The 121,896-nt window shown below is 38.7% G+C and overlaps 6 protein-coding genes across 7 annotated transcripts; 2 read left to right on the top strand and 4 right to left on the bottom strand.

Moving 5' to 3' along the window:
* Window positions 1-274: 274 nt before the first annotated feature.
* On the bottom strand, window positions 275-15,131 carry march11 (membrane-associated ring finger (C3HC4) 11). 2 transcript variants are annotated; one of them, XM_038286148.1, is made up of 4 exons: window positions 14,149-15,131; window positions 4,436-4,597; window positions 3,253-3,445; window positions 275-2,123 (listed from the first exon to the last, which is right to left on the bottom strand). In XM_038286148.1, exons 1-4 carry the CDS (start codon window positions 14,503-14,505, stop codon window positions 1,801-1,803), a joined length of 1,035 nt encoding a protein of 344 aa, XP_038142076.1. In that variant the 5' UTR covers window positions 14,506-15,131; the 3' UTR covers window positions 275-1,800. The 2 variants fall into 2 exon arrangements, with proteins under 2 accessions (XP_038142076.1, XP_038142077.1); XM_038286149.1 differs by having other exon boundaries at window positions 4,442-4,597.
* A 10,913-nt stretch (window positions 15,132-26,044) lies between these two features.
* Window positions 26,045-32,664, bottom strand: znf622 (zinc finger protein 622). Its single transcript, XM_038286172.1, has 7 exons — window positions 32,528-32,664; window positions 30,529-31,093; window positions 30,163-30,435; window positions 29,898-30,060; window positions 29,510-29,634; window positions 29,278-29,421; window positions 26,045-26,693 (listed from the first exon to the last, which is right to left on the bottom strand). The coding sequence occupies exons 2-7, from the start codon at window positions 31,085-31,087 to the stop codon at window positions 26,560-26,562; spliced, it is 1,398 nt and encodes a 465-aa protein (XP_038142100.1). The 5' UTR covers window positions 31,088-31,093; window positions 32,528-32,664; the 3' UTR covers window positions 26,045-26,559.
* Window positions 32,665-33,247: 583 nt separating this feature from the next.
* LOC119784203 (tripartite motif-containing protein 16-like) lies at window positions 33,248-35,331 on the bottom strand. The gene has a single exon (XM_038286151.1). The coding sequence runs from the start codon at window positions 35,255-35,257 to the stop codon at window positions 33,605-33,607; it is 1,653 nt and encodes a 550-aa protein (XP_038142079.1). The 5' UTR covers window positions 35,258-35,331; the 3' UTR covers window positions 33,248-33,604.
* Window positions 35,332-37,555: 2,224 nt separating this feature from the next.
* retreg1 (reticulophagy regulator 1) lies at window positions 37,556-74,403 on the bottom strand. Its single transcript, XM_038286161.1, has 9 exons — window positions 74,169-74,403; window positions 72,946-73,052; window positions 63,750-63,780; window positions 43,488-43,605; window positions 43,212-43,296; window positions 42,988-43,110; window positions 42,640-42,710; window positions 40,539-40,662; window positions 37,556-40,450 (listed from the first exon to the last, which is right to left on the bottom strand). The coding sequence occupies exons 1-9, from the start codon at window positions 74,378-74,380 to the stop codon at window positions 39,948-39,950; spliced, it is 1,374 nt and encodes a 457-aa protein (XP_038142089.1). The 5' UTR covers window positions 74,381-74,403; the 3' UTR covers window positions 37,556-39,947.
* Window positions 74,404-76,551: 2,148 nt separating this feature from the next.
* On the top strand, window positions 76,552-77,936 carry rnf182 (ring finger protein 182). The gene has a single exon (XM_038286174.1). It carries the CDS (start codon window positions 76,906-76,908, stop codon window positions 77,707-77,709), a length of 804 nt encoding a protein of 267 aa, XP_038142102.1. The 5' UTR covers window positions 76,552-76,905; the 3' UTR covers window positions 77,710-77,936.
* A 13,527-nt stretch (window positions 77,937-91,463) lies between these two features.
* ranbp9 (RAN binding protein 9) lies at window positions 91,464-118,364 on the top strand. The gene is made up of 14 exons (XM_038286146.1): window positions 91,464-92,106; window positions 96,016-96,127; window positions 97,937-97,989; window positions 100,500-100,667; window positions 103,573-103,595; window positions 111,872-112,056; window positions 113,755-113,867; window positions 114,098-114,206; window positions 114,444-114,598; window positions 114,740-114,896; window positions 115,636-115,757; window positions 116,077-116,228; window positions 117,000-117,111; window positions 117,583-118,364. The coding sequence occupies exons 1-14, from the start codon at window positions 91,890-91,892 to the stop codon at window positions 117,711-117,713; spliced, it is 1,809 nt and encodes a 602-aa protein (XP_038142074.1). The 5' UTR covers window positions 91,464-91,889; the 3' UTR covers window positions 117,714-118,364.
* Window positions 118,365-121,896: the final 3,532 nt, after the last annotated feature.

The following is a 121,896-nucleotide window of genomic DNA, read 5'->3' as shown; positions in this document are numbered from 1 at the left end:
GATTTCATGTAGACTTAAGATAATAAATATACCCGTAATGGGCGATCTCGCAATCTCTAGTTTGTTGGCTCTGCGCTGCCGTAGCGCAAAGATGTCTGCCTCCATGGCTGCGAGACCCGCTCCTATGTAATTATAAATAACAAATTCGAAGGCAACGCAAATATTAAGGTTAAGAGGCTGAGCTCGTAGATGATGATAAATAACATAGTTATGTATAATATATTACATTTCTGACTGTATATCCCTGTAATTATTACACACTGTAGCTTTAACTTTGCTTCCACATAGATATTGTCTGAATAAGTTTTAAACTGGGTTCAGATAAGAGTCCAGTTATTAGACAGACAGAAGAGACAGAGCTACAGTTATGATGAAAAGAACATTAATTATCTTTCAATCTTTAGATTTTCTATATCAGGACTTAATAAAAAAAAAGGATGTTTATTGGGTAATATAAAGTGTAAAAGAATGCACAACAGATTAGTGGGTCATCAGCACTGAGATGTGGGTTAACACCACACCAAGACCTAAAGACATCATCACTGCAGGTGCAACCTTATGACCAGCAACTAATGCTGCTTATAAATCTTTAAAGGGTTATGAATGTACTATAGGTAGAATGTAAAAGTTCATAACAGGACAGGTCAAAAGTGGCTTGATTTGGAAGAGGCTGGGGAAAAAGAAAAAAGGTTTAATTTCTCTTTAGAGAACATGGCTGGGTCTGCATGAAGAAAATTACTTCTGGAACAACATTCTATGGATGAGACCAAGACAGCTCAGCCACAATGATGTGGTTGGAGAAAACCATATGATAGAATATCAGTGCAAGCAACTACTGGTGGAGGGATGAACACCTGGGGTTGCATTGCAGCCACGGGAACGGCATGCTTTGTATTCATTGAGTCAACTATGACCTGCTTTCATTAATAAAGTATTCAGGAGTCTTCTGTCTGACAGTTGAAGCTTAGGTCAACTGGTTAATCAACAATAATCCCAAACAGCAGACATCCAGTTTTTATTATGTCCTAGCCTTTAGATGAGTAGAAACACCTGCAAAAGCTAAATTAGCTGAAGTAATGTTTTCATTACGTCCTGATAGGTAAAACCTAAGAACTGAAGGAGGGGGTTATTTTCTCAAAGATGACTGACAGCAGCTCAAATAATGTTTCTGGCCTGTAGTGATGGTCTACCTCTTTAGTTCACAGTGCTTAAAGTCTGAATACATCCTGACAAATTCTTCAATAACAAAACGTCTTGGCACTAAAGACAGTAACAACCCTAGATTAGAAGTTTTCTGATTTTGGACCTTTAGAAGCTGCTTGGCTGCCTCTACTGAAAACATCAAGGAATTCCTAAGTTCGGACCATAAAAGGTGACAGATCTCAAAGAGAAAGTTACCTAAACTGCTTCGACTAGACTGAAATAACCTATTATCAAACCTTCCTGATCTAGAATCTAAAGGATTAAATGAGCCCCAAGTTCTGGAGTAAGCAATCATAACAGAATAGTCTGACCTTATATACGCTACGATTTAAACTGTTTATGATGGATGAAACAGACTCAGTCACAGTGCCAACATTGTGTTCTTGAACATCCATCTTTATGTCTTGAAACAGCTGCTGTAACGTAAAGATGGAAGAGAAATACCTTATCGAGATTGGTTTGGGGACCAGCCCCAGAGAGAAGAAACACCCCAACTTATCTGAAGCACATGAAGCAACCAGAACGGTGGCAACGAAGTTTGAATGTATGAGCCTTCAGATTCCAAGAGTGTGATGGATCCAAGGTGTTTACTCTGCTTCAAACTGACGTTACACGAATGACAACCTCTCCCGAGTCAGCGTCCTGGCTCAGGTTGTTTCGAGGCACCAGCCCACGACAGAAGGGGGCCAAACAGAGGCAGGTCCACGGCCGTGACCCGAGCTGGGTGGGATGCAAGGGCCCGCCGGGCCCAAGGGTAGTCAGAGGCAACCAAAGCGTCCTGGGGCCCAGCGAGGAGTGGGCAGTGCTGGTCTCCTCCATGTCTTTGGCCTTGTCATAACTTTGAACATCCCAATGGAGGTTTACTGCTCGCCAGCGCATGAAGACGTTATACACTGCTGCCCCCTCATGGACTATCAAACCTGTTACAATGACAGCAGAGTAGGACAATGGGATATATAAATGCATGGGAGGACAGAGAAACCTCACTTATAGGTAGCAACACAATGTCACTTTGAAATTTTAGAAAACAAATCAGCTTTGAATTTGAGCGCATTAGCAAGATCTTATTCTGAGAAATGATTTCCATAAATAAAATGTCCAGGGCCACACTTTTAAACCATTGACTTCTGAAGTTCTATTTCATCCCTACTGACCGCTAGAGGCGGTGCTTCAAGCACCGCCTCTGGCGGTCAGTAGGGATTCATAGAACCGTAGTTACGGTAGTAACTTTCGTTCTCCATGTAGCACAGACGCTAATTTCCCTTTGTCAGAACAGAAACGGTAAGAAAACATGACATAATCAATCTTAATGCCACAAGCAAATAATTATATTAGAATAATTTAAGAATAATTTTAAACAACTGGAACTTTAAGACATAAAAAAATCTTCATTATGGGATCACCGGGTTTCCATAGCAACCGTTGGAGCTATGTAAATGCCAGAAAAAGGCCCTACCAGCATAAATGTCTTTGAAATTTTAGGGAACTTTACAGGGCCTTTAACTGGACTTGAGTGCTTTTTGGTCACAAAAAGCTCTGATTGAGTTAGAGGATGAAACCTTTTAATCAACAAATACTGCAGACATTAAAACAAACTATGCAATGTAGAAAAGCACATCATGTCCACTGTCAATTAAAGTGAAGACTGTGATGCTAGGGGTCTGTTTCTCTTCCAAAGGCTCTAGAAACACTGGCATTAAATCTTTTGTTATGTAGGATATTGACTTGGCAGAAGAAAAAAATTTAACCCTGCAGTCCAATAGAAACAGTGCTGTGCTTAACAGAGGAAAACATGAGGAGTAAATGCTCCGGGCAGCAATTACTTTCTTTGTTTTTTTTCTGAACAATTACGCACAACATCAGTGTTGGATTTTTTTTTTCTGTTATTTTCTCCACATTATAACCTTGTGCCCTTGTACTTCTGTGTGATCTTTAACGGTGCAAAAATGAACTTACGGTAAAACAACCCACAATATCTCCAGAAAGCTTTTTTGCTTTCATTTGTGTAAAAGTTAAAGATGTTAAAGAAGTTAAAGCTTCCAAACTGACCTACGCAGACCAGATCCATGAAGCCGTACATGCCGTAGCAGATCTGGAAGAGCACATCACGGCGCTGCCAGATGGCCTGCGGGCTGAGAGCCGACCACAGCAGCCAGGAGATGCTGGCCACCAAGAAGAGGGAACCCAGGAACACGGCGATGATCTGCACCTTCTCCACCAGGGTGATGGTGATGGACTGCCACTGAGACAGAAGACAGATAAAAACGGTTCAAACAGCGAGTCAGCAGGTGCACATAATAGTAAAGTGTGGTAATATTTAATATATCCTTCTAATAAAAGTCGGCAGGATCATTGCTGAAAGACAGTTTTCACTTTCTTTCATTTTTTAAAATCTTTTCTGTAAAAGTAACAAAGTTGTCTATAAAAATAAAGTGAATGGATGGATGATAGTCAAATTAATCCTAAAAAGCATGCTGCACACATTTTGCATCGCACCTTTTACATTTATACCCCTAGATAAAACAATTATGATGAAATTTAAGAAAATAAAGTCATTTTAATAAACATGATCCACTCCTTAAAGTATGTCTGTACCATTAGTTATTTTATTTAGACACTACATGAAATGCACACAAAAAATATATATATATATATTTTTTTTATGCTGCTTGGTTCCATGTCAACCCTAGCCAGTATTATGAAGAGCCAGATTGCTGGATTTAAAGAGTCAGATGTGGCTCCAGGTTGGAAGATCTGAGCTGTTTCTTTGTATTTGTCTAACAAACACTTTCATCTCTGTCCAAATCTGGATTTAAACTTTAATTACCATTTTAAGCTAAAGTGAGATTGTGTTCCTTGCTTTTTCACTTCGTATTATTCAGCTTAACACAAAAGAAATTCAGGTAACACCTTATAGAGTTTACTTTATTTTCTAAAACCTTATAGAAAATAACAACAGGCACTACCTCTTGTCACTTCAGCACTTACATACTAAACTATATTTCATGAATTCAATGCTAATACAACCCTTTTATCTTTTCATTACCATACCTTAATGACACTCTGAATTATTCTTTCTCTCTGTCTTCATTTCTCTTTATCACCTCTAAGCAAATTGTCCTTCTTGGTATGGATGATCTGCACAATCTAAAACAACATGATCTACCTGTTGAGTCCCCATGCTAACCATCTGTCTAAGCAGTGCCCTGATGGAACCAGCTGAGTGAAGTACCTTTACCTGCCATGGTCTCTTCATGTTGATGGCGATGACCTGGAATCGATAGCAGCAAAGCTCACAGGTCCAGCAGCCTCGTTCGCTGATCCACTTCAGCAGACACTGCTGATGGGTGTACCGCACCGAGCCGTCACACCGGCACGGGTTCAACAAATCACCCTGTAAAACCACAGAAAGTATAAGAATAAATAGGTCAAAGGCAAAGTCACACATATCTAAAGTATAAACTCAGATAAGATAAACAAACAGCAGCAAAACCTGTGAAGTTTTGGTGCCTTATCTCTAATAATTAAATGTTTCTCTATATAAATGTTGAATTTTTTTTTCATATGAAAGGCTTATTTATGTTAAATAGATAAGCTGAGATAAACAAAACATGAAACCACAATTAATCAAGCAAAGTACTATAGTATAAAATATATACTAGCCTTTATAAGAATATGGTACAAGAATAAATCTCTTGTTGCTTTAAATAAACCTGAGGGGGAGTTTTCAACTTTGATACTTTACTGCAATAACCTGGTTGAACCGGTGTGCACACCTCTAGTTGTCAGCAGTTGGTTTGCTTGAGTACAAATTAGTTATCAAATAAAGTTAATCTGATTAACCTAAAACAAAATTTTGCCCTTCTTCCATGATTCCCCTGATGTTTGCATCCTTTAGCTTAAGCTGCTGCAACATTACGAAGGCTAAAAATCACCGTCTCACTCATAGAAGTAGTTCAGTGGAATAAAAGTACAGGATTTTAAAGCTTTAGATTTTGAGTGCCTCACATTGAAAAAAGCCATCAGTAGTTTCAAAGTCGCAAGGATAGAAAAATAAATATATTTTTCCAAACTGAAAGGATGAAATCAAGTCAGTGTGGAAGTGGGTGAAAACTATACAGAAAATAAGTAACTCTCAGATTTAGATGAGACAGCAATCTCCTGTATCCTCCATACATCCAGATAAAGGAGTGAAGATGCATTTATGTGGGTGAATATAATACAACCTTCAAAACTTTGCTCTAAAATGTATGTCTTTCCCAAAGAAAATCAACATAATGTAACACCTAAAAAATCACACCCACATATAAACATGGTGGTGTGAGGATCATGCTCTGGGGTTATTTACAAAAGAAATATAGTGTCATGGAAATTATGAATAAATGCAAATACTGGCAAGTTCTGGTCTCAGGTTTTTACCACAAAAACTAAATATAGAAGAATAAATAAAAAAAAATAATTGAAGTTTATTAATCTCAAATTGGAGAAATTAACTCTGCATTTAACCCATCCTCTTTGGAGAGCAGTGGGCTCCCACTGTTTGATGCCCGGGGTTAAGGGTCTTGTTCAGGGACCCAGAGTGCCGGCTGTAGTGATCGAACCGGATACTTACAACCTTCTCTCAGCACAAGTGCACTGATCTAACCACTAGGCCATCACTCCCCCTCAAAGAGGGATATTATATACATCCATATATATATATATATATATATATATATATATATATATATATATATATATATATATATATATATATATATATATATATATATATATATATATATACAGTGAGTCCAATTTCACAATGAATATTATACATACTTTTCTTAAGAACAGTGTAATTTAGGGAGGGATGAGAATATTAGGTAATTTAAGAGATTTAAAGTACTTTTGTGAAACATTTGTCCAAATATCTGCATTTGTCCAAATATCTGCATTTTTTGAGGTTTGAGTTGTCATTCATGCATGTAGCCTCTTTGTGGATGTGTTCCTCCAAAAATATATGTTTTTATTTCGTATATATTCATAAAAATAACAGTATTTTGGGGAAGCAAACAGCTCAAACTTCAATTTGAAGGTCCATCTAAAACAGTGATTTTCAAAGAGGACCCGCCAGGGGGCGCTAGGAGAGCCTTAAAAAAACTAGGGGGGAAAAAAAAAATAATATGCAAAAGAAAATATTAAAAATACATTTTGTTATCAAAAAATATATCTTAAACATCTTCTTTATAAACTATAACTTATAATCCTATATAATTAGCCTAGTTAGAGGCTCTTCCTCTGTCTATCTAAGCAAGAAAGGGCTATCCAACCTTGGCTGGTCCTTCAGGTCACTGAGATGCCGTTTGCTTTTACAATAATATACTTGTTTGTATGACTTGTTTGACTTTTAACTCTAAAGCTACTCAAAACAAAAAATGAAGCATGTCCAGATGTGGACAGTGATGACACTAACAGGCCCAGTCCTTCCTTTACGCTCTCATAACAACAGCTTCATAAAAAATGATTGGTTACAAATATAAACAAAGTATGGACATGGTTATATTTTACTGCAAAGCAATTTTGATAATAATAAATGAATAGGAATAAAAGTAAATCAAACATTCTAATAGTTGACTTTTCTTTAGATATTTTATAGGATTGTCGGTTAATTTGCAAATGGATGAATGGATGAATGAAAATCTAAAGGCTGAGTGTTGTGCCTGTTTTTGACTTTCTTTTTTAATACAAACTGCTTTAAGGTGATAAAGCTACAAATGTAAATGTACTTTTTTTGTGTGCAAACATTTGATCTGTTTTCATCAGTAAATCAGTGCCTAGTTTTATGTTTCCAGACTCAAAATTTGCTGATGGCTTCTTTAGAAATAGAGAAATAGAGGATGCAGGACAACTTGTGCATGCACTGTATTATATTACCCTAAACTTCACTAAGACGTCTGTAGCTGCAGCAGGCTTGATTAATGACAGTGGGTCCAGGTTGGTGGATCCTGGTGCCAAAAACCAGGAGGAAGATTAAAAACAGCAAAGTAAGGGGTTTAGAGAGATTCAGCGCTGAATTTATAATCACTAAGTTTCATGTAGGTGTCTTTCATAATGCCTGGTTAGACTCCACTAACAAAGAGGTGCTTTATCATCATGTTTTGCAAGGAAAATAATGAAAGTTTCCTGAAAGGAACATTTTCAGAGCAATTATTGTGTCCTTGAAGCTCAGTTACTGCAGATTCCTGTAAGCAAGTAGGAAGCGAAGGGAGTGGCTTGGCATATAGAGGAACACATTTAATCTAAAGCAATGATGGAATTTTTCTGCAGATTTTCTCTTTTTACAGCAAGCATCTCAGGGATATTTGACTTTATTTTCACATAACCAACCAGATTCCTTCTGTTCATTTGTCTTCACACCCTCCAGGCTGTTATACAAAGCGATCTGCATCTATCAAAGTTACAGTTATTACATTTCACATCGACCAGTCCCTGTCGCATCTTTAATAAGTTTTGAGGATAGGAGAGAAGCTGTCTGTTTCTGATTTACTGCAAAACCACGATCCAGGATTAATCCTCCATTCATTTCCATGATCTAAATTTCCCCATCACCAAAACACCTTTTGTTTTAAAGACTCAACTTTGCTCTTTTCCCTCCAGCATGTGATTCATCAAAATACACCCATAACTTGTCCACCAGAGGGCCTAAAGTCAGTGATCATTTCTCAAACCTACAGCAGGATGCAGCTTGGAATTAATCATCACAGCTATTTCTCCCTTTTCTCCTTCCTATAGGTGTTTTTTTTTTCAGACTTTCCTGCAGGCCTGACCTGCCAGCTGGGTTGAGACGGGCATATTAATAGCATATTAAGGTCAGTGGAGCTTATTTTCCATGGAGTCATATTAACCTTATGTGTTTAAAATGACCTCAGAGGCTCTGAGTTCAAACTGGTCAGTCCTCCAGTAAAGGAGTGCATGATGAATCGAACAGAAAACATTATTTCAAAATTAGTCCTGACTTTAATGAAGGCTTTATGAAATGAATGTGACAAGAAGACGACCTACGGTAGCAGGAACAGAAATATAATCTATCCTGAAGCTACCCTTAAGTACTGCTTTGGGAACCTTTATTTCCTTATTTTTCTATTAATAACTTTTAAACTTGACCTACTTTTAAAGGTAAAGTAAAAAGGTTTACACCGTTGGTACAAACATCAGAGGTTAAATGACAGGATCTACAGTAACTTCATCTTTAGAGAAAAATGCATCCTCCTTTCATTAAAGTGCAGTTTCTAAACTCAGTGATGTAATAAGAGTTGGGAGCCATCCGGGTCTTAATGTCCTTCCTATGAAATCATTATTAAATGCAGAAGAAGAAAGACTTTTGTTTGAACTCTACTGAACTAAAAGCCTGCAGAGGGCATTTAGGCATCATTCAGAAAAACCCAGTTTACACCTAAGATCCCAGGGACATCATGGTTCACTGCTGTTCAATTATTTGACTGAAAGTAATGATGAGGGGTCAGTCTTCCTCTTTTCCTATAATTAAGTCAGCTAATCACTTTGATAATAAAGCTATATATACTTTGAGCATCTTATATATTTCATTTATTTACCTAAAATAATAAACGTCACAGCAATTTAAACAGAAAGCCAACAGGCAGTAACATACTGGTCTTTTCAAAAACTTCCCAGGTACTTTTCCATAACTTACTATCTGGTACATTTCTAGAGCTTTCACTTTGGAATTTTTTTAGAGCTAAATTTCCCAGTAACTTTTATTTCCCTACCTGAATAATAACTTTGTTTATGGTTCTGTCCTGAAATAAACTAAGAAGCTAAAGAGTATCTCCTGGTACTTTCCAAAAACCTTCTTTTCTCAACCATTCTTTTTACAACTTTCCAACAACTTACTTTCTTGTACTTTCACAGCTTTCTTCATTATTAGAATTTCCCTTGAGTGTACCAAGTTACTTTTTAGAACCTTACAAGATACAGGCTAACACCTATATGATATACATGATTAAACAAATTAATTTTAGGTCATATTATAGTGTTATTTGTAACAGAAGCTAATACCCTGTCAATTCCAGGAAAGTTAAAAAGATATTTCAGCATCTATGTGGGACCAGAATATATTTTATTTATGTTTTATTTACAATAAGGTATATGCAAATATGTAAATACATTTGTATGGCTGTAGTTTTGATTTTTGAAGGAAAAATATCATTAGTTGACCTTAGCGCTTATTGTTTTGGTCTGCCGAGACTAATTAAACATTTTGACAGGGCAATATAATCTAGGTAATGTCTTTAATCATAATTATCAGCTTAATTTAGACATTTATAAAAGGTCATGTAAGGTCTGAAAAGGTCTAAATTAAGTTTGGTTTTGGGGAGCATGACTAACCGGTAAGTTTCATATAAAGGTTTAAGGATTGTATTTCAGTTCAACTCCTAACATGCTTTCTGTGTTTTATTAAAGCGCTGTCTGGAAGATTTAGAATGAAAAATGCCTTATAAAAGTATTTAGCCTCCTGAAACATCTTCAGTTTTGGACACATTATCATAAATTGAAATGTATTTTAACGTTGTTTTGCGGAATTGTCTTGTACAGAGGACAACATAATTATGCAATGAGAAGGAAATAAGTAACAAGACGTTTGAAAGAACACATATTATTTGTAGTCAGAAAAAAAACTTTGCTGTGTTTGTAGAAGTGATACTTCTGGGGTTATATCAGCTTCACTCATTTACTTTATGATTATGATTAATGAAGGTCAGAGAGAAACAAATGCTTTCAAATAAATTAAGTCTAAACTTTAAATAGACCATTCTAGAACATAATTCTGCTCAACCAAACCATTTTCTGCAGGTCTGGTTGTACGATTAGTCTTTCTCAGCGCATCTGAAGTCAGTTTTCTTAGCATAGATTAAAATGGTGCAACTGCTTTTCAGAACCTCTGAAACATTTGTTCTTGAAGCCATGATTATGTTATACCAGAAATATATAAATATACAAAAGAAAACATTTTAAAAAGAACATTTAGTTAAAATTAAAAACATACATTATTGGATTTTTGTGACATTTGCAAATTTATTCAGTATTTTTATCAATAGATCAAAGGTTTCTCAGAATAACTTTATTCCTGACACGACAGCAAAAGTGGTCGGAAATTCACCTATAATTCAAATTATTAAACTATTCAAGTTAAGGGAGCAGAAAAGGTGTCAAATCTGATCAGTTCAGCTTTTCTAATGCCAAACCAATCAGGCATCCACAGAGATATTAAATATGAATCTACCATATCATTTTGAGCAGGTTATTTTGTTTTTTGATAACTAGTAAGCTTTTCCTAGGTTCTCAGGCTTATATCACAATCAAATATAAGTCTGGACCCGGAGGCAGAGTTATTAGATTTGATCTGCTAATAGGCTGGAGCCCACGTTGAGAAGACAGGATATTCACTTAGGCGTTTACTGCCCTGACTCCTGTTTCCCTTAAGCTCTGCTAGCAATGAATCGTCCCTCATCAGGGGCCTCTGCTGTCACGAGCCAAACAGGCCTGCAGAGTCTCAGATTTCAGCAAAGCCTGGACAGAGAGTTGATTTGTCCCTGCAGGTCCACATCTGTCCATCCGCTTTCAGGAAGACCTGCAGACAAATTGGTGCATTGCTTGGGGAGGGAGCTTTAAACTAATTATGGTTTGGTCACTGTCCTGCACCTCTAGTGTGACAGATATGGTGAAGATTTGTATACCTAAACCAACACATTTCATCACTTTATGAGTATTTTAAAGTAATCTACATGAATGTTTATCTCTTTGTCAGTTTTGCTGCTGTCCTAAGATTAAAAAATACATATTTAACATTATAACAAATGGCCTACACATGTAAAGCACTTTTATAGAGTCCAAGGACTCCAATGCACTTCACAGTATAATCAGTCATACACTCACTGATTCATAGTGGTAAGCTGCAGCATATCTGCCATACAGTCAGCATCACCAAGCCCACTGACCAGGCCCTCTGGCAGTAAAGTGGAGAGACATACAAGGGTTTGGAACCAGCAACCCACAGCTTACAGGAAGAACTCCTACACCTATAAACCATTTAAAGAGTTGTGGTTTGATCTCTCTGAGCTTCTCCATCCCTTCACTCCTTCTTTGTGCCTCAGATCAGCTGAGTTGAATTGTTTTCCTCTTCACTGTCTATTTTTAAAAATCATCTTATTTAGTGTAATTTTATTTTTTCTATTTATTTATTTTTACTTGTTTTATTCTTTTAAGCTGTTTTGTTGTTCTTATACTATTTGATTTCTTTGGTATGTGCAGCACATTGTTGCAGCTGTGGTTGTTTCAAAGGGCTTAAATATAAAGTGGAGTTGAAGTTGAGTAATTGTAAATGTCATTTCAGAACATAGTTTCCTCTGAAGGACTCTGACAAATCTTTAAAAGATTTTTTTTGTTGCAATTAAAAGATTTTTGTTTTAAAATTTCCTGACTGATCGTATAGAAGCAAACAAGGTAATGTCAGCCCACAACACCATGGATCCCACCCTACGCCTAACTAAAGGCTGGGGCAAAGCAGCGGCGTTGGATGTAGGAGTTTGCCCTGAAATCGAAGGGTTGACGGTTCAAGCCCCGACTCCGACTTTCAGTGTCGTTGTGTCCTTGGGCAAGACACTTCACCTGCATTGTCTACTGATGGTGGTCAGAGGGCCCGATGGCGCCAGTGTACGGCAGCCCCGCTTCTGTCAGTGAGCCCCAGGGCTGCTGTGGCTACAATGTAGCTTGTGTGCATGAATGGGTGAATGAATGTAGAGTAAAGTGCTTTGATCAAGTCTCCTAACTTGAATAAAGGTGCTATATAAGTACATGCCATTTACCATTTAACTATAATCCTACAAAAACCTATTAACTTGGAGAAATCTGGTTAATTTTAAAGGCACATATACGATTTTTAAAGTCACTGGTCGTCTCACAGGTGGAACATCTGGAGGAAATTGCGTTATTTCACTCAGGAAAACTGCTTTTAGTCACTAAGCCTTTTCTGATATTATTCCAACACCAATCAGGAAAAAATAACAGTTATAGTCTCTTCTGTGAATAGATGATAACGCTGACTCATTAGATTAGACCAGTTAACACTGAGCATGTGCTGCTGCCATCTTGTCTTTTCTTGAGTGTGTTTTTTGAGGGATTTCCATCCTGCTGCTCCTGTTTTTTTTTGGTTGCTTTTTTTTTTTTTTTTACATTTGTATAATAACTAATATTTTCCTGTGTCGATTGTGTCTCTTAAAAATTTTACTGTATTCTTAAAAGTTACTTATGTTATTAATGAATTTTAGGAATGTCATATCTTGATCTATTGATTTATTACTTGTTTGTTCTTCTCATTGTCTCGGTTTGTGTTGATGCTTCAAAATGTTTTATTGCATGCTTTAAATCTTCTTTCCTTGTATCTATTTACTTTACACCTTTTTAGGGGGCACTTTTCTCATCTCGTCATGAACTACGGATCCATTCTGGCCTTTTGGCAAACTAGCATATTTTAGATTTGCACTCTTATATGTAGGGGGTGCATTTGCATCAGCCGGTTGATTGATTGGCCTCAATTTCCTTAATTTTGGGAGATCTGTGATCAGCCAATACTTTAATGTGAAAACAATCTTATCCACCAACCTGATCCACCTGTACAGGTCTAAAAGTCACACACTCTAAACTTTTATTTATATTTGAGAGCAGAGGTCTGATAAGTTGTAATCATTTCACAGGTGCTTATAAGATCGGTAAGGTAAGATAAGATTAAAATATTAAAGGTATCTTGTTATCTTAGAACAACTGACTGTGTCATTGTCTGTATTGGTCAAACGTAGATTCGGTGTCAGGCTTTTTAAATATCAGAAATTGGTGGTCAGCCAGAAAGCTGCAATTGGTGCATCCGTGTTAATATGCATTTCCCTTTAACAATGAATTCAATTGCCAATTCAAACTTCATTAAATTAAACTAAATTACCTTATACTAAACTATTTAAATTGTAATAATCAGAACAGAAAATGTATTTTTTGGAAGACATCAACCAACAATAGGTTGGCATAGAAACTAATGGTTGTGATGGAGGACATTCTGCTCACTGTGCATGTTTGCAAAATCAACTTTGATCATCAGTTACCTTTATTTGATTTTTTTCTGGATGTAGCTAAAGACTGGTTCACACCAGTATTCGTTTCCTTCAAATTGCACATTTTCTGTGTCAATTTATTCTGACAATTTTACATTTCTTCTATAAAAGCCACATTTGTATAGTTCTTAATAGTTGGCCCGTCAAAATTTCACATGAGCTGGATATCTCAGCAGCTCCTCCATATTACCACTACTCTCTTGGTGATGTGGATTGACATATCTTCTAAGGTCATTGTCCTCCCTGACCTGCTCTTCATTAACCTTCTTATGCTCTTTATTTTGGGGCAAAAACATACATTAATTTTGTAGGTTTGTGTTGATCTATAAGCAAATGTAAATGAAATATATGAATATTTGTGTTTGTTTCATAAAAAAAAGTCCAAATGCATAGGAAAACTTTTAAAAGGTTCTGTCATCAGGGTTTCAGCAGGTTCTTATCAGTGAGCTCATTTTTAGAAATGGTGATAAACTGTCAGGAGTGATTTCAGCTCCATGCTTATTCAGTCCTGCTCTCTGAATTATTAATAAAGCAATCACACCACCGCAGATTTCTAACAATAAATGCTTCAGATTCCTGTTGCGTCTGATCCCAGAGAGCTCTCTCAGCAGAACTGAAAGTCATCTAATCAGCATGAGAAGCTGCCACTCAGCAGCTTGACTTCACTCTAATTAGACTAGAAGCTGCCGTCAGCCAATCAGAGGACAGCATGCTCACCTTCACTGTAACTCCCTCCACGGACAGATCGGCTGGAGAGCAGTGAGAACCAGAAGCAGCAGCCTACCTGTTCTGCTCCCTGGAAGCAGATCCTGCAGCTGGGGGTCGGGATGCATGTGTCGCTGCTGCAGGTTGAAGGTATCGCTTTGTCAGATCTGCCCCCCACCGCCCCCTCCTCGCTGGAAGTGTTCCCCCCGTTGTCCTCTCTGAATTTCCCATCGTCAGCCGCACGCGCCCGGCCCTCCTCCTCCTCCTCTTCCTCCTCCTCATCCTCTCCTGGCTGCGGCTTCTCCTGGCCGTCGGGCTGCGGACGTCCTTGGGAGCCGAGCGGGTCGCTCTCCTCCCAGGTGTGGCGTTTGTTGTCGGTCGGAGACCCCCTCGCCTCCCCCCATGCCGCTCCCGCATCTCCCCCCTCTGTGCTCATAATAAAATGCAAAGTCAATATTAAATTGCATAGATGCCTCCCCCCTTACTGCGGGATCCACGTCCACTGCCACGCAGGGATTCGATCAGATCCTCCTCGGTTCGGCTCTCCTAAAAGAGCTCGGTCCGCCCGCGGAGCTGCACATCAGCAGCCGGAAGCTCCTGATGCTGGAACCGCCTGATGCGCTCCGGAGAGCCGCACAGCAGCTCCATGCTCCTCCCTTGTCCAGATCACCTTCTTCCCCCCCTCCTCGGAGCAGAAAGAATAAAAATTTAAAAGAAGTCCTCCTCCTCACCCCGCTGTGGAGCAAAATAAAATAATCCTTCCCAAGTCAGCTGCAAGTTCTCTGAAGAAGCCCTGATCTGTCAGGAAGCAGCAAAGAGCATTTCTCCTCGGAAATGACCAATCAATCACATTATTATCCCATTAATATGATGGAGGGGACGAGTTTCCAGAGGCAAACAGAAACTACTCTGAGTAGAAGCGGCTGTAGGAGGTATGAGCTGGCTGATGATCCCAGCAGCAGCATCAGGACCAGGAGGAGGAGGAGGAGGCTCCAGGTCAGTCAGTCTGACACAGAGAAGACTTGATGTGCTGAAACGTGGCGACCCGCTCAACTCCTCCTCCTGGTCTTAAAGGAATCACCTGCTGGTGCACAGATGTCATCATCAACATCATCATCATCACTGTCAGGAGTGGCAGCTCAGACCTCTAAACATCAACATGAATGTGGCTTTATAAGGAAAGTCAGATGAGAATATAAAACCTGAATAAATAGATGCAGAAAAAATGTATGACTGCAAATCAGTTTCTGGATTTTGATATTTTTCCAGCTATCTGGTGTCTTCTGGGCAGGTCAGGTTTACTGCATATTAAGTACAAGGACAATTCAAAGTAATCTACATACATTAAACGGTAAAATAGAAGACAATAAAAGCAAATAATAAATGTAATAAACATCATAAAAGTAGGTAGTAAAACAAATAAACCAGTTGGATCACAACCTTAAACTAACAATTCCTCTTTTAGAAGTTTATCTTCAGCAGTGAAAGACAGCTCAACTAAATGGGTTTTTTACTTTGACCTAAAATAACTTGGGTTTTCATCACTTTTCTAGTTTTCTGGGAGTTTGGTCCAGAGCTGTGGAGCATAGGAACTAAAAGCTGCTTCTCCATATTTGGTTCTAGTTCTGGGTGAACAGAGTAGGCTGGAACTAGAAGACCTGAGTGGTCTGGGAGGTCGATACACAGACAACAGATCTGTTATGTATTGAGGTGCTGATTTATTTAGTAATTTATAGACTAAGAGAAGGATCTTAAAGTCTATTCTATGAGCTACAGGGAACCAGTGGAAGGACTTCAGAACTGGACCGGTGTGCTCTAATTTCTTAGTTCTAGTGAGAACTTGGGCAGCAGAATTTTGGATCAGCTGCAGCTGTCTGATGCACTTTTTAGGCAAACTTGTGAAGACACTGTTGCAGTAATCGATTCTACAAAAAAATGATGATGTGTTTCTCTATATCTTGCTCCGACATTAGTCCCTTAATACTGGAGATGTTCTTCAGGTGCTAAAAGGCTGACTTAGTAACTGCCTTTATGTGCCTCTGAAGGTTCAAGTCTGAGTCCATCATGACACCAAGAACTCTGCCATAATCAGTGACTACTAGCTGTAGTAGCTGAAGCTGTGAGATAACTCCTTTGGTCCGAAGATTATTACCTCAGTTCTCTTAATAAGACCTGTGGGTAAAACATCCAGACAGCAGGAAGAGGAGCTTAGCTGCTGAAACAATCTAAACTTTTGCAGTTTATTTGGCCGAATTGGGGCATTTTAACAGAGTTCATTCTAACTGGAGACAGTATTGGTACTGGAGTTGACCTTGATGTACAGACAGCTTTTCTAATACCTTATATTTTCTCAGTAAATTGGAGTACTGGCCAGATTGTGACTGTGTCTATGCTTCAGATGGAAGGGCAGGTAAAAACAAAAAAGGAAAGTTATCACTGTGTGTGCATGTTGTTGCTCTTTTTAGCTCTTCCCAACAACATGATAATGGATGGATGGATGGATGGATGGATGGATGGATGGATGGATGGATGGATGGATGGATGGATGGATGGATGGATGGATGGATGGATGGAAGGACGGACGGACGGACGGACGGACGGATGGATGGAAGTTAGCAAAGGGTGCAAATGTGTTGCAAATAGAAAAATTAGACTAACAAACAAACAAAAAAACATTCAAAGTAAAACACTTCAAAAGAGAGATGCTGCAATCACATAAAACAAAGTGAGGCAAAGTTAGAATTTGCTGCAAAACATATGTTATGCTGTTGCTACTGTGGCAGTTTCAAAAAGTTTTCATAGGGGTGGCCAGGCAGGGACCAGTGTGCAAAAAACTGCCAAAAACATATTACAGTCAATTTATGTTGTTCACAATCAACCAACAGGAAAATTAACATCTATGTTTTCCAAATAAATCAATGAGGACAGACTAGATTTTCATGAAGTCTTTGCTAATAAAGCTACACTCATATTTATAGATTGATGCTGTTTAAATTAATCTACGGCTCTACATAATATGTATATACATTACCTGGGTTGCTTTGTTATCTTTAATCACATAGAAGACTGCAGAGAAAAACTCTCCACTATAAGACCTCAAAACTAATTAGTAAAAGAGCAAGAACTGTGTATTAGCCATCTTTATTTCTAGTATTTTTTTGTTTATATTGTCAGTTTTTAGTTAACAAACAAACTTTAAAATGTCAAAGTTGGACTTTCAACATGATAGTAAGACCGCTGCCAACTTCTGTGTGGAGGAGGACTATTTGTTCCATTGTTGGTGAATTATATCCAAATTGGAACAACAAATCAACCGAAAGGGGTGACCACAGAGTGGACAATGATTGGCTCAGGGTGGCCATGGTCCCCCTGATGTCATCTCTAGATCAGCCCCTGTATCCTAAAAACAAGAGTCCATCAAAACTGCACCCTTTAGATTAAAAATAGTTTAAAGTTCATTTAAAAATAGACAGACAAATTCTTTTGGTGAGATTATGTACCTCTACAGCAATTAAAGTCAGTATGTTACTAGGTAAACATATAACATATATTATATTATTTTATATATTATAAAATCAGTGTTATGACATGAAAGCTTCATAATGATTCCAACTATATAATTCTATATCCAACAATTTTATGTTAGGCATTGTTATTTTAATACAATTCAATTCAGTTTATCCAGTCATCCATTCACTGACTTGCAAGAAATGCTCCTCCTGGATGAGCCTGCTGTGACAACCTGGTCTTGCATTTTGCTGCTGACTCCTCAGCAATCTCTCACACCAAGCATGCATATAACAACAGTGGAGAGGAAAACTCGCTTTTAACAGTAAGAAACCTCAAGCAGAACCAGGCTCAGTGTGAGCGGCCATCTGCAGAGGCTGACTGGGGTTCAAGGAGACAGAAGCAGAGATACAAAAAGAAGCAGAGATTCAAAGGTAACAGTTTAGTAGCTCCACAGGCAGCCTTGACCAGAGGACGAAAGAGAGCAAACACAGTTGGACACAGTTGCTATTTTGGATGAGGTATAAGAAAGGTAAAGCCAAGGAGAAACATCATTATAACCTGATATAGACGTCTATGATAATTAAGGATATCCCAATCCGATACTGATATAAGAAAATGTTCTGATATTAGCCAGAAAAAAAAGAATGTTTGAATATATCAGCCTGCATCTAAAGTCTCTTATAGAAATACTCTGCATCTGCCTAAAGTTAATCTGCCTAAACACATTAATTAATGATAAATAGGTCAGTTGTTCTCACTTCTATTGTTGTTAGCAATTCTTCTCTGTTTGATCATTTCATCAAGCGATTTCTAACATCTCATAATACAAAATGAGGATTAAAAGCATGTATAATTTGTGCTGATATTGTATTGGGCCAATATCTGTATCAGTGTATACTCAAAGCTGCAATATCAGTATTTTATTGGATATGAAAAAGGTTATATCAGGACACCCCTAATTGCAATACTGTGATATTGTTGTATTATATAAGGATGTAATTTTATATTTTTCTGTGGTCTACCCTACAGGAGTCGCCAGTTTTTTCAGGGACTCTAGGGGACCTGTGCATCTCCAGCAGTTACTCCATCCATCACACACCAACACACACAGTCATACCTAAGGGCAATTCAGGGAAACCAATCAATCCAACAGTCGTGTTTCTGTAGGAGTAAGATGGAGTACCTGAAGAGAACCCACACATGCACAGGAGGACATTGTTTCTGATATTAAAGCTGAGGTTTGCTGCTTTGGAATGTAAAAAAATGAGCCTTTTTTATACAAATAAATGACAAACTACTGAGTCCAAAATGATACACTCAAAGATAAAGTCTTGTGTTCTCCTTTTAGTAACTTTATCTGTATCTTTAACTTTTTTTTCCACCAAATGATACAGAAAATTCAAAAGTAAGCCAAGATGGTGCCTAATCACATTTTATGTAAAACAAGGAACCGTTCTGCAGCATTTAGGACATTCTACACCAAACTTTCAAGAACTGAGCACTACATCATTATGTAGTGAAAAGATGAAAGGTCAGGAGATGAGAAGGTGTTAGTCTGGGAAGGGTCAGAGTTCACCATAGAGAGAACCTGTCTCTGATCAGACTGAACATAGTACCTTCTTATTGGTCTCCAAATGGACCTGATAATGAAGTTCAAGGAGCCTCAGCCAGAGATCCATTTCAGTGAGAAGAATGCATTTCCAAGAACATTCTCCGTTGGTTTTTATTTTTTCTTTAGAGGATGTCTTTCACTTTCCGGAGAGCGGGCCCAGTAATGGACTCTAATGCAGCAAAGGAAATTATCCACTCATGTCCAATCAGTACCTACAAAGCTTCGATCAATAGCAGGTCCCCAGGGCTCAGATGGAGACCAGAATCGTGCACAGAACTGAGGGGTGGGTGGGGGGATTTAGGGTGGTTGATGACTAACTTCTATTATTACTTTAGTTTTACCTGAGTGTGTTTCATCTATTCAAACAACTACGGTACCAAACTTACATGAACTGAGCTTTAACTACGGTATAACTGTTGCATCTTAGTTAAACTGGGACAACACTGCAAGACTTTCTGTCTTTATGGATTCTGAACAGAGTAAAGCATCAAACTCACGAGGGCAACAGGTTAAACAAAAAAAAAAAACAACAACAGAAAAACGTGTTGATAGACGATATTTATGTTTATACTCATGCTGAAAACTTCAAACATGTCCCTTTTCCATGTAAAGTTACTACTTACTTCTTGCCTTTGAATATTTCATTTAATCTAAAACTTTTATTAATATCTCAGCTGACCTGAATAATGGCCTTGATTGTGCAAATGAATGCTTAAGAACTTGTAATAAACCCATTGGTAGGAAAATATTGGATTTAGAAACATTGTTTCCTTTATGATTAATAAGTGTTGGTTTGATTTTTTTTTAATTAGGACCTTGTTTTAGTCCAAAATAACAGATTTTCTATACATTGCTATTTCCCTTTTTTATTTCTACATCTTCTTTATGAGTAGTTTGGCTCTTGATTGTAATTTTTTTTGTTAACTAAATAAAGCTAATCAAAGAGGTCAACTTAGGTCACAGCTGATATTGTGCTCCTTTTTAATTGGTCGTCAGTAACACCCACCTACAGTTAGTGGTTGATCAATTCACATCATTGGACTGCATCCAGAGTTGGCCAAAGAAAAGTGAAAACCTGTTTGATTTTATCTGGTTATGTCCTCAAGTTCACTAACAGAAGTCTTTATCCTATGTCACTGTAGCAGATTTTTTTTTACCAACTCACTACAGACAGACAGCAACATTCGCTTCCTGGAACTCAGGTGTGAAAACATGCATCAGTGTTTAGTTATGTGTCCCCGGCTTCAATAAAGGAATCCCTGCCTGTCCTCATCAGAGTTTCGTCGGCTGTGGCAGGATTGCTCAGTCCAACCCGAACAGTGAATGCCACAGTTTTTCTTACAGCTGACCTGTTTGACCCTGATTCCAAACTCAGAGCAAACCTTAATTGGTTTGGTTTAATAATAATAAGCATTCTACCATATTGAAAAGTATTTTTTTATTTGTTGATTTGTGTGTTGTTGTTTTTTTTAACCAGTTTAGCTTTTAGAAAGGTAATGAAGCAGTACCTCAAACCAAATACTTTATCCTGAATTTTAGCAGGGATACTTCTCTGCTTTGTCATTTTTGATAAATTACTATACAGTGATAAAATGCAGATTAATTATTTAGTGCTAAGAGCTAAGTATTTTTTTAATTTACCGATATCAACAGTAAAAAAAACAGAGGCTTTTTTCCCCCAACATTGTGAATGCATGACAGTTTCTGCAAATATCCTCCATTGCAATTTAAAGAGGTTCACATCATTAATGCACTGTAATGGACAGGTAACCTACTATGGAAAGGAAACCTATCGAGGATATAACCTGCCTATCAGCCACTTACTGCTGGAAAAAGGCACCAGCTAGTCCCCCCACCCCACCCCACCCCACCCACACACACACACACACACACACACACACCTTGCACAGACATTAGATTACAGGTGGATAAATGGATGGAAGGATATCCAGCTAGCTTCATGTCAGGGAAGTCACAGCATCAACACAGGTGAATGAGTTCAGCTATCTTTTTCAGTAGATCTCATTAGAAGCGTGTGCTCTTCACAGGCAGATGTTATTAAACATCAGTTTAGTCTTGTTCTAGCTAGGATACCCCCCACACCCCAGCTACAAAAATAAAAAATAATACTTTGCATCAAATCACTACTCTGAGGGCCGACATCCCAGAACCTGTTCAGGTTGATGTTTCTTAGGTTTCAGCCTATCAAAAACATTCTATCCCAGTTTATAATATCATGCAATTTTAGTAAATTCTTTTGAGTTTAAAGCCCATATTTAACTATAATTTAATTTTGCATTACAAAAAACATTATGACACTAGTCCAAGATTTGACGAAAAACTTCAAGGTGAACACTTGCCACCAACAGGAGGCACGGTGGCCACAGAAATGAGCACCAGCTGTACAGATAGCTGGGTTGCATTCTAATAACTTTCTGCCACCAAGACAGGATGGTGTTTAATTTACAACTAGAGCACTGCAGGAATAATTTTAGAAACAAAATGTGAGCATGAAGGTGTCAGAAGAGCCATCTGGACTCATAGATGGATGCAGCGATACATGTATAGGCCACAGTAGGATGAAATAGCTGACAAAGCAGATCGTTTCTAGAAATAAAAATCAATGTGAGATAATATAAGTATTTTATAGATTTTTAACAGAAATAATTTTCCTGTTCGATCTGTATACTTCATTACATTGAACTGATTATTAAAGCAGCACTAAGTACTTTTCGAGTCAAGCTCCCCCTACAGGACCTTGTGAAAATAGCACTGCTGTTAACACTGAAAGCCCTCCCCTGAGAGTCCTGTCATTCTTTAAGGAATTGGAAAATGCAGATCACGACCAAATGTCTCAAGAGGTGGATAGTATTACGCATTATCTAATATAAACTAGTTTGGAACAGTCTGCATCTCAAGTTAAGTGCTTTTTATTTGCTCTCAAAAGGTGATCCAGCCCCTTCCTGTTTTATAGTGTCATGTATAAAAAATGTTAATTAAAGCCATTAACATTATTACCAGATTCACATCAGTTTAGCATTATTAGAATAGAATAGAATAGAATAGAATAGAATAGAATAGAATAGAAAATCCCTTTATTGTCCTATAATGGGGAATTTCTGGTGTTTACAGCAGCAAAAAGGCTATAGAAATCTTTGTTGACTTGCCCAGATTTCCTCTATTTCAAGCACTTTCCTGATTTTTTCTCTTCCTTTACTCCTCTAATAAAGTTTTTTTGCCTTTTTTCTGGCTTAAACAAGTAATAAACCTCGAAAATAAAATAAAAGCTTCTCTTTAATAATCTCTGGGTAGCACATTATGAGATTGTCGGTAGTGAAACCTTTGGCTTTATAGTGGTCTGCCAAAAAGCTGTTAGTCTTACTGTGAGAATGAGAACAGAGCAGCAAGGTTGCCACTGGCTCAGTGCAGAAAACTGCATGTGTGTTCTTTAACAGAGCCAATGGGAGGGGATGACAGACCACTCAAATGTCTCATAAACACCTAGATTATCATCACAGGGACTCAGAAGAGGATATACTGTATTAGGGTAAAACATTTTACTTAGTGCTACTTTTAAACTAATGCACTTTCTTTACATTTTCATCTTCTGACCCACTTAAAAGGTATCAGATCCGAGTTTACATAGACTTCTAAAAAAAAAAAAAATTAACTGTCTGCATAGTAATAATACAAAAGGCATCAATAACTAAAAAAGATTGTTTTGTCCATTTTTATATCTTAAAGGACTTTAACATAAACATTTATTGTTTAGCTTAATTTCCTTAGTGGATCTGAAGACAACCCCATACTGGTTGATGAAGGACCCTAAGTAAGGTCAAGACCTCAACTTATGGAATAAATCCACTGTACTATATATGGTCACTTTGAGCATTACCGGTCTTAACAGCATGCTGGTAAAAGCATTCCCACAACTCTAAACAAAGCAACAAATCCATCCACTCATGCTGCTTCCTAGCATTAATTTGAGATTTTCATTACATCAAATATGAGAAAACACCAACTTAAAGATTCTTTTCATAAATTCTGAGAAAACACGTCACATCAAGCATCAGTCAGAGCAGTGAATGGGCATCCTCAGCCGTCAGACATCCATCATGCTGAAACTATCACCTCCTACAGTGACTTGCACACTTCTGATGCCTCTCAGGCATCTGCCCTATATCTCTCCTAAGTCGTCCGGATCAATTAGTCTCCTCTTCGCCGTCGGCCAGTCTGCGCATCCCCCTCCTCCCATGATTTTTCCTGTCCACTGTGTCAAACAGCAGCACGCAGCTCGGGCAGAGTGCCCGAAACCTCTGAAACCATCCTGCCGCAAACACACTCAGGGCCTGCAAAAGGAAGTGGGGCGGCTGCCAGAGATAAAGTGGAGGACTACAAACAAATGGAGTAACTGAGCTCATTAATGTGGCAGCAGCGTGATGGGTCAGCTTCCGGCTGGAGGCCCATCGGTTTTCCATTACATCATCTCAACGAAGCTCAGTCATTCAAAAATCTGACGGATGGCTGGAAGAAGTCGAGCTGAGAAGCCATTTACAGGGAACTAATAAACAGGCAAAATTACCAGAAAAACAAAAGTGCAGAATGTTAGAAAATATTTTTTTCCTTAATCCCCTGTCTCATCTTTCATGACAACACAGCACCACCCCAAGCCTGGAATATCCCTAATGTAAAAGAAACAGGGATCACAAAGGTTCCTGCTTGGAATTTTAGTTTGTAGGCCTGTATGAGAAAATGCAAATAACTGCATTCATTTTTTTTGTTTTAGTGTGTTAAAATGTTTCCTCACTCTTTTATTTAGGATGTCCTCCAGTAGATCCAAGGCTGCCATCCTTCCACAATGGAGTAAACCTTTAGTTATTTATGGGCATGTGTGATTGTCTAAAGCCCGTCCACCTTATTTATCATCATATCTGACTTGTTTGGATTAAAATCTGCTGATCAAATACCCTTTTTTTAAGTTGTAATGAAAGTTCTCCTTGGATAACACATTCATGCTCTAATGAAGGTTTATCTGACCTCAACAGAAGAATATTTATATTTTACTTTCTACTGCTTTCTGCTATTTAAGGGTTTTTTTACTAATTGTTTGATGCAAAGTGCTTTAAATGATTCGTTAAGATTCAACTTTTAAAAGATCAAACCTGTAAAAAAACAGGTTCAGAATCACAACATGGGACAGCACTCGCTGATTTTATTTTTTGGTGTGAGAGAAATTTCTTGGGAGTTAAATGTCAAAAAAGAAAGAAAGAATAGAATTTTCAATTTAGACGTAGAAATGATCTAGGAACGGAGAGCATTATGCATAGTGGAGGCGTCGAGCTGGTGTTCTTTTAGAAGTATATTGGCACAATTTTTGACAACCAGCTTGAGATCGATGTTAATACTGCAGGTGTTCTAAAACAAGCTCAACAAAGAGTGAACCTTCTGAAAAAAAGCTAAAATCTTTTTTCCAGTCAGTCCAATTATATCAGGATTTCTTTAAGAAGCTCCTCTGTTTTTCGTTTCTCTGTTGGTATAATGGCCTAACACTGAAAGCAGGGGTGGATTTAGGAAATTTGGGGTCCTAGGCACAGATAGGCATGGGGCCCTCTGAATTGAGAATACAAAACATAAGACAAACCCATTGTATAGATACAGACATTTTTATAGAATAGACAAAAAATATTTGTTATACCTTTTGTCCCTCTCTTCTTATCCCTTTTCTTGTTTTCCTCTGTTTTCTTTTGTCACTTTTTCTTTTCATATTGGCAATATGCTCAGCTGACTTTTGTCTCAAAATGAATAAAAGAATTTCGAGTCACTAAACCCATTCTGACTTAGCTGACTGCTCTCCCTGTGTTTCCAAAAAGGTGACAGCAAAAGTAAAGAAGCCAGTCCTTCTGTTCACTTAAGACATGATCTGCTTATCTGTTGTCCATTTTTCATTTGAATAAAATTATAGATGCAAAAATCATGACAGTAGGTAAGATAGAGGAGAGCGGGGGGGAGGTTAGGAATCTACTTGCTGAGGAAAGCAAAGTTTGGTGCTTTTGTAGCGTGTAGGTGTAGAAAAAATTAATCAGATTTTCCGCTAGGCTCCTTTTTTGTAATAAAACTGCTAGAGTTGGCAACACTGCTCTTCCTGCCATTTGTTTTCAAATGATTTGCTGCTGCTTGTTTGAACCTTTCTGCACATGTGCATCAAATGGACTGATCCAATATGGTGGATACTGAAGGGGGGGCTCCCTGGACACACTTGTAAGCATTCTGCTTACAAGTGTGTCTTTGTAATGAACAAATTGCAAAAAAAATGCTAATTCTTTTATAGCAACAGCCACTCGACTTTTAAATTCTTTTTCACATTTTTATACCTAACTTATTTTTCTTTCGGTTTTTTAGCCATGTTGGTCCTTAAACTCCCTGGAAAATCTTTTTTTTTTTTTTTTTATGTTATTACATGTTTATCTTGTGTACTGCACAAGTGAATTGCCCCAAGTGGGATTGATAAAGTTGTCCAAGTCTAAAAAACATCTGAATTCTCTTTTTTTTTTTACTTCCGTTAGAAAGTTTCTGCCGCCACTGGAAATTTTTATGGCAGATCAAGTTTGCATCTAACAGCACACTTATTAAGCACTACGTTCATATTTGCACGTGGTGCAAGTCTTTTATGTGCAAGTATGCTTCGTAAAAGAGGCCTCTGAGCCTCCCTGCTTCATACAGTTTGACCTTTCCTGTTATAAGAGCAATGCTTTAGTGCTATGTTCTGTATTTATACCTGTACAAGTTTAAGATCAGCAGTATCTGGTTCCACCAACTGATCTATTAAATGCATTCCTTTTAAGGCAAAACCATGTGATTGTGAATCTTTATTAGCAAATACATTTAAATACAGTTTTAATAAAAACCTGAAAGCAGAAAAGAGGAGAGGGAAACTTTTCCACATTATGAGAAACTCAGACATAAATTAAAACTGAACCAGAAAGTTTGCGTTTACTAAGCAAATTTAAACCCGATCCTTGATTTTATATAGAACATTTTTCCTTCATTTTGTATGACTGAAGAAAACTTCTATGAAGTGATTTTTGCTTTTTCTTAAGTTCGTCATGGTTTAAATATTGAGGTTGATCAGATTCCTTTATTCTATTGGGTGATTAAACAAAACCAGTTCCTTCGTTTTTTGAATTACCCCAAAGACTTGGAAACTTTATCACATCATGGTTTGAATTGAGGTCATCAGACCTTTAATTAACTCATCTGTGCTGTTCAATCAAAAGGAGACAGAAATGTGTTTCTGTTGTTTGCTGGCGGCCATCTTTCAGCTCTATGAGCTCACAGTCTGTGTTACTCCTTCAGCTCCTCTTTCCCAGCTTAGAACATAACTTGGACTCTGAAATGCATCTGCTTGGTGGCGTTGTTGCTCATCCCCGTCTTCAGCATCCACTTGGACTTCATCCTCTGTACGTACTGCAGGTCTCTCTGTCTCTGGTGGACGGAGCCGCTGCCTGGAAGGGACAGAGCATCAGCGTTCAGGAGGTTTTCTCACAGTTAGTTCTGATATGAAGGCCATAAAGATGCATGATAACTTTTCAGCCTTCTGAAATTCAGGGAGTTGAACCAGATGGAAAAGCATTTCAAAAATTCAAGAAATAACAGAAACATTTATTCAGTTCACCATGATAAGATCTGATGTTCATCACATTAACTCCTCCATTCAGCTGTCAGGAGACGCCAGAATTTACGACTTCAGCTGAGATTTGGAAACTGATGTTTTGTCAGTAAAAATAAAGATAAATCTGAAAGGTGCTCTAAAGTATGCAGTTTTTCCCCATAACAGCATACAGATAAAGAGAATAAGTGGGAATCTATATTACTACATAGGTAGTAATATAGTTAATATGTTATAATGGGAAGGAATCAACCAGTTTATTGTTATTGTGAATGATAAACATTCATGAATCAAGAATGAAACAAGGGTTTTAAGCAGAGAGCTGATAAAAAAAAAAAAGGATGTTTCTTTTTCAGGCTAAAACAATAAATTGGAGTAATCAATCCAATCATCCAGGTCATAGGCATTCCAAAAAAGTTAAAAAAAAACAATTTACTGGACTTTGTTTCCAAGTTTGAAGGCATTTTGCTTCCCATCCAGGAAGATTTTTAAATTCAAAATGTCAGAAATATCGTTGATTACAAGGCTTTATACAGTAGCCTAACATAACCTGTAAGGAGTTCGATTAAAACAATTGTAACAGAGCAAGATTCAAAATGTTTGGGAAATTCTTTTTACATAAATTGTAAACAAATATTGACTACATCGAAAATATCAAAGATGTCTCAAATTTAAGATATGAGATAACACAGTATAACATACTATTTTATTTTTTTTTTTTTCCGAAAACACAGCTTCTTTCTAGTTATACAGTAATTACAATATCACAACCAGACAGCAGGGGGCAATACAGACCACCCAGGAACAATATAACAATTAAAAGTGTTATTTTCATGTTTGTCAAAAGAGCAACGGGATACCAGTCAGTATAGCTACAAATATATTTTATGGAAGCATATACCTTTGATTTAGTTTCATTAATATCTAGTTATAGTTATGAAGTAAAATTATATATAGAGTCATAGCTTCCAACTTAAGGCCAAGAAAAATAGATATAGAAAGCCGTTATTGCTACTTTTACATCCATTTGATATTCAATGCAATTTTTTCAATACTCATTAAAAAGCTGCTAAACTCTGTATTTTATCCACATTATAGCTATACTTCAAACCTTTTTTATTTCATCATTTTTTTTTACCCGTATTTAAAGTCACTGTGGAGGGTCCATTGAAACATGTTGCAGACTGCTGCTTCAGACAGAGGCTGCAGAATGCATTAAAGCTATAGCGGAGGATGTCCTTTTTCCTGCTGGATCATCCAAATAATTGGTCCTGCTAATTGTCAGTAATTCTGGTGATGTTTATGTAAGGGCGTCCTACATGCTCGTTCCGTTAGCTATTTTTTCTGCGCATGCAGACTTTCAGGCATATGCATCTTTGGTGAGTTACGGTTTCAGACAGTCATTGAAGTTCACCTTTCTCACTACGGTTCTATGAAAATGGCCGAGGGTCATTAGAGAAAAAGTGTCTACGAAAAGTATCAGAAGAAAAGAAAGGCCTCAGAAGAGGAAAATATATCCCAGAATGCTTTGCGCAGAGTGTTCTCCTTGTGGGAGGCATTTTGGGATTTGCTGTCATGGCGGCCCGCTGTTGGATACTAATAAAGATGGTGCAGGCACCAAGTGGTGGAGGAGGAGTTACGTGACCAACAGGGAGAAAAAGCAGTGATCATCTGTCCAAACGGTAAGTTAACCGAGTTCACTATAAAGTCCACTTTATAGTCCCTGCTCTATGTAGTGTTTGAGGGATTTGGGGGTTAGGGCTGACGTATGAGCTATGAGAACAGCAACTTTTAAACAGAGCATGCATGAGGAGAAATTTAATCATGCATGCTCTTGCACATGTTTAATAGGCATTCCCTCTCGAGAGCGGGTACAGGGTTGTGTGTGTATTTTTTTTTAGAGTGGAGAGGGCGGGTCTTAAGAAATTTGTGTAAAATCCTCCACTAAACCTTTACATGTCCCTAAAGTGCTGCAGTTCAGATGGTTTCCAGTAGGGGGTGCTGCAGCAACAAAAGTTTTCTAAACAGATGCTCATAAACAGAAAGATTTACCTTCTTTTAAAATAGGAAACTATTGGTAGCTAAGTAACGTTTTTTTCAGATTCTCAGAAAGAAAAAAAATGGTAAATGAATAATTGTAATCACATATATTCCCTTTGATTTTTAATTTATCCCTGGTTTGCATGTTTTCGATGTCTCTGCTGCAGCACACCTGATTGAAATATTTGCATGACCTCCTTAGCAGCCTTTAAGTCTACTCCTCATCCATTTATATAAATCAGGTGTCTGGCAGCGAGGAGAAATCTAAAACATGCAAGGCAGTGGTACTTGAAGAGCAGGATTGAGAACCACTGATGTAACATATAGAAATAAATAGAAACTTCCTGCATTTAGATGAGTCAGAGTGACTCTAGCCTCACCTGTGTCTCCTGCCCAGCCGAGAGCTTTGTAGTGCCGGAGAACCCTGCCAACAGCGTTCCTACTGTGGTTTAGTACCACGGCCCGCTGAATCCCGAACCGCTGTTTATAATACCTCATGAGGGAGCGGTGGCCGATCTTTGCACCTAGAAATGAGGGGGGAAAAAACAATCAGCCTTTCAGAATGTGCATCAGATTCAACAGGAACTCTGCATGTTCCAACCACAAAGGCACCTGAAGGGAGAGTCAGCTCCATCGTGTCGTCATCATATTCCAGGTTCTTGTCATCTGGCAGCTGGTCATCATCTTCATCATCCATTCCTTCGTCTTCTCCTTCTTTCCTGTCTGGATAACTGCTCCTGTTAGTGAAAACAGAAGCAACACTTTTACAAAACACTTTTCTTAAACCATTTTATCATTATGAACTAATGGCAGCAGAGAACAAATGAGGAAATGAAAGAAAACAGGAGGAAAGAAAAAGCAAAATAGGAGAAGGAAGAAAGAACAACATGAAAGAAATTAAAAAAAAAGATTTGCATAGCGCTAAGGAACTCTGCCAATAAACGATGATCCAACAGAGAGTTTACAAGTTCCCATCTAAACAAGCTTACAATAGAAATACCTAAAATCATAGAAGTCTGCAAACTCCAGTGCCGCGTCTCCGTCTGTGAAGAGCTTACAGTGGCTTTTGTCGATCATGTGATTCTGCACCGCTTCTGTGGAGTAGAATGAACGCCCCTTCTCATTGCACCACAAACACACGTTCCCAGCGCCGACTTTTTCTCCTGAAACAAACAGAATCAACGTGATTTCACCAGGAAACAGAACAAACATGCAAACAAACTCCTGGATGAGAAAAGACGGAAAGATGTCCACTTAGAACTCACCAAGGTATCTGATGAAGCCCTTGAGGTCGACCAGGAACTCCAGGTCTGGGATGAAGAAGCTGTGGACTTTGGTCATGTGTGCGATGTTTTTCAGGAGCGACCTGGAGTGGTGGGAGCAGAAGAGGCAGTCTATGACGGGGATGGAGCCCGGCAGGCAGGGAGGCTCCGAGTCAGACGTATCCTCAGCGCCTTCCTCCTGATCCATTGTCTCCTCTTCTTCAACATCTTCTTCCATATCATCATCCTCATCATCATCAACGTCCTCCCACTCCTCTGTAGGATTTTATAAAAACAATAACAATTAAAGGCTAATTTCAACATTTTCAGAACATATAGGTGGAATAAATCAGCTGAATCGTTTAATACCTTCTGCTGCTGCAGCTTCTCCTCCCTCACGTCTTTTCACTTGCTCTTCTAACCACATCATCCGTGGTGGTTTCTCCACCTTCGCTGCTCCCTGTGGACCCTGAACCTTTGCCAGCTTGGCCGGACTGGGCCTCTGTTGCTCCTTTAGCGCCTGCTGCAGGGCCTCGTTTTTTGCGTCGTTGTCCTCCTTCTGTTCGCAGATCCCCTTCTCCAGGTTCTTTTCGTTCATCTTCTCCACTTTCCTCTGGGCCGCAAGCAGCGCCTGCCTCTCAGCCTGCTGATGCTTGTGGGACTGCAGGTGGTTCTGGTAGGCGTTGGGGCTGGAGAACTTCTTGTTGCAGACGGTGCAGCTCTCAGTTGTCGCGGTGTCCGTCAGCTGCTGCTCGGCGGCGGCTCTCTGCGCCAGGACGCGCTCCTGGAAGTTTTCGGCAGTGACCGGCGGCATGTCGGCCACCTTGCGCTTCAGGTTGTAGCGGTGCCAGTCGGTTTTGTAATGCGCTCGCTGCACCTCGCCATCTGAAAACGCCACCCGACAGCTGATGCAGGTGTAAGACGCCATGCTGACCTGAAGAATGAAACACATCTCTCATGGTTAGACCTTTTAATCGAAACATATATATAGAAAAACATGAATGTGTCAGTCAGCTTTGTTATGTTTTCTTTTAGGCAGGTTTAAGAAATTCCGTACAAAGAGTTCTGGATGGAGCTCAAAGGAATTTCCAAGCTGGTTATTTTTTTTTACTTCTTTTTGAGTAAAACTAACACTTTCAACCTTCATAATTCTTTATGATCAGATATCTTAAGAAGAAGCAATAGAGGGCTGAAAGCCTTTAAATCAACATGAACTTCCTTAATACCTCATAGAACCACATCCTGATCACCTGACCACAAGGCATTGATCATTTGTCTAAAAGCATTGAAGCTGTTCATGTGGACATTAAAATACTATTCAGTAACCTTACATTTTTGTAATAAATACATGACGAGTAGCTTTCTATTAATTAGAGGTTCTGTCCTGTTGGTAGGGAGATTTCCTTCCCACTGTCGTTGCATGCATGCTCAGGATTGCTGAAGAGTCAGTGCAGGCAGATATCATCGCTCCAAGTTCATCCAGGAGGAACATGTCTTCAAAGTCTATGACTCGGTGCAATCAGCTGGGTTTTCTTGTTAGAAACTTTTAACCAATCTGACTAACTTGTATCTGTATCTGAGATTACGTGTTTTGTGAATTAGAAATATAGAAATAAAATGAATTTAAATAATTATTGGTGTAATGTAATATCTAAATACTCGGACCAAGTTTTGATTTCTAGGTTTCCATTAGCTGTAATCTCTAATTCCAAAAAAACAAAATAAACACTAATAATATTACTCTGTGGGTAATTCACTTGCATGAGCTTTAGTGTAAGTATCCAAGCATTACATGCTTTTTAAAGATAAGCCAATGTTCTAAGCCAATGTTCTAAGATTAATGCTCTTAAGATGACCTAAAAATTACTTTGACAAGCTTTAAAATGTTGAAATATGACTATCAAAACAAATCTCTCTGCTAATGAAGAAAATTAACTAAATTAGTGGGTCGTATTACCATGACAACATTAATTAGAGAGGCATATTTCAGGTGTACGTCAGCAACAGAGAGTCATTAAAGAGCATAAAAATGTCTCTAGAGCATTTCTGGGTTTCATAACATTATTTTGTTGCACATACAAGCTTCGGACCGTTTTTTCTCACACTAGCAGCTCATTTAAGTCAGTTTTTTTTAAACAATTGTCATACAAATGTATTTAAACAGAACAAGGATAAATGTGAAAATGAAGATCCCAGATACATGGTGAATAGGCCTGTTTGACATCACCTGTCCTGATATCTGTTAGCAACAAGCTAACCCAACTTTACAGCTCCGGCTAAACACAGCCGTTACAGACCAACAGTTTGGACCTTTTCTATCTAACGTCAGTTTCTAAAAAAGCATTGTTGTACGCCACTAATTACTTACGTATTTAATGTAGTCGCTGCAAAAAATCACAGAATCAGAACAGATTTTAGTGATGATATTTTCCCAACATGCAAACACGAGGACAACCTAAAACTAGGAGGTTAACTTCTTCTGATTTGAACTGAGTGTCTATTTGAAACCCAAGCGGTTCTCTATTGCCTCCCTCTGGAGAAAGCTATGCTCTACAACATAAAGGAGGAAGGTGCTGCATTGCAGTAAAGCGCGTCAGCGCGTCCACCATATTGTGAGTGGCATGTTTAGTTACAATTTAAAAAGCAATAAAACCTATTTCATAAGAAAAAAAAAGAAAGACAAGAAAACAATCGACTGGACTCATAGATTATTAATTTTTTTATTTTATTTACAAAAAACATCTTTATTTCAGAGCCAAGAATCACAATCAAAAACAAGATACTGAACAATGTGCAAAACAAAATAAGAAGTAAGGAAACATAAAGTGGCAAAAAAATAATTGCACTTACTTTTTAGGTTATTTTGTGAAATAAATTGTAAGATATTTCAATTCAATTAAGTTTATTTATATAGAGCAAATTCACAACACATGTCATCTCAAGGCACAGTTCATCAGATCATACAATCAAATTGATTAAAACTTTTCTATCTAAGGAAAAACCAGTTGATTTCATGGACTATTTGACTCCAAGACAATCCCTCACACTAAGAATGCTTGTGGCAACAGCGGAGAGGAAAAGAGCCCTTTTAACAGAAAGAAACCTCCAGCAGATCCTTAGTGTGAGCGGCCATCTGCTGAAACCGACTGGGGTTCAAGCAGACAGAAGCAGTGATAAAAAAGTTTTTAACCCCACACAAATATATTTCTTTTCTAATCAGTCTTTTAGAATGGAAAGAATACCTAATTAGCATTTTAATGATTTAACTGACATGCTAAAGTTGGTTAAAAAAATGCTTAACATTTTATAAAATGAAAAATTCAACGAGAAAGACATATAGACAAAACTTCAATATTTTCTTCATTTTTTATTTAAACTGCCAAATAGAAATAAAAGCAGCTAGTAAAAGACTGTTTCGATTCACTTGAACTCACAGCCACTAAAGTCAAGTCCACCCGAGTTTACAGAACTCTGCTGTAACGTTGGTGTAGTAAATCCAAACTCCAGCATGTAACGGCTGAGTGAATGTGGTCTGGACTCTGTGGAGGAGAGTCATGGTTTCAGAGACGCTGTAGAAACATAGAATACCTGCTGAGTGATCCAGGTACACTCCTATTCTGGAGGAAACTGGACCTGAGATGGGGGTTTTATTTTTCTTGTGATAAAATGTGTATGTTTTTTGATAACAATCCAAAGCCCAAGATTTGCTATTACGCCCAAATGCACATTCACCCCCTGCTCTACTGATACTCTTGTATGAAACAGCAACAAACCCTCCTCTCCCTTTCCATTCCACTTCCCAGTAACAACGTCCAGACAGACTCTCTCTGCTCAGAACCTGGCAACAACCAGTGAATCTATCTGGGTGAATAGAATAAGGCTGATGTTGACTGATAAGTGTGACCTTCCTGTTCCCCTCTGTCAACACAAGCTGTGTGTGTGTTGTGTTTGGATCTAGAGTGATGGTACATGAATATCTTAGAAAGTCGGCTCTGCTCTTTGGGTCTTTTATTTTCTGGTCACTATCAATCGCTGGTGATGAGATGTTTGTCCTTTTCTCTCCCAGAATGTCCTGCAGTTTGTCTCTGAGCTCTGACACAGCTGCTGTCACATCCTCAAAATTTCTCAGAGGACGGATATTGATGCTGGATGAGTGTGTAGACTCACTGAGTGCTGACAGTGAGGGGTAGCTGTGGAGAAACTGGTTGTGATCCTCTGTGTTTAAGAGCTGCTTCAGCTCAGCTTCTTTCTTCTTCAGCTCAGTGATCTCCTGCTCCAGCTTCTCCTGAAGCTCTTTGACTCGACTCACTTCAGTTTCCTGCTGGGATCTGATCTGCTGCTTCACATCAGAGCTTCTTTTCTGGATGAGACAGATCAGCTCAGTGAAGATCTTCTCACTGTCCTCCACTGTTTTATCAGCAGAGTGATTGATGGCCTCCACCTCCTGTTGAAGCAGCTTCACATCTTTCTCTCTGTCCTGGATTCTCTGATGGATATTTCCTTGTGTCTCCTCCAGCTCTTTCTGCCTCAAAGTCCTTTCTGCTGCAGCTGACACTGTGTCATGGTCTTGATGTTCATCCATTAAACAGAGACTACAGATACACTTCTGATCAGTACGACAGAACATGTTTATTACCTGATTGTGACTGCAGCAGATGTTCTCCTGGAGGTTCATGGCCTCCACCAGCTTGTGTTTCTTAAATGTAGCTGAATCATAATGAGACTGAAGGTGTTTCTCACAGTAAGAGGCCAGACAGAACAAACAGGACTTGATGGCTTTCAGCTTCCTTCCAGTACAGAAATCACAGGCCACATCCTCAGGTCCAGCTTCAGGAGCAGCGTACAGTCCAGTCTTCTTCAGTTGCTCCACCACAGCTGCTAACATGGTGTTCTTCTCCAGATCAGGCTTCGATGCAAAAGTTTTCCTGCACTGAGGGCAGCTGTAGGTTTGTTTTTTATCCTCTTTGTTCCAGTGCGTTTTAATACAGTTCATACAGTAGTTGTGTCCACAGGGAATCGTCACTGGATCCTTCAGTAGATCCAGGCAGATCGAACAGGAAAACATTTTAAGGTCCAGTTGTAATCCGTGCTGCTCCATTTCAGTTCTCTGTCACTGTGACTGTTGGGACCGTAAGTAGTTCTATACTTAACCTACCTTCTGCAGGAAACAAATAAAAATATGTGGGCTGACTGGAGATGAGAGGAACAGTAAGAAGAGGTTTGGCCGGTTTTTTAACATTGTTGAACAATTTACAGAAAACATGACCTGTTTATGACTCAGCCTGAATGTTTCAATAATGGATCTTTGCTTATATAATAATTGCTTATGACCTTATTTCAAAGCCTGCAATCATTAGAATAAGATAATTAGCTATATAAAAAAAATGTAAATAGATAAAAAAAAAAAAAAAGGTTTCCTGAGACATGGCAGAGGAAGCCAGCAGAACCACATCATCTAAGAAACAGAAATTTGCTCATCCCCAAACCAGACATCCTTTAGTTCTTGAATCCATCTAGACATTTGCATAAAAGTCATGTAAACCAGAAATGGGTCAAACCAAATGCCAACAAACTCCTACTGCACTTGTACAGCTGTTGGATGGCCCCTAGTAAAGGTACTTATGTACCATCTAGTACCCCTGCAGATGGTGTAGAGCTTGTCCACTGTTCCCCCGCTGGGACGAAAACTTACTACCCTTAGAGTTTGGAAAAGTAGCTGGACTTCCTTCCAGCACCCTGGCATAGGCCTTCCTGGGGAGGCTGAGAAGTGTGATAGTTGGAAGAGATCGCTAAATTGAGTGTTTTGGAAAGCTAAAATCTGAGGCTACCCCCTCTGTTTAAGGTTGTTTGGCCTCAGAGGGGGTGGCCTCAGATAACAGCTTTCAAAAACCTACATTTCAGCGATTGAGTTGATTCCTTCCCGCTATCATCGCAACCCCCATCCCTTTACAGAAGACAAGAACACCTCGCCTGTTCAGCCAGGCCAAAAATTCCCTCTAATGACCCCCTTTCAGAGACATAGACAGGTATGGGGTATTGCAGGCTAACAAAGAACCCAAACGACCCCCATTTCTACAGGGCTATCCCGTTGGTCTGGTTCAATTTGCATGTTTTCTAAGCCAAAACAAGGCTTTGTTTTTTAATCCACTCTATAAAGCCTCAAAATCAATGCTGTTTCTGACATTTTGAATTGAAAAAGCTTCCTGGATGGAAAGCGAAATGTCTTCAAACTTGTAAACAAAGTCCAGTGGATTTTTTTTTTTTTGTTGCTTTTTTACAATGACTAAGACCTGGATGACTGAAAATCTTCACCAGCATATTTCACTCTACTTATTCTAATGAATTATTTTGAGCATTCGGGTTTACAGTGTAGTGACTGAAACTGATGTTCTGTGTGACTGTATGTGTGCATGGTGTGCTGTCCTGCGATGGACTGTCAATCTGTCCATCTGCCTTTCACCCATAGACTGCTGGATATAAGCACTAGCTGGCCATGACCTTAATAGAAAAGAAGTATAAGACAGATTTACCTGCTATCCACCATAACTTAGAATGCAAACAGAAATGTTCCCAACACATTTCCTGTTGTCACATATTGTCATTTTGTATGCACATAGTGTATACAAAATGAAATTTAGTTTTGTACAGCTTTCATGATATTTCCATTTCTTAATGGGCAGCAGTTATCAAATGTAAACAGTGTGGGAGCAAAAACATGGTGCAAAAAAAAAGATTGAAAAGGAAGTTCAGAGCATTAAATATATATGGTGCAAACATGCAGTATTTTTGGTTTGGTGTTATCAGTGTGATGGAGGATTTGTGACATGATTTAGATTTTTTTTTCCAACAGTACAGCAGTCTGATGGCAGTGGGGAAGAAGCTGTTGCAGAATCTACTGGACCTGCATTTAATGCTGCAAAGCCTCTTCCCTGAGGGCAGCAGGGAGAACAGTCGATGGTGGGGGTGTAAGGGGGCTCTACGGGCTCAGGACACACAGAACTGGGATGAAATGTCTTTAATGGTCTTTAATGGAGGGAAGAGGAGCCCCGATGATCCTCTGTGCTGTTCTCACCACTCTTCTCACATTCTTCCAGTCTGGGGCGCTACAGTCTCCACACCACACAGTGTGAAAGCTGGTCAGAACGCTCTCTATGGTGAAGGTAAACTGTAAATCACTTCAGTAGGAGGTGGTTGGAAAATAAATGCTGCATTCATTTACACAATGAAAAGCGAATACAATATGTATTTATTTTGTTGTAATGGCTTTGCATTAATACAATTTTGTGAGGCATCATATCCAGAACTAAAGTTAAAATATGCTTGTTTTCTTGCTCAGACATCTACGGTGAATAAACCTTATCCAAGACAAGAGAGATGAAAGAATTTAAGTCAATAATTTTTTGATCAAACTGGATCTCTTTTATTATACACGAACTTCTCTCAATATGGTCATTCTGCTCATTCCCATCCTAAAAGATCTGCCAAATTCAGAATTACCAAAGTGATTCAGACAGATCTTATCATTCCCTCAGCAAACAACAAGCCACAAGAAACCAACACACAAGTGACACTAAAATACTTTAGTTGGATGTTTAAGTATTCAGATATCCATGCACATAATTATGAGACCAGCTGCATGTTAAAGTAAAAGTCAACCAAGCTACAGAAATGTTTGATAATCAAAGTAAGGTACACAATAAACTCTAAAACAGGAAACAAAATGAACAGCATTAGTTTCTCTTAACTTTTCCAATCAATGACACAGTCATGAACAATGTTATCATGTCAGCCTGAAAAAAACAACTATGCAGTGATTGTCAAAAACTAATTTGCATCTTTGGAATTCTGGGAAATTCAGCTGAAAGAACTGCTCAAAATTTCATGCGATCTTTGAATGTTTAGTTTGAATTGCTTCTGAGAAAATAAGTATTGAGCGTCCTACTTCCCTTTAACAATAAAAAACAGCTTTGGGTGGTGCAAGTAAGAATACAGCCTGATAGGCCTCCTTCATGCCAGATTAATACCACATTATGAAAGTTAAAGTTAGCTGAAAAACTGGATGGTGTTAAAAGGGAATAGTTTATATCGTTGGGAGTATAATAGAAGAGCAACACACTGTCTATTATGATACAGAGAAGGACCTCATTAATTTGCCTTAAGTTACCCAAAACCTTTCTACAGAGTTTGCTGATGTTCAATACCACTGAGTAGTTTAACAAGATCAAGGATGAAACATGGCTGAAGGTTATCCATGGTGTGGGGTTAGTCCACATCTGCATGGCTTAGATTTCAATGCAACTGAATCAAAACTGAACCAAGTGGCTTCAAACACAATCAAACCCACAATGCTGCACTTTATAGCTCCAGTTTAATTACCATATCCCTCTAGGTATTAAACAATTCACACCCTCCATGACAAAGAAATACCTCAGCAAACTCAGGGCATGGATTTTGGTGTGTGTTGAGTTCAGAGCATAGAAACAGTTCCAACACCTCCAAATTGCACCAAGGACTGGGAGACACACTGAGGTCCCAGCTTCAAATTCAAATTTTCAGCACGACTAAGATGTACTTTGACCCCACTCCTGAAAGCCAAACCTCATACTGAGGCTGTGAAGCCTCAGGATAATTGATAAAAACTTATACTGTTATTGGATGCATGAGTTCTGACTGATTTAAGCACCTTCAACAAGTTTCAAAGGGTTAAAACTTGGATGTTCTGTCACTGATGTGGGTCAGAGGGCCTGTAGGGGCCTGTGTACAGCAGCTTTACTCATCAGTGAGCCACAGGGCAACTGTTGCCACAATGTGTGTGCATAATTAGATGAATGACTAACTGTAGTGTAAAAGGCTTTGGGGTCCTTAGACTTCATAAAGCTCTATAAAAGCACAAGCCATCTGTCAGCCAAAGTTAGCTTTAAAATCAGATACGGGACATCCGCCATTCCACCAATATACGCACCTATATAAAAGGCACTGTTTTTGTAACAAATAAGTGAGTATCGTTCCTGCAGTATCAGCAGTTCCTGTGCACCCAACAGATGCATGAGTCCTCCACAGGACTGAGGCTGAAGTAAAAATGTTGTTGGTGTGGATGCTTTCTAAAGTTTGGAAGAAGATATTTGAATTACCACTTGCATGCAATGACTTCGCAAGACAGGAGGAAGTAAACTACATAATGTCTGTAAGCAAGTCTATTGGGGGAAAAAATCTGTCTCAGTTGGCCTAAGGAGATTTCAAATATGTTAACCAAAATTCCAATATTGTGCATCCTTACTAAAAATTATTCAGCAAAATGTTAACCACGACAGAAAACTTGCTAAACCACCTTTAATATATGCAGATGATAAACCTCTAAAAACATTGAAGGAAATGTTTTCCGCATTGATTGCTCAGGGGAAATGATTAAAAAGTCCAAATACAGATGGTTTAAATATGGCACGGGTGACGGGTCTGAACAAAAGTGCATATCTGCCATTTTTATTCCCACAAACACAATATCCAGTTATTTACATAAAAGTCCATAGTTTTAAGGGCCAAGTTTTGTTTTTAAATGTGTTGATATCTTAATAGAAACTGAATTGTGGGTAAAGATTGCGTGCAGATAAAAGTATCCTGACTAAAATTCTTCTAGAAACAGATTTGTTTTAAATGTATATTTTAGCTTTAAAAGATGAAAATGGTAATTTTTTCTCCTCAAACCGAAGGCAAAAGTGACAGAAATCTCCCATCTCATTTCTGAATGTCCTCTGTGACTGTTTAATCGTCTCTGTCAAACGTTTAGCCGATTACTGACGCCTGAGGAGTTTAGAGAGGAATCCAGAAGAGGCTGGTTTGTCGGTCGCAGCCGGTTCCTCCACTTTGGGCTTTGCCTTCTCCTCTACAGGCCCCAACTCCCCTTCCAGTTGCTCCAGCTCAGATTGGTCTAACAGCTCAAAGTCTTCCACATCGCTGTCCGACTCCTCGGCTAGCTCCAGCAGCTGGGTGGAATCTGGAGGCCTCGACCGCTCTGGGTCTTCATTCAGAGCCACCAAGCCGACCGCTGCTTCTATTCTCTCCTGAATTGCAGCTGTAACTACAGCAGTGATAACGCTGTCAGCCATCTGTTCCAGGGTGCTGTCAGCTGACCGGTCTTTCTCCGTGACAGAGGCCGATTGTTTTGATTTGACTTGCTGAAGTGGAGGTAGGGAAAGGTCAAGGCTGAGGTCATCATCACCATTGGTTGTTGTGCCATTATCAAGGGATGGGAATTCTGGGAGATCAGCAGTAAATAACTCTTCTTTATCAAGATCTGAAAAAGAAAATGTAGGACCAAGATAAGATTAGGAAGAAAAGATTATCCATTTAGGAAAATCATCAATGAACCTGTTATTTCTCACCCTCTGAGTTCTCAGTCTGGGGAGTGTGTCCCTCTGATAGGTTAAAAGTGCCGTTATCCGTCCATGTCACATCAGACACTTCTGTATCTGACACAGACATTTCCTTACACACTGTAGAGTCGAGCTGGTGAAACACACACACACGCAAAAATCCCCCAGAAATGTTACCTTTCACAACAAAAAGCAGCGTCAAGCTGTTTCAGAGCTAGGCTTAATAATTGGAACTACCAAATCCAATGCAGAGTTTTGACAGGTCTGCAGATGTATCGGCTCTTGTAACCAGTGCAGAAACTCAGAATGCTTATTCTACAGTCACTTTATTTCTGTAACTGAATGTTTAGAGAATTTATTTAGGCTGCAGTAGTCGTTGAAATAAAACATTAACCAAACAAATTCAACTACAGCTCTATGTCTGTTTTCTTTTTTTGGATCCAGCTGCAGCTACTCTTTCCTGAACATGATTCTTAAGGCTACTGGTGCCATTAGCTGTGTGATTTCTTTTTATCTTTTTGCTCAATGCTTCTGTTTCATTTTTTTTCATAGGAAAAGTTATCCAAATTATTTGGCACACATCTCCTGTGTTTTTGTTTGCTTCTGACATGATAACTTTTGTTGCCACAGTGTTTCTGCCTGTGCTCATAACTCCTTTCTACACCATGGTGACCCATAATTAGCCTTGTTCTTCTGCATATTTCTAGTAATTCCTTCCCACTGTCGCCTTAAAATAGCTCAGAATGAGCAACAAAGAAATCCCCTCATCATGACTGCCATACTGCAACTTTAGCCACAAGAGGGCGCTTGACTTAAAACGTCCAGGTTTAGCCCACTGATTTCTATTTATAAACTGGATTGCTGATAGGCAAAAAAAACTGAAGTAACTTGCCGCCATCTTGGTAGTCCCTACTTTCATGGAGTCGTGCTATAAAAATGCCTGTAATGTAACGTAATTACCATAACAATGTACACAAATGTACATCTTCAATTTAGCACTTTTGGCTCATCACCAGATAGTGTGCATGTGTAATATTGTTGATATCTGAATAAGTATATCATGCTCCATTATCACACTTATTATGTTGTGATGTATTTGTATAATATGTTATATTACATTATTTATAAACTTAATGGACTTTCATACTGACTATGCAATGTGATGTGCCCATTTTTTTTTTACCATAAATTACAGTCATCTTCCAGATACTATGAAACAGCAGGTGTGTGTCAAAGCGATGAATTTATCTTTGTTTTAAAAGTCTTAAGCCCCCCTGAAAATGAGAACATCAACGTTGCTCGATGCTGTAGCGCCAATTTGTTTACTTTTCGACCGTTGTAAATAGGGAGTACAAATATGGCTGCCGGTGACTTCACAGCACTCTGTACTAAATGGCCTATCAGAAATCCAGTGAATAAATAGAGATTACTGGTTTAGACCCACTTATAGGGTCAGTTATGCTAGACATGTACATTATGTGTGGAAATGAGGCACAGGAACACATCCTCTGCAGCTTTTTATTTTTCGTACAGTTTTTCCTCTTATAACTAATATTCTGGCCAACTCTAGGTGAAAGTTTATAACACAAACTGCAACCTCACAACACAATATGCAAAAGTAGAAAACACAGATATTTCCAAAATACAATAAGATGGAAAGACTACTGCCAATAAGCCAGTCATATTGGTCTAAATCTGAAAAAAAATTACTTTTTTAAAAAATGCATGCAGGGTGTAGTAAAATAATATATTTTTATATAGTACCGGCAAGAATTTGACCCCTTATTGTAGTTAAACCCCAAATAAATTGATTTATGTAACTGTATTTAAATCTATAAATTTCATGAAAATCCAATAGCATGTATTTGTTTTCAGTCTTTAAAAATAACATTTTTGAGTTAAGTCTGTTTTAAATGTCCCATTTTTCTAATATCATGGCTAAAAAATATGTAAAGGTTGTATAAAACTAGGGAAGCAAACTCTATGACCTCACTGGAGGTTTAACAAACTGTCAGACTTAATATGATAATAAGGGGTAAATTGAATTAGTTATATTGGGACCCTTTTAGCAAACAGGATTCGATTAAGATGGTTGAAATGAATTACAAACCTTGGGGAACATGGAAGAAAGGTCTGATTCAACATCCTTCATCTCCGTCTGAGTTTGAATTAGTCTCTTGTCTGGAAGTAATGAATTGGAAAATGCAAGATTAGGTCCAAAACCATGTAATTGTGTCAGTATATTTATTAATATATATGAAATACGTTTTTACATAGATATGCTAAAGCTAAATATGGGGAGTTCAATCAATAATCCAGTTCTAGGACTTTTACAAAGGAGGACACTTTGGATTTAAAATATCTTATCTAAAAAGGTATATAATAGATAAGGGTTGATTTAAAAGAAAGGATATAATTGTCATAGTTCCAGATATCTCCCACATTGTTTGATATTTACCACGGTTCTGCTTGATTTTCTGAAAAAAGTGACCAATGCCGAAGTCCAGCTTCTGCAGAACTGGCTCCAGCCACAAGCTGATATCTTGAGATGAAATCAGAGGCCAAAGGAAAATACTCAGCACTGCATAAAAAAAATCATGATAATAAGGGATAAATTGTTACATAGTAAAACAAGAAAGGGCGTTCCAAAAATGAAAAAGTGCAAAACGTCTCTTTACTCACCTATGATATAGGAGATTATGATTCCTGGAATGTAGCGTCCTAAGACAGCAAAGAATGTGCACACGCTGCAAACCAGCAGGCAGAACTGTAGCAGGAAAAATTAAAGAATGAATAATTCCTCATGCTTGGTTGTTATGCTCTATTTTTGTTTATTGCAGCAGATTTAAACTTTGTTTCCTTTCTGTTTAACTAATCCCAAACTCAGTCTGAGTCTTACATCTCAACTGAGTTAAGCCACACTGTCTGTAATTACGTTGAATGAGTTTTCAGCCTTACCTTTCCAGGATTTTGCTGTTTAAAAGCTGACGTCTCCTCTAGGAAAAGTCTGAGGGAGTCTCCGAGCTGAGCTCCAGTTCCAGAACGGCTGTCTGGACCAGAATCAATGAGCTCCCAACTAAACAAGGAAACACAGAAGCCAAACATTAATGAAAACCTTCAAAATGTACAAATCTGTGTTTGGAAACATTCAGAAACTGGAAGAACGAAAGTAAGAATATACAGAGGTAGATGTCCAAAACAAGTATATTTCTAATTTCTATTTATACAACTTTAGTATAATTTTTTATTATATTTGTATCCAAGCACCTAAAAACGGATCAAATTTGATTTAATATTTGTAAAAGATGTTCTGATCCTAAAGACAAAAATATTACACAATGACAAAATATTTGTTTAAATCCTTTTTTAACATTAACGTAATGATGTTATTATTGCACAGATGAATAAGTAGAGGCATGTCCCCCACCCCCAGCAAGGGGTGGCGGGCTGTTGCAGTTTGAAGGAGCAGAAATCTGTTGGTGTTACAGTCTTGGTTCTGCTATGTTTTCTTTTGTGTATTCTGTTTTACTTTGCTCCATGTTTTTCTAGTTTTTATTTGTTGCCCTCTGCTGCCCTCTTGTGTTCTCCTTTTTCCCTAGCTCCTTTCCTGTTTCTGCTCTGTTCACACCTGCTCCCAATCTGCTCGTTAGCCCTCTCTTTGTTTCAGTCTCCCATAAATACACTTCCTGTGCAGTTATTCAGTGCTGGTTCTTCGTATAACTTCCTCCAACTTCTCTCTGAGCCTTCCTCCTCGTGATAGTATCCTCACTGATGTCTCCATGGTTTCTGGTTTGTTTTGACTTTGTTTTCATATTTTGATTTTTTGATTTTGGATTCCTGGTTTCTGGTTTGTTTGGACTTTTTTTTTCCTGTTTTGGTTTTTTGGATTTCCTGCCTCTGTGTTCAGTTTACCTTTCATCAAACCCAAAAGAAAATCACCTCTGCCTCCCTGCCTCTGCATTTGGGTCAACAAACGGCAACCAAATCCTGACAGTTGGCAGAACAGTCTTTTTTTTAAAGCAGAGTCCTCGATGATGATTGGCCATGGCAGAAGGGTGCACAGGGCTGATAGGCAAATCTGTTTTCTTCAATATTTGCCATAGCTCAATGTGATATCTGCTCAGCTGATAGGATATAACATTATAATATCAAAGCTGATGTGGAGACACGAATTACTAATTGCAGATAATTTAAATTTTACTGGATACTGTCAATATTTGATAAAATCATTACTCCAGGAAACTTATGAAAACATTTAAACTACATCTAAAACTAAGTGAGTGTAACTTCTTCCTCCTTTTGCTGTCATTTCTACAGTTGAGTCCATGTTAAATGAAATGTCACCACCTAAATTTAGGCATGGCCCATAAAACAACAGGAAGATGATTGTTAATGCTGGAGTCAGATGGGAGCAGCGATGAGACATAGCTTTTTAAACGGTGGCACTGCTGGACATTTAGAGCCTGAAAAATGAGATGCCAAGCATAACTTCCCGACTTGCTATTTTAAAATTAACTATAGATCATATTTTACATAAAGTAGAGTTGTGACTCACATGTCATCTATATGGGAATAAAAATATCTAAGAGAGTAATGTTTAAAGCATGTTTCCTCTCTTAAATCCATGTGCCACAAGCTCAGTCCTTCATCTGTCCTTATTGTAAAGCCAACACATCTAAGGTTATAATACTATCTCAATGTTGTAATGTGCAATGATGCAGAATTTATCTGTGAAATTAATGTTTGACTATTTTTCTCAATGTAAATAAAAATAGAATGAAATCAAGAGTTGTCACGCTTTGGCTTAGAAAACTATGATTGGATATACATTAATAGGAGAAAAGAGAAAAATGACCTCGAGAGGTTCATATAAATAGCTGCAGGAGTAACAGAAAATACCTGCATTGTGGTTACTGCACAGGCCAGTTATTGTTATTGGTTTTAAGGCTTCCAATCTTCCTTAAAAACTTGTCAAGCTGTTGTTCTACTAGTGGCCTATGACTCAGCAGCGTTCATTACATGAAATAACAGCATACTAAATTTAAATCCAGCTGAGGATGGAAACTTCCTCCCCTGTGTGAGCAGCTGTCCTGGAAAACAGCAAACAACTGGTGTAAAATCACCATGAAGATCATGTTGCAGCAACAACAGAGTCATCTGCTGTTTTAATTGGAACAAACTGTATAGACTTTATGAGGTTGTTTATGAATAGGTGAGGATGTTTGCATAAAATGTTAATTAAAAGAAAACTAGCAAATTCGATTTGGCAAACTTGCTGCGTTCATCATGAATTGTTCAGGTTGCAGAAAATACAGTAAATATTTCCTGTTCACTTTTATCACTCTGAAGCATGTCTGCTTTGGCCTAAAAAGGGATGCTAAGTCATAATCCATCCATCCACCCATCCATCCATCTATCCACCCACCAATCCAACCATCCACCCATCCATCCATCTACCCACCTATCCAACATTCCATCCATCTATCCACCTATCCAACCATCCATTCATCCATCCAACCTTCCATCCATCCATCCACCTATCCAACCATCCATTCATCCAACCATCCATTCATCCATCCATCCATCCATCCATCCACCCACCTATCCAACCTTCCATCCATCCAACCATCCATCCCTCCATCCATGCATCCATCTATCCACCTACCTATCCAACCTTCCATCCATCCCTCCACCCATCCCCCCACCTATCCATTGATCCATCCATTTATCCAACCACCTATCCATCCCTCCATCCATCCACCCACCTATCCAACCATCCATCCATCCATCTATCCAACCACCTATCCATCCCTCCATCCATCCACACACCTATCCAACCATTCATCCATCCATCCATCTATCCACCCACCTATCCATCCATCCATCCATCCCACCCAACTTACGCATCCATCCATCCATCCATCCATCCATCCATCCATCCATCCATCTATCCACCCACCTATCCAACCTTCCATCCATCCATCCATCCATCCATCCATCTATCCACCCACCTATCCAACCTTCCATCCATCCATCCATCCATCCATCCATCCATCCATCCATCCATCTATCCACCCACCTATCCAACCTTCCATCCATCCATCCAACAACCCATTCATCCATCCATTCATTCATCCATCCACCCACCTATCCAACCATCCATCCATTTATCCATCCATCCATCCACCACCTATCCAACCATCCATCCATTTATCCATCCATCCATCCACCACCTATCCAACCTTCCAACCATCCATCCATTCATTCATCCATCCACCCACCTATCCAACCTTCCATCCAACCACCCATTCATCCATCCATTCATTCATCCATCCACCCACCTATCCAACCATCCATCCATTTATCCATCCATCCACCACCTATCCAACCTTCCAACCATCCATCCATCCAACCATCCATTCATCCATCCATCCATCCACCACCTATCCAACCTTCCAACATCCATCCATCCATCCATCCACCCATCCATCCATCCATCCATCCACCCACCTATCCAACCATCCATCCATCCATCCATCCATCTATCTAACCACCTATCCATCCCTCCATCCATCCACACACCTATCCAACCATTCATCCATCCATCCCACCCACCCACGCATCCATCCATCCATCCATCTATCCACCCACCTATCCAACCTTCCATCCATCCATCCAACCACCCATTCATCCATCCATTCATTCATCCATCCACCACCTATCCAACCTTCCAACCATCCATCCATTCATTCATCCATCCATCCACCCACCTATCCAACCATCCATCCATCCAACCATCCATTCATCCATCCATCCATCCACCACCTATCCAACCTTCCAACCATCCATCCATCCATCCATCCACCCACCTATCCAACCTTCCATCCATCCAACCATCCATTCAACCATCCATCCATCTATCAACCCACCTATCCAACCATCAATTCATCCATCCATCCACCCACCTATCCAACCATCCATCCATCCATCCATCCATCCATCCATCCATCCATCCATCCATCCATCCATCTATCCAACCACATTTCAGACAAACTGTCTCCTTTCAGTCTGGAGCAGCGCTGGACCCTTAATTAAATTAGCAATATAAATCCAATTTCAATAATCACAATTTCAAAATTAAATCCAAATCATTTAATTATCCAAAATAGGAAGATGAAACTATTAATCATAATATTGGTTAAAATATAAAAATAAAATTGTAATTTTGATTTATGACAAAATCACACAATCTGATAATCAATGGGCTATCTGTTAGTTAGCAGATGCAGAAAACTATGTTTCTTTTCAATTACCCGTTATTCTTAATAACATCCTTGAAAACTGAGTAGAAACATTTTCTCAACAGCGTACATCTATCCATCCTCCGTTTCCTCTCTCCAGCATTCAATGGGTTAGAGATCAGTTAAACACACAGAAGCTTTTTTAGATTTTCAATCTAATTCCACTGGTGGCAGTGGAGAGAAACCTTCAGTAAGAAGCAGACCAGTGCCAGTGGAGAGTAAAAAGAAAAACAGGGAAACCATTGGGCCATTTTCAGGATCTCTTTCAGTTTAAAAAAAGATCAGAGCCTCACTGATTGACACTATGAATACAATAATAATAATAAAAAAACTGTGCAAATGAAGATCCAGAAATCGTTTTTGGCTATTCTATTTCATCCCTTTAGAACAATTAAAGATGTAAACTCCTGACTTCAAAATGTCCTTTTATGATGTAATCAGGCCCCATCCTGATAGCCTATAAACACAGTCACACAGAATAAAATGTAAACTCGCACTAAGCATAGACATTACATATTTCCAACTTTGCTAAACTTCAGACCCTTTTAGCTGCTAAAGTTTCTCCAGTATCCTCCCTTCATTATAACTACCAAGGAGCTGCTTGAAACACTTGAGGCCTTGAAAAGCTGTAGTGTCCACCTAGTGACCACATGACCCAAACATCCATGTCTCAAGTAACACTTATGACGAAAGGTCTGCCTGCTTCCCCCTTCTCAACTTCCAATCACACGCGCCTTTCAGAATCTCATTTCCAGGGAATATGAAGAAGCTGAACATGCCAGAGTGAGACTGCAAAACACTTAAAGTTGCATTAAACTGATGAAAATCTGGTCCATTCTCTGCTTAAGATACAATTCTTTCCAGAAAGAGGTACAGAGTTGGTTTTAAGGCAGCAGGTTTTTCAATCCAGATTAAATGTAAAAACATGGACCTCTTAAGGGTGGTAAGGTGATACGTAAGGATTAAAGCTTAAATATGATTAATCTCAAATGAGTAAAAATATTGCTTAGTTCAGATGAAGGTGAACTCTCAATCTTGTCATTAACATCTTCTTCACAACTTCACTAAAGATGCTGTATTACATATGCTGAGGCCTTTGGTGAGGTTGTTACATTACAGCAGATTATTTGACAATAAACAGCAGCTCTTGTGGTTTAAACACAGCAAATTGGTCGCAAAGATACACCTGCAGGGCATAGAGGGGAGTGGAGCTATGACATAAATGCTTATGAAATGACACAATTTGCATGTACAAACTGCAACAGGAAACCGGTGCTTTGAAACTGTTCCACTCTGGGACACGGCTTAAAACAAAAACATAAATGATGACAGATCCATTAGGATTACAGCTTAAACATTAAAATACAGCTTTAGGTTAGGTTACTTATCCCCATGTGGAGTTGGCCTGACTCTGTTACTTGTTTTCTATTGAAGTATTGTGTGGGAGAAAAATGTAAAAGCCTGATGCTCTGAATCCCAAGCATTGTTATGATTTTAAAATGCATAACCTTTGATTTATCCAGGTAAGCCTACAGAAAAACACACAAAGTAGTTAGATTTTAAAAATAAAGGATTATTCTGAGAAATATGAAAATGGTTCAGTAACCCATATTTTTATTGAAACACAATAAAAAAAACTCTTCCAACTTTTCAAACTTAGAAGATGAACCTGGGATGTAGACATAGGAGACAGCCGCACAATAGCAGCTGCTTGACGGATATCCCCTTTAACCCTATCAGGAATCTCAGAAATAACAGAGAGGACGGCATGTCTGAGCCTCTAACAAGCCTGGTCATGGCACTTTCGAAATAGACCAGAGAAAAACAATGTGACTAATGAAGGCAGAATTATCTTGTGATGGGACAGAGGCAGGCGTTAATATGTTTACCCACCTGTTTGTGAGCTATTTGCCACACCAACCTCATCTCTGATGCAACTAATCCCTGTTTATGTTCTGCATACAGACACACATACAATAACCAGGCGGAACAGGCTGATCCGATTCCCACTTAATGTAAACAGGAAAAGCCGGACAGCATGTGTCAACACTGTAAACCGAAAAATCTGCATGTAACTCAAGTCAGCAGAGTGAGGATGCAATGGCTTATACTGTTTCGCATATTGTGTTTCCTGTGAAATCAGGTCAAAAACATTGTGATCATCTAACTTATAACGCACTTAATTGATGCACATATAAGAAAAAAATGCAATTCACTTTACTGGCTAATAATGCTTTGTTAAGGAAATTTGAATATTTCCAAAACTCTCAAAGCCAAGACATTACAAGATGAGGAGTTGTACAAAAAGAAAATAAAAATAACACAAAACGTCAATTATAGAATGAAAAGTAGTTCTTTGTATTTCAAACCTTATTCCCGCCCCACGATCTTCAGGAGACATCTCCAGATGGTGATGCAAATCTTTTAAAGTCTTGAAGGTTCTAGAAACAAGCTTTCTGCTAGAATGAACGACTGTCGCTTAATTTATATTTTTCAGCAGTGAGACAAAACCAAATCAAGTCAAAGCAGGCAGCTCAGTCTGACAGCAGCTTCTGTTTATCCTCAATGAAACCCCGCTTGGAGTATTTCAAGTGGGCTCGACTATAAATAACTGGGTCACGCTACATTCCACCCGCCAGCCATCAGGAGCACAGTGGAAAGGGTGGTGGTGGAAGGGGGGGCGTCATGAAACTGATGCCACTAACAACAACACCAGCCCACCCACCAAACATCACCATCGCCCGAAACACACCTCCCCTGGTGTTTCTGCATGACGGGGTAAACAGACAGACGAGAGGATGACTCTGTCTGCTACTCAGACCTGTAAGGCCCAGTTCTCTATCCTTACCTCTCTATAACCCAACGTCTGGGGGGGGGGGGGGGGGGGGGGGGGTTAGGGGGGGTTTCATTGGGCAAGATACACCCTGAACAGGTCGACAGACCATCACAGAGACACAGAGGGCAGACACGCAAAACAGGCAATTTAGAATGACTAGTGAACCTGAGAGTCATCTCATCTCTCTGAGCTTTGGTAGGAAGCTGAAAGCCAGGAAAACATGGAAACTCAATGTAAATAAAAACAAAAAGAAGAAAGAAATAAGCAAGGGCAGTCTTGATCCAAAAACCCATTTCTCAAATTATTCATTTATATTTCCAGGATCAAAAACCATTCTCTAGTTGGGGCGAGGTATCTAACCTGTGGAAAACATTACTTCATGCTTGAAAATGTTGGCCAGTAATCACTTTCTGATGAGGTTAACTTAAGGCAGGCCTTCAAATACACTATGGGTTAAAATGTCCTATATTAGCTTAGTTGATCTTTGTCCTTTTTAAGACATTTTAAGAGGAAAAATTGATCCACTTTACTATGAATTTAAGGCAGATATTTCCTCTGTGGTAAGACTGTATCCCCAGACTAGGAATGATGAAAAAAGTAATAGCTGAGTCATTGATAAAAACAGCTTTTATAAGTATAAAATCTACATATAAGCATTTCACTACAATAATTTCCTTCTCCATTCTCATACAAAACTTGAAAAAAGTCAACTTCCTCCAGTTAAGGATTAAAGACAGTCTAAAATAACCAATGCAAATCAAAAATAAAGTTTTAATTTTCCTAAATGATGTATTAACGTTTGTAGTAAAATCTACCATCTAGTGGTCAAACTCTGTATTAAATGTTGAGAGTCAAACACTCAGACAAGGTCTGCTTATAAGAATTTAACATGTCACAAGGCCATTAACCTTTCAATATGAAGTTTTCCAATTTTTTTCAAAACATTAGATTAATGTTTTGAAGATAAAGTCTTAGGTATATTTTCTCTGTTATTTACAAGTACGTATAGATGAATTTCAGACACCTTTGCTAAGATCAGATCCACATTGAGATAATGTTGTGTTGGCAGCAGTCAGTGATCCTGACAACCAATCCAGAGACGTCACTCTGACTGAAAGGTGATCCGATTAATCCAAGCTATGAGTTTCTGAATCATTTCCGGGAGTAGAGAAACAGCTGAGTCACACACACACACACACACACGCACACACACACACATATTTTATCCTAATATATCTAGTGAGGACCTTTTGTTGACTCCAAATTACTTTTACATTAATTTCCAATCATTATAAACCCTTTCTATGCCCTAACTTTGACAATAACCCTAAACTACACTGTTACAGTGCAAACTTACCCTAACCTTAACCTAAACTATTTCCAACCATAGTCCTAAAACCTCAATATATATATATATAAGCAAAATTTCCAAACAATGGTACAAACGATCCTCCATATTTGACGGTAAAACACAAAAAAATGGTCCTCCTCCTTATACGAAAACAGAAGCAACCACTCACACATATCCATGTTTTAAATACTTACTGAGGACCTTGGATTGACTTCCATTCATTTCCAATACCATTTATGGCCTACCCCTAAACTTAACCATTAATGGTACATATCTAACCCTGACCAAAACCTAATTCACACCTTACCGCCAGTGCAAAAAAAAAATATGAGGGCCAGGAAAACTTCCTGACTTCACAGGTGAAATACAACAAAATATGATTCCACGGCCTTAAGAAACATCTTTTGCTGTAGGAAAACACAGAAGCGGACAGAACCGTCTAAATTTAACTATTAGAAATCTAAATCTGTACAGATTACGAGAAATCTGTTTATATTTACAGATGATTGTTCAATCACCTCATGTGTTCCTTAGTGTTGTTACACCTGTCATCAGATCTTGTGATGCATCTTTGGTTTCCCAAACATCCCAGAGAGTAAAAACTACCAGAGATAGAACTGTGAGAAGCTGTGACCACATCGACATAACAGGAAGCAGGTTTTCAGGACACGACTGCAAGCAGGCACCGAGAGCGATTCAAAGTCATAATGATTTTTGAAGAACCATATTGGACAGAGATTGACAAAACTAGATGCTTAAATACGGAGGAGTGATCTCTGCCAAATGCACTCCACTCCCTGGACATAGTTTATCACAGTGCTTTAGGTTTCATCACCAACTCTGCCTTCAGGACTCATCATTGTGAACTGTATGCTCTGGTTTCATGGCCCTCTTTAAGCCTCAGAAGACAACATCATTGGCTTACTTTTATTTACAAGGCCATCCAGGGTAAACCCCCTCCATACCTGTGTCACTTCATGTCTGTAGCTAACAGTGGTTACAACTCACGCTCTTCAACTCGTGTTCTTTTCACTATTCCCAGGATCAACACAGATCTTGGCAAAACATAATTTTTCTATGCAGCACCATGGTCGTGGCACAATATTCAAAACTCCCTGCAATTATGGACTCTTATTCCGCTACAGCATTTTAAATCACTATTGAAAACCGCTTGCACAGAGAATTGTAACTGTTATTCTAGAGTCTAGTTTATAATTGATTTTATTATGTTGCTTTCATGTGTTTTTATATGTCTTACTGTACTGCTGCCTCTTGGCCAGGTCTCCCTCGAAAAAGAGATTTTATCTCAAGGGACTTCATGGTAAAATAAAGGTTAAATAAATGTGATCTAACTCAGATACTTGTACTTAGCAGGTTGAGCTGTTGATTGAAGTCTTTTGAGCAAAACTGACTAGATGCTGACTAGATTACAAGGCGGTGCGGTTAAGTGCGAGATGATTGCTTTACAGGTGGATAGCCTCTGATTGCATGACGGTAAGTGATCCGTTTTAGTCAGCTGAACTTCTGCCTAGGCTTCATTGGTAATATAAACAACTAGAAAAGCCCTCGGAAAGAGCAGACCTCTGCCAAGCAGCACATTTTGCCCATTATTGTAACTTACACCAATAGATAAAACTCACACATGATCTTGATCATTTCTATATTTAAATGAATTGTTCCTTGGTATGAGGTACTGTACACCTTTGGTAAAATAAAGAAAATCACATAAAATCTGTTCACAAGTTTTTAATCAATCCTACTAACAACCCAACAACATTCCCTCTCTTGTGCTTTTGTCTTTAGTAAAATACCAATGCTTTCAGACAGACACACACACAAAGTCTCCTAAAAACATAACCTCCTTGGTGGAGGTATAATTGGAGTTAATCTCATTTTTTGTTCCTCCTGAACATTTTGGGTTACATAAATCACACTAAGGATGAGGAAGACAAAGCAAAGCATTTTAGAGGTCGTGATCAGAAAAAAAGTCTAACTATTAACAAGACATAAGGTCAATGTTCTCCATTCAAGCAGTATTTATTAGTCTTTGCAATGGAGAACAGATACAGTCTTCTCCAATATTCTGTCTGTTCTGATCAGACAAAGGATTGCACTAACAAGTGTTCTTAATGAGAGAATACATTTGTGCAATAAAGGAAACAAAACAAGCTAGTAACTAGAGGCCAAAGAGAAATAGAGTGTATTTTATTGACCCTATTAAATCAAGAATTTAAAGGAGAATTCCGGTTTTTAACACTTTTAGCCCATTTTCTATAGTGTCCAGGATGAAATCGAATGATCGACACCAAAATTTTGACAATTGCTCCTGTCTCTGCTTTTTGGCTCATGCAGAATCCCCCCCTGGCTGCTTCAGAATGGCTTCCATAGTGCATGTATGATAATGTCCTTAAAACAACCTTAAACGTTCTTTTTTAAAAATATGCTACTCACCGGGTCGTCAGCGCTGTTCAATGACGTTCCAAAAAAAGTTTTGTGAAGAAAAAACGTTCCTGTAGTGTTTTATTTAGCATTTTGTAAATCCCATTGAGTTCTGTTGGAATAGTCAATATCCCTCCGCCACCGGAAATGGGGAAAAGACTACACTTAGTTGTAGTCTTTTCGCTTCACTCTGTGTACTCCGACGTCGAGGTGCTAACGTCTCTGTTAAACACTTTAAAAAACTCTGAAAATGGAATACGAAAGGTGGATTCTTGATGAGGACATATTGGACTTTGAGTTTGACGGTAGAGGATACTGTTTTGAACCGGAATATACTGAGGAGGAGTATATAGAGACATTGTCGCCAACTAGTGGTCTGGAGTGTGCAACGCTTCAGATTCGAACGGGAAGCGGAAGTTTATAAGCGGTTGTGATGTATCGGAAAAAATAGTTCTGGGATTTACAAAATGCTAAATAAAACAAGACAGGAACGGTTTTTCTTCACGAAACTTTTTTTGGAACGTCATTGAACAGCACTGACGACCCGGTGAGTAGCATATTTTTTAAAAAGAACGTTTAAGGTTGTTTTAAGGACATTATCGAACATGCACTATGGAAGCCATTCTGAAGCAGCCAGGGGGGGATTCTGCATGAGCCAAAAAGCAGAGACAGGACCAATTGTCAAAATTTTGGTGTCGATCATTCGATTTCATCCTGGACACTACAGAAAATGGGCTAAAAGTGTTAAAAACCGGAATTCTCCTTTAATTTAAAATCTTGCTTCTCCATCTTATATCAGAGATCTGATTGTTCCTTACGTTCCTAACAGAGAATTTCACTCTCAATCTGCAGGTTTACTAGTGGTTCCTAGAATTGCTAAAAGTAGAATGGGAGGCAGATCTTTTAGTTATCAGGCTCCTCTCCTGTGGAACCAACTACCAGTTTTAGTCCGTGAGGCAGACAGCCTGTCTACTTTTTAGGCTAGGCTTAAAGCTACAGTGTGTAATAATTACAGGGATATACAGTCAGAAATGTAATATATTATACATAACTATGTTATTTATCATCATCTACGAGCTCAGCCTCTTAACCTTAATATTTGCGTTGTCTTAGAATTCGTTATTTATAATTACATAGGAGCGGGTCTCGCAGCCATGGAGGCAGACATCTTTGCGCTACGGCAGCGCAGAGCCAACAAACTAGCGATTGCGAGATCGCCCATTACGCTCGAAAGTAACTACGGCAAGTTGAGAGAGATGAACTGAGACGGTACTGAACACACAGACTAATGAAATACTATCTGTAAAATTATCTATGTAAACAAACCTCATCACTTGAGAAGGTAGGTGATGCGGACGTCGTGGAAGACATTTTGTCCCGTAACGCTCGCCGTACTGTTGGGGGGGAGAAGCGGTGGGGGGGGAGATGTTCATGTTGCTGCGGTCAGCAGTCTGGACGTTAGATGTCGCTGAAAATTACACACTGTAGCTTTAAAACTTTCTTTTTTGATAAAGCTTATAGTTAGAGTGGCTCAGGTTATCCTTAACTATCTCTATAGTTATGCTGCTATAGGTTTAGGCTTCTGGAGGACATAGGGACCCCTATTTCATCATTCTGCTTCATTCTATCTCTATTCTCCCACTCTGCAGAATCTATTAGTTCAATCTCTAACGTTATGCTCTCTCTGCATTTTCTCATACTGGCTTCGCCTTGTCTGTTCCTTTTTGGCTGTGACACCATCCTGGAGAGAAATATCAGCTGTGCTGCTGTCATATGCTGCTGCTTGCTTATAGATGTTCGAGATTAGCCTGTTTTTCCCAATGTGGTCCTGTTTCTGTCGCTGTGACTGGCTGGTGTGCTCTCTTCGTCCTCTGGCATGAGAGCTGGCTCGGAGCTCGTCTGCCTGGCTGTGTGTTTCCTGGATGGGGTCGCCTTTTACAGTTGCCTTTTGTATCTCTGCTTCTGACCCTTGAACCCCAGTCGGCCTCGGCAGATGGCAGCTCACACTGAGCCTGGTTCTGGTGGTTCCTGTTAAAAGGGAGTTTTCCTCTCCACTGTCACTACAAGCATGCTTAGTGTGAGGGATTGCCTTCGAGTCAATGAGCCGATACTTTTCCTTAGATAGAAAACTTTGAATCGAGTTGACTGTATGATCTGGTGAACTGTAAATGAATTGGCACTATATAAATAAACTGAACTGAATTGAAATGTTTTCCTCATCACACTGCTAAAGCCATACATTTCACTATAATCTAAATCCCAAAGACCCCCAGCTTAGGTGGTCCTATAGTGCACTAATATGGGTAAAACAAGAAAGTACTAATGAGGACAGCTGAAGAAAATGAATACGGAGCCTCGGCATGCTACTTCAGCAGAATAAAAGACAAGAAGACAAACTTCACATAAACAATGGAATTTTAGAGCAAATGCAGAAAAAAACTATTATCTTTTGTTAAAACAACACAAAAGATAAATAGCTGCATGCTCAGCCTAGAATTAAAAACTAACTAGTCCTGATTACCTTAACTCACTCTGTAAACAAACATCTTAACTTTCTTTCAAAGTTTGTAATTGCTTCTCTTCTAGAATTAGAAAACATGTTAATCAGTTAAAGCTAAATCACTGAGTTTTCATGCTTTCAGCCCTTCCTTTCGGTTAAACATGGTAACAGCAGCCATTGTGCTTTAACAAATAAAATAAAGATGCTCTTTTACTTAATAGTCATTTATCAGCCTAAATAGGATCTAAGTATAAGTCAATTTTTTAAAGAAAGAAGTGTGCAGCTAAAAATAGTATTGCTAATGGGCCAAATCGGGGGAGTGATCATTGTATTTAAATTCAGTTCCCTAGTAAGTTTTTTGCTTTTCCAGAGAGAGATAATAAAAGCACAAATACAGAGTGATGGCTCAGATCCTGCAGCTGTCAGGCTGCAGTTTGGCTCAGCAGCTAATCTCCTGCAAGACTTGGTGCAAGCCTCACGTACAGTGACCCACAAAACAGCAGAGAAAGACAGCAGCAGGTGGCACCGACACAATCCCATCCTCCTGGCCAAATGTCACACTAACATAGAGAGAGCTACAATGTGTGGCACTCATTCAATTCCAAGACTCATCATCAACAGATCAGTCTCCATGGGAACCTGATAAACTCTCTTCAGTTGTATTCCTTATATTCAGTCTGTGCAGCTGTTTGGTGGAGAGTATATCTTAATCTGAACTAAATGAATCCTCCTTGACTCCAAATTGCTCATCAGTTTGTTATATAACTCTGTGATGCATCCATCCTGGCGCCAACTAATCCCTTCCACATCTGCTGAATCCCAGCCAGCCAGTTGAGGTGTTGAGGAATAGACTTATACCACACCGGAGGCCAATAAAATGGAGGACAGGAAAAGCAAACAGCAAAATTGAAAGTAAACAGGCGAATACATTTATTTATATTTTACAAATATTTAGGCAATCTTGACTAAACAGCAGATTTTTATTGATGATTTTCTGAACATGGAGTCTGAAACTCACCTTGGAAATCCTAACTTTCTTAAGGTTTCAAACAAGCTACCATAACTCACAAGTCAATTAGAAGTTGTTTTCCTGAGTCATACATCAATCAAAATTTCACAGGAAGAAAGGAAGCAACCCCACAGTATGATGCTACCACTATTATGTTTAAAAGTGATTGCACTGTTATTTAAGAGCCTCATCTTCAGCCCTTCTTCTAATCATTGCAGTCAAATTGCTTAACTCTTGTCTTCTGTCCTCATCATGGAGCAGCTGCAGATGACCAACTTCTAGAATATAAATCATATTCTTTTTTCCTTCTTACTTCTTAGATAGATACACCAATAGTTGTGCAGCATTTAATGAAAAGAAAACTGGCTCATCACATTTTTGGACCGCAGCATGAAATTCCATAATAAAAAAGAAACTGGGAAAAGTCCCTTTTGAACGTAGGATTAAAAATGAACATAAGAGCTATTTTTCACAGAGTAAAGCAACATAAATCTTTGTAATATCATTAGTTAAGCCTCTGTAAGCATGTGGCTAAGGGAAGTTGTTTATCTGTACAAAAAACAAACTATTTTGAAAAAGTATTTTTAGTGTATCGATCTGCTTCCTGATGAAACATTTCATTCAGCCATCAGCGGTTGAGTCACTGGTTTGTGTGTTTCTGTGCAAGTCACAGAGTTCAGTCTCAGACAGCCGATTAGATTAGATTAGATGGTCATATGCGATCAATCATCTCTGCATAGCTACTGTCCAGATTCAGGATAATGTTTTCATTAATCTTTAATATCTGTACAGTTAGCTGGAGATGATGTTCAGAAACATCGTCAACGGTAGTCCATCAGTGTGAGGAACCTCCACAGTATCAGTGAGGATTACTCTGCTGGGTTGTTGAAATAAACTCAAAAAAGAAACAACCAAATATAAGAAGTCTTCTGCAGATAATAATCTACTGCTTCATTTCTGCTCTCATCTGAAGAGTCAAACTGAAAGAAGCTGTCCTCTAACAATAAAAGGAATAAATAAATGTGTCAGGGTCCCTACTGCCAGGGGTCTTCTCTACCTTTAGGGAAACTGTGCCGAACAGGGTCAGTTTAATTTGCTTTAATTCACTCTAATAAAATCCAGAATGTTTACTTCCTACAAACATAACAACTTCTCTGTCTGCGCTAATTCAACACAATTCATTTTAACAGGACTTAATTAGTACCAAGCAGCAAAACAAAATAGCATGAAAAGTAGCTTAGTCTCATAATACGGATAAAAAATCAGAACACGGAAATATTATCGCTTTTTACGCATAGAAATCTATGAACATTAATACTGGAAATGCTTTCAGTAGATTTGTGATGAGAGTTTGTGTAACTATGCCTATTATCAGGGCTGAGGAACATTGTTGTGCTGAGAGCAGAACTCTAACATTATATGTTCTCATGATCCCTGAGCCTAATGTTTATTTTCTTTCTTTAAACAGGATATCAGGTTATTTTCTCTAAGTTTGACTCCCAAGCAGAAATACAACACAACAGGAAGACGGAACATAAGATCAATAATCTCAGACTATTCTGGAGTAACAGATGAGCTCTTAGATTATAACATGCAGGGGTTGACATTAAGGATTTTTACCAAATTTCATTTGCCCAGAAACAATTTTTACTTTCCGAGTATAATGTTTGATAAGTATAGTTCCTAATATTCATTTTTGTATATATATCAATGAAACATGTTTGTTTTTTGAATGTTTTTTTGTAATTCAGTAAGTTTACAGGTTCCTGGTGTGTATCTGCATGCCACAGATAATGAACTCAAGCCTACATTACCGTATTAACATGCTTTTCAATCCTTTCTGCACATTCTTTTCAAACTAAACTTTGCTTTAAACTGTTGTGAGCTTGGAAAAATATAATTGTAATGTTAAAAATCAAAAAAAAACTTGACAGGTTAAAAACTTAAGATAAATCACAAGACAGAAGTCAATGTCACAAATGAATAACTTTTATTTTAGAGTTACGGTATGTTTATACAAGATAATACTATTAATATAATGTGACTTTTCTAGAGAATCATTATACATAGTTATTTTATACAGGGTTTCCATAATACATAATTTCAGAATTCCCTGACTTTTAACCAACTCAGGATTAGTGTTCCCTGACAAAATAAATGCAGCCATTTGTCGTTTTGGTAACTACATCAAAATTACCGCTAGGTGGACAAAAATCACGCCATCTGGCGGAAAATCACGCGGTTTTTCAAATAACGCAAACAGAACAACAAAAATGGTGCCGGCAAAGCTTCTGGTTAATTTTTAATCAAATGTCGGTGATTATAAAGTAATTTTGACTGATAAATAATTTATTTTTTTGCAATCATTGCACTTGCCCGGCGGGCAAATGCAATGAAATTTGTACTCTCCCAACAATAAAAACTACTTGCCCCGGAAGATCGGGCGATGGTTAACATCGAGCCCTGCCATGTAAGAAAAGTTACATAATGCATAGGAAAATGCCATAAAATAAAGTAAATGTTGTGATAAACTTGACTTAAACAATCTTTGCTGTTTTTTCATTGTTCACTGTGCAGCTTAAATGACAGTTATGTCTTAAACTGCAGAAGTAGTAAGCTCGTTGAATGTCAGTATAGAAATTGGTCTGTAACATCGCATCTATGTATGGAAAAGATTGCAGCGAGCATGTTTTTTTAAATTAAATCAATGATATGCATATTCGATCTCCAAACTTATATCTACACTGCACACCCAGAAGCAGAACCAAATATAAAGAAGCAGCTTTTAATCTCACTAATCTGGAATAAATTCTTAAACACTAAATTGCTTTAAACTGAGATTACAACCATATTAGTTTAGAATGGCCTTTGGCTGTGCTATCTAATCACAGTTAAGTTTTCAGTCCAATTCTCTTTTGATTTTTTTTAACAATTATTTTATCTAATTTTTTATATTTAATACAAATATATGGATCAGTTAAGATCAGGCTTCAGTGTGTTTCTCACACATAAGGTTTATTTTTCAGAACTTTGTACAAAAACACTCTGGGGTCACCAGTGCAGAGCTAGCTAAACAATGGTTTTTCGGTGGGGGTAATACCTGCACAAAGTAAAGCACAGACTCCAGACAAGAGCATAAAGAACCCATTGTTGTCTAACAGGACATTGTGAACAGAGTGAAACTCTAAAATGGAACAAGGATCGACAGCTGAAAACTATGGATCCTTCTGATTGTTTGGGATATCTAGGGTAGAAAAGGTGAGAGTAACCTTAAGTCCTGTTTGGGGTCAACAGTGAGGCAAATGCATGCATGCAATCCATGTATAAAGTTGATCATTAATGTATGTGTGCTTTGTCTCAATGCCAGGAATAACAAGTGGAATCAACAGGCAGATGATCTATGGATGTTCCAGGATGACTGAGCACCAATTCAAAAGGTGAAAGTCATAAAAAAGTGAATAAATCCAGTATCCGCTGCTGCTTCAGAAGGTGATATTAGGCATATCATAGGAAAATGCAGAAGATTTGAAGAATGTGTTATTTCTAGATAGTAATTCTACATGCAAATTATGTGTTTTTGTTATAGGAGGTTTTAGGACATGTGAATTATTAAAGTGGCCTTCCTTTGAAACTCAAACAGATATCTCTGTCTGTTTGACTTCATTTTGGCCATGACTTTACATTTACAATATGACATTTCAATGCAGGACTGCTGTTTACATGACAAACATTAGGCTTGTGGGTTCTGATTACAGCGTAATATTTGCCCTGGCTGCAAAAACACAACTGGTCAGTCTGACACCTTTAAACATCAACCTTAAACTCATAAAAATGTTCTACTTTAGCAAAAAATAAATAAATAAATATATATATATATATATATATATATACTGTTTATTTAAAGGTGTTTTGTCTAAGAACATTTCTAAATCTGTCTCTTTGCAGCTAGTGGAGAATAAAACCTGCTCTAGGTTAGATGTTTGCATATGTAAACAAATACTTCCAAAGCACGACAACCCTCAGTTTGCTTTTTGCACCCACTGTCCTAATTCAGCTAAGGACGACTAACTCAATTCTCCCTCTGAGAGAACACCAATTCTGTCGTTCCAATGAAGTTAGACATTTTGTATCTCCTTGATCACGAAAAACCAATTTATGGTCACATCTATCCAGTTAAACCGTCCTTCATGTGATACATACAGGATCAACTTTACATTTTTCAATCAATGTGTTTGGTTTATACATCAGGCACTGTGAAAGTAAATACAATGTGTTACAATGTGAAGGTATGTTCGTTCAACGCAGGAGATACACAAGACATACAGTTTTCATCAGCTTGTATGAAGTAGGGCTGCAACTAACGATTTTTTTGCTAATCTATCAGCCTGCCGATTATTTTTCAGTTAACTGAGTAACAATCGAAAATCAAAAGGGACCTTAAAGAAGATTTTTTACAGAATTATACCAGGTGAAACTAAAACTTTTTTACTTGAGGATTTCTGGGTAGAGCTTATTGACAGACAAAAAAGTTTTTTATCTTAAATGCATAATATTAATATATATTCTTACAATTTTGGTATAATTACTTCTCTGAATGGGTTTCTCTCTCAGGTAAAGGCATATTTTAGTCTCTATACTCCAGTTCACGATTAATTGATTACTAGATTAGTTGATGAATGTTTCAATAATCAATTAATCAGGATTAATCCAATTAATTGTTTCAGCCCTAGTATGACGGTTGTCTTCATTTGGGGGCTTCTGAATATGGATTGGATATATATATATATTTTTTTTTCAGATACCCCACTCAGTATTTGGGGGAAGTATAAATGTGTTTTTGGTTTTTTCTCTGATACACATAGAATCAAGATATACCAGAATCCCCTCTAATGGCTACACCATAAACACTTTTTGTTGCCTTTAGCTTTTTGAAACTTCTAGGATGAGTCTGGCTTAATATCAGTCTACAAATCTAAGCCCCCTTCTTCATCAGCCCATACATATGGTGCAATGCACCAGTACTGCTGGAACCGGAGCAGACCTACACCATAACCTTACCACCACCACCATGTTTGAACATTACAAATGCCTTTCCTTCAAATGTAACATTTAATAAAATAAATAGATTTTCAATGATATAAGATGCATTAACAACAAACACTAATGGGAACAAACAACCACAAATTTTTAGCCTGGGTGCCATTCCGAACTTAGTCCCGCCCACAACGTTTGAGGTCGTGAAGTTCGGTCTGGCATTGCTCCATAGTAGCGCGAGTATGATCGCCCACTCTCTGGCGATCCAATCAAATTGTCAGGGCGGGCTTTATACGATGATGGACAGATGATCAACAGTAACGTATTCAACCATGTGACCAAAGCGCGCTTGGGTGACAACAACAATGGCTGCCGCCGGAGAGTTGAAGAGAGTAGATTCTGCTATTAGGTCTGTTCTAGAAGATATCGACAGCAAATTAATTTTAAAAGAGGAACAGAGAAACGCGATCAAGGCTCATCTTCTTATTCTAGGCGTGAAACTGCATGCTTTGATTTTTGTTGACAACAACTATGCGTCGCTTAACATACGTCACGCACTCCGTTGCTCTTTTTGGTTGTAGGTCTATCCAATTGAGTGCAAAGGCATTTTTTTTCCTGGTTCGTTCAAAACACGCCCCATAATCACAGCTCTATGGAGCAGTATCAGACTCATATTCTGACTAGAATTGAGTAGGACTACGTCAGGCTAACAAATTTTCTCACCTGAGTTGAGTTTTTATTTTGTCTTACCTTGTGGCCATGCTGCACCATACAGGAGCTCCTGTGGGGGACAAAACAAAGAATTTGATCTCTAAGCTTTCTGCAATCGTGCCACTATAATGATATTGAAGCAGGTGTCTATTAAAGTGTTAATGGAACAAATGACTGTAGGATCTATTGCACAAGGTTTCTGCCAAAAAGTCCACAAACGCAATAAATACTTCTACAAGTAGCTAGCCAAACTTCATACAGAAGCTAAAAAACTATTCCCCACGTGCATGTTTAACATTTTACTTGCAAAAATAGAGAATCACGGGCCCCCAATATGGCACAAACAAGATGCTTTCTTCCTCTCGCATATGGACCTGTTTCTGCTCACTCCTATCACCCGCCAGAAGCTGTACTCTTCTTCCTACTAGCAAAGCAACTACACGCCAACTGCTTCTCTTTAAGAGTTGGACAAGCCCTCCTTTGTGATATATTTGGGCCCCGAGGTACTCTATTTAAGCATCTAAGCATTATACATGCATGTGAGGAGTACTTTGTGAACGTTTACATGAAGTAAAGCTGCTTGTAGGAGTATTTATTGTGTGTGTGCACTTTTGACAGTATCGTGACGCCATAAACACTAATCACTAGTGTTGCGCCGATGCCATTTTTTGGTCCCAATACCGATACCCGATACCTGGATGTGTAGTATTGGCCGATGCCGATACCATACCGATACCATACCAATACCATCTGATCCCATCTGAGGTGTATGTGTATATATGAAGAACTGCATACTACTTGGATGTAAAATAACTGCCATCATGGCTTTGTCAAGCTGCTGCCTACCTTTGTGAAGCAGGAAAAAGACTAATGCAAAGTGACTCCAGATAACTTTTTATTGCCTTCCTGAAATTGGTGACAACAGTTGAATAAACTTTTGGCTCTCAAAATGGTATCAGTGCCCTATTTGATGGTACTCCCCGATACCGATACCACAGTTTTAGTGCTGGATCGGGGCCACGCCTGATACTGGTATCGGTGCAACACTAGTAACCACCAACTGTATTTACCTGCAGCATTATTATAGGTAAATGTTTATGTTATGTCCAGACAATATGGTAAAATATCCACACAAAAAATAGGTGTAACACCAATATATAATGAGTTTAAAGAAAAGCTACACAATTTGAGTTACACCTTAAGTTATTTCTGCTTAAAGGCAGAACTAGTTACAAACTTTTAGTACATTTAAAGAAGAGTGCAGCAGTAATAAAATATGCATCAAGAGGAAAATTACTAGGCTCCGAGCGAAATAATCCACAAGTCTGAGATGGAAACCTTAAGCTCCCTCCTCTTTCCTTAATGAAAGGAAAGAATGGGAAGAGAGGATGAAGGACAACATCTAAAACCAAGAGGCTCCATAATGTTGTGGGGAACCTTTGGTAGGAGCTGTTTGTAGTTTGGACCTTTTAACAAGAGAAGGTTGCTTCTTTCTGATAAGAACAATTAGATTTAGTTAAATGTATTACAATACACTTTAATATGGGACAAGTGCAGTCAAATGTAAAGTGTCATCTCTAACATCCCTTCACTGATACTGAAACACTAACACCATCTTGAGTAAAAATGCTCTCCTTCCTACACATAAAGCTAATCACAGAAAAAAAAAATCATGTTGAGAATCAATGAATATTGAATGATGAACAAAAATAATAGGTGCCTAAGAAGTTACTGGCTGTGTCCGAATGTCCACCTTTATAACTAGGGCACTATACAGTGATTATGCCTTTTTAAATAAGTGTCCAAACATCTAGTGGATAAAAAGGTTGTGGACACGAAATTTCCCACAATGCACCTTGAAAAGTAGTGAGCATAGATGGTCACTAGGCGACCAGATATATCCCAGATTGCTTTGCTAGAGCTCTCCTCGTAAAGCATCATGGGATTTGTGGTGGTGGTGACAAATAACAAATGCGGGAAGGCGGAGTTACGTGAACAACAAGGAGCGACAAGTAATTATCACGTGTCTGAACGGTCCGTTAACCGAGTTCACTATAAAATCCACTATATAGTCCCTGCTCTATATACGTAATGATTGAGGGATTAGGGGTTAGGGCAGATGTTCGGACACAGCCACTGTCATGATTCTTGGGCACTAGTGCTGGTTTAATTAATCTTTTAACACACCTGTCAACCCCGCCCCGTTCCCAATCAGACTCCATCAGATTCACCTGCTCACCTGACTATACAGTATAACCAGCTCTCAAACCAGTCACTAGCACCATATTATTGGTGAGTTTGGTCCATCATTCCTTTTACCTTTCTGCCTGCTTGATTCTGACCTGATTCTGCCTCCTGTTCCTCTAAGCCTGCCTGAACCTTATTGGCTCTCTCATAGTTCTAGCGGGACAAAATTCTCCCTCTACCGAGTGACACCAACACATATAAGTCTTTGAAAAGAGATCCAACCAACGCCTACAAAAAGAAAATAACGGACCATCTCAAACAACCAGAAAAAGACAAGGTAATTAACAGTTCAGTTTATTTTGGATTATATCTAGGGGAAGACATTCCATGCTTATATGGACTCCCAGACATTCACAAAGAAGGAACACCACTCAGACCCATTGTCAGCAGCATTAACTCAGTAACATACAACATTACTTAACAGCTTACTAATTAAACCCCCAGCCCCCCCCCCCCCCCCCCCCCCCCCCCCCCCCCCCTTGTGGGACCCACACCACATTACATAGAAAACTGAAAAGACTTTGCAAACAAAGTCAAACATTGAAAGATGGCGCCAGGAGAAACCCTGGTGTCTTTTGATGTTGCTTCACTTTTCACGTGCATACCTATATCAGAAAAAGTTGAAACAGTCAGGAAGCATCTTCAGCGAGACAGTGACCTAAACAGGACTAATTTCACTCTGGACCAGATTTGCACCCTAATGAATCTTTGTCTTTCCACAACCTATTTCAATTTCAAGGATATTTTTTACAGGAAGAAGCAAGGCTGTGCCATGCAATCTCCAATCCAATTGTAGCCAAACTTTACATTGTAGAAATGGAAAAGGGATCTTTGGACACTTTCAGAGGAACACCACCAAGCCACTGGTTAAGATATGTAGATGACACATTCGTCAAAATCCAGCGAAAAGAAGTGGAAGCTTTCACAAGACACATAAACTTGGTTGACAACAACATCAAGTTTACCAGAGAGGTTTCGAACGACAACAAGCTACCTTTTCTGGACTGTTTGGTGAGCATGGAAGGAGATGTAAACCTCAACACTGAAGCGTATAGGAAATCCACTAACACACACCAATATCTTCTTTTTGACTCACACCATCCAGTGGAACATAAACTTTCTGTCATCAGAACCTTACAACTCCAGGTCGATCATGTCCCTACCAAAACAGAGGGGAAGCACAAGGAACAGAAACACATCAAGGATGCTCTCCAAACCTGTGGATATCCAAAGTGGTTGTTTGTCAAATCAGCAAGGAAATCCCAACATAGCACTGAGAAGAATAAACGCAAATACGTCGCCATCCCATATGTTGCTGGAGTCTCTGAAAAACTCAAGAAGATTTTCTCCAAACTCAAAATCCCAGTACATTTCAAACCAAACAAGACCATTAGACAGAGGCCAGTGCATCCCAAAGACAAAACCCTGAGACCTAAGATTGGCGAAGTGGTGTATGCATTTTAGTCCAGCTAGGAATGCTCTGATCTTTATATTGGAGAAACCAAACAACGTCTCCACAGACGCACGGCTCAACAGAGACAAGCTACCTCCTCCGGACAAGACTCTGCTGTCCACCTACACCGTAATGACAAAGGTCATTCGTTTGACCAGAATGTTCACATTTTGGACAAAGAAGACAGGTGGTTTGAAAGAGGTGTGAAGGAAGCCATTTATGTTAAGATAGAAAAACCAACCTTAAACAGAGGGGGTGGTCTCTAGTTACAACTCTCAAAAACCTACAACACAGCGATTGAGTTGATTCCTTCTCGCTATCATTTCAAACTATTGCCATGCAGGGGACCAAAACATCTTGCCTGGTCAGCCAGGCTAACAATGACCCTAACGACTCCCATCTCAGAGGCATAGGCCAGTATCGGGTTTTGCAGACTAACAACAACCTCAACAACTCTCCATTACTAATGGATTAACCTGTTTTTTTTTTTTTGGTTCAATGTGCATGTTCTCTAAGCCATAACAAGGCTTTTGTTTGGGCCACTCTATAAGACTGGAACTCTAGTCCTGACATTTTGAATTGAGAAAGCTCCCTGGATGGGAAGCTAAAGAGTTTTCAAACTTTGAAAACAAAGTCCACAAATTTTTTTTTTTTTTTTTTTTTGTTCGAATGGCCTCTCATAGTGCGCTTTTGGATCTCTGACTTGTTTTCTGTGCTCTGACCTCCCTCCCAGATCCTCCCCATTGTCTCTGGATCTGGGATCACCTGGCTCTGTCACTGAACCGGCTCTCAGATTTTCTTACTCTGATTTGTCCCCTTGATTATTCAACCTGTCACTGCTCTCACTGATCTGACCCTGTGTCCCTTGGACCCATGGGTACCTGTCAAAGGATTTCTCTAAACCAACCTTGATGAATTCAGGAATCCTCAGCGATTAAGTGGCGTCATGCCAACTGGCTCCTTCAGAAACCCTCAAAGTTTGTCCTTGAACTCTGAGGTTAGTAAACCAGAATTCAACACTGGAAACATTGCTCTCTGTTTCTGTTTGCTCACTCAACTGTCCAATCTTCTCCCAGAAGTTTGCGGTTGCTGACTCTGGTGAATCCCTACTGACCTGTGCTAGGTTCATATTTTTATAAACTGTTTAAATCTAACTCGTTGAAATCTGGGAAATCTATGCTCTTCTATTCTAAATTGACCTCCAATGCATCCGATCTTCATGGATCATCCATGAGATTCGTCTTTACTTTGAAATGAAACTCCTCAGGTCAAACTGATTCAGAGAGTAGAATGATGGACAGAAAAAAGCTATGGAGTCAAAGGAAATGTCTACAGACCTCTGAGTCCAGTTTAAACCAAGGCACATATCTTGGAGTATTGCCCAGAGAGGTGACCCAACCCACTAGGCACTAATGTGAAGTAACGGGTTTTTTTTTTGTGGGGCTGACCTAGTAATGTCAGATCTGTTCAGAAGGTCTACCATTACAATAGCATGATGACACTTTTTACAAAGGGTTTCTTTTAAAAAAGACTAAAAGTTTACATAGGGAAAAAAGTATTTGATTGGGGTTTTGCGATTTCACCAACAGAAAGTTAACATCGAAGGGTGGAAATCACACATTTATTGAGATGCATTGCAATATAAGCATGTATTGTGATCATTACTGTATAGCACTAGAAATATGATATGCAAAACTTGCATTGAAATTTTTGTTTGAAAAAATAATATTAAAAACATCTATATATGCAGGAAGTACAGAGTTGTGCATTTTGTAGCACTGTCACTTTGCATCAAGACTATTCCAGGGTTTTCGTCCCCTGGTTCTGGTGGAAGTTTCTTCCTGTTAAAAGGGATTTTTCCTCTCCACTGTCGAAACAAGCATGCTTGCTGTGAAGGTTTGCCTTTAAATCAATAAGTCAATTTCCTTAGAAAACTTTGAATCAGTTTGACTGTACGATCTGGTTGAATTGTCTCTGTAAAGGGCCTTGATATGACATGTGTTGTGAATTGGCGCTATGTAAATAAATTGAATTGAAACTGAATTAAATAAAGGTTAGATGAAATTGTCTCTCTACGTTGATCTTAAGTCTGTGTAGACAACAGTTGATGGACATATTGCTTGCAGTAGTAACAATCTTCCAGTCTGACTTACTGATTACTCCCAAAACAATTAATACCTACAACTCTTTTGAACATTTAACCCTTAATTTCCCTGATCCAAATTTCAAGGCAAGAAAACCTCTTCTTTTTGTAACTTTGTATCGTCCACCAGGTCCTTACTCTGAATTTTTAGATGAGTTTTCAGAGTTCCTTTCTGATTTGGTATTAAATACTGACAGGGTCATCATAGTGGGAGATTTTAACATCCATGCTGACATTGAAGGCGATAGCTTAAGAGCAGCCTTTAATGCTATCTTAGACACTATTGGCTTTGTTCAAAATGTGAATAGTCCCACGCATTCTCATCTTCATACTTTGGATCTTGTGCTGACATACGGCATAGAATGTGAAGAAATAACAGTATTTCCTCACAACCCTGTCCTCTCTGACCACTTTCTAATAACCTTCAGGATTACTTTAACAGAGTTCTCCTCCCCCAAAAGAAGGTTCAATTTTAGTAGATCTTTATCAGATAGTGCAGTTATAAATTTTAAAGAATCTGCTTCACTTTCTCTCTGCTCTGTGTCACTGAGCAGTGCTGCAGAGTGCAAAAGCTTAGCTTATTCCCCTTCACAGGTTGATGATTTTGTTGATGGGGTTGCTAGTTCTCTGCGTATTGCCTTAGACAACGCAGCTCCTTTGAAAATGAAAACCGTTAAAAATAGAAAGCTTGCTCCTTGGTTTAATGCAGAGCTGCGTACTTTGAAGCAAAATGCTAGGAAACTGGAGAGAAAATATCGCTCCACAGGCCTGCGAGAGTCCTTCCTAGTCTGGAAAAATGGTTTACTGCTGTATAAGAGGACCCTTTGTAAAGCAAGAGCAGCATACTTCTCCTCATTAATAGAGGAGAATAAGAATAATCCTAGATTTCTTTTTAATACAGTTGCCAAACTCACCCAGAGCCATAGCTCTGTTGAACCGTCCATTCCACCTGCTCTTAGCAGCAATGATTTTATGGGATTCTTTATAAATAAGATTGATCTTATTAAAAAAAAGATCATAAGCACTCCTCGATCCGCGATTGTACCTGAGGTAGTCATGGAATCTGAACCGGGTTTAGACTGCTTTGATCCAGTTGAACTCTCTGAATTAGCAAAATTATTGTCTTCATCTAAGCCTTCAACTTGTATGTTAGATCCAGTTCCAACCAGGTTATTTAAGGAGGTATTCCCTTTGATCTCCTCCTCCATTTTAGATGTGATTAATCTATCTCTGTTACAGGGATATGTACCTAAAGCTTTTAAGATTGCTGTAATTAAACCTCTGCTTAAGAAACCGTCTCTTGACCCAGATGACTTGGTCAATTATAGACCTATATCCAATCTTCCTTTCTTATCCAAAATTCTTGAGAAAGTAGTTGCCAAACAAGTTTGCGATCACTTCCACCATAATGAACTTTTTGAAGAGTTTCAGTCTGGCTTTAGAGCTCATCATAGCACTGAAACAGCTCTGGTGAAAGTCACTAATGATATTCTCATGGCCTCAGATAATGGACTTGTATCTGTGCTCGTCCTGTTGGATCTTAGTGCTGCATTTGATACAGTTGACCATAATATTCTTTTAGAAAGACTTGAATATTTTGTTGGAATTAAAGGAACAGCACTAGACTGGTTTAAATCTTATCTATCTGATCGAATTCAGTTTGTTCATGTTAATGATAGATCTTCAACACGCTCAAAGGTTACCTGTGGAGTACCACAGGGATCAGTGCTAGGACCAATTCTCTTTACTTTATACATGCTCCCAATTGGTAGAATTATTAGACAGCATGGGATTAATTTCCACTGTTATGCTGATGATACCCAGCTATATCTGTCTATAAATCCAGATGAAGCTAACCCATTACATAGATTACAGGCATGTCTTGAAGACATAAAAACCTGGATGACTCTTAACTTTCTGCTTCTGAATGCAGACAAAACAGAAGTTATAGTCTTTGGACCAGAGTCTCTGAAAAAGAAACTGATTAGCCAGTCACTTCATTTGGATGGGATTAAACTGATTTCAGATAATAAAGTAAAAAATCTTGGTGTTATTTTTGATCAGGACCTGTCATTTAAATCCCATATCAAAGAGGTTTCTAGAATTTCCTTCTTTCATCTGAGGAACATTGCAAAAATTAGAAATATCCTGTCCAGGGGTGATGCTGAGAAACTAGTCCATGCATTTGTTACTTCAAGGCTGGACTATTGTAATTCTTTACTATCAGGAAGTCCACAAACTGTAGTTAAAAGCCTTCAGCTGATCCAAAATGCTGCAGCCAGAGTTCTAATGAAAATGAAAAAGAGAGATCATATCTCTCCTATCCTGGCTTCTCTTCATTGGCTTCCTGTTAAATCAAGAATAGAATTTAAAATCCTCCTTCTCACATATAAAGCCTTAAATGGCCAAGCTCCATCTTATATCAGAGATCTGATTGTTCCTTATGTTCCTAACAGAGCACTTCGCTCTCAATCTGCAGGTTTACTAGTGGTTCCTAGAATTTCTAAAAGTAGAATGGGAGGCAGATCTTTTAGTTATCAGACTCCTCTCCTGTGGAACCAACTACCAGTTTTAGTCCGTGAGGCAGACACCCTGTCTACTTTTAAGGCTAGGCTTAAAACTTTCCTTTTTGATAAAGCTTATAGTTAGGGTGGCTCAGGTTATCCTGAGCTATCTCTATAGTTATGCTGCTATAGGCTTAGACTTTTGGAGGACATAGGGACCCCCATTTCATCATTCTGCTTCATTTTCTCTCTGTTCTCCTATTCTGCAGAATCTGTTAGTTCAATCTCTAACCTTCTGCTCTCTCTGCTTTTCCTCAGAGTAGCTTTGCCTCGTCTGTTCCTGTTTGGCTGTGACGTCATCCTGGAAAAAAACATCAGCTGTGCTGCTTCTATCAACACCCTTGTTAATAGATGTTGGAGATCGGCCTGTTTTCCAGTGTGGTCCTGTTTCTCTGACCGTGACTGAGTGGATGTGCTCTCTTCGTCCTCTGGCATGGGAGCTGCCTTGGAGCTCGTCTGCCTGGCTGTGTGTTTCCTGGACGGGGCCGCCTTTTACAGCTGCTTTTTGTATCTCTGCTTCTGTCTCCTTGAACCCCAGTCGGCCTCGGCAGATGGCCGCTCACACTGAGCCTGGTTCTGCTGGAGGTTTCTTCCTGTTAAAAGGGAGTTTTTCCTCTCCACTGTCGCTACAAGCATGCTTAGTGTGGGGGATTGTATTTGAGTCAATGAGTCAATGCAATCAACTGGTTTTCCTTAGATAGAAAACTTTGTATCAATTTGACTGTATGATCTGGTTGAACTGTAAAGTGCCTTGAGATGACATGTGTTGTGAATTTGGCGCTATATAAATAAACTGAATTGAATTGAATTGAATTGCTTGCAAGTTACCTTTGGTTCTCGTCCAAACAGAGTCTCTGGCGGATACAGTGACAACCATCATAATCAGCATGATGGAAACAAGGCTGTAGATCCTAAATGAACAGAAGGCAAAAAACCTGCAGACATACATCAAAGTTTAAAAATATAATTATTGAATTAAGCTTTTTTGTGATCTGTATGAGTTTTCACAGCTGGACTCTGTTTCTAAACAATCATCTCCATCTTGTTTAGTTTTCACCCCCCCCAGCATACATCTCTCTTAAAATCGACCCGTTTTTCCTTGTGTTCTTCCTCTAATTTATCATCTTAATGTCAGTACATTTTTTTATTTTCTGCTACTAGTAAAGCTGTTTATTTCCACCTGCCTGCTTCCTATCTGCATTTCGGTGCTGCTCTGCATCATATGACAAGTTTCTTCATAAACTTGCTAACATTGTGTCTTTTATACTTAAAGTAAAATGTTCAAATCCTATATTAATTCATTAAAAATTTGATATCAGGAAGGTGAGTCTTTTTTTTATTTCGGACAATTAAAATGTGGTAAGCAATAAGATGAAGAAATAAAGTTACATTATAGAAGCTCTTCCTCTCATCAAAGTAATTTACATCTTCTTGGAATATTTAAACATTTAGGATAGTTTTCTTTTTATAGATTTATTGTATAAGCCATCCACACAAGTATATTATTTACTCTATATCTGATCACAAAATGCTTAGCTAAATCATATTGTCCCATTCTGTAAAACTTGTTCTATGCGGTCACCATGCCCGTATTTATATAATTGCTGGTCTTGATTTAATTTTCTCTGATGAAAATGTTATAACAAGTTTAAAAGAAAATGTTCTATATAAATAAAACAAAAAGATCAACTCTGGGTTAGTGTGGAAAACTGTTGAAGTAAAATTTGTTTCTAATCACAGCATTACACTGGAAGATAGATAAATTGTTTTAAAAACTTTTTCATAAAAAAACATAAAATAGTTATAACCGAATAACATCAAACATAAAAAGGAATTCGTTTATTATTAATTAATTTCCCTTGCTTTGACTTAATTGCTTAATATATATACTCCAATAATCTCAATAAGAATTATGCCAAAAAAAGTCTCAAAATAAATCCTAATACACTATAACATAATATTTTGATTTGATGCAAATTGATGCTTAATGTTGTTCTAACAGACATGAGGTCAGTGTTGCCTGATGGATATCCCTGCGTCATGATGCCTACCAGATCCCAGCGTTCGCTGCAGCAAACAGGGCTGAGGTCCTGCACGGATGCTGCCTCCAGCTGACCAGCCGGCTGAGATGAAACCCTGCCCGGCCGGGAGGCTTCTCCTCCTCCTCCTCTCCGCGCTCCGGGTTCAGGGTCCCCAAGGGCCTCACCGACCCGAGGGCCGCCTCCTGTCCGCCAGCGGCGCCTGCTCCCCAGCTGCCCAGCATTGCTCAACGGCTCTCTGCCGCTCCCCTCCACCTAATATATGGTCAATCCTTAATAGCAACCATAACAGTTTCCGGATTACATCCTGATTTCAAAATAAAATATTGTTGAAATAAAGTAGGCAATATTTAAACTTTTACTGTAATATAAATATTATATAAAATGTATTCTATAATTGATGCATTTGCTTCAAGTGTTTAGCCTTGATGCAGAGGAGTTAATGGCTATAATCTGAGTAGATAACGCTGAAAAAAATAATAAAACAAGTACAATTTTCCCTCGAAACATAAAAAATAACAGAACATTTAATTTCCCTCTTTAATGATTTATCAATTTGTATTAAAGAAATGTTGTTTTATTGTGAAAGGATCATTCATCTCAGCCATTGCAGCTTTAAATTCAGCTGATCCTGTTGCTGATTTAGATCAATGACGTCAGGTTTTGGTGTCTGTGATAAATAAAAGTTTTTGAGTCATTTCTATTGTATCAAATACGGTTTAATACAACATATAACGGTGTGAAATCTATATATCGATATAGTGGCATTAACTAACTATGCATGAAATGTAGTTTGATTGCAGAAGCATCAGTAGAAACAAAACATTATTTTGTGTAGTGTTTAAAACTTCAATTAAATCCATGTGTTGCTATCTAATAAGAAACAGTGTGAACATGAGGGTATGATTCTTACTGGGTTTGAAATGTATATGAATGGCTTCAGAGCAGGCTGTCCAGAGCTGCCTCTTAGGGCCTCAAGGGCAGCAGGGGGCCCCAAAGAACAGCTTTCAAAGAGAGCTCACAGCCTTTTCAGTTACATCAATCAGGCATGTAAAGTTGCTCTCAAGTTTAATGAAAAATTTGATAATTTTCCTTTCTAAGTCTAAATGGAAACTAAAGATTTGTGTGGAACAAACATGATGATGTCACAGTTGCTCATTCACTGCAGCTGTAGAATGACCATCCATCAATTTTCTCTACCCCACTTAATACTTTGAATGAACATGTGTACGTCTGCTTTAGTCTCTCTTGCTCCAGGAAAAGTGAGTTTATTTCTGGCTTCATGCATTATTATGGAGGGCTTTGTGATTGTTTTTTAAAAGACATAAAGGCAACATTCAATAATGCATTTAAGATAAAAGGAGGCTTCGGCCGAGGAGAAGCTACATCACTAACTGCTGATACTAATCTGACAGAGTGGGGATGCACAGAAGCATTGCAGAAAATCATAACCAACTTGCAGCTTCTATATTCAGTTTTCTGTATAAATAACTGAAAATAGGTGTTTATTTAGAAGGTCTGGAGGGCTTTGTTTGCAGCTCTAACAGTGAATTAGCTCTTCTTTAGATTTTTAATCCATCTTTCCAAATATTCCAAAGTAAACAATGTAATTACTATCATACAGAGTCTGTTAACCCAGTTCCCTGGCAAATTCAACTTATCAGACTAAAAATGCTGCTTTCACTTTAGATAAAAGGAAAAATTACGCACATTAACTAGATATGAAATATGTTCAACAGTATATAAAAGAGGGCTTTATTTTTGCATGTTTCCATAGCAACATCACGAGCTGCCAACATCCCTCAGAGAGTTTTGCTGCAGGACATCCTGATGGTGTAAGGAAAGTTCCCCCTCTGCTACTTCAGTATTAATAGATGTCACCCTCCTCCCTACTGTCTGATTATCTAATTGTGAAGGAACAAGTAACATCTGAACAAAAGAAATCTATTATCTTGTTTTCATCCTCCCCGGGTGATAAACAAGAAAGAAGTGGGGTCAAACATGTTTCCAGCCTAACATATTGGCAGAAGGCTAAACAAGCCTTTAAATACAGGCTTTTGTACATAAAAGGGAAACATCTAACGTCTATACAAAAAGCCTAAGGCCAGATTTGAACCTGAGACCTGACAGACAATCTTGCAAAAACACTGTGTAGTTATTATGACATTTTTAAACCAACAAACGAATCATTGTGATTCCTGTTTTCTTGCGACCCCCTGTTATCATAGCGCTGCAGGGATTAAATATACTTTCTTTTTGTGTGCTTCTGTGTGTGCATCAGTAACTAATTGGACCGAATTTCCCTGAGCAACAAAAGATCTGACTCGAAAATTCCAGCTCCGGTCTGCACAGGCTCTGCTTTGTTGTCCGATCGCCTCTGTTTGCTGTGTTAACAGTTATCCCTTCATCTCTCTCTAGCTCTCTTTCTGTCAGCGTCCTTTCTCGCCTTCCCTTTCTTTTTCTCCTACAGCGCATGAAAGGATTTGGTTCCCTCAACCTAGGCACAATCACCTCAGCTTCTGAGGAGCTTTGAAGAAAACTTCTTGCTCACATTTTAAAAAAAGGTAACAGAGAACAAAGCTTGAGGTGAAGCCCGGTCAGACAGATATTATGGACTCTACACCTTCTGTGAAGTGGAAACTTGTATCTTTCTATAGAAAGCTGGCTTTGTCTTTTACTGCAGAACATTGATCAGAAATTTAGGTAGGAGCGCTTGACCCCAACCAGGACAGAGTCTGAAAGTATCACCATGCTTGAGCTGAAGAACCTTGAGGATTTTAGCGATGCCTGTCCCTACATGGATGTAGTGGGTTCTGATGACATGGAGTGTAAGATCTGCTATACTGCATACAATCTGGAGAGCTGCAGGCCAAAAGTGCTTCAGTGCTGTCATCATCTTTGCTCCAAATGCCTCCTTAAGATCCTGGACCTGGATGAGTCACCCTCGAACTCCCTGGTGTGTCCGTTCTGTCGTTATGTCACCAGAGTCGTTGGGGAGGCTGTGAACAATCTCCCTGATGACTGCAACCTGGTGGCAAAGCTCACTCTCCAAAGCAGGAATCAGAGAAACCTCCTGATCAACCAGGACTCCACGGCAGAGCTGCTCCTCAGCCCCAGGCGCCTGAACTCACTGATGGGAGCCAACCCTTCCTCCACCCTCCCCTACTCCACCATCAGAAGCTCTCCTAACTTTGTAGTCATCACTATCATGGAGCCTCCACCAGTCTCCATACCCACCCAGAATCTTCTTGGCAGTGCTTGCAGAGGGAACCAGAACCCACCCGGTCAGGAGTCTTTGCCATCCAGCTCTCACACATGGACCATGTGGAACTGCACAGCTCTGTTCTGCCAGACTTCGGCCAGGGTTCTATTGTGGATGCTGGGGCTCTTGTACTTTAGTTCGCTGCCAATGGGTGTTTACCTGCTCATTATGCAAAGGACCACAGTTGGGGTGTTGTTGGTGAGCCTGGTGCCTGCCAGCCTCATCATCATCCTAATCTACGGGTTCTGTCAGTGTATCTGCTATGAGTTATGGCACTGCCTGCTACCCTGACAGGACTGATGGGCCAGGCTGAAGGATAGGGCAATGCACCGCTCACTTTGAAAATATATTCTTGTGGCTGTTCCTGCGCAGCCAACCTTAATAACTGAAAAAACATTTGAAATCAGTGTCATTTACACAGCATCTGTTTTTGTTTTATACCACATTTAGTTAAAGCTCCAGTTACAAGATTATTTTTTGTGAAGACCTGCTTTATGAGAAATATTTGAAAATATATTGTGCAAATAAAAAACATTCTTTGACAACTGTGAATGTTCAATCATTTCTCAAGTGAACATTACCACTCAGCATTGATCAGACATTGGATATTGGTTACTAGCCAACAGAACTTGCAACCAACAAATTGACAATGTTACATTGATGCAAAAATCTTTACCTTTAACGGATGTTAGCTTTTGATGCTGTATTAATGTTGGCTTTAGGTTGTCCAATGTTGATGCAACTTTGATACCTATACCCAACTAAGAACCAACATTAATACAATGTAAGGCGTCTGCTTGGTATTAAATGTAAACGAGGGGAAATCTTTTTATAACAAAATTCTGCTCAAAGAAATGCCAACAGCAGAATTTTTCTACATCTAAAATTTACTCACCCTCAAATCACGAGTTAATTCTGAAAACACTGGAGATCCAAATACTGGGTCATTCTCTTCAGGCAAACTGTAACTTCCCAACCCATCAAATCCATTCAGTGATTCTTGCTGTAGTTCTTTAATAAACTAAGAAATTATTTAATATCCTCCTCTGTACGCCATAAGGTTTCGGTCTTATTTGGTCTTATTTTGCATGAGACAGCCATGGAATCTGGTAAACAGTTTCTGGGTTGTTTTAGAAAATTTACCTGCTTTATGACCTAATTCACTTCTGGTTTCTGGCAATTTTCTGAAATATCGGGTTAAGAGAGGAGTTTGTTTTTAAGGCTTAATTTGGGGTGCTATTGAATGTCACTTACCCTTAATCTTATCTTTATCCTTATCTTTCTTATGGTAATTATTATAAATTACATAACAAAAAACAATATAACAACTTAAAAGCCTTTTGAAAAATTATTTGGTGATGCCATGTTTAATTTTTTGTTGTTTTTATTTGTTAAGAATTTAAAAATCACTAAAAGTAAAGGAAAAATGGAAGACGCTGATTAAGAAGCGGATATTTTTATTAGACAATCCAGGATTAATGATGCCTGCAAGAATAACAGTATCATTAACAGTGGTGTTTTAATTCATATGTTGATTTTATCTTGAATAAATTCAAACAACACATAAAACAGCTGAAATACATACAGCCAATGATCTACCTGTGCAACACAATAGCCCCACTAGGGGGCGACAAAACCCATAAAATGGTAACCGTCTCTGTGAAAATAAACCTGAAATAGAGCAGAAAAAATAAAGAAATAAATAAGGGAAGTGGGACTGATATATAGAAAACAATCGTTTCAAAAGTACAATTTTTTTTAAACAACTATGTGTCTTGGGGATAAGAAGGGATAAAGGTTTGTATTATCTGGTAAAGTACCATTATTACAAAACACATCCGAATGTTTATGTTTTAACCTCAGATGTTTAATAGTAAAAAAAACACTTAATTAAAAAAAAAAAAAAAACATCTTATTTCACAATGAAAATGTCTTAAAACGTTTGAGTCCACTTTTGTAGATTGTTACTAAAATTTAAATTATCTGCCAATACTCTGCTTAAATTATAAATTGTTAATATGTACGGTATTCATAAAATCTTCAATGCTCTTTCATTTAAAGTAGCCTGACACTAACAGCATTAAATGGACATGTTGGCTACTTTTTTAGAAGAGAGTTGCAACCATAAAAAACACTAAAAAATTAGATTCTTTAAGCCTTTATATTTTTATACTTATCCTCCATGTTGGCCTAACATAAAAGATAATACAAAATTTTAACCAATCCTGAAACAATTAATTGCCTTGCACAGTACCGAACTTTGCGATTAAATTAATTTCTGCTCACCGATTGTCAGCTGTAACTAACTATATCTCTGAAACGTGTTACATTTTCACATGACCCTGTCTAAAGTAATATTTTCTTTAGCTTCCCCTCATCTCTCACTGAAGGCACATTCACTTAAAGGGCTCAGCAGACACTGAGGAAAATGTGAAACAACCTGAAGATTTTGAAATAAACAGTTTCTAAACATTTAGAAATATGTGTATTACCCAGAGCTGATGTTTAGTATCTTACACCCTGCTGTGAGATGCTGGATTGTTTATGGGGCCTCTTCGCATAGTCTGAGATCTTCCCTGGTATAATAGATCTGGGTATCTAGTGCTCTGGTGCTCTGACCTGCTCCTGTTCTGCCAAGTACATCCCGTGTAGTGCTATTTTTTCTCCCATTACGGTTTCTTCAATGTTTCATCCCTTGGGGCCATCTTCATAATGTATTCTTAGAGCTTGGATGTTTCATCTTCAATGGTTGCTATGATGGTCTACAGGCCCTGCCTCCCTATGTGCTTAGTGTATAGCCTGTGGATACTGGATTTGGTGTGACAGCGACCATGCATGGTGAGTTGCTTTCATGTTTTATTCTCAGTTGCCAGAATTTCCTTGATTATTGACAAGGCATATAGCAGTCACCTGACCAGACCTTGTTCTTACCACTGAGCTGACTTCTCAGAACTTGCCTTACCCATTGCAGGTATTTGGCTTTTGCGGCTTTCCTTGTGGTTGTCATTCACCTGTGGTATTTCAAGGTACTTCTACATCTGCTATTCTTCGTTCTGGGAGTGTGACTCCCTTTGTGTGGATTACCTTCCCTCTCCTTGTCACCATCCAACCCAAATGGCATTCTGATGTCCCTTCTGTAGATGCTGGTGATGTCAATCAGTGGGTTAATGTCTTGCTAACTCTTAGCATACAGCTTGATGTCATCTATGTGAAGGAGGTGGCTGATAGTGGCCCCATTTCAGAGTCAGGAGGACTCCGTAAGGAGGATCCATGAGAATGTTCAAGCCTATGAAGAGCAGCAAGGGGGGCAGAGCATCTTCTTGGTATTTTCCACATTTGATGGAGAGTGTAGTCAAAATTGGCCTCAATGGTGGTTTGCAACAGTCTCATGGAGTTTGTATTGAAGGTCGCCAGAGTGTTGTTGACCTTGTTTAGCTTGACCTTAACATGATTACTTGATGAGATGAATGGAGTCTGGTGTGTTATTGCTTGGTTGGAAAGAAAACCTGCTACACAGCCCTTTCTGGAACCAGTTTGAGACTCCTGCCTAAAAGAAGAAAAGATAAAGGTATTTTATTCCCATCATCTTTACATGTTGAGAAGCCCTTGTTCAGTTAGTGATTACACTTCTGGTTTTACAGGTAGGATGTTTTAGTGCAGGATCTCATTAACCTGATGGAGCTTTATAATAAGGACACCTTGAACTTGGAAGAGGAGATAACCAGAGCAAAGGAGATGACTGACCTTCATTTTAATGACAGAACTGAAAAATTGAAATCTAAATAAGAAATTATTTCATAAAATAAGTGCATTTTTATTGAAATGAGGAGGTAAGAGAGACACTTTGCACATGGAACAATTTTTATTAAGTCCATAAAAAAATAATAATAATTGTCTTATTTCAAGTGCATATTATCTAATTATCCTATTTTAAGAGTAAACATACTCATTCCATTGGAAAATCACATTGTTTATCAAATTAATGGTAAATACCTTTAATTTAAGAAATTTTTACTTATTTCTAGATATTTTTTTAAAGTGTGGAGTTTTCTGTAAGTGACCAGCTAACAGTGTACAACTGAAAACACAGGAGATCCAAATACTGGGTCATTCTCTTCAGGCAAACTGTAACTTAAGAGCCCATTAGAGATTATTTGAAGCAATGAGGCTAAATGTAGTTCCTATGAACCTTATTGAAACCTCTGGTAAAAGTGTGTAACAAAACCCCATCAAATCTATTCATTTATTCTTACTGATGATCTATTTAATCTCCTCCTCAGAACACCATAAGGTTTGGGTCTTATTGGTCTTATTTTTCATGAGACGGCCATGGAGTCTGGTAAACAGTTCTGGGTTGATTTAACCAGATGTTTTAGAAAATGTACCTGCTTTATGACCTAATAATTCACTTCTGGTTTCTGGCAGTTTTCTGTAATATCGGGTTAAAAGAGGAGTTTGTTCTACAAGGCTTCATTTGGGGTGCAATTAAATGTCACTTACCCTTAATCTTGCTTACTCTAATTTTGGAAACAATAAATCTTTTCATCTGTAGGTGGCGCTAGAGACATATCAGAAGCAGCTCCTGAAGCATGAGCTGAGGCACCAACAACAGGTGAATATAGAGACCTGAGGAAACAGAGGAATACATCATCCTGGAAAAGATTATTAGAGGGCTGCTTGCCGATATGTCAGCTCTCTCCCACTGTCTCATTCTTCGATTTTTAAATACAGCCCCATCTGTTATCAGTCCTTCTCCTCCTCATTGTAAAATCGTTATCACATGTGGGAAATCCAGAGGTGGGTAGTAACTAGTAGCATTTACTCTATTACATTAACTTAAGTAGCATTTTGAAAACAAAAACACTTTTATTAGTTTTACTGTACCGTATTTTGTACTTTAACTTGAGTAATATACCTGTAAAGTATTGCTACTCCTACTTGAGTAAAATTCCATTATTCATTATCATTAATTATCCTGAATTTAAACAGATGTTTATCCTGGCATTAACATTTCCAATGTATTTCACACCCAGGAGCGTAGCCAGAAATTTTTTATAAAGGTGGCCAGGCAATAACCAATGTACACTGAGGGGTGGCCGAAAGCGGATAGGCACCACAACCGCAGGGTCAATCTACACTGTTCCAACAGGAAAATAAATGAGAAAAACATCCATATTTTCGAAATAAAGACAAACTATATAGCCTTTGCCAACAAATAGACGCATATATTTAAACTCTGTAATTTCTAGATAAAAGGCATAGTTTTGAGTTCTGGGGCGTAAGTCTCTTCCATTGTCATTACTTACCTACTTTTATCATACATATTCTGCGTAAAATTGATATTTGCAAGCACTAATATATACATAAATTGATTATTTGATAAGTTTTTATTAAAATTGTTATTTTATCTTTGATTTCACTGAAGACTCTTAGATGGCTTGCAGAGACACATCATTTTCTCTTTATCCCCATATAACACAGAATCAAGTTCTGAAAAGAGCATGAATTCTGTACTTATCATCTTTATTGTTAATATATTTATGTGTATAATTAACCACACAAAAATTCCTTTTGGAATATTCCACTTGAGAGTATTACTGTTGCCACCATCTGTATTGGAGGGGGGAAAAATGGTAGGCCAAGGGTGGCCATGGCCACCCCTGGCCCCCCATCTAGCTCCACCCCTGTTCACACCCTTTAAGCTTTATATATAGTTTTTTCACGCTACAAACATTATTAGGTAGAGAGAAGAGGTTACAATAGTATGGTGTGCTTTTATTAAACATCTCTTTACTCTAATGCCCTTAAAAAACATCCAGTGCAACCCATTGCATTTCAAAGCTAACTATTGCTAAATGTTGCAGACATGTGTGTGATTTAAAAGCAATATAAGTTGCAGCTGTTCTGCTGAGATCTGAGAAGTTCTTCATTAAGAATGTTTAAATAAAGGTTTGGTTATAAAAACAATAGATCATGCAAACCTTCCCAGCTGTACAATGAAAACATCAACCAGATAGGTGTCAAAGGGGGCCATGTTAACAATAGAGCAGCTGCAAAGGTGGAGGATATGTTGACAACTATTTGCTTGGGCATTCAAAAATTGAGGCTCTATAAAAGAATGACATGAGAAAGTCACTGTTGAAAGAAAACTACAAGTCTTATTTGGCATTTGTTAAAATTTCTACTCAGATGAGACTAAATTATATATTTTTTGGCCCCCATACCTTAAGCTACAACACTGCACATCACCCTGCATAAAGCTTTTCTGTTGGAAGATATGGCGGTGGTGGCATCATGAGCTGGGTATACACTTCTGTGGCAGCAGTCTAGTCTGAGTAAGATTCGGATCAAGAACGACCCTGAATAAACGTCCAAAACATATTAATTTGTAAGAATGCCCAAGTCAAAGCTTTAGGCCTAAACCAACTGAAAAACTTGGGTTTTAAGAATAATGTACTAATGCAATCCATCCAGTCTGACTGAGCTTGAGGTAGTTAGGAATCCAAAGTTGGTTTAGATATACAGGTGCTGGTCATAAAATTAGAATATCATGAAAAAGTAGATTGATTTCAGTAATTCCATTTAAAAAGTGAAACTTGTATATTATATTCATACATTACATACAAACTCATATATTTCAGATGTTTATTTTGTTTAATTTTGATGATTACAAATGACAACAAATGAAAATCTCAAATTCATCATATCAGAAAATTAGAATATTGTGAAAAGGTTCAAAATTGATGGCCCCTGGTGCCACACTCTAATCAGCTAATTAACTCAAACCACCTGCAAAAGCCTTTAAATGGTCTTTCAGTCTAGTTCTACAGGTGCTGGTCATAAAATTAGAATATCATGAAAAAGTAGATTGATTTCAGTAATTCCATTTAAAAAGTGAAACTTGTATATTATATTCATACATTACATACAAACTCATATATTTCAGATGTTTATTTTGTTTAATTTTGATGATTACAAATGACAACAAATGAAAATCTCAAATTCATCATATCAGAAAATTTGAATATTACTGAAGACCAATAAAAACAAAGGATTTATAGAAATGTTGGCCAACTGAAAAGTATGAACATGAAAAGTATGAGCATGTACAGCACTCAGTATTTAGTTGGGCCTCCTTTGGCCTGTATTACTGCAGCAATGCGGCGTGGCATGGAGTCGATCAGTCTGTGGCACTGCTCAGGTGTTATGATAGCCCAGGTTGCTCTAATAGTGGCTTTTAGCTCTTCTGAATTGTTGGGTCTGGTGTATTGCATCTTCTTCTTCACAATACCCCATAGATTTTCTATGGGGTTAAGGTCAGGAGAGTTTGCTGGCCAATTAAGAACAGGGATACCATGGTCCTTCAACCAGGTACTGGTAGCTTTGGCACTGTGTGCAGGTGCCAAGTCCTGTTGGAAAATGAAATCTGCATCTCCAAAAAGTTGGTCAGCTGCAGGAAGCATGAAGTGCTCTAAAACTTCCTGGTATGTGGCTGCGTTGACCCTGGACCTCAGAAAACACAATGGACCAACACCAGCAGATGACATGGCACCCCAAACCATCACTGACTGTGGAAACTTTACACTGGACTTCAAGCAACGTGGATGAAGTGCCTCTCTTCTTTTCCTCCAGACTCTGGGACCTTGATTTCCAAAGGAAATGCAAAATTTACTTTCATCAGAGAAAATGACTTTGGACCACTCACCAGCAGTCCAGTCCTGTTTCTCTTTAGCCCAGGCAAGACGCTTCTGACGCTGTCTGTGGTTCAAGAGTGGCTTGACACAAGGAATGCGACAGCAGAAACCCATGTCTTTCATACGTCTGTGTGTGGTGGTTCTTGAAGCACTCACTCCAGCTGCAGTCCACTCTTTGTGAATCTCCCCCACATTTTTGAATGGGTTTTGTTTCACAATCCTCTCCAGGGTGCGGTTATCTCTCTTGCTTGTACACTTTTTTCGACCACATCTTTTCCTTCCCTTCGCCTCTCTATTAATGTGCTTGGACACTGAGCTCTGTGAACAGCCAGCCTCTTTAGCGATGACCTTTTGTGTCTTGCCCTCCTTGTGCAAGGTGTCGATGGTCGTCTTTTGGACAACTGTCAAGTCAGCAGTCTTCCCCATGATTGTGTAGCCTATAGAACTAGACTGAAAGACCATTTAAAGGCTTTTGCAGGTGGTTTGAGTTAATTAGCTGATTAGAGTGTGGCACCAGGGGCCATCAATTTTGAACCTTTTCACAATATTCTAATTTTCTGATATGATGAATTTGAGATTTTCATTTGTTGTCATTTGTAATCATCAAAATTAAACAAAATAAACATCTGAAATATATGAGTTTGTATGTAATGTATGAATGTAATATACAAGTTTCACTTTTTAAATGGAATTACTGAAATCAATCTACTTTTTCATGATATTCTAATTTTATGACCAGCACCTGTATAGGCTACACAATCATGGGGAAGACTGCTGACTTGACAGTTGTCCAAAAGACGACCATCGACACCTTGCACAAGGAGGGCAAGACACAAAAGGTCATCGCTAAAGAGGCTGGCTGTTCACAGAGCTCAGTGTCCAAGCACATTAATAGAGAGGCGAAGGGAAGGAAAAGATGTGGTCGAAAAAAGTGTACAAGCAAGAGAGATAACCGCACCCTGGAGAGGATTGTGAAACAAAACCCCTTCAAAAATGTGGGGGAGATTCACAAAGAGTGGACTGCAGCTGGAGTGAGTGCTTCAAGAACCACCACACACAGACGTATGAAAGACATGGGTTTCTGCTGTCGCATTCCTTGTGTCAAGCCACTCTTGAATCACAGACAGCGTCAGAAGCGTCTAAAGAGAAACAGGACTGGACTGCTGGTGAGTGGTCCAAAGTCATGTTCTCTGATGAAAGTAAATTTTGCATTTCCTTTGGAAATCAAGGTCCCAGAGTCTGGAGGAAAAGAAGAGAGGCACTTCATCCACGTTGCTTGAAGTCCAGTGTAAAGTTTCCACAGTCAGTGATGGTTTGGGGTGCCATGTCATCTGCTGGTGTTGGTCCATTGTGTTTTCTGAGGTCCAGGGTCAACGCAGCCACATACCAGAAAGTTTTAGAGCACTTCATGCTTCCTGCAGCTGACCAACTTTTTGGAGATGCAGATTTCATTTTCCAACAGGACTTGGCACCTGCACACAGTGCCAAAGCTACCAGTACCTGGTTGAAGGACCATGGTATCCCTGTTCTTAATTGGCCAGCAAACTCTCCTGACCTTAACCCCATAGAAAATCTATGGGGTATTGTGAAGAAGAAGATGCAATACACCAGACCCAACAATTCAGAAGAGCTAAAAGCCACTATTAGAGCAACCTGGGCTATCATAACACCTGAGCAGTGCCACAGACTGATCGACTCCATGCCACGCCGCATTGCTGCAGTAATACAGGCCAAAGGAGGCCCAACTAAATACTGAGTGCTGTACATGCTCATACTTTTCATGTTCATACTTTTCAGTTGGCCAACATTTCTATAAATCCTTTGTTTTTATTGGTCTTCAGTAATATTCAAATTTTCTGATATGATGAATTTGAGATTTTCATTTGTTGTCATTTGTAATCATCAAAATTAAACAAAATAAACATCTGAAATATATGAGTTTGTATGTAATGTATGAATATAATATACAAGTTTCACTTTTTAAATGGAATTACTGAAATCAATCTACTTTTTCATGATATTCTAATTTTATGACCAGCACCTGTATCCAAAACCATCTGCAACTGGAAATGCAGCAGTAGGCAAAGTAACAAAGCATTGACTCAGGAGGGCTAAATACAAATGCAAATTAGCATTTTTGAGTTGCAGTATTGAGTTGGTCTTTTGTAGAGCAAAATAATGTTAAGTAAAATCCTAACTGGAGATGAAGGAAAGCATTTTATAGAAGTGGCTACTGGTGATCCTTCACTGCTGCACCTTATGTCCACTGATCCAATCTGCGGATTAAATCGGGAACTACCAATACTGATGATTTTTGTTGCATAAACCTGAGTTGTGTAAGGATAATTTCTACCTTAAATGTGCAGGATGGTAAACAAGGAATTCAAAAACCAAATAACATGTTCTGACTGATGGGTTCCTGTGCATTTTTTTGTCAACTGGGTCGTGGCAAGCACACAAAAAAATCAACTGGAGTTTCATTTTCTGGGCAAAACTGCAGTGGCTCAGAATTTACCCTGTTTTTTTGGCTTACTGACATGCATAAAAAAAATCCTACAGTGATGTTCAGTTGAAAAACAAACCACAAATAAGAATAAAAAAATCACGCCATTTCTAACATTTTATTTGGTCTAGTTAATGTAAATGTTGGATAAATTATCATGTTAGATAAATATTAATTAGAATACTTGGTTTTGTTAAAATCCTAATACTCGGCTTCCTTTGGCTGGCCTGGAAAAAATATATATCTGAAGACTTTTTACTTATTCACATGAAGATTTTAGTAGAGATTCACCCCTTTGGACCAGTCCTCCAAACACACTGAGCCGTTCCCAGAACATGTCTGGTTTGGCACTTACGTATCTCAGGGATGATAAACAGACCAGGCCTTCCACCATTCCTGTTTTCCAAAGATCCTGATCTAAATCGGAGTAAATGTTTCCCCACGGGGTGTGAGACCTCATTTCATCATTCCTTTATAGTGATGAAATGAACATTCCCACATGCTGTAGTGGTGTAAGGGACGTTTACAGGCTGCTAAACCAAACAGGGAAGATAGTAACTGTCTGTGCCTTCGGTTTTATAAGTCTGACTTTGGCACGAACACAGAGAGGCATGCTGCTATTCTTAGTTTATTCCTTGCAACATGTCTATGAAGATTCTCCGTCATCCATTTTATGGTCAAGCTTGTACTGTACCAGATACTTACATCCAATAATGCATCACTCTGAATGATCAAACTGACTCCTAGAAATGTTTTACTAGATTTCATTCTCAAGGAAAACGCTTTATACAGCCAGATTAGATCATATCTGAACATGCATCTGCAGCTTTTAAACCTTAAGTGATGCATAATAACACCAACAAGGAAGTTGTTTACATTAGCCCATGGTGGAGCTTTCTGAAGAGCAAATAGTTTATAAAATAATGAACAGAGATTGATGAGTTGAAAAGGAGAAAACATTAAGATGGGGTTTTTGAACATGTCGATCCAACAGTACAGATGGATCCCACCAATTTCTTCCATAAGGAAAGTAGCCATGGTCATGTTAGGCATAAACAATACTCCTGCCAAAGACTTGTTTAACTTCAATGTTTTGGATCATGAGACAAATTAGATATCCAAAGAAAGATAAGTGGAAAAAATACAAATTTCAATTCCCAAAATAAGATTTAAAGCTCTCAATTAAAGGTATCCAAACCAACCTGACCTTATGTGGGAAGCTGCCCCGAACAATAAAGCTTTTACTAATTCTGATTTCTCATCCTTTGCAGCAATCTTTCAGAACGAGCAAGAATACAGTGAGAGTGGAGATGAAAATGTTTCTTGTTTGCAGGGTTGTTTTCATTAGGTGCATTGGAAGGTTTTTTTAGCCTGAAGAGCGTGATTTAAGTCATTCCAAAGCATCCCAAATGGATTGGACTGTGCGAGTCAAGCAGCTTTATTTAGCTTTTGACCCGTTCAGTGTCGAACTAGATAGTTATCATGCGTAACCAAGAGCCTAAGGTCATGAGATTGTTTATGATCAGGGCTTCCTAATTCAGGACTTTCTTGTAGAGAACAGAATGAATTGTTCACTTTAAGTAAGACATCCAAGCAGAAAATAGCACCAGATATTCCACTTCTCCTATGTTTTCCTGCAGACCAGGGGTAGGCAACGTAGGTCCACGGGTACCAATATTCTGCAACCTTTGCATGCATTTCTGTTTCAACACACCTGAAACAAAAATCCAAATGACCTATTTGGCATGTTTATAAGTTTATTATTTGTTTTGGATATGTTGAGAAGGGATATGTGCAAAAGCTGCAGGACAGTGGCACTAGAGGACCCATGTTACCTACCACTGATATAGGCTATTGATCAGAAGGGTACCGTAATCAGTTTTAGTCATTACAACAAAATATAACTTTTCGATTAAACCCATCCCTATGGAAGCAGTGGGCAGAATGCAGCACCTGGGGTTTCATCTAGGGCTAAGGGTCCTGCTAAGGTACCTAGATTGGCAGTCTGTGCAAACTGAATTGTTCTTGTTTCAGATCACGGAAAAAATACCTTTCAGAAACCTCCAACCCCAAAGTCTTGGAAATAATCAGGAGTTTAAATTGTTTCCAGTTAGCAGTGGTTTTGTTCGTCAGGGACCCAAGTGGATGGGCCGTCAACGAGCTCTTGTCTTTACAAATTACAGAAGTACATTTGGCGTTTGCATTTTTATATGAAGCTCCCAGAATCCTGATGTATGAGACTTGTTTGTCAAAGAGTCCTAACACAGTGCAGCAGCTACCGTGATATTTTAGGGCTCTTTATGTTTCCCTTTCCTGAAAAGCTTTAAGGAACTGATGGTGTTTCATTTTTAAACCTTTATTATGATGAATATTCAAAAATGTATTTCCGTTATTTACAGAAAAAATATATTAACCAAGTTTTAAGTAAAAAGAAAACTGAATTGACCAGATTAATCACAAATCAATCGAACTAAGGTTTCTGTCTTTTTTAATATGTAGAGTAAAAAACAATACAAATTGCTTTTATGCACAAACATTCGTCGAAGAAAATCAAAGTTCTTTAGCAGTCCAAAAACGTCCTGAGAGAGTTGCTTGTCTGTGTGATGGATTGACTTCTTGTGGTTGTGAAAAAGTCCACAGAATAGCTTCCAGCAGTCCAGGGATTTGTTGTCATAAAGATGATAGTTCCTGCAGATGTATATTGAATGTCTGGCAATGGAAAGGAGGGAGTTACTGAGAAAGCTTGGAGGGATGTTTGTGTGCTTGCGTTTCTTTTAATCCAAAGAGTCCAATCCAGTCGCAGTCCTGGTCATTTTCTTTTGGGTCTACAGAGATGCCTTCCAGTAAGTTCATCTGTCATCTGCAAAAACAGCCTTCACAAATACTGATGTAAAATATCGGAAATTATTTTTTAGTAAGCTAATATTTCTCTGTAAAAAAAACGGTTTAGTTTTTTGTTATATGGTGGTATAGTACCAATATTGACATATATAATTTTAATAGGATCTTTGGGGTTTTATTTAGAGTTGCACCAATGCCATTTATTTTGGCCCCGATAACGATACCTGGTTGTGCAGTATTGGCCGATACCAATACTATCCGTTTGAAATTGATGTGTATGTATAAATATGAAGAACTGCATAATTTCCATCATGTTTTTGTCAAGCTGCTGTCTATCTTTTTGAAGCAGGAAAAAGACTAATAAAAAGTGAATCCAGTAGAACTTTTTATTGCCTACCTGGAATGGGTCACAATAGTTGAATAAACTTTTAGCTCTTAAAATGGTATCGGTGCCCTATTTGTCGATACTCGCCAATACCGATACCACCATTTTAGTGCAGTATCGGGGCCCTGCCCAATACTGGTATCGATATCGGTGCAACACTAATAAAAAATATTGGAAATTATTTTTTGGTAGGCTGATATTTCTCTGTTAAAAAAACAGTTTAGTTTAGTTTATGTAATATGGTGGTATAGTACATATGATAACAATACATTTTAATATGATATTTGGTGTTTTATTAGATAAACAATACAGTGAAAAACTAAAATAAAATAAAAAAAAAACTATTTTATGACATCATAGAGAAGGTTTTATCTGGTTGTGGACAATCTATTGTTTGAAATCTTTGTAATATGGATAGGGAGCTGGTTTCATAAACCAGTACTCAAAGACAATGGGAGACTATTGAGAAACAACAAATAAATACAAGTTTGCCCCTGACTTTTAAAACTAAGAGCATGTTTTTGGGTGCAGGTTTATCTGTGCATCATGTGTTTTTTGCACATTCACATCTACTGACTTCACATTCCCATAGGAAGCGAGTGGAGCTGCTCTCAGCCAATCAGGATCACGGATAGCGCTCCGACAACAAACAAAAGATCGAGCCTAGCCGAGCTTATTATACTTCAGCCGATCCGCCTGCTCCAACAACTATGTTACTTTGCTAACCAAACTGACTTTTTTCGTCTGGCTCTCTGCTGCTCTCATCAGATCCTGTCCAGTAGAAATTGTCACCGTTGTGTGGATGTTGAGGCTTTGTGGCAGCTAATGTCAACCTAAGCCATTTCAACGATCGCTAAAAACGTTAGCCAGGTTAGCTTCTTAGCTAACCAACTCTGGCTGTCTCAATTCGAACCAGCGAAGCCAGTTAGCTTAGCCTGCTAACTAGCTAGCTTTGCTAACACCCCCCTTTAAAAACTCGACACTGACCGACTCCAGCGGTCCTGGCTTGTTACTGACAAGCCATTCAACTAAAAGCCGTGAATCAGCCATGTCTGGACAGTCGACGGGCTGTGGGTTTCTGATGTCGGTCGTTGTCCACGGAGACTCGGCTCTGAACGAGCAGGAAAAAGAGCTAAACCAGCGACTTCGACGACTGTATCCGGCCGTTAACGAAAACGAGACCCCGCTTCCCCGCTCCTGGAGCCCGAAGGACAAGTTCAGCTACATCGGGCTCTCTCAGAACAACCTCCGCGTTCACTATAAAGGTATGACAAAAATACCCCTTCAAAGTTTTAGCACTTTATTTAGCCGAAGCTAATATATTAGCCAAACTTCGTGGCTAGCATAGCAAAGGCAGCTGCTGTTTGGGGCTAAAAACAAAGTAGGCTGGTAGCCTGATCAACAACAGGGCAGAGAGGACATCTTGCAAACCGACCAGCTGGCGATGTGGAACTGCTGCCAATTTCCACCTCCTAGCTCGTTAGCTTCGATGCTACTAGTTAACCTAACCAGTTTGCAAACCTCTTTTATTTCCACTATGAAGCATACAGTGCTCACATTCTGTCGAGCTATTGTTTAGAAAAGAATCCTTAAGAAATAACATAATTAAAGCTACTAATAAAACACTTAGACGAGGTTAGATTTGATGTTTGTTTGACACAGGTCAGAATAAGACATAATGCAGCAACCCTTTAGTGTGCTAATTTGGCATAACTTGTTAATTAAAGATGTGATAAAATAGTGTCAGATGTCGAGGTCGGGTTCAGGCCTCCGTGAGGACATATTAGATCTCATTTCCTCACAGCAGAGGATTTAATATTAAGGGTTTTATCTGACATCCAGGTTATTTGCAGAGCTACCATAGTGAAGGTTCTAAGAGCAGGCCTAGAAGAAACGGCTTTAAAAAAATAGGTGCAATTGTGCTTCCTGGGTGTGTTCTGCTATTCTGGGTCTGGCTGGGCCTCTGCACACATCCTCTTCCTTGTTGCAACCAGACTATTTTTCCTTTTTTACAACAAATGTACTCCAATCCTGTGCAGCAAGGTTGCAAATGTCAGGTGATCTTACCACACCATCTTATATTTTAAATCTCCACCATACAATGAAGGTAATCATAAACATAAAAATGAGCCCCTTTGGAGAATATGTCCACTCTGCTAATAATCTAATAATCTGCTATTTGTTATGCTATCAATAAACTATTGCAAAATTCATTCATTATAATCAAAGCTTTACCCAAATTGTTAGAACTGTTCAATCAATGATTAGATTTCATATCCTACTTAGAAAGTTGAATCAGTCACAATTAAACAGTGTTTGTTGTTGCCAAACTGTAAAAATATGTCAAAGTAAGTTAGTCAAAATATAGAGAAAATTTAATATATATAATATACCTTGTACCTTAACCCTTATAATACATTAGGTTGTGAAAGCCGCAGCAACATCAACCTGTTCAGATGGCTCTATTTTGTGTATTTGAGAGTTTTGCAAAGGGACAAAGCATTTAAATAATAAAATGTTTAGTATATAACTGTTCTGTAATATATCCTCACTGTATTCAGACTAGAGACCAACAGGATGAATTTATGTCTTTAATGTCAACTTGACAAACAATATATCTGAAAATCTTTCTCAGTTTTATTGCAAAGGTGTCACTAATCTTTGAGCAATTATATTAGTCTATTTAAAAGATCAAAGTTGAAATGTATTTATGCTGTGCTGAAAGGAATGGAAAAGTGGTTCAGATATTTTGGTTTTTAGAGTTTCTTAATACCTTATTTGGAGTACAGTGTTTTTATTATTACCTGAAGGTGACATGCAGTAGTTCTCAAAAGTATACAGACCCTTATGTTTTATTAAAAGAAATGTGATCATGATTAATTGTTTCAAAGCTTTGCCATATATAACGTGCCTAATTTAAAAGTCAATAAAAAAAATGCTTCTAAGATCTGTTGTAAATCTAATTTGACTGTTAACTGCCCTGTCTCAAAATCAATCATTTGCACACTTTAGGAAAACTGCATTTTGCAAAGGACTCATAAAAACACAACAGAATCTTCTTTTATAAAGCAGTAAGGCAGGGGAAGGTTGGAACAAAACATGCTGTACTATATACCATAGCGCTATAGAAATGGTTTGTGATTTCAGAAAATACTGAAAAACAATGACTTTACAAAAACTGGACATTTCTCCAGAACTGATGAAAAGTTAAAATATAACCTGGTCAGGGAAGTTAACCACAATACCGAAGAAATGGCAAGCACAATTGGTATGTTCTGGTTGTGTCCAGCATTCGAGAACCTAATTCTTTTAGGAAGAAAATGAAACCTAACATCAGTGTCACTATTCCAAAATGTATGTCTAAAACGGGGAATAAAAATCCAAACAAAAACAAATCCGCCTCCAGCAAGAGAAAAAATCCTAACCACACGTGTTAAATGTTAGGGTATAAAATCAAGATCTGGAGTATTTAGTGCGCCCCTCTTTTTATATTTATATCTTCCCATTTTATATATATATTTTTTTCCCATAGTACATTTCTTGTCAGCTATTCAAATAAATGGCCCATTAAAGGTGGGAAATTGTAAGATATATTGAAAGGATTTCAGTTGTTTTCCATCAGAATATCCTGGGATTTTAACAGAGGGTTGTAAAGTTTGGAGAGCCACTAAATATTTGTGTGTTTTGCAGAATCGTGTACATTTTAAAGATAAAGTGAAATCGCTCTTAGTATATCATTAACATTATATCACCCATATATAATTGGTTGCATAAAACAGTACATTAAAATTGCAAACCTCATTAGTGTGTTCAAAATCACAAAACACTGACTGGATTCTGTATTTGATCTATTTTAAATGACATGCATTAACATAGTTTTTAACAGTACTATCTTTACTGTCCTTAATGCATGCCAGCAATCGATCTTGGTGACAAGACTATTAAGAGGAAGGTTTTAAGATGATGTAAAAGAAAAATATGGTGGGTTAATTACAGTCCCTATCATTGTTGCAGCATTTAATAACAGTCTGATGTCATGTGTTCTTGATATTAATACACGCTTCTGCCACCTTAAAAAAAAAAAAAAAGTTGTTTCCCTAAAACAAGGACGAATCTCTTAACAACACTTGAGAGCACTGTTGTAAAACTAGACTGGGGTATTAAAAGCTATTTAGTGTAGCTTGACAAAGCACACCATAGGGCAGATGCAGTATAGAAAGCAAGTGGAGGAAGGAGGAACTTTAAAATAAAATTTTTGAAATCAAATAAAAAAAAAAAAGCATACAAATTTAAACTATTGTTTTGAATACCCATTTATTATTAGCTAATCTTAAAAAAAAAAAGATTGAGGACTAAATCTAAAATAGATGCCCCCTTGTACATAAATAGGTAGCATTTTGGTATGCAAAGATCAAATTAGCTAAGGATGTTATTTGGATTTGAATGATTAGGTTGAAGACATACAACCTCTTATTTTTTTATTTCAGCAGATATGTTGTTACCAGCATTACCTAAAAGGACTCAGGATATCTTGTTTTGTTGTAAATCCCTGTGGTCCACATATTATGTAAGCTTAACTAAGCTAAACTGCTTCTAGCTAATATTCATCAGCGTAAACATGCCTGATATTTGACCCCTAATGATCTGCTCATCAGCCCTGCACTCCAGCTGCTTGGGCTAATGTTAGCTTTAAAGACCTCCAGCATAAGCAGGTTCACAAATCGGTACACGCGGTTCTGCTTCATAACATGACCTCTGCCATATTCTACAGCGAAACGTTTTCTTTGCATTTATAGAAAATGAACCAGTAATTTTTTTTTATTTTGATTAGTGATCATTTTAGCATAGAAATCATACAAAAGTTCCCTGAATCTGTTTTCAGAACGCACTGTAGATAATCTCTCTTGAAAATTAATAACACTATAGTTCTCTGTCTGCTTTGTTTGTTGTGTGTAAAATATGTGGCCCACTTTCTGGTCTCTCAAAGGTTTAAATGTTGCTCTGATCTGGGTTTATCGTTATCAGTGAGGATAATGTTTTACCCTGAGCAATCAATCTGAATCTGCATACAGTCAGTGGTTTAGGGCCGAGATTAGGATCCCACACGCTAAGCCCTAAGGTGATGCTTTTGGTCTTTATCAACGATAAAAAAGTTACTTTTTGCGTTTTCCAAGGTCATGGCAAGACTCCCAAGGATGCTGCATCTGTACGAGCGACCCATCCCATCCCAGCCGCCTGCGGGGTCTACTACTTTGAGGTGAAGATTATCAGTAAAGGCCGAGATGGGTAAGAATAAAAAAGTTGGATATTACAGAAGTTTATCTTGTTTATGTGTCGAGCTTTATTGAAGCTTGTTTTCAAAGTCTGTTGTTAATCACAGTTCAGTGATATAACGGTTATGTTAATGAATTTGCTATGATATTCTACACTCTGAGGTCCTAATGCACCACCTGAGATAAATATAATCATTACTTGGTTCATGTAAGCAACTAAACATGTTGTACTTTGCTTCTACTAAATGTTTTATTAAAACTGCATTAAATTCATTATTTTGATGAGATTTAACTGTATAAGATCAATTGGATATGAAACATTTAGACGAGTCGATGAAAGGTTTGATCTTGTTGAGGAGCTAGTGAGGCTGGTTTGGTTTGGATGTTACAAAGCATCCAAGCTTTTAGGGGAATAAATCTTCTAGTTTGGTTCCAAGTTGTGCTTTTGGATAAATGGTTCGTTTAGCAGATATGAGTTGGTTTAAATAGCCCCATTTACACTAACCGCTGAAAATTGATCAACTCTGAGCTTGGATCAGTTAACCAAGCCAAGCTCAGTTCCTTACAACCATTTACACATCACGCTAGTATGGTTACTCTCCTCCTAGTGATGATCTACGGTACTATTGCTCTCTAGAGGTAAACAAGAAAATCAACAAGGCAGCGCCCGTAACATTCAGGAACGATTGTTGGGGTTAATCACACTGCTAAGGAGAATCATCACTGGAAATCATGTGGCACTAGCATAGTGAACTAGCTCCACCCGCCAGCGGCCAAAATCATTTTTGCCTGTGAGTGGGTCTAGTCTCGATCAATGCCCCAGGCCCTAGAACTGGCAGGCCAATCGCAAGCAGAGATGTGTTTTCAATTTTGCGCGCGTTGGCCAATAGGTACAGACATGGTTTGTAAGACAACGTGTTCTCTTCAACAATCTTCCAATGTCTCAATCATCGGGGCCAGACTAAATTACACATTTAATCTCACATTTAGTCTGGCTTGTATAGCTTGTATTTTTATGAATGTCTGACTCTAAGGAGATGATGTGGTCTCCTCATGCGCTCTTTGCTGTCTAAGGAAATCGAGCCAGAACTGAACCTGCCAAGCCTTATTGATGAACTAGTACCATGTTAGCGTGGTTCGGCTGTGTCTGGCACGGTCCTGTTCAGTTGTGTCTGCAATTAACACTCAGTTATCTCGGTCACCATGCTTGAACCAATCTTGGCACGGTTAAAAAAGGGTAGGGTAAATGGGGCTAATTAATTTTACTGGGCTGCCAAACTGGTTTAACTGTTGCAGCTGTTGGTATGTGAACAGTTTCTGTACTTAAAGAGGTATTCAGGTGTATTTTCATTGTTAGTGTTTCTTTTGAAAACCAATTAAACTACACCAAGGTTGGTGTTACTTCTGCTGATAAGACAGTGATGTTGAGTAAGCTTCAGGTAAACAGGATTTAATTAAAGTCACTGCAGCTTTCCTCTGCTGTGCTCCTCCTTTCTTTTGTCTGCTTGACTATGAAAAAAAAAACAAGTTTGGCTGGAGCAGAAGATGCTGCATCTTTCATTGCATCCAAGCACAACACAGCTGTATCTTTACAGTAGAGCTGTTACTCTGTATTTTACTGAAGCAGAGGAAATGCTGTTCTATAAGGAGGGAGGTTTATATGGAAAACGATGAAGGGGAAGATAAATATTTAGTTTTTACCTGCCTCTGTCCTCTAAAATGGCAACAATGATGTTTTATCCCAGGTCTGTGCTAGAGAGTCACCGTTTTACATGTCGGGGATTTGCTTAATGTAATTGTTTTTACCCTGTCTGTTCCTCAGGTACATGGGCATCGGCCTCTCAGCTCAGGGTGTAAACATGAACAGACTCCCTGGTAAGTTCATGATTTATGCAAATGTCAGGATTTTTTTGTATTTAGAGCTTGTATTCTGCTCAGGATTCTGCTGAGCCATGGAAACGTCTCCGTTAGAGGAAACTTCAATTATCTGATTACATCTGCATGTTCTCTGATGGCGAGGCTGGAATACAGTGTTTACACAAATGTGAAGCTGTTACAGACAGCCGAAAAATGAATGTGGAAGTGTCATTCAGTTGAGTGGCTTCCCACTCAAACTGCATGCCTACAGGTACACAACAGAAAAAAAAACACAAACATTAGTGAATAAGCTTTTGGATTTCAGTCTGGTGGTGTCGTCAGTCAGGTCATAAAAAATCTGGGCTGTACATCAACATCCTCATGGACAGGCGTGAATCAGGTAATTTGACGTCAGAAGCTTTGTGTTTGAGCAGACGGAGAAACAGACTGGTAGGTGTGGACTGGCTCACTCACTGTCCCCCGCTTTCCTGAAAAACTCTGAGCATGCGGAGAGGGAGCTCTCTGCTGGCCAACTAAACTGATCAACCAGACTAAAATCGCCACCATCCAGAGACTCCAATCAGTGAGCTAAAAAAATAACCACTTTAAATGCAGAGGTGGTTTAGATTTACCAAGCAGAAAGTTTTGAGCTAATGGATCCGGTTTAGAGCTATTAGCTCCTCAACATCAATTAGAAACTTTAATTTAGTAAATGATACTAGTGAAAATGGAAGAAAGTTTAATGGAGTCTGTAGGGGGAATTCAGGAGTTTTCGGGCCACTCCAGAGCTGAGAGACAACAAAAGATATTGGTCTAATAGCAAAAAAATGGACAAACGTTCATATGAACATCTTTTTAACATGATTCACTTCATTTAACAGATAAATGCTAAATTCATCCCGGTTTTTATTTTTAGGTGATATGACCAAGCCCTGGTTAAGCTTTATCTTGTTTCTATGAAAGGATTCTCCTTCTGCGACCCGGTCCATATGACATCGCACTGCAGCTTCAGTGTCATTCAGTGAGGTTATCAGACTAAGCAGGAGCCCAGACTGCCTTTCATTAGTTTGAAAACTGGACCCACCCAGGGGCTCCGGCTCTTCTTTAAAGATAACAAGGGGCCAGAGTGAGCTGCAGATACAGATGGAGGCTAATAAAAGAGCAGTAAATGTGAAGAACTGTCTTAGTGATGGATGTAGTAGGGGCTGGATTTATTCTGCAGCTCAGCTATAGCTCATACACACAGCCTTCTGCTTTCTAAGGTTAAAACAGGCCTGAGGCCAGCAGGGCCTAAAGAGAGACTGTCCTCCTTCTCAGAGGAGGAGAGTGCTCCCAGTTTAAGTTTAGCCGCTTCTAATGGAAGCTAGGATACTGACGCATGTTCCTCCATCATAATAATGCAACATCATCATAAAGCAAACGAAGTAAAGAACACATCTTTGAGATCATTCTAGTTAAAACTGCCCATTTATTCTTGAGTTGGAGATACTTACTCTCAGATTATTAAAAACGCCTTTATAGGAATGCTTAATGTTCTGTATTCATTGAGATGAAAGAAGGAAACATGGATTTGCTAACTAGAGGTCTTCTAGAGGTTAAACTGAAGCTGTGTTCAAATTCGTGTCCTGCAGCTTTCAATGGACCCAGTAGGTCCAAGGATGTAGAGGCCGTGAAGGTTGGAAGGAGTGGCTGTAAATGTGACTTTCACCTGCGCTTCCACTTTTACCTCAATGCAGCATCAGTTCCCCTCTGACCCAGGCAGCGTGACGCACAGAGCTGTGAAGCCTGAAAAAGCATCCCAAGCGTTTTTTTGTTTTGTTCATTTAATCGTTAAGGAGCTTTGAAGTATGTATTAAAGATGAGTAAATTAATAATTTCCAGATTAACTTTAATACTTCAACCACCTGGTTGGTGGTTGTTATCTCTCAGAATATGATCTTGTAATATCTTTAAGCAAGCATGTAGCTACATAAAACTCAAATATCTGCTCATTTTATAACACTATAATGTTTTAAATTAAGTTTTTTTTTTTCTACTTTCCTTTCTTACATTTAAAGTTTCTGTTTCGATCGAAAGACGCGATGGGCTGGGCCACGAAGGCTTCGGCTGACCCAACCTTTAAATTTGGACAACCTTTGTCAGAAATGAAGCCCCTGAATTTGGACACATTTACATCCCTCTAGTGCTAAAGCTGGATTCTGTTGCACCTGCTACATGTTGGAGTTTTTGGTTAAGAATTCTCTCTCCTTGCAAAGTTTTTGTTCTTAATTTACAATTATGCACATTTGGTCACACAGGACTAGCAGGACTGCTTAAGCATATTTCACCCGTTGTGATGTCATCAATTTTTAGTTGCCAAGATTTTTTTATTTTTCATCATTCCAGAGTGTTTACTTTCTTCGAGTTAAATTTGATTATCGTCTGGTTTGTGGAATCAGTTTATTCTCCCCTGATGTCCTTGGGAACCTTTTCCCTGCCCTCTGAGTGCTCAGCTTTGGTCACTTTGTTCTTCTGTTCTCTCCCTTCAGGTTGGGACAAGCACTCGTATGGTTACCATGGAGACGACGGCCACTCTTTCTGCTCGTCTGGCACCGGGCAACCCTACGGGCCCACGTTTACAACAGGCGACGTGATTGGCTGCTGCGTTAACCTCATCAACAACACCTGCTTTTACACAAAGAACGGTCACAGCCTAGGTAAGGCGATCGCAACGTTGTCGTTTTTACACGGGGCGCTCCGACTTCCTAAAAACCAAAAAGTAACGGTTTCCATTGTGTTTTATTTATTTATTTTTATATATACTGATGGGCGCAGCACATATTAGGGAAACTGCTCAACGTAGAGATGCAGCAGCTGTGTAACCTGGTAAAAAATCTGTGTAATTAGAGGACTTGGTTATTTCCAATTAAATAAATAATTCTATGAAGTTATTATATTTTTATTGCACTCTCACCGTCTGCTCTCTAAGTATTTATGGCTGGAATAAATTTGTAACTCTCTGTATTCTTAGAAATACTGTAGGTTAAAACACGACTGTGCTGCACTAATGTGGCTAAAGGGTGTTTCCTATTTACTGCAAAACCAGATAACGCTGCATACCTTCATGATGCGTCTGTACCGGTCACATGCATTGCTGCCTGCAGCTCTGTTCGGCCTAAAACATCAAGGGGTACAGATGGTAACGCTTGTCCTTTTCTTGAAGCATTTAGATTTCAGATCATATCAGTGAGAGCTCTGTGAGGCTTTCTTATTCCGTTTCCACACTGTATTTACCATGGCATCTTTAGAGCGAATTCTTTATATTCACCAGCCCAGAGAGACAAAAAATTGTTTATGCAAGTTCCAAGAGGTTGAAAGGTTCTTAATGGACTGAAAATATGAACCCGCTGTACTTTATTAAACTCGATGTTTCAGGCAGTGGAATTGGCAAGGTTTGTTCTAGTCAAAATCAGTTTTTGTTTTTCCAAGTCTTCAGTAATTGGTTTTAGGGAAGGGATGAAATGGCTAAAACATAAATTAATACCAGCTGAAATAAGTAAATCAAATAAAGATGTTCCGTAATATAAATTCAATAATCCACAGCAGCTCAGCGTTTTATTAGCTTTATAGAGGAAGCTGTGTTGCATGCATGATGGTGGCTGTTAAGAAAGTCGCTGCACAGACTAACTGAAATTCTCAAGGGCTGATGGGCTGCAACCTTTACATGCATCCATGTTCCTGAAAACCCCAAACAAATGGCTCAACTGCATCTATAAGATTATATTGGATCCAAGTGTGTCAAGGCAGAGGCACACCTAAAGAAGACAGTGTCTCTCAGATAGCAGACAGAAGATTGTTACACTTTAGTGACGTTCTCCATTCCCTTCACTATAGCTGAGTGATATGACCTTAAATCAATATCATTATAAATTAGGAAGTTTTACCTCGATAACGATAAATGGCCCGACTCTTCTATCAGAAAAAAAGGCATGTGCAGGAAATAAAACTGTCCATCTATTTTCCGTCAAGCTTATCCCTGCTGGGTTCGCGAGGGGTGCTGGTGCCCATCTCCAGCTGTGTATGGGTACACCCTGGACAGGTAGCCAGTCCATCGCAGGGCAACAGACACGCAGACAACCAACCATTCACACTCTCACACCTAAGGAGAATTTAGAGAAGCCAATTAACCTAATGGTCATGTTTTTGGTACCTATGCATGCACAGGGAGAAAATGCAAACTCCATGCAGAAAGACCCCGGGCTGGGAATCGAATCCAGGGTCTACCCGCTGCACCACTGAGCAGCCCGAAAACACAACTGATCTATTTTTATTTATTTATTGAATAAATCACTTTACATATTACTTTCAGTTAAATATTAAAGGCTTGTAACCATTCAGGTTTAAACATTCAACTATGTCACATAGAACAGGAGAAAAATGTTACCTCTCTTGGAAACATTTTTGCGCAAAGGTAATGGAGCCTTTTGCACAACTGTTACTTTAGGTCCTGACAGTTTTCAGACAAACTTTGCTTTTCCTGTTCTTTTGTCTAACGCGTATGGCATAATTTTGGTGGCATCGGACTGAGTGTGCAGCGAGAACAATGTGCATCGTTTAAACTCTCAGTCAGTCACTCAAAACCGGTCTGCCGCACACTCAACTCTGACAATATGCTGGTAACTTCTTCTCTGCAAGCTCACCTTCATCTCTACTCCCACTCAGCTCCACAGGATTAACTGATGTAATTTCGTTTTTAGCTGTGTTAGACGCTTTTTCACTGGGAAAATCTGCCATTCTCTTTATTTACGCTTCTGACTGGATCGCTGCTGCTTTGTCTTAAAGATAAAGGAAATACCAGCTACCAGCGCACACAGGCAAAACAGCAGAATCAAGTTTATTTATTTTACAGACATGGGAAAACTGTTGCCAGGTATCGTTGTGAATGACGGTAACAGTAAAAATCCTGTATATCGCCCGGCCTCTCCCCTCACTATCGTCGGCAGGGCCTGAGGCACCAGCTGTTACTTTCAAACAGATTAAACTGTTCTCTAGTGGACTTTAGTTCAGCTGGGCAAATCAGTTTCAGTAGCTCGTTTTGTAATCCTGTTAATCTGGTAGTGGTGACCTTTTAATTAGCTAAAGGTATTTTAATTTTTTTTGCAATATTTCACAGCCTTTAAGCTCTTATTTTTAATTGTGAACCAAATCAGATTTACAAATGTATTATGACTTTATGAAAAGAAAAAAAATTAGAGTAAATATGGCTGAAATCCACATATTATGAAGTCATTTGGCCTTTCTTCCTTCTTATAAATGAAGATCAAGGTAAATCAGCTGCATGGTGTTTGAGTCTCTGTGGTAACGGAGGCTAAAACGTTGTTCTCGGTTGAACGGATTCCAGGTTTCTGTTGTAAAGTCTCTGTTCAGTTTCTACATAAAACCAGACTGTTCTTGTCTTGATAAAGTAAGCTGTCTGCCTGGTTTACACAGCTTTGATTGAATTAAGCTACAGCAGAGAGATAATGATCACGTCACATGTAAACACAGGCTGAGGCCTTCTGCTCTGTTCCTAAATGGAAACTAAACCTCTTTTTTAAGGTGACCTTTTCTCTTTCTTTGCAGGTATTGCCTTCACAGACCTACCAGTAAGTACCAGCTTCTGTTATTATGTTGTAATGTCTCTTGTTTTGTACCTTTGTCAAACTCCAAGCTTCCATACGTTTATTTATTTCTTTAATATTTGTTTCTTTGCCTTAATCAAGTCTGAAACGGATAGAAAATTCCACTGAATACTAAATAGATCAAGGATTTGTCTTTTTTTTCTTTTATGAACCACCTCAGGTAATCGTTCAGTAGATAATGTAAAACCCCCTCTTGTCGTTATTTAACCGTGAACCAATCAGCTGCTTGTTAGATGTGAATGTGTAGAGGTCCACTGCTTGCCGTCAGAGCCATAGGTGCTGATATTTGTAATGAATCCTACTTTGATTCTTTTATCTGAACAACTATCTCTGTCGATGAACTATAAGGTCTTTGCATCTGCATTCTTCTTTGTTTTTTTTTTTTAGCAATTTGCTCTTAATGTAAAAATTACGCATGTGGACTTCATTATTATGTCACTATTAAATAACAGTGCTTATTTTTTTATTACTCAGAATTGTTTTTACATTTTGCAAATCACTACCGATATCTTTCTTCACATAGGAGTACAGGAATTTCATTATGTTTATTCTTATAGGGCCAATTAGCAGCATGTCCTCTAAAGGCACTTTACACAGTCTATCCAATAAAATTATACAGACGGTCTGCTTAAAAGTTTTCCATCTAACGCTACTGTCACACCTTAAAGATTTAGCCAGGATATGCCTGACGTACGAAAAATCTGGCAAAAATACTGGCATAGATTGGATAAGTTATGGGTACGTTTTGTATAAGTTATGAGAACGCTGAAACACTCTGGCAAACGCCGACATACGGCAAGTACGTAGAGTATTTCTTGACGTATGCTCATACGTGGGCCATAAGTTACAGGTAAATTATGTGATCATTGACATACAAGTTGCTCATAAGTCTTGGTGTCTAGCGTATCCAAAACCCACAAGTAACTTGTGCATAACTTATGCTTAACTTATTAAGAACTTATCTCCAACCTATATCGACGTATCTGATGTGTTCCACATGATAGCTCAACGTGTTTCTAACTTACAGCTACTGTATAATACTAATTTATTATTTTTTTTTTTGTGGTAAACAGCAGCTAGGTTAATACCACAATCAAATAAATCTTTTTATGCAGGCTGGGCACCTCCGAACACTGGCTTGTGACATTTCATGAGCATTACATTGCCGTGCGTTATGCTTAAGTTAGGCTGTCGTAGGACAGAAGTTCTGAACTCGTTATGAGAATTCTATGCATACGCCCAAAATTGAAAAAATACATAAAGTTTAGTGTATGCCAGTGTTTTAGGAGAATCTGGGATGTTGGGCATACGCTGGCTTAATCAGCAAGGTTTGACAGGGGCCTTAGGAAACCCAGCAGATTGCACTGAGTCATTGACTGAATCTTGCAGAATCTCTCCTCCTGGATGAACATGTAGTGACAGCAGGAGGTGGGTGCATCAGTAATGGTTCACAGAATTTTGATAAAAGAGCATGACGTTTCACTCCCTCAGAGTTACAATAGTTGGTTCACCGTTTCAAGATTTTAGTTCTAGTCTATATACATGTTTGTTTTAAATACTGGAATTTAAGAAGGCTATAAAGTAAAAAAAAAAACATCAGATTAGCTTGTTTTGGCTTTTTTTTTGTGCTTTTTATTAATGAACATTTCTGTTTTATAAACTGGTTTTGAAGAAGTTCTTTTGTATGATAATTAGTATTTCATCACTGTAAGTATTTAACACTCTGTGCATACGATTAAATTCAGTTTAACTTTCTTAACCTCTCAGAACCCACCGGGTCGCCAGCGACCCGTTTTAAAGAGTTCACAAATAACTCAGAATGCATGAAATTACACTGGTCAAATTTTTACCAATATAGACATGTTAGACATCGTTGGAAAGCTTAGATTCTCCCCAATTCAACCACCTAGTTGATTTTATGGACATAGCGAGCAAAAAAAAGCACCATTATAAAAGCATGTCGAAATGTAGCATGACAAAGCAGCTACAACAAGCAAGAATGTCTTTATTACTGCTGTTCAAAAAAGACCCATTATTTTCAAGAATAAAAAATACAACTTTGAGTCCTGTTTGAACTGATGCAGCGTGGGCTTAATGCAGTTTGGGTGTTTTACTCACCCAATTTATATGTATATATTTAGAAACAAGAAGGCGTTAGCTCTCAAATAAAGTATCACACATGTAGTTTGGGCTTACTGTTCCTCAGTTATTTGCTTTTCCATTTGGGTATACAAAATAGGTGAATTTCCCAGAGAAGAGGTCGATATTAAGAGGTTAAACATCTTTGGAAAAGCCCTTCAGAAAGTGCTTATATGTTATTACTTATTGTTTTACAACAGATTTACTGTTAAAACCTCTTCAAACGGCCGCTTGGCTAAACCTTGACTGCATATTGTCTCCTTGTATTTCTGATTTATGCTTGCTGAACCCATCGATACAGAATAGGTTTGGATCCTGGTAGGGCTGGAAAATGGGGCCAAAACTTATATTATGTTTCTCAATTTCTGTCAATACAATATTATGTTGAAATCAATATAAACAAAATAAAAGCCTCTGGTAAACTGCAAAAAAGGCTGATAACAGACAGACATATGACATATGATATATTTTAAAATTCTTTGCATATAACCTTAGACTTGGACTTAATTGTTGACAAACTTTGTCATTTTGTGTATACAGTGTATGCAAAACGACATTTCGTTTTGTAAAGCTCTCGTGGCATTTCCATTTTTTTTTAAGTGCAGCAGTGAACAAATGTAAACATTGTGGAAGGAAAAAATCATGGTGCAAAAAAAATAGCAATAATATGGTTAGTTTGATGCAGTGTGTGGCATAATACAGGTGCTGGTCATAAAATTAGAATATCATGAAAAAGTAGATTGATTTCAGTAATTCCATTTAAAAAGTGAAACTTGTATATTATATTCATACATTACATACAAACTCATATATTTCAGATGTTTATTTTGTTTAATTTTGATGATTACAAATGACAACAAATGAAAATCTCAAATTCATCATATCAGAAAATTAGAATATTGTGAAAAGGTTCAAAATTGATGGCCCCTGGTGCCACACTCTAATCAGCTAATTAACTCAAACCACCTGCAAAAGCCTTTAAATGGTCTTTCAGTCTAGTTCTATAGGCTACACAATCATGGGGAAGACTGCTGACTTGACAGTTGTCCAAAAGACGACCATCGACACCTTGCACAAGGAGGGCAAGACACAAAAGGTCATCGCTAAAGAGGCTGGCTGTTCACAGAGCTCAGTGTCCAAGCACATTAATAGAGAGGCGAAGGGAAGGAAAAGATGTGGTCGAAAAAAGTGTACAAGCAAGAGAGATAACCGCACCCTGGAGAGGATTGTGAAACAAAACCCATTCAAAAATGTGGGGGAGATTCACAAAGAGTGGACTGCAGCTGGAGTGAGTGCTTCAAGAACCACCACACACAGACGTATGAAAGACATGGGTTTCTGCTGTCGCATTCCTTGTGTCAAGCCACTCTTGAATCACAGACAGCGTCAGAAGCGTCTAAAGAGAAACAGGACTGGACTGCTGGTGAGTGGTCCAAAGTCATGTTCTCTGATGAAAGTAAATTTTGCATTTCCTTTGGAAATCAAGGTCCCAGAGTCTGGAGGAAAAGAAGAGAGGCACTTCATCCACGTTGCTTGAAGTCCAGTGTAAAGTTTCCACAGTCAGTGATGGTTTGGGGTGCCATGTCATCTGCTGGTGTTGGTCCATTGTGTTTTCTGAGGTCCAGGGTCAACGCAGCCACATACCAGGAAGTTTTAGAGCACTTCATGCTTCCTGCAGCTGACCAACTTTTTGGAGATGCAGATTTCATTTTCCAACAGGACTTGGCACCTGCACACAGTGCCAAAGCTACCAGTACCTGGTTGAAGGACCATGGTATCCCTGTTCTTAATTGGCCAGCAAACTCTCCTGACCTTAACCCCATAGAAAATCTATGGGGTATTGTGAAGAAGAAGATGCAATACACCAGACCCAACAATTCAGAAGAGCTAAAAGCCACTATTAGAGCAACCTGGGCTATCATAACACCTGAGCAGTGCCACAGACTGATCGACTCCATGCCACGCCGCATTGCTGCAGTAATACAGGCCAAAGGAGGCCCAACTAAATACTGAGTGCTGTACATGCTCATACTTTTCATGTTCATACTTTTCAGTTGGCCAACATTTCTATAAATCCTTTGTTTTTATTGGTCTTCAGTAATATTCAAATTTTCTGATATGATGAATTTGAGATTTTCATTTGTTGTCATTTGTAATCATCAAAATTAAACAAAATAAACATCTGAAATATATGAGTTTGTATGTAATGTATGAATATAATATACAAGTTTCACTTTTTAAATGGAATTACTGAAATCAATCTACTTTTTCATGATATTCTAATTTTATGACCAGCACCTGTATAGTTTTTTTAAACACTCAGCTGTCTGATGGCGGTGGGGAAGAAGCTGTATTGGATTCTGCTGGACCTGCATCGAATGTTGTGAAGCCTCTTCCCAGAGGGCAGCAGGAAGAACAGTCCATGGTGGGGGTGTGAGGGGTCACTAATGATGATGTTACTGGGACACGCAGCGCTGGGATGAAATTTCTTTTATGGAGAGAAGAAGAGCCTCGAGCCTGTAACGTCAATCACTGACAAAAACTGTAATTATAAACTATTACTGATATATCAGATCAGTCTTTTCACCATAGTTGAATTAAATGATAGAGCAATATTTATTGAATTATTGTCAACCCCTGGATCTCGGTCCCATTAAAAATAAAAATAAAAATTTAACTTTTTACGACATTTTCTCCCCTTTAATCTCCATCTTGTTATATGAACCAAATCATTTCACTGCCAGCTTTAAAAGTCAGAATTCATTTTTTTTGTGAGTGTTTCCATGAATTCTGGACATAAGTCTTTAAATCTCCATTCTCCACATTATTATTTTGAGATTTTTTGAGAACTTTGTGATTATTTTTTATTTTTTTTTTGCATTAGTTTTTTATTTTTACCCTGTTTGGTCCAGTTTGCGTTTAAAATGACAGATTATGAACAGTGATCAGTTCAAAACAGCTCTACATGACCTTCTGCAGAAAGATATTATTTTTAGTCATAAACCCACATTTCCTTTCTGTAGATGAGTAGATTATAAAAATAATACTTTTAAGTCCTTGGTGTCACTAAGCGAGGTGAAACCAACTCAGCAGGTAGGAACCATAGCATGGTTGGTATGAAGGGAGATGGGGGAAACACTTTTTAGGAAGCACTAATACTTTAAGTGGAGGTTTGAAAAAATAGACCTACATTAGCGGCTGATAGTCTGGAATTAGTAGCCAACATTGGAAGTTTTGTATGTTTTCCTCCTCCCCCAAATAGGCATTAGTTTCATTGACATTCATGCATCTATTAACTGAGCTTAGAATGTTTTTTTCTTTTTTTGTCTCCTTCCTCCACCTTCTGCATAGTTGGATTAAAATGAAAACACAGATCTTCTGTTTTCTCAGAAGAAAAAGAAGAGGAAAAAAACAGTCTTGGCTCCAACAGTGATCTATTGAGCAGCACAACAGACTTGGCTCTGAGCCTGACATTCATGTTCCTTCAGAGTTGAGCAGTGATGTGCGTCACCTCGGCACAGCTGACCTTTATGGTAACTGATCCGTTACAAAGACGAGTCTGACAGAGACACATCCAGCTTTGTTCTGCTGTTCTTTAAGGGCCTTTTTAATTGCTGTGTTTATGCTGTCTTTGATTAGTTTTAAACGTTCTTCCTTAGATGTGGAGAACCACGTCACACTTTGACTCGATCATGGTCTGGTTACACTTTTTAAAAGATTTGTGAAAGTTGCCACTGGCTGCGTTGTTTGTGACCATCAGCAAAACAAGCCCACAAAGAAAACTGTTGTTTTTTTTTTTTTTTATAAATTCCGTGGTTACCTGCTGACCTCCAACATTCTCAGTCCTTAATCTCAGTTCAGAGGGTCATTTGTTGTATTTTTTTTTTCTCTCTTTTTGACTTAAGGATACAAGTATTGCTAGCCTATTAAACTAGCCCCATCCGCCAGCGGCCAAAATCATTTTTGCCTGCGAGTTTGGTGTAGCTTCGATCAATGCCCCAGGCCCTAGAACTGGCTGGCCAATCACAACGCGAGATGTGTTTTGAATTATTGGATGCAAAGCGGGCAGGGTTTTAAGGGCATGACGAGAAAGCTGCATGACGTGTGCACAACTGTGTTACAAAATTAAGCAGATAGATTTGCTGTAATTGTATACTGATAATGTCAACTTACTTCGGCTATATTCAGCGGAAGAGCGACAGATATCCTTGGCCTGTCTGTGTTGTGGTGGAGCATCTTCAAGACTTTCAGTGCTTTCGAGGGAATAGGCTCCCGAGCTCTCTTTTCAGCCGCTGTTCGTTCTGCGTGGGGCACCTGCTTCGACCTCGTTTTCAATCCACCTCCAATAAAATTGCATATCACTTTCCAGTCTATTCAACACTGTTGCACAAGCTTGACGGAGTCCATTGGATTTCCCCAGTGTAATCGAAACGTTCAGACCAACTTTCTGTAATCTTTCTGCCACTGGCAATGGTTGATATGAACTTCGGAAAAGTTGTGTATAGTGGCGTAGTACACCGGCTACTCTCATTTCTTTTTTGCACAAACGACAACAATAGTCCGACTCCATGATCTCAAGTTATTCACTGCTCACATCACATGCTGTTTGTTTACACTCCCCACCAGCTTTCTGTCGCTCTTACTACGTCACAGGCAGTTGTGCTCATTGGTCAGAGCGTTGGCCAACAGGCACAGACATGATTTGAAAGACAACAGGTTATTCTCATCAACAATCTTCTGATGTCTTAATCATTGGGGCCAGACTAAATTACACATTTCATTTTACATTTAGTCTGGTTTATCAGGCTACATTATTGCATCTGTTCCTGTTAAATTATAACTCATCACAAAGACAGACTAGAAGCTTATATTTTGTTGGTTTAGAAACAGTTAATTTGGCTTTATAAATATGCATAAACTCCATATAAAGCTTTAGGCATAGATCTGTCTTGGCACTATCAATATTCAACCTTCATTTGTTAAAGGGTGTAGTCCTGACAGGATTTACTGAACCTTTTGAATAAATGCTTGGCATGAGGTTTTGCTCCTGTCTTATTGGGTTTTCTAAATATAAAATAAATTATTATTTGCAGGTTGTTTAAAGTATAATTAGTAGAGATGAGAGGATTCATTTTCAAATTTAGAGGTTATGCTGAATAACTACTGATGCCTAGAGGTGACATTTATGGGGAGCCTTTACATTCCCTCAACTGAGGGTCTTAAATCTCTGAAGCTAGCCTTATGAGCAGACCAGACAGTAATGGTTGGACATAGGATACGTTCATGCTGTAGCCTGAAGTGACCAAAATCCGATTTTTTTTTTTTTTTTTTGCCCATATGTGACCTGATTTTTTTTCAATGCGACCCAGGCCACTTGGATATGTGGTCCTGAATCTGATACGAATCTGATCTTTTCAAATGCGACCTGTGCCTGAACGGCCAGGTCACGTTCATCCGACCTAAATGTCATTATTACCCGACAGGGGTCATGCTTCTGCTTCTTGCTACACAGAAGTGGCAAGAAAAACAACAACAATGGCGGACGATGATGCGCAGTATTTATGTTTAACCATCTTGGAAAGATTTAGTTTTTATGGTTGGGAAAGATTGCTAGATGTGTTCCAGCACTACCATCCATATTTACTTCCGTAAACACAGTCTTAGTGTGCATGCGGGACACTTGTGCTGAATTCATGCAGTTCATACAGGAGATCGCATACAAGTCGCATATAGTTGGAAATGTGAACGGCAACGCATAAAAATATGATTTCACAAAAAAAATCGGAATTGAGCCTCAAGGTCTGCAGTATGAACATGGCCATAATGGCTTCATCTGCTCATTGGAAATGATTCTGAATGCTGTTTTATCTAAAAGAAGCTTTAACTCTTAACTTTCCTGTTTGGTTTCTATTAGTTGCCTTTTAGCTTTAAATTTAGTTTTGTTTTTAGGGTTAATTACAGACAAAAGGTTATTTCTTCAGGTTTCCGTTTTCCTGTTTTTCCCTCTCTCACTATTTCCTGTCTTGATTTATTGTCCAGATTAAATTCCTAAAAGATCACACACTGTATTTAACTTATTAACGCTGTCTTTGTCCCTGCAGCCAAACCTGTACCCCACTGTGGGACTTCAGACACCAGGCGAGGTGGTGGATGCAAACTTCGGCCAGCACCCGTTTGTTTTTGACATTGAGGACTACATGCGGGAGTGGAGGACAAAGATCCAGGCCCAGATTGACAGATTCCCCATCGGAGAACGAGAGGGCGAGTGGCAGTCTATGATCCAGAAGTAAGAGGATTAGAACACCCAGTTGTTCCTGATTAAACCTGTGAGATTCAGAATCACTGCAGGAGAGCCCTGATCACAAAGTAACCGATTACTTAGCTCATTTTAGTCACATCCAAGGTTTTTTTTTTTCTTTTTCTTTTTTTTTGCTTTGGTTTTAGAATGATTAATGATGCAGTAAATGAACACAATGTGACATTTGTGAACCAGTTAAAAGTAAAAAACATTTGGTTAACTTTTTAATATGAAAGCATGCATAAAACTAAGCTCGCTTATTGTATTATAAAAAGCTACTATGGGGTCTCTGATCAACAGCTGAGCCTAACGATGTGTGAAGCTTCAGTGCAGATCACAATGGGCATCCAAGTAGAAAGCACTGATACTCTCCAGTCCTGCTGTAAAATGCTTTTATATGGATTTATTATGTTTTGTGTTCTGTCCAGAATGGTTGAGAAAGTCAAAAGAAAAGTTGTCCAGACGTACTCTGATTGTAGACCTTAGAGATTTAAAGCTTTATCCATTTAATTTGTTTTTGACAAACTGAACTCGGTCCGTGCTATCAGACTATTAATCTGCAGACTAATCAATTAGTTCAACTGTTAGTTGCAGCCCTACTTTGATATAATCTATACTTAGAAATCATTCTTCAAAGATTCCTTTTTGTATGAGAATCTTATTTATTTCCTCTCCCTGTAGAGGCACATTTCTGAGAATCCAAACAGTAAACTCCTGCTGTTTTCCACCAATATGCCGGTTATCCTCACTAATTCGAATAAAATCGGCATACAGAAAAAACTTGGGTGTAAAGATGAGCCACATAGGAGCTGTGATACTTATGTCACGCCAGTGGGTGGCACATTAGTGCTGGCACACATGAAAAGAAAGTAGAAGAAGAAAGAAGTTGGATTAAAACAATTACCTCCTAAGGATGGTGGGTGGCGGCTTTGTTCAGACTGACAACAAGGGATCAACAAGTAGCAAAATTAAAATCCACAGTAAACGCCATAGCTTAAATAGGTTCTTTGTTTAGTTTGATAGCAGCTAAAGTAAACGGTTACTGATAACATGATACCGATTCAGTCACAGACCTTAAAAAGTGCTTGAACACTGATCTTCAACTTTAACAGACTGTAGTCCATTTTTCTCCAGCCAAGCTGGGAAAGGTTTAGACTTCTATTGCAATAATTTCAACCAGACTTCAGTTGTGGGTAGATGGAGGGCAGGGGGCCAATGGCCGTATGCATTGGAAGCAGTTATTATTGTGTATCGAGTAGCTCGTTTTCTAGAGTTGAGGCCTCATCACAGATCTCCCTGCTGACCTCGTTGGCTCTGACAGCAGTCAGTTCCATGAGAGATTCTAGCAGCCTGTAACAAACAGAACATGTTGGAAAACATTTGTACTGCAACTATTTTATGCCAGTAAGAAATACGATTAATAAAATTATGGATTGTATTTGCAGCCTTAAAAGATTGTGGAAGTGAGAACAAAAACTCACAGGTTTTCCTTTGTGTACAAACCAGCTTCCTGTTTTTAATGCGTCTGTTTTTCAGTCTCTATGTGCTTGTAGGTTTCCTGTTGACCGATGAAAAATGTGCTCTGAAGTTCAAGCTTTCAGTGTCACCGGACCATATTATACTGATCTCTAACCAGAATGCTGCCCCCCCCCCCCCCCCACCCCCCCCCCCCCCATCTCCCTGCAGAATGGTAGCCTCTTACCTGGTGCACCACAGCTACTGCGCCACCGCCGAAGCCTTCGCTAAATCCACTGACCAGGCCGTGCACGAGGAGCTAGCCTCCATCAAAAACAGACAGAGTGAGTATCTTAATGGTTTAGCTGTGGTCAACTTGTGTATGTTTCCCTGGTGGAGATGACTAGTCCTCTGGATTGGTTCCACAGAGCCATGCTGGTGGCTCAGATATTTAAATCACTGTGTTTCAAAGCAAAGAAACAACTGAAACATGGCAAACGTGAAGGCAGCAGCATCTAAACTCAACAAACCTGTAAATCCATCACTGGACTGAACTTTTTCTGTTGGTTTGCAGAGATCCAGAAGTTGGTGTTGTCAGGTAGAATGGGCGAAGCCATTGAGACCACCCAGCAGCTCTACCCAAACCTCCTGGAAAGAAACCCAGACCTCCTCTTTATGCTCAAGTAAGACTCTTCAGAACCCTTTAAGTAGATGTAAATCCTGAATCATGGTTACACTTTATTCAGTCAACACCTACCACAAAATGTTGCATCAACTGTTCTTTTTATAATTGTTTTAATTGTAAAAGAATTTTCCAAATCATTTAAGCTCTCTGTGGCGCCAACAGTGAGGGTTTCTCTGTCTCCTTTGTTCATGGTTTACTATATAATTGTTGTAATCTCACTGTGGTGTTTCTCCAGGGTGAGACAGTTCATAGAGATGGTGAACGGGACAGACAGTGAGGTGAGGTGTCTTGGAGGACGCAGTCCTAAGTCTCAGGACAGTTACCCCGGCTCCCCGCGATCTTTCAGCAGCCCCAGCCACAAAGCCAGCAGCTCCCAGCCCTACCTCACGGGTACGCTCCCCGAGATAATCAGAACTAACAGAACTCCCACTGGGGGAACATTTTGTCTCATGTTTGGTTGATCGATTCTGACTGTAACTGCATCTTTATCGGGATTAAATTCCTTGTTGCATCTCTTTTATGCTGTTGTAGGGTTTGACAGCACCTGCTGTAATGGTGTGACGTCTAATAAGAGCCACAGCTCCTCCCCTCACAGTCACAAGCCCTGCCCCCCCAGCTCTGGCTCTGCCCTCCAGGGCTCCGACATCAGCCTGAACGGGAGCCGCAGCCAGCAGCCCATCATCACCAGGTACTGAGAACTGATCCCTGTAAGACAGAATTCAGGGCAGATTAAATGTGAGGAAGAGGGGAAGGATTTCCTTACCATGAGTAAAAACTACAGCCTAATGGCGTCATGTCAATTATACAGAGCTTTAAAAGAAAAATGGAGAATTTATTTCACGTGAAAAAAAGAATCCCATTCTATTAAAGTTTTGCATTCATAACCTCTGTTATGTAGTATTCTAACAAGTGGAAAAATTTTAGATTTAAGCAAATATAGAGATTAAACACCAACTAACTTTAGCATATAACTTGCATACTGACTTTGTAGAAACATTTCCTTGATGGTCATTCTGTGCTTTGTAGAGAAGCAGGCTTTCTGCTCATGTAGATGGGCTGCATAATGTAGCTGCTGCTTATAACTCATCGGCTGAGGATTTTACAGCGTGTTACACTGATAATCAATTGTCCTCCTGCTTCTGTTGTCACAGCAAGAAGTTATTTTTTTCCATTCAGCTCAATTTGCTTTTCTTGGAAACAAAAGTAATTATGTAGGTAGCTAAACTGTTGCATGCGGAAACAGGTGGGGGAGGGAGATTCTGCACTAATCTAAGTTCAATACAGCCATGGTAAAAAAGTGGGTTAGTTTGGAGCTTTTTATGGAATCATTAAAATATTTTATTTTAGTGAAAAACACCTAAAAGCTTGTAATGTTTTGGTAAAGCCGACCAGCAGCGTTCTCACTGGTTTCCGCCATTTCTCCTCAGTAACGATGTGGACATGGAGGTGGACCACTTCCCCAACGGAGTCACCGAGTCCTCCTCCAATGGTTTTCTGAACGGAACCTCTAAACACGCCGCAGAACCAGATGACTGTGATGCAGTGATGGGTGGGTAGAGCTTCTCAGGATGACGGAGGCTTAAATTCAACATGTCAACAGCGCCACCTGCTTCCTGCCTTTTCTGTTTCACTGCTGATTAATTTCTATGTTAGCAGCTTCTTTTCCAGCATCAGGGTTAAAGGACAATCCACTTGTAAGCTACTCGATACACAATAAAAACAGAACAGAACTCATTTGTTTAATCTCTACCTATTTGGGAGATTTTTTTAGCTTAAAAAAAAAACTGACCTTAAAGAACCAAATCGTTGAGCTAACATTTAAAACCTATGCGCGTTTCTTACATGCCAAACTGACCGGGGTTCTGCAGAGGTGGAATCAGCTCAGTCCAAGAGGCAGCTGTGTGGAGGGAGCCAGGCGGCCATCGAGAGAATGATCCACTTCGGCAGGGAGCTCCAGAGCATGAGCGAACACCTCCGCCGGGAGTGTGGCAAGAACTCAGCCAATAAGAAGATGTTGAAGGTAACATAAAACCTTTAAATGGAATCACTGCACAATCTAGAGGAAATATGGAACTGCTATATAGACAGTAAATCTTTTAGGCTATATGTTTATAATGCAAAGAAAAAAAAGAGGACACAATGTGCTAAGAAAAAAAAAAACAGGACAACATCTGTTGTTAACAGGAAACAATAAGTTGATCAAAATTTCTTTTCTGAGTTTCTAATGTAGTTTTGAGATTACTGCTGCACCTGAATATCAGCCACAAGTGTTTTAATAAAGCAGCGGCACTAAAGCTTCCTGCTGCCACTCATAAAATGCAGCATAACATGTTGAAAAAGTTCAGATTAAAATTTCTTCTCCTTCACAAAATGATTAGTTTCCTTGTTTTATGAGCCTTCAAAAATTTACACTGATGTAATTTTGGCTATTTCAGTTACTTTCTAAAAAATGTAAACATTGCTTTTTTTAGCCTTTGCGACCTCCTTTCTGTCATTTTATTCTTTTTTCTTTTAATTCTGAAAAAGTCTGGAATTTAATCAAGAGATTTTCAGGTCGGGATAAATATTGGAAACGAACCATTTAGTCACTTTGTCCAAATTATAAATTCATCCACCTAATTAGAACTAGAAATAAGATATTAAAAGATTACTGCATTTTTTCTTCCCAGTTTTTTCAGCTCTGATCCACATGCAGCCTTCAGTCTAAAGGCAGCTGCAGAGTGTTGGACTGCTGATGGAACCCATGTAATGGCCTGTTGTTCCATAAGTTTCCTCTTGTGTCCTGCTGCAGGATGCGTTCAGCCTGCTGGCCTACTCTGACCCCTGGAGCAGCCCAGTTGGCTACCAGCTGGACGCCGTTCAGAGAGAGCCGGTCTGCTCCACTCTCAACAGTGCAATATTAGGTAAGTCTGCTCTGAGGCGGAGTTCTGCTCTTTCAGTACCTCCTCACAAATAATCTGAAACTGAAAGTCTGTAGGTCCGAGCATAGAGAGGATGGAAGCTGTTTATAAGAACCGGAGAACGATACTTTATCTACATAAAGCTCCTTCTTTACAGATGTTTGTTATAAAACCTGCAGGACAGTGAGGTCTTTAGGGACACTGGTAAATGATTAATAGCTTCTGGTATCCTGGTGAAAAGTGAACCCACCTTCTTCCATGTTTGCTGTTCACTCGTCAAATCTAGAAAGAAACTTCATCCTACTTTTCATAGACGCCTTCTTATTTTTTCTCTTCCATAAAGTGTTTTTGTAGTGTAGAAACCTTCCTGTCTGTTTGAAAATGAGGCTCTCGGTGGATGTAAGCAGGGTAATGCATGGTTAGAATGGAAGTTGAGCTCTGACATCCCTGCTGTTCTTTGTTTCTCGTCTCCAGAGACTCACAACCTCCCCAAGCAGCCCCCCCTGGCCCAGGCTGTGGGTCAGGCCGCCCAGTGCCTCGCCATCATGGCACGAACTGGCATCGGCTCCTGCGCCTTCGCCTCTGTGGACGATTACCTGCACTAGCCCCGTGTTCACACGCACACACACACCCTTACACGCTCTTCCTGAAGGCTCATCCAGAGATGTCATCGTCCTCAATCCTTGAGCTGGGGAGATCTTTCTCTGCTCCACCTGCAGACTGAACCATCTCACTGCTTTGATCTGCTGTTTGCAGTCAGCATGAATGCAGAGGAGGATCGATGTCATTCCTGGATAAATCTTTAGAGATCAAACCACATACATTTAAAACAAACAGACTCCGCCTCCATCATCGTAAATAACGTACATCCCCCCCCCGGCCTCTCCCATCCCTCAGCCCGCAGAGGCTGCTGTATCTGCATCCCCCTGATGGAGGGAGGGAGGGAGGGAGGGAGGGAGAGGGGACGGCTTTCAAAGTGAAAACTACCTGGAGAAGCTGCTACGCATACATGGGAGGGGAAATGGAGGCAGAAACACAAAATAACCTGGATCTAGTAGACATGGTTCAGCAGGTGATCATGCACTCATACTGCGACCTACCCCCCCTTCCCCAATGAGGACGGGTCTGAGGAGTGTCCAACCGCAGAGGGTCGCTGAGCGCTCAAACCACAGCTAGTCGCTGCACCACCTCCCCACTCCTCTCAGCCCTCCGGCCACCTCGGGACGCGGGCAGCGGTCGGACGCACGTGGACTTCGAGGAAGCAGGAGAGAATCTGCAAGTCACGACTTGACGTTTCCCGTTTTTAATCTTCTGTTTCGTTTTGTTTTATTTTTGTGGGTAGGGGCTGCTGTGGAGGAGGTTCACCTGGCTCCTCTTGTTTTGGTTTTTAGTTTGTGTTCCCCAGGTTTACAAGGCATGGTGCAGACGATAATGATGATTATTATCATTATTGTAATTATCATTATATAATTATTGTTACTTGCATTCACAGTATATTTGTTGAGCGCCAGCAAGAGCGAGTTCCACCTACTTATTATAATAAAGGTCCCAATTCCACCGATTTCCCAGTGACCAGCGTGTGTACATGTAAACGTTTCTATATAACAAAGTGGAAATATATCAATAGAGCGACATATTTAGTTACCAAAATAAAAAAGAAGAAAAAAGAAAACCTTTAATACTTTTCCTGACACCAGCAAACCGCTGAAGCAGGCTGGTTGTGTCTAGTTCTTTCTGTTGGCTGTCTGACTCCAGGGATCCTCCAGGTAGTAAAGTCTCAACTCTAATGGCTAAGATCAGTGCTTTCTGGGAAGGAGCCCTGTTGGTCTCTCAGTCTTATTATTTTTTTTAACCCTCCAGATGTCCGGCTGTAAAGCTTCTTTCTTGCAAACAATCTTTATTTTCCTATTGATTGTCTATTTGCTGCCATTTTGCCCCACAAAAAAAACTCAGGAGCCAAAATGTCCTTTTATTTTTTCCTTTTAAATTTGAATGATTTCCTCACATTGGTACCAATAAAGCAGAGTAAACACACCTGAGGTCTGTACCTTCCAAGCAGGATTAGTGTGCATTTAAGTTATGATGTAGGTTTAATAACTGATAATGGGAACCTAATCTGTAGAAGATAAGACGATGCGTTAAGACACAGCCTCTAAAGCTGTTACACAAAGGAAAAAGGTAAAAGGCTCTTTCTTATCGGCGACATCATTAGGTTCAAGTTTAGTTTGTTTACTAACAGCAGACGTTTGCTACTGTGGCTGAAGATTTTCAATGAAATATTTTTTTTTTTTACTCACAGGGTACAAAAATACAGGATTGGTGTAAAATTGATAGCAGATAAAATAGTTATAGGCATAATCTAACGAGCAGTTTGGCTTTTTAACAGCTTGAGGCAGAGAGCTCTATAAACCTGCAACATGGCAGCAGCTCAGGATAATAGAGTAAAAGTATTAAAGTTAAGTGGAAATATAAATCCTACTGTTTAAAAACACTTATGTAGAAGTTAGAGCTTAAAGCTTTTTAACTTAAAAGTGTATAAGTACCATTTTTTTTAAAACTAATTAAAGTATAAAAACAAGCCTATGCTATATAAAAAAACATTTTTCTACAAAATAACCTTATATTTAATTTTCTTAGTTTTATAACTAATGGCAAGAGTGTCAAATTTAACTTTGCATCATCTTAAAATAATTTTGGTATGTGGTGAACAAGTTGGTGCAGTATCCAGTCAAACCACAAAGAAATTGTCAGGATGAAACAGATTATTTTGATTGGGTTTTTTTTTTTTTTTTTTTTTTCATACCAACAGGCCATAATGAAAGGTAGCTTAAATGAAAGGAAACTAACGAATCTATTTTCAAAATAAGGAGTAGAAATTAAAAATGTAAAAAGTTGTCTAAAAAAATAATTACTCCAGTATAGATGGTAATAAAAAATCTATCCTACTTAAGTAAGGTAACAAAGTATTTGTACTCTGTTACTTGACACCTCTGATATTCGTAAACGGTGCGAGAGGATTCTGATATACATTTTTGCCACTTCCGATACCAGAGCTGCGATGACAGCCTCTTTAATAAATAAAAATATAGAAAATGTACATATGTATAAATAAATAAACACATGTATATCCCAAAATGCAAAGGCAGGGGTAAGAAAAAGAAACCATAGACGTTAAAATGCGTTAATAGGACAAATCCTTCCTGGAAGGCTTAAAAGTCACTGAATTTACTGAATCAAAAGGAGAAAGCTATTCTAGATATTTTTATTTCATTTTAGACATAGAACACGCTTAATGGCCTTAATGGATAGGGTTAATTTACCAATACCTGATTTAGAATTTTCCACATCAAGATGATACATATATTAATATAGGATGGGTTCATCTCTAAAATGCATCCTTGGTTAGAGAATGGGAACAATCCAATCACCTCTTCAGCTCCCCCCACCATCCCCCACCATTTAATAAAACAAAAGAACTCTGCCTACTGGACTAGCTTCATCTGAGCCAATTTAATTCAGTCAAGACTTGAGCTTTCTGTCCTATCTTATTAACTGGTGCCTCCTGCTGCATAGGAACACAAAGAAAAGCACAGCGGAGAGCTGGATCTGTGTAAAAGCAAAAAACAAAACGCCCGTTTTTTTAGCCAGGTTTGGGTGTGTTAGAGAGACCATTTCCTTAAATAAAGATTTAAGGAAATGGTCTTCGAGCTGCTTCAGGTGTACTATCTGCTGTTTCAGCTTTATCAGCAGTTTTCTGTTTTGACCACATTCACTATAAGATGATGTAAAAGAAAATCTGCATAGAAACAGAAAAATAAATACATCCTGCTTGAATATAACCAGTCAACAATAGACTGAAACATAGGAATGAATGTAGTTTATAATGCAGAAGTCTTCACAGCTTTGTGTCCTTAAACCAACATTACAATTTGGTTTATGTTGGGAGCAAAATAGGACGTATTAATGAACAAACTCTCTGGTCTAAAATGTAAACTGTTTATTTCGGCACATTTACATTAAATCTTTTACTGCAAAAACTTTCCATCTATCCAAGTTTTACGATATTAGGCCTAAAGTCTTTTTGAGTGTGTGAGATCGTACACCTAAGATCAGATTCTCTTAGATTATTAATCTGATAAGAAAAATGTACTCAAAAATAAGTGCAACAATCTGCCAGTTAGACAGTCGCACCTGGTAATACTTTTTAAAAACAATAACATAATCTGCTCTTGCTGAGTTGATGTAAAAAATTAGAGAAAAAAAGACTTGAAATGAACCATTTTCTTTTTTTTACTTTTTACCCATCATGCCTTAAAGGCTCCTATAAATTGATCAGACGGCATCTTAATCCTGCTTCAAAGTACAGATCTCAGGTTTTATTAAGGCGACTTCTGTTTGTCAATTATAAACTTTAAATTTAATTTTTTTTTTTTAGTTTCCAGGTTTTAAAGCTGTTAAAGTAATTAGAAGCAGTTGCTGTTGCTCTACTGTGGGTAGGAATTTGTCGTGACTAACACACAGCTTCAGATGGAGGCTTTAGACATCAAGTTTCTGGCTACAGTGTATAGAAGTGCATTTAAAAAGGAAGCACAGCAGTGGTGGTATTTTTTTTGGGGGGCTTTTTTTCTGCAAATATATGAATATTGAAGACATGGTGGATTGTTTCTCACCTTTAGTTTGCAGAAATGGAAATAAGCCTCCGATGTTTATTGTTGGGATCAGGAAATCAGAAAGAAACAGATTTCTAATCATGATTGGGGTTCTAGAAGGTCTAGAATGACTTATCTT

Source organism: Cyprinodon tularosa, unplaced genomic scaffold (assembly GCF_016077235.1).
Source record: "Cyprinodon tularosa strain WSP-4 unplaced genomic scaffold, ASM1607723v1 ctg221, whole genome shotgun sequence".
Taxonomy (NCBI): domain Eukaryota; kingdom Metazoa; phylum Chordata; class Actinopteri; order Cyprinodontiformes; family Cyprinodontidae; genus Cyprinodon; species Cyprinodon tularosa.
The sequence above is the reverse complement of the archived record's forward strand: the minus strand, read 5'-3'. Positions and strand labels throughout refer to the sequence as shown.

Bases quoted from the DNA above. Each gene is read 5' to 3' on its own strand.
- retreg1 (XM_038286161.1), bottom strand. From the start codon at position 74,380: ATGCTGGGCAGCTGGGGAGCAGGCGCCGCTGGCGGACAGGAGGCGGCC. The intron at 73,053-74,168 runs GTAGGCATCATG...GTATGTCTGCAG, and splicing joins GCAGCGAACGCTGGGATCTG to GTTTTTTGCCTTCTGTTCAT. The intron at 40,451-40,538 runs GTGAGAAATAAC...TTTCTTTTTCAG, and splicing joins CCAGACTGAGAACTCAGAGG to ATCTTGATAAAGAAGAGTTA.
- rnf182 (XM_038286174.1), top strand. From the start codon at position 76,906: ATGCTTGAGCTGAAGAACCTTGAGGATTTTAGCGATGCCTGTCCCTAC.
- znf622 (XM_038286172.1), bottom strand. From the start codon at position 31,087: ATGGCGTCTTACACCTGCATCAGCTGTCGGGTGGCGTTTTCAGATGGC. The intron at 29,635-29,897 runs GTATTTCTATTG...TTTCACTAACAG, and splicing joins GCAGACTTCTATGATTTTAG to GAGCAGTTATCCAGACAGGA. The intron at 26,694-29,277 runs GTGAGGCTAGAG...TGTCCCTTCCAG, and splicing joins CGGCTGGGCAGGAGACACAG to GCAGCGGCTCCGTCCACCAG.
- ranbp9 (XM_038286146.1), top strand. From the start codon at position 91,890: ATGTCTGGACAGTCGACGGGCTGTGGGTTTCTGATGTCGGTCGTTGTC. The intron at 114,599-114,739 runs GTACGCTCCCCG...ATGCTGTTGTAG, and splicing joins CTCCCAGCCCTACCTCACGG to GGTTTGACAGCACCTGCTGT. The intron at 114,897-115,635 runs GTACTGAGAACT...ATTTCTCCTCAG, and splicing joins CAGCAGCCCATCATCACCAG to TAACGATGTGGACATGGAGG.
- march11 (XM_038286148.1), bottom strand. From the start codon at position 14,505: ATGAGCACAGAGGGGGGAGATGCGGGAGCGGCATGGGGGGAGGCGAGG. The intron at 4,598-14,148 runs GTAGGCTGCTGC...GTGGTTTTACAG, and splicing joins GCTTCCAGGGAGCAGAACAG to GGTGATTTGTTGAACCCGTG. The intron at 3,446-4,435 runs GTACTTCACTCA...CTTCTGTCTCAG, and splicing joins AGAGACCATGGCAGGTAAAG to TGGCAGTCCATCACCATCAC.
- LOC119784203 (XM_038286151.1), bottom strand. From the start codon at position 35,257: ATGGAGCAGCACGGATTACAACTGGACCTTAAAATGTTTTCCTGTTCG.